The following is a 144,179-nucleotide window of genomic DNA, read 5'->3' as shown; positions in this document are numbered from 1 at the left end:
GTGCAGAGACACCATGTATTTCTACACAGCAGCTGTTGGTAATATGCATGCAATCAGTGAGCATGTACATATAGATTTTATATATTCCAAATTCTAAAATATAAAAGGAACTGGAGTACTTCTACCATACAGAGGAAGAATATTTCTTTGGAGGAATGTTATTTTTTCAGTTTTGATTAAATGAACACGATGCTCAAAAGAATGAACTATTGATTTAGAATGAGAATACCATTAAAGAGAATACAAGGACAATGATTGCATCAATGGGTGAAATTATATTCTATCTGCACAAAATCAAAACGCATTAGTGAAACAACAATGACACTATATTGACCCCAAATAGGTAAATTTGCTTCAGCAAGATAATATCATAAATCATATTGCATTCATGTCAATTTTAATATTATCATGCAATTCATAAATGCGTTTTGGACTTGTGGCTGTGCAGGTGCTTTAAATTTAAGGACTTTGTGCTTGATTTTATAGAAGTTCATACCTTAACAGCATTCTGATAAAAATGTTAACTTCTCACTTAAGCCAGACAAATCCTCTTTTCATTAAAATATTTATTACTTTGCTCAAGTTTGAGAAGCTGCTTAAGAATGTTTACCCACTCACCACTAGGATTTTTTTCTGTTATATTTTATGAAGAACCTGGATCAAGATTTCTTCTACTCCAAATGAATACATTTGAACATTTGGGGTCATCCAGAGTAAGGAGCCAGTTTTTATCCTGAAATTGTAAGATTTTTCAGCAAAAAAAGCAGCATACTGTGAACTGTTTCTAATAGGATAATGACAATGTGACTCAGGAAAGGGAGAAAACAAATGATCTCGCCTGCTGGGTACATTGTGGAGAACATCCTGTGAGCTGCATACAATTAGGCCAAGATATATTTCTTTCAAATGGAATTGAAAGAGTTTATTCCTCTCCTCTGAGATTTCTAAATTTTGTACTGCAAATGGAAATTTTCTTTCAATTTGCAATTTGTTCTAGAATTCTACCACAGTAGGAGCAAGAGAAACATGGTGTTGAGATATAAGCTTACATCCACTTCTGGAAAACATTTATTTAGTGTACCTTACTAAGTAAGCATTTCTTTTTAAACGAGGTAACTTTTTATTTGCATAATGTTCTTACAATTGTAGAAAAAGTGGTGCCATGTTGTAAAGACTTATGTAAATATTTCAAAGAAAGGTCTTTTCACTTAATCTTGCTTGTGATTACAAACAAACAAATAAGAAAACTCAGTACTACATGAAAATATACAGATTGTCTTCTAGTCAAAGTCAAGGGATTCCTGTATATAAGAATGAAAGACACGGGTGTCTGGAGAAACTTCTGCCCCTGGGAAAATGAAGTAGTTACACTTTTCCCTATTCCTTTCCATAGGCACAACTAAATCCTGGACACTATGTACAAAATGAACACAACCGCTGGCTTGAACTTCTGACACTAATTTAAACAAGGATCATGCAAATAGACATTCTTACTTTGTTCCTGATCATAGGGAAAAATCCCAAGTCTTCTACCATTAAATATGATGTTACCTGTAGTTTTTGTAGATGCTCTTTATTTGGTTGGGAAAGCTCTGACCTTCTCTATTTTACCTGAGAAGTTTTTGTTTTAAATGTAGGGATGTTGAACTTTGCTTAACACTTTCTGCATCAGGTGACATGACCATGCAACTTTTCTTCTTCACCCTGCTAACAGGGTAGATGACACTGATTATATTTTATAATATCTAAACCTCACTCGAGTGTTCTGTGATTATGTATCTTCGTATATTCATTTTATAAGGCACTAGTCTAAGGTGCTAGACTCCATTCTAAGAGCTAGAACTCCATATTTCAGAGGAACACCATTCAGCCAATAAAACAAAATTGGCTATTTTCCACATGCTCCAAGTCAAAAGAAAGTTTGGGGAAAGGAAAACAAACAACAGAGTCCACTCAATGGCTGTGAATAAGCACAAGATGGGACTCATCCAGGGCTAAGGCACAAAATCTGCTCAACAGATTGGACGTGAAATGTTACAGGAGACAATATTAACATACAAATGTACAAAAGCCAATTCACTAGCAATTAACAACATGAAAATATTCACAAGCAATTAATAACATGAAAATAAAATTAAGAAAGTTAAAAAAATATAATTAAAAAATTTCCATTTTAAAAGCCATGGAAATTTTATAATACTTAAGAATAACAGAAAAATCTGTAAAATTTGTATAGTATAAAACTTTAGCAAAAGAAATTAAGATTTCGAAGTTAGTGGGAATATATCTAACTCATGAATCTGTTCATGGAGTTATTAGTATTATTATTACAGCAACATTTCTCAAACTGCTGTACATATTCAACTTAATTCTTATCAAAATCTCAACTGGCTTTTTAACAGAAACTGACAAAGTCAACCTAAATTTCATGGACAAAAATACTAGAGATTCAAAATAGCCAAATAATTTGAGCAAAAACAAACTGGGAAGACTCATCTTTCATAATTTCAAAACATACTATAAATCAGTGTAATACTCTATAGTACTTGACATATAGCCCGATGACAGAGAATTTAGAATTTAATCATGTATCTCTTTATTTATGATAAATTTCCTTTCTTTTTTTTTATTTTTTGACAGGCAGAGTGGACAGGGAGAGAGAGAGACAGAGAGAAAGGTCTTCCTTTACCGTTGGTTCACCCACCAATGGCCGCCACGGCCGGCGCGCTGTGGCCGGCGCACTGTGCTGATCCGAAGGCAGGAGCCAGGTGCTTCTCCTGGTCTCCCATGCGGGTGCAGGGCTCAAGAACTTGGGCCATCCTCCACTGCACTTCCCTGGCCACAGCAGAGAGCTGGGCTGATAGAGGGGCAACCGGGACAGAATCCGGCGCCCCGACCGGGACTAGAACCCGGTGTGCCGGTGCCACAGACAGAGGATTAGCCTAATGAGCTGTGGCGCGGGCTATGACAAATTTATTTTCAATTTAACAGGATAAATAATGGTCTCTGCAACAAATGATGAAATAGAATGTATCTGGTTTCCTACCTCAAATCGTACTAAAAATAATTGAAAATGAGTTATAGAGTTAAATGGAAGAAAAAAATCTGTGAAATTCTCAGAAGAAAACATGTGCCAATCTTTGTAACCCTGCATTAGGCACTGTTCCCTTAGGTATGATACCAAAAATGATGGCAGTGCAATAAAAATAGATTACTGGACTTTATCAAAAATAAAAGTATGAATCTTTCAAATGATACTATTAGGAAAATGAAAATACAATTTAAAAAATGGGAGGAAATATTTGCAAAGCTTGTTCCTGACAATGAATTTTCATCTAGAAGATATAAAAAGCTCTTACAACTCAGCAAGAAAAAGATAATCTCACCATTAAAAATTGCATAAAGCATTTCAAAAGACAGTGAGGCAAAGAAGATGTTCAATAGTCATTAAGCACATGGAAAGATGAATTTATTTCTTAATTTATTTTCAAATTTCATTTGAATGGCAAAGAGGTACTCAGAAATACAGATCAAGCATCTCACAGTGTTCATTTCACTTTAACAGGTTTCCTTTTTGGTGCTCAGTTAGTTGTCACCTATCAGGGAGAACAAGTGGTATTTGTCCCTTTGGGATTGGCTTATTTCACTCAGCATAATGTTTTCCAAATTCCTAACAGGGATCACTTTTCAGTTAAAATTTAAACACCAAGAATAAATGTGTGTTAATTACAGAGTTCAACCAATGGTACTAGAACAAAACAAATACTAAAATGGATAAAGTATTACATTGTACATCAACCGTCAGGACAAGAGCTGATCAAGTCACTGTTTCTCATAGTGTCCATTTCACTTCAACAAGTTTCCCCTTTGGTGCTCAGTTAGTTGTCGCCAATCAGGGAGAACATATGATATTTGTCCCTTTGGGACTGGCTTAATTCACTCAGCATGACCCTGAACGCGCCCGATCTCGTCTTGTTCATTTTATTGACAGTTCTTTTCCTTCTCTGTAACAGGTCAGTCTCTGTGAGATCTGTGGTTCCAACACTGGGTTCTTTGGCTCACATGAAAATAGAAATTGAAAATAGAAATTGAGAAGAGGCCAAAATGCAACACATACTTTATTGGAGACTTAGGCTCCAACAGAGGGAAACCTCATGGCAGGAAGAAGAGGTTCCACCACTTGTTCTCCCTGGGAGCTGAGCAGGTGTTCTTATCATGTGGGAAGTGGTGGTGACTCTCCCACTGCACTTTGATTCGCACTCAGGCATTCTGGCTCATCCTTGGCCTGGAATACTCTGGTTTGCACCAGCTAGATGTTCTGTGAGGTGTCTTGTTTCACATGGTAGATCAGAATGTCAGTCTTGCTAACTACCTCCACCCTAGGAAACTTCCATACCAGACACACTGCAATGGGCTACGTACAGGTTTGATGATCCTGGAGTACGCAGTAGGATCACTTAGGAAATTCTTTCACAGATTGTGTAGGCTGTGTCAGGAAAGGCTTCAAAGATTATCTAAATTTTCATGGAGGTCTTAAATCATGTATAATATTTGACCTATAAGAAAGGTGTTTCATCTTTCTTGTCTTAAGAATAAAGTACAATGTTCTATATTATTATTAAAAAACATGAGAAATAAATTTTCTTTCTCTCTTTCGGGAGCTTTCAAACCACAAACAGTACTGCACATTATTTCTTAAGAGAGCAATAAGTCAGTATTGCCTTGGCAAAGGTATAACCATTTTCATGCATTTTTTTTGTATTTTGAAGGACTTCTTTGATGAAAACAAAATTGCATGACAACAGAATCTGTATTTATGAGGCCAATTCATTTTGATTATTTAAAGTGGAAACCAAAGAACTAGCATCTTGATAAGCATAATGAGCACTGGAAATTTTGGAATAAATTCACAATTTTGGGGTGGGAGATGTTATGCAGCCGGCTAAGGTACTACTTGGGAAACCTGCATCTCATATGGGACTGCTTCAGATAAAATTTCTCCTCCACCTTCTGATCCAGGTTCCTGCTAATGCTCCTGGGAGGCAATGAATGATTTCTCAGGTAGCCCAGTTCCTGCTACGTATAGGGAAGACTCAGATTGAATTCTAGGCTCCTGGCTTTAGCCTAATCCAGCCCTGGTTGTTTTGGGCATTTTGGATACGAACTAACAAATGGAAGAGTCTCAATCTAACTCTGTCTCTTTCTCTTTTTTCTCTCTCTTCCTTTCTGACAAATAAAAATGAATAAACAGACATTCAAAAAATAAATCCATATTTTTATTTTATAATATTTCCTTTAAAGCATTGAAGATAAACTTAAAAACTAATAATTGAAAGTCTAAGTATAAAGTCAGACCTTAATTTACTTGTTTGTGGAAATAAAGCACTTCAGATAAATGACTACTAAAACTACCTTCCCATACTCTTCAAGTATTTTCATTTTTAGTATACTAAAAGAGAATTCATAAAATATATCATGTGTTTCTTTAATTTTATGAAGCATCTAGAATGATGATGAATATTGCTTTAAACATAAATTATCTGTGAAATACTCAAATATTTACCATTTACAGCTGCTTTCCTCTTACACACTGAAAGAGCTAGTATTCAGTTTTCCTGATGTACTTTGTGTGAGGATCAGCTCACTCAGGAGATCTTAAGATGTGTAGAACTGCTTGCTTCTGTATTGAATGTCTCCTGGGTATCAGCCTTGAGTTATAAGAAGAGACACAGTTTTTACCAAAACAACCAAGTTAGGAACGTTACTATATAATGAAAGATGAGAAAAGTAATCCATATTTAATGTTTATAAGCAATGAAAATTGTAAATAATTTTAAATGAAGGAAAAGTGTCAAATGTATGTTGTATTCTTAAAATGTTTGTCATCAATGATAAAATGATAGTAACAACTACGGAACCATCACAACTTTGCAAGTCCTATGCTCTTTTAATCTTTATAGGCATACTAGATGAAATTATCACAAAAATTTTATAGACAAATTTGGATATCAAAATTTCAATTAAATTTCTCACAAAATCCAAATTGATTATTTGTTCAATTGGCCTTGTGGTCCATGCATGCTGATTCCAGAATCTACATTTTTTTCTTTTTTTTTTTTTTAAAGTTTTTCCTACTGCTAGTACCTCCTGTTGTATAAGCAAGTCAGACTGTTTTGGAAACAGACAACACAGGATGAGTAAACAAAGAGATTTAAGGAAAAACCCTAGAGTTAAGATGCTGAGAAGAAAAAAAAAAAAGAGAAAGTCTGAGAGAATTCTGAAAAGACAAAAAAATGAGGAAATGCTGATAATGAAATATATGGGCCGGCGCCGTGGCTCACTAGGCTAATCCTCCGCCTAGCGGCGCCGGCACACCGGGTTCTAGTCCTGGTCGGGGCGCCGGATTCTGTCCCGGTTGCCCCTCTTCCAGGCCAGCCCTCTGCTGTGGCCAGGGAGTGCAGTGGAGGATGGCCCAGGTGCTTGGGCCCTGCACCCGCATGGGAGACCAGGAAAAGCACCTGGCTCCTGGCTCCTGCCATCGGATCAGCGCGGTGTGCCGGCCGCAGCGCGCTGGCCGCGGCGGCCATTGGAGGGTGAACCAACGGCAAAGGAAGACCTTTCTCTCTGTCTCTCTCTCTCACTGTCCACTCTGCCTGTCAAAAAAAAAAAAAAAAAAAAGAAATATATGAAGTGGCCTTTATTATTCATTGTATATCATATTCACCACATGTGATTCTTCCGTACCCTGGTCTGGTTGGTTTTGTCCCTTCAAAATTCCTGTGTTGAATTCCTAGTTCCTATTGTGATGGCATGAGAAGCTGGGAGCCTTGGAAGTGATTTGATCACAAGGCTGCCACTCACAGTAGGATCCACAGAAAGCAAGCTGGAAAAAGACACCTCCCCTTCTCCCGCATGGAGACACGGTGAGAAGGCATCAGCTGGGAACCAGAGAGCAGGTCCTTACCAGACATGGAGTCTGCACCTGCTCTTGGATTTCCCAGAGACCAGAGCTATGAAGGAAAACAGCACATTCTCTTTAAGCCACATGTGTATCAGTACAACCTGAACACACTAAAACACTTATCCTCTGAAGGTCCCATTCCATTTGGAGGGATATACAATAGGTAAATAATTATGGTATTTATTACTACATGAGATTATATAATATCTATCTTTAGTATAGAGGTTGTATCTGATTGTGGCTCCCTTGACACTGAAAACCTTGTGTACCACATCTTAATTTTTGAATGTACAGCTTTTATTTGAAACTAGTTGTTTGCTATTTTTATTTTGCCTATAGGGAAATAGAGTAAAACAAATGTTATTTCGGTAGTGTTGTCAGGAATTCAACCTTAGCTTGCCCTTTTATTCAGAATGCTAAGTCGCTTAGTCACTAATCATTTGCTTTTCCATTGCTCTTTCAGATATCGATGGAACTGCTGCCTTCTCCCTCCTCTTCCTTCATGTCTGTAATCTTTTGATTAAGTGCTGCTTACCATGAACCCTTGAGGTGAGGATATTGATTTAGAGTCTCTAATAAAGCCTCGACCTAGTAAATTATATTGTTCTAACCTTTCAGGGCATGCCCAGTTTGATACCTTGAGACCTGTGGCCAAGGCTTTCTGTGTAGAGGAGCTGGGGAAAAAAGGAACACCCTGGTTGATACAGAGATCTTATAGCTCACTGGTTTCTTTCATGATTCCCAGAGGTTTTGTTTGTTTTTTTGATTTTTTATATTCCTGTTTTAGTTAATTAATGAGTTAATTTCTAGATGACCCAAGCAGTCCCCTTTTCTATTTTTGGAATGGCATTTGCTTGGCAATTATTTTTTTCTATTCTGATATCCAGAATATTTCTTCTGCAGATGCTTCTCATGATGGGAGCCAACAGCATGTATATGAGGATATCAGAAAAAATCTGGAAAACTGATTCAAAAGATGTTTGTTATGGCATAATAACTTTTGAAGTCCATGCATTTTTTCATAATACGCATTTTTCTACAAACTCTTTAAATCTCCATGTACTAACCAGGAGTGGTTTCTTCTATTTTCTTTTTTTTAAAGAGTTATTTATTTATTTAAAAGGCAAGAGGAAGAGGGAGAAAAAAAGGGAGAGGGAGAAGGAAAGATTTTTCATCTGCTGGTTCACTCCCCAAATGAATGCAAAAGCCAGGTCTGGGGCAGGCTGAAGCCAGCAGGCAGGAACTCCAAATTTGTCTCCAGTTTGGGAAACAGGAGTCCAAGTACTTAGACCATCAACTGCTGCCCTCCCAGATGTATGAGCAGGAAGCTGAATTGGAAGCAGAGCAGCCAGTACTTGAACCAGCAGATTTATGGGATGCTGGTGTCACAAGGAGCAGCTTAACGCACTCGGCTACAAAACCTGTCCACAGGATTACTTTCTTGCCTTGAAACTCCTCAAATACATATGAGCAGAGCACCTCTTCACCATAACTCTCTTAGTTAAAATTGAGAATCTGTCGAGTGACTTCCTATTTGCTTATAACTATGTCAGTCCATGGAAATCTGGGCAGTGTTATTTGTACAATAAGTAGACTTTCCATCTGTCCAACATTTGTAATTCTTAACAACTTCCCCATATTTCCTGAGCCCTATCTCTTTCCTGCTTTTCTCTACATCCAACTTGCCTCTCTCTATTTCTTCATACAAAGCATTTATTTTCTATCAGATGGTAATTATAGATACCACTTGAAGAAAGAAAACATCATTACTCTGAGGGTAACATTTTATTCTTTCTTTTCTTACAAAGGTGTGGAAGACATAATTTCAAGTTTTTGTTTTCTGTCCCTGGGCATTCATTCAATTAGTAAGTCCACATTCTCTTTAAGAAACCCCCTAGGTTCATAGTCAATCTCCTCCCCCACCCCTTTACTCTCTCTCTCCCGCAGTTACTTCTTTAGCATGCAGCATGCACTTTCCCTCTGCTTTGAATAAATTGTTCCTTCCTTTATAAAAAAAAAAAAAGAAAAAGAAAAAGAAAGGATACCCCACAGCCATAGATCAACTCAGTAGTGAGGTAACAGTTTCCTAAGTCATTCTAGAACACGATATATCTTCTAGTTGTGGCCTATTGTAGAGTAAATAATTTTTGTGGAAATTTTAGGATTTCACAAAGTTGTGCACACAGAGGCCACTGTTGAGAAAATTTCTTACAACTGCATAGCCCAGTTTTCATGCCAGATCAGGCACTGCTATAACATGTGCCTCCGTGTTTCGTGGCTCTCTGCCCTCAGCAGAAGTCCAAGTGTCACAGGAAGCAAACCTGTACTCACTTTGGATCAATGTCATGGAAGTTAAATATCACGGATGAGAAATTAGCAAAGGAATATCTAGAGTCGAGGCTTGTGGACTTCATTCAAATATGACCTAATAATGGTCAGGGCCTGTGATTCCAAACCATGCTGACCAAGCTGAATCTATTGGGGGGAACACTGAAGTGGAGCCCAGTGTTCAAACTATTCCCACCCTATGCTTATTATGTCCCTTAGAAAAATTTCCCTAGACAGGAATCACCAAAAATCACAAGAATTTGAAAAATCCATAATATCTAGAGATGGCAAACATTTATTCTGAAGATGAGTAATGTACTATCGTGGTGAAGGGCTGTTATCATTCTCATTCATATATTCTAGGTATTGGAAACATAAGACTACCAAGTATATGGTTCAATAGTTAAGTGCATGTAATACGTCCAGTAAGACAACTTATCATTCTGCTGTTATCTTATCTGATCTTCCAATCCACTGTTTGACCTTCATGTCAGTTATCCAGTATCCTATCATTCACGGAATGGTAGAGGCTTGCAAGTTGAAATATATAACAATGTAGGAGAAGTTATCAGTGAGGTTGGGTCTGTCAGCTTTAAAAGTTGGTGGATTTGGTTCTATACTTCTGAATGTAAGTGTTACTGAGGGCCTTATTATCACCACTTCTTTATTTATATGCAAATACTTTGTAGTTTGAATATTGGAGACAGGGCTATATATTGTTCATTAGTAACCCCATTTATGATGGCAGCATTCACTGAGATTTACAAATTATCAGCTGTTTTATAATATTTGAAATACAAGTTAATATTTTTGCTTCCGCATATATAGTTTGAGATGTGAGACAGTTCATTTGCACTGTTAAACTGACAACAGGATATATCAATTTGCAAATTAATGAAATGAGATATAAGGTGAAAATCTATCTAATTTTAAAAGATTCACTATGATTTGGAGATACAAATCTAAGAACATGATATTCTGCTCCTCTCTCCCTCCCTCCTATTTTTTTTTTTTTTTGACAGGCAGAGTGGACAGTGAGAGAGAGAGAGAGAGAGACAAAGAGAAAGGTCTTCCTTTGCCATTGGTTCACCCTCCAATGGCCACCACGGCCAGCGTGCTGTGGCCGGCACGCCACGTTGATCGAAGGCAGGAGCCAGGTGCTTCTCCTGGTCTCCCATGGGGTGCAGGGCCCAAGCACTTGGGCCATCCTCCACTGCCTTCCGGGCCATAGCAGAGAGCTGGCCTGGAAGTGGGGCAACCGGGACAGAATCTGGAGCCCCAACCGGGACTAGAACCTGGTGTGCCAGCACCGCAAGGCGGAGGATTAGCCTAGTAAGCCGCGGCGCCGGCTCCCTCCCTCCCATTTACTCTCCTTCTTTCTACCTTTATTTCTTTTTTCATTTTTGAGATAGCATATTTTAAATATATGTTGCAGTAAAAATGTTTAACATTTCACCAAATAAATTTAGCAAGTAAAAAGCAATAAGGTCCTAGTTTATTTCCATTTGGAATACAAACAGCTATAAACAAAAATTGAGTAGAAAAATGACCATTTCCATATACATTTTTGCCAATTAGCCATTCATAATTTCTTTCAATAAAACAGAAACAATCTAAATATTTCCTGTGTGGTAACAAGATAATAATTAAGTTGACTTAGACATTAAACCATTTGCTCACAGGGATATGTGAGTTTATTGCTGTTTATACACAGGAATAATTTTATGAAGATTGAAATTTAATTACTTATACATTACATTTTTTGTACTCTGTTACCACAGATCAGGGACAATATATGATATTTGTCTTCTTGGGACTGGCTTATTTTACTAATTATAATGGTTTTCAGTTGCATCCACTTTCTTGGAAAACACAAGATTTCATTTTTTGCAGCTGTGTAGTATTTCATAGTGTATACATATCACATTTTCTTTATCTACTTCTCAGTTGATGGATATCCATGTTGATTCCATATTTCAGCTATTGTAAATTGAGCTGCGATAAATATTGGATGGGAAGAAGATAACTCGTTCATGTAATGTTTGATTTTTGGTGTAAATTACCAGGAGTAGGATGGCTGCATCATAATGAAATCTATTTTCATATTTCCAAGGAATCTCCATATTGTCTTCCACAATGGCTGTATAAGCTTGCATTCCAACAAATAGTAGGTTAGGTTATCTTTTTCCAACTTCATCATCAGCATTTTTTGTTTTTAGATTCCTGTATGAAAGTTATTTTAACTGAGACGAAGTGAAACACCATTGTGGTTTTTTATTTCCATCTCTCTGATGGCTAGTGATCCTAAGCATTAAAGTGTCTGTTGGCCATTTGATTTCCATCTTTTGAAAAATTCCTGTTTAAGTCCTTTGCCCATTTCTTACCGGCTTGTTTGTTTTGTTGTTGCTGAGTTTCTTGATATCTTAATACATTCTTGATATTAATCCTTTATTGGTTGTTTAATTCGCAAACATTTTCTTACATTCTGTTGGTTCTCTCTTCACTTTGTTGAGTGTTTCCTTTGTCATGCAGAAGCTTCTTAGCTTAATATAATCCTCTTTGTCTATATTTGCTTTGATTTCCTGTGCTTCTGGGTGTTTTCTGTTAAGTCTTTGCCTATGCCAATGTCTTGCAGAGTTTCTCCAATATTCTCCTCTACTAATTTGATGATATCTGGTCATATGGTCTAAAGATCATTGATCCACTGTGAGTTGATTTTTGTATAAGGTATAAGGGAACTATCTTGCTTCATACAATTTTCAAAACACCAATTTTTTAAGAGGATGTCCTTTCTCCAGTGATTGATTTTAGCTCTTTTGTGAAAGACTAGTTGGTAGTATAGATATGCATTGATTTCTGGGGTTTCTATATTATTCCATTGGTCTATATGGCTTTTTTGTGCCAGTACTACCAGGATGTTTTGATTATAATGGCTCCGTAGTATGTCTTAAGATATGGATTTGTGATGCCCCCAGTTTGGTTTTTGTTGTAAGACAACTTCATCCATTTGGGGTCTCATGTGACTCCATATGAAGGTTAGCATTTTTTCTAGATCTGAGAAGAATAATTTTGGTATTTTGATTGGAATGACTTTGAATCTATAAATTGGTCTCTGCAAATGGATACTTTGATGTTATTGATTCTTACAATAAACAAGCATGGAAGATATTTCCATTCTTTGCTTTCTTCATCATCTTCATCTATTTATTTCTTTAAATTTTTGTAATTTTTTTGTAGATTTTTCATCTCTGATTAAATTTATTCCAAGGTATTTCATTTTTATAGCTATTGTGAATGATATTATTCTTAGAAGTTCCTTTCAACCATGGCATTGTCTGTGTATAAAATGGCTATTTATTTTTGTGTGATAATTTTGTATACTGCAACTTTACCAAATGCTCTTATGAGTTACAGTAGCCTCTTATTGGAATCTTTTAGTTCTTCTATATATGGAAACATGTCATCTAGAAACAGAGATAATTTGACTTCCTTTTTCCAATTTGTATTCCTTTGATTTCTTTTTCCTGCCTAATCACTCTATCTAAAACTTCCAGAACTGTATTGAATAGCAATGGTGAAAGTGGGCATTCTTGTCTGGTTCCATATCTCAGTGGAAATGCTTCCAACAGGTGCAGGGCCCAAGTACTTGGGCCATCCTCCATTGCCTTCCTGGGCCACAGCAGAGAGCTGGACTGGAAGAGGAGAAACCAGGACAGAATCTGGCACCCCAACTGGCACTAGAATCCAGGGTGCCAACTCCACAGGTGGAGTATTAGCCTAGTGAGCCACGGCACTGGCCCAATTTTGTTTTATTTTATGTGTCCAAGAATCTATCCATTTCCTGTAGCTTTTCTAATTTGTAGGTATATAGCTCTTAGCAGTGGTTTCTGTGATTCTTTTTATTTCTGGGGTATCTTTTGTTAAATCTTTTTCATCCTTGATTTTATTGATTTGGGACTACTCCCTCTTTTTTTTTTTTTTTTGGTTAATTGATCAATGGTGTATCAATCCTGTGAGAAAACCATCTTTTAATTTCACTGTTCTTTATTTTCAGTTCACTTTTGTTTATTTCTCATCTAATTTAAATAATTTATTTCCTCCTACTAATATTTTTTTTAAAGATTTATTTATTTGAAAGTCAGATTAACATAGAGAGAGGAGAGGCAGAGAGAGAAAGAGAGGTCTTCCATCTGCTGGTTCACTCCCCAATTGGCTGCAATGGCTGGAGCTGTGCCAATCCAAAGCCAGGAGCCAGGAGCTTCTTCCAGGTCTCCCAAGAGGATACAGGGGCCCAAGGACTTAGGCCATCCTCCACTGTTTTCCCAGATCACAGCAGAGAGCTGGATTAGAAGTGGAGCAGCCTGGTCTTGAACTGGTGCCCATATGGGATTCTGGCACTTCAGGCCAGGGTGTTAACCCACTGCGCCACAGTACTGGCCCCATTATTGGGTTTATGTTATTGTCATTTTTAGAAGTACTTTATTTTCATTTATAGCTCATTTTTTTGCTGCCTTTCCAATTTCTGATGTTGACAATAATTGCTATAAACTTCTCTCTTAACAGTGCTTTTGTTTTATCCCATAAGTTTTGATATGTTATATTGTCATTTTCATTCATTTCAGGAATTTTTTATTTCCCTTTTGATTTCTTCTATGACTCTCTATTAATTCAGGAGCATGTTGTTTGGTCTCAATGAGTTTGCATATTTTCTAGAGATTTTTTAAGTTGTTAATATTCAGCTTCTGTCAATTGTGGTCAGAAAAGACACATGGTATGGTTTCAATTTTTGTTTTAATTTGCTAAGACTTGCTTTATGCTGCAACATATGATCTATCCTAGAGAAAATTTCATGCACTGATGAAAAGGATGTGTATTCTTCAACTGTGGGAATAAATATCCTCCTCATATCAGTTAGATCCATTTGATCCATACTGTCAATTATCTCTGCTCTTTATTTTTTGATTTTCTGTTAAGTTGATTTGTCCATTAATGAAAGTGTGATGCTGAAATCTTCCATTACTGTGGAATGTTCCATTACTGTGGAATCTGTTTCTAGTCATTTGTGGAAAATTTGTAGATTTTCTCCACTGATGGATTTTACTTTTGAATCATCTCTGTGGCTTAGTGGAGTGCCTTCTCATTCAGTGACTACCCAGAGGCATGTGATGGGTGGAACTAGAGAGCTCTGGTCAGTGCTTATGGGTGGGGTGAGAATCCAGGGTAACACCCAAGTTGGGCCTGGTAGATTTTCTCTATTTTAGCAGATGGAGGATATGATCACTCATCTTGGCATAACCACAATCTCACCTCTCTTCCAAAGTGATAAATGCCCATGATTAGCTCACTGTGGGAGCAACCCTTACCCACACTGGTGCATGAACCTCACATAGAGTCTGTGTATCCTAAATTTGAGCATGGAACCCTCCACAATTACCCACCCTATGTAGTCAGGGAGCTCTGAGTCTCTGGTGTCAAACACAGTGATTCCCCAGAGACCCAGATACACTCCATATGCTATTGTGGAGTCCCATAACCCCTACAGTCACAGGGTGCAGACCATCATCTCTCAGCCCCACAAGCCTGCCCCATCCACAGAGAAACCAGAAATGGTCCCAGGACCAGCTGGCTATGGGTGTTCTGCCTTGGTAGTTTGGGCCCAAGAGCCTGTGGTAGGGTAACTGGACAGGACTACCTCATGCTCCTAAGTATGTTGGGACATGGGGAAAAAGAAATGTGTTTTTCACTGGATTAGGTAGGTACCCTGCCTTCTCACTAGTGCTGCAGACTGTGCCCAAAGTCATTGCAGTCCTGCAAGGTTCTCCATCATGCAATATCACCAGTAGCATGGGCTGCCTCTGTCTGCTCTCAGCATGCTCTCAGAAGCCAGTGTTTCCTCCAGCCCAATGCTGCAGGAGTCGTGTGTAGTGTCCCTGCTTGCTGCTGTCATCAATTCTCTCCATGCTGCTACACGGCATCATTATTCTTCCTGTAGAATTTCCACTGCAAACTTCTCTCCAACTCTTCACTAGGAATACACTTCTTCTACTTTTCTCTATTGTTTTCCTCGGGTCAAAATCAGAACATCTCTCTATTCAGCTGTCTTTGAATCTCTTTATTTTTAAAGATTATAAATGAGCTAAAATGTGTTAATAAGATATGGGGCAGTCATGACAGAGTGAAGCATGCTTCTTATGTTTTGCCAGAAGCTTAAAGACATGCAAGGCAATGTATCTAGTTATTTAGTGCAAGCACATCAACAAGTAAAGCCTTTCTATATGAATCAGATGTACAAGTTTCATTTTTCAAAGAATATTTAAGGTTCTGCACTGTGATGTAGTGGGTAAAGCCACCACCTACAGTGCCATCATCTCATATGGACACCAGTTGGAGTCCCAGCTGCTCCACTTCTGATCCAGCTTTCTGCTATGGCCTGGAAAGCAGTAGAATATGGCCCAAGTCCTTGGGCTTCCTACACACCCGTGGGAGACCTGGAAGAAGCTTCTCCTTGCTCCTGGCTTCAGATCAGCTCAGCTTCAGCCGTTGAGGCCATTTGGGGATGAACCAGCAAATGGAAGACCTCTTTCTCTCCCTCTCTGCTTCTGCCTCTTTGTAATTCTGCCTTTCAAATAAATAAATATTTTTTTTGAAAAAGAACATTTATTTACTTATTCATTTAAAAGAGACAGAATACAGAAACATTATATCTGCTGATTCATACTTCCATTCAGCTGGACAAGGCTGAAATCAGGAGTCCAGAATGCAACCTGTGATGCCCACATGAGTGACAGGGATAAAAGTACTTGAGCAATTATCTGATGCCTCCCAGTATTCATATGAGCAGGAAGCTAGAATCAGACCTGGAGTTTTGAATCAAATCCAGGTAGTCTGCTATGAAATATGAGTATCCCAAGCTATATCATTATCACTGCACTAATTCTATTTTATAATTATTCAGAGAAACTTGAAAATGATAATACTATAATTTATAATTGCTACTCATATAATCTAATATATGTACATATATATAAATGTGAATATATCATTATATATAATTATTCACATATCTATATACATTTTAATCTTCATCACAACTCTGAGATATATCTGTATTACCCCTGTTCTACAGAAGAGAAATCAGGACATAGACAACATAGAATTCACCCAATTTCACATGGTTAATAAATATGGCCATTAGGTTCATCCACAGAAATCTTGTTCTTAATTGTGGGTGATCCCATGAGACTGCCTGCCTAGCCCATGAAGTTAGCCTTACTGCTGGCAGGTAGCAGGAGCCCATGCACATTTCCCAACTCCTGCTTCTGCCAATCAGGTAAACTGCTCCCAGGTGTGGCCCAGGCTCATCCGGAAAGCTACCCTAGCTATGCAACCTTCAAGCTGATTGGAGAGGCATATTTGCGCCAGTGTTGGTTCTGTCCTACAGAGTCAGTGTTGCCCTGCATTACTTACACCCCTTCTGCCTGCCCTTTAAAAGTGTACTTGGTTGTTAATAAAAGCGGACATGTTCACTGAAGCCTATCCCTGCTGCTTCTTGTGGAAGAACACTGTCACCCCACTATCCCTGAAGGTGTGGGCCTCGCAGGATGAGTCCTCACTTAATTACTGTACATTGCTGCATTGTTTAAGGAATTGAACCATCAAAAAATAAGGTGATGACTGAGTATAAACTAAAACATGCTTTCATTTTCAGAATTGCTAATATATTCTGTTGCACAAAAACCTTAAGAAAAATCAGCTATGAATAGGGAATTTCTTTAAAGTTTTAGAAGGAGTATTATGAATTTTGTGCTACTGGTAATGTGTGTTTGTGTGTGTGTATGAGTGTGCGCGTGTGTGTGTACTACCTTTAATTTACTTTGTCCTATCATGTGCAGATTGGAAATTCTATCCTTGTCTCAAATTAAGTGCGTTGTACTGTTGTTTGTTACAGAGACAGACATTATTGTGTGAAAATTCTAACTACACTTTGTTTATTAACACTTCAATATTCTAAATTCAGCAGTATGTTGTTCGCCTACTAGATAGAGATCGTGGCATTAGGAGGTCACAATATTAGCTTTTCAGAAACTGCACATGTTAAATTTTCCTAAAATGATATTTACTTTAATATTTTATTTGAATGGAGAAAGATCTTCCATTTATTATATATTTCAGAGATGCCTGCAAAAGCCAGGGATGGACTAACCTTAAACTAGGAGCCTCGAATTACCCTGGGTTTCTTTCATGGATGGTAGGATTTGAAGTATTTAAACTATCATGTGCAACCTCCAAGATTTCACCTTAGTGGGAAGCTGGATTGAAATAACTGGGATAACCAGGACTCAAGTCATGTACTCTGATACGGGATGTAGGTGTTCTTGGCCACTTAACTGCCACACTGACTGCCTTCCCCAAATTTTTTAAACATTAAACTCATAACTTTCTGGGAAAATTCTCTTTCTCTGTGGTTCAAAAGAATCAATAAACTTGCAAATGTGCTAGAGAAAGCAAGCAAAATGAAATAGATACACCCATTATTGATTTCTGCACACCATTTAATTTTATTCATTGACTGGCAACTACATTTAATAGTGCCACCAAGGTCAAGTGATCTAAACATGCTACATGCTACTATTCCCCTACCTCTAAACTGTTCATTTGCCTAAGGAAAATGTTATGGTAATATTTTATTGTTCCTACTTATTTATTATGAAACTCTTTCCCGCAGAATACTATTCCCTGTTTGATTCCAAATCACATTGGCTGCAAGAAAGATTCTACATGAGATTTGGAGAGTAGAAGTGAAGCAGTGGCAACATCACACTGAAGGTTAGTGAGGACTGCAAAGCCTTGCAAAAGCTCATGCATTTTGTTGCTAATTTGTTGGTACCTATTGGAATACCTCTACCTGCCATGGAACTCATTCTGCAGTGTCTCTGATCTTGCAGCTCCGTGACAAAAGGCTTCAGCTTTTGCTGCAAGTCATGCACAAAATTATAGTTGGAGCTCATGAAAGCTGGATGTAAATTTCATCCTATTCTCATGAGATCAGTTCAAATGATGGATCCTGGTGTGTCCTCACTTTCCTTTGCCTCATGCCTACCATTTTTCCCAACTGCCAAATGAGCTGCCTTTTTGAGTTCAAACCCTCCACCAAACAGAGGCAAGAGCCTTCCATGGGCTTCTTCACCATCTCCCCACATTGTGGAAGCTCTAATCTCTAAAATAAATTCGTTATTCCCTATGACTCATAGCTGTGCATTTTCCATTTTCAAACTCTGATACTGCTATGAAAACCAGAAATTATTCCAGAAGAACAGAACTTTAAAGACAGGCCCAGATTTTGATATGGGTCATTTGGAATTAATTTTCTGACCTGATTTTTTAAAGGCATTAATAATTCTTATACCAGTAATAAAAAGGACACTGATTTTAACCATATATGTGAGAAAAGGTGTTTGCATTGCTATGTGTATGTGCACGTGAGTATATGAGTTTGAGGAAATTTGCTTAAACAATAATCCACAGAACATTGAATAGCCAAGCAATTGCTGCCATAGAGCATTATTTCTGAATATAAAGAAAATCATGGAGCAGGTTGTTTCAAAGTGTTCCGAAGAACTTGGTTGAGTGTAGTATTTTAAAAATCCAGCTTTAGTGGGGCTGGCACCACTGCACAACGGGTTAATTCTCTACCTGTGGTGCTGGCATCCCATGTGGGCTCTGGTTCTAGTCCCTGCTGCTCCACTTCTTATCCAGCTCTCTGCTGTGGCCTGGGAGGGCAGTGGAGGATGGCCCAAGTCTTTGGGCCCCTGCACCTGCGTGGGAGACCAGGGGGAGGCACCTGGCTCCTGACTTTGGATCAGTGCAGGATCAGTGCAGCTCCAGCCATTGCAGCCATGTGGGCAGTGAACTAACAGAGGAAGGACATTTCTCTCTGTCTCTCCCTCTCACTGTCTGTAACTCTACCACTCAAATAAATAAACAAAACCTTTAAAAAATCCAGTCTTATATGAAAAAGTTTGTTTTACTACACTGAAAAAAAAAGTCCTTATCTCTTGCTGCCATAGGTCTGAAATTGATGAAATTAAACCCAAAATCTAAACCTGTGAGGAGGGTCATGCATTGTGGTGCAAGGGGCTTACGTTGTGGTGCATCTTTGGGTGTTTGCATCCCATAAAAGTCTGCCTCGCTTTTGAGTTCCACCTCCACTAACGCACGCAGTTTTCTGCTAATATACACCCTGGGAGACCACAGATAAATGGATCAATACTTGGGTCCCTGCCACTTACTTCGGAGTTCTGGATAGAATTCCTGGGTTTTCCCAGTCTAGGTCTTCCTGTTGTAAGCTTTTGGGGAGTGAACCAATGGATGGAAACTCTTTCTGTTTTATTTCCAAGTAAATGAACTTAAATAGATCTGTGAGTAGTTAAGGCACAAGGTAAATTGAACTAACAGTAACTTAGTATTACATATGTTATAGTTAGTGCAAAGACTGTGGATCAAGATGGAGATACAATTCTAAGAAATCCACAGAATTTCAAGCCCAAGATTCTACTTGGCTTCCTTTGCTGGAAGAAGCAATCACTTAAGGACTTTAGGGTATTCTAGCCTGAGGAATCTTATGGCCTCTGCTGTGATCCTTGGCTTGAAGGGGCTGTTGACCCTGTTTAACACTTGCCATTATTCCATGTTGGTCAGGCCCCAGGAGCTGAGAAAAAAGTTCAAGTGTGTTTCATAAAAAGATGCAGCACACACCAACAGAATATTTCTGAACAGTCTCCTTCCATAGCTACACTGGTGCCATATACAGGCACTTAAAAATGTTAATAAAAACCCAAACTGAAAGATAAGCATAAAAATATAAACTTTATATCTCAACATCAGTTCCATCAAGTTTAAGAAATTTTATAACCTATGATACCAGCCATTTAGGCTGTCCCTAAAGAACTGACGGTTTTTGGAATTTAAAGACAATTGAAAAATAAAGTTTTTTACATTGAGAGAAGAAGAAAAATGAATGCGCCTTAAAGCGTTTTTAAGAAAAGAAAATAAGAGAGCAGTCAAGTGAGGACTATAAAGTGGGTGCAGTGTGATTTTCCATGAAATTCTCCCCAGATTGCACTTGTTTGATGAAAGGAATGAGCCAGGAGCATTGTCATGGTGAAGAAGCTTCCAGACATATTTTTCTACTAAAACTTTGGCTAACTTCATCCAAACACTCTCCATTCCTAATAAACTCATGTTATCATTCCCTGCCTTAAGAAAGACAACAAGCAAAATTCCTTGAGCATTTCCAAAAGCATTTTTCTTAAACTTACCTGTTTTTTTTTTTAACTTTCATTTAATAAATATTCCCACTATAACCTCCCTCCCACCCACAACCATCCCATCTCCCACTCCCTCTCCCATCCCAGACTTCATCAAGATTTTTTTCAATTATCTTTATATAAAGAAGATCAACTTAGCATATACTAAGTAATATTTCAACAGACTGCACCCACAAAGACACACAAAGTATGGGGTACTGTTTGAGTAGAAGTTTTACCATTAATTCACACAGTACAACACATTAAGGACAGAGGTCCTACATGGAAGCAGGTGCCAACAAAGAAGGGACCTTTCTCTTATGGGAGGAGAGAACTTCCATGTTGACTATGGCCTTGCCTAAATAATATTGGAGTTTATGAACTCAAGAGGCTTCCATAGCCTTGGCAGCTCATGACAAGAGCCTCAGCTGATAACTGACATCATAAATAAAAGTGTCAATTGTTAAATCAACAATGGGAGTCACTGTGCACCTGCTTCCATGTAGGACCTCTGTCCTTAATGTGTTGTACTGTGTGAATTAACGGTAAAACTTCTACTCAAACAGTACCCCATACTTTGTGTGTCTTTGTGGGTGCAGTCTGTTGAAATATTACTTAGTAAATGCTAAGTTGATCTTCTTTATTTAAAGATATTTTTTTTTTATTTTCAACATTTTTTTTAACTTTTATTTAATGAATATAAATTTCCAAAGTACGGCTTATGGATTACAATGGCTTCCCCCCCATAACGTCCCTCCCACCCGCAACCCTCCCCTTATCCACTCCCTCTCCCCTTCCATTCACATGAGGATTCATTTTCAATTCTGTTTATATACAGAAGGTCAGTTTAGCATACATTAAGTAAAGATTTCAACAGTTTGCTACCACACAGAAACATAAAGTGAAAAATAATAGATGATTTTTTAAATGATGATGAAATCAGATCAGACCTATTGTCATGTTTAATCCCAGTGAGAGTCAAGTTGGGAATTGCTAATTTCTTCTTTTTTTTTTTTTTAACAGAAGATCAGTTTAGTATACATTAAGTAAAGATTTCAACAGTTTGCACCCCCATAGAAACACAAAGTGAAATATACTGTTTGAGTCCTCGTTATAGCATTAAGTCTCAATGTACAGCACGCTAAGGACAGAGATCAAAAAATCTTGATGAAGTCTGGGATGGGAGAGGGAGTGGGAAATGGGATGGTTGTGGGTGGGAGGGATCTTATGGTGGGAAAAGCCACTATAATTCAAAAGTTGTACTTTGGAAATTTGTATTTATTAAATAAAAAAATTCACCTATATTTATGGTTTGTATCTGGTTCTATGTTATACTAAATTCTTCTGTGTTCATATGTCTATTTCTATGTTTGAACTCCATCCCAAACATTAGTGTGTCTAGTCAATTGTCATATTTTAGTAAGTGTAAAGGAATATTACATTTACTATAGGTGGAATATTTATATAAAATACTTAACACATAGTTGATATTTTGATGTTGTAGTTTTTCCTTTGATTGTTCTTTATTTTCACCAACTCTTACATGCTTAACCTCTAATATAATTTTTTTGCTTCACAGTATCAACCTCTTTTGAAAACAAAGCAGAAGCAAAAACATTGAGGGAAAACTCTAAGCATTGTAAAGGTTTTCATCAGTCTCCTGAAAAATATGCATTTTTGCACTGATAACATAAAATTTATTTACTTTGAGATGTTTCATTAACATTATTTTTAATGCAATTATATATAGAAATTTAAATCAATATGAATTTGTTAAAATCATATAGTGTTCAAAATACGTTATTAAAATTCTAGACTATTTACATTTTATCCACTCCTGAATTTTTAGAACCAATATTTTCAGATATAGTGTGAACCCAGTAACAGTTGTTTACTGATCATATAAAACTATATCATTCCATATGAGGCACGTTTGCCCTTTAGCTGGCTAGTGTTATTTACATGAATGTAATTTACATGAATCATAATTTCGTATCATCTAATCATTCCCAGGAAAATAAAGTTATATGCCAAGGTGAGTATTGACATTACTAATCATATTCTATCTATGAACATAAAAATGCAGTTTTTAAATTGTGTGAAAATTTGTACAATGAAGTCATTTGAAGAGAAAGCTGCCTTACAAAGAACAAGATTGGATTAGAAGTTCAATTTACCTTAAAGGTAAACCCATTAAGCAGAATAGATGAAAATGCCTCAGAGTACAGGAAGTAGAACTGGTAAATCACAGTGGCGAATTGGGCACTGCAGCAAAATGATCTAATAAACTGGTAATTTGCCGTATTATTATGAGCTAGCAGGGCAATTTAATAAAAACAATTTGCTTTATATTGTTTATAGCCTGACCCTAGTTTCACAATCACCTTTTTAATAGAAAAAAGTAACAATACCTGAATCATGAGACTACGTTTGTGTAAATGAAAATTTATGCCGCTAAAAATGTTATTAAATCTACATGCGTAATGACTATAGCTGTGAAGACATCCAATAAGACTGGAAAGAACAAATCAAGACTGTTATAGTCTAGTCTTGAAATTTTTCTGTATATGCTATCTGCTTTGAAAATAGATTTTTTTCTAAAATAATCAATGAAGTCACCTTCTTATTTTCTCCTCCCACTGGACTTTTCAAAAAGAATCATGGTTAGAAATCCTTTTAAAAATTTTTAGTGGTATTAAATAATAAATTAAATGGAGATTTTAATGTCTTAAAATTTCTATAGTGTTAATAAAAATTATTTGAAAAGCATTAGGGCAAAAATATTCAGAAGCTATTTATTCTATCCTTTCTTTTGACAATGGAGCACATAAAGTTGTACAGCATTTCACATTTCATGAAATTTTATATTGTTTTTTAAAGATTTATTTTTTGTTTTTAAAAATATTTTATTTATTTAGTTGAAAGGTAGAGTTAGAGAGAGAGGGAGAAAAAGAGAGAGAGACATCTTTGATCTGCTGAGTTACTCCCCAGATGGCCACAGCAGCCGGATCTGGGCCAGGTCAAAGCTAGGATCCAGGAGCTTCTTCCAGGTTTCCCACAAGGGTGCAGGGGCCCCAACACTTGGGCCATCCTTCGCTGCTTTCCCAAGCCATAAACAGAGAGCTGAATCAGAAGAGGAGCAACCCGGACAAGAACCAGCACCCATATGGGATGCTGGCATCACAAGCAGAGGCTTAACCTACTATGCAACAGCGCCAGCTCCTAATTCATGAAATTTTAGGGTTAAACTCAAATAAACCATGAAATAACCAATGTTTGGAGTAAGTTGGTTGAGAGTGACAGGTAAACCTTACCATGTACTCTTTCATTCCAAAATTATTAGTTCATCGTAGCCCCTTCCCAGAATATCTGCAAGAAACACATTGTGGTGCAAAATTGAACATATTCTTTTTAGACTACTAATGAGTCACTGCTACTGCATCATTTTGTTTATATTGTGAGAAGGCTATAGAGATTATGGCAAGACATGAGAAGGGAAAATGCCTTAAGTTTCAGAAAGGACAAGATGTGGGATTTTGGGAATGCAAAATTTTACCTCTGACATGAAAAGAAATTAACAATTATTACTTCACTGTGTACAATAAAAAAAGTTTGACAAACTGCCAACAATATTTTTTGACCTATCAGAGAACTGAGGCTCTAGGGCAAATCATCACCCTAAAATTTGAAAATTTTACAGGTAAATTTAGAGAAAAACAATTGAGATACACTTATTGGTAACAAAAACCACTGTACCTATAAACTAGTAGGAATTTTTAAGTGACAATTTTAAAAAATTGCAATAAGATGGAAGTGAAATCAGATTTACCTTTCTGACCATTTTTAAGTGTAGAGTGCAGTGACATTAAATGTATTCACATTGTGCAACTATCCACCAGCCATCTCCAGAATATTTTCCTTCTGTGAAACTGATATTGCTTAATTTCCATAAAGATTAGCAGGAGATTTTATGTATGCATGATACTAATCCTTGTGGTTATGTGAGGTTGTATCTTCTCAAAGTTGCATCTTGTCTTTATAAGCTCTAACATTTTTTGTAATAAAAAAGTTATTTTTCATCAAATGGAAATTATTAATCATTTAATTTATTTACAAATACATGTTTTATTTAAGTATCTTTGCTATTTCAAGATTTATGAAGATATTCTCTTAACTTGGCTTCCAAAAATTTTATGGATGTGTTTCACATTATTGACTTTTATATCCCATGACTTTTGAAGTAGCCACTAATAATTTCTTAATATCATGCTAGTTCATACCCATATCCAGAAATTCATAAAGGTGTTTTTTTCTGCCTTTGAAATAAATAAATAAATAAAATAAAGTAAAACTCGCTAAGGACTTAACTGAACAATTCTCCAAAGAAGAGATCAAATTTTCAATAAACAATGAAAGATGCTAAACCTCGTGACTCATCAGGGAAATGCTAAGCGTGGAATACATAAAATCTCCTACTAATCTTTATGAAATGACAAACAACCCGGTGGGTAAAAAATCAAAGGTGTGCAAAGCATGCCTAGCACAGGAAACACAAGCTGTTCATAAATTAAAGAAAATATGTGTAATTTTATTAATCAAGGCAAAGCATAGTATAGCTAGAATGAGGTATATTGTCAGATCTATTAGATGGCTAAAATTAAGTCAGTCATAGATAAACTTGATATATGAGTCAATGTAAATTCTGAGTCACTATTTGCCATACTGTATATGCTGCAATAATCTTTTAGGGAAGTGGGTCAATTTTGATAAACTTGCCTGGGAAAAGTTTACATACCAGAAGCTCGCATCAATACTATATATCCTAGAATTGTCAGCTCCAGAAAATTATAAACATCTTAGTATATGCATATTACATCAGCATTCATGTAAAAGAATGTCCACAAAATATTACCCATAATAGTTGAAAACTATAAATAGTACATATAGCAACCAATATAAGAATAAACAAGCAAATTGTGACTTTTAAATAATACTGTACAACAATGAAACCAAATGAACTACACTTATATCACTAATTTGGATAGTTCTCAAAACATAAGGAGGAGCATAAAAATAATGGCATGAAAAATATAGTCAATAATCACTAGTTCATTATTAATTAATATATACATTGTTGATAAAACTTTAAAACACAAAAAGCAACGAAGGATAAATATGATATTCAGGACACGACTTTCCTCTATGGGCAAGTAAAGTACATTTTATTGGGCTGAGTATCATATTCTAAAGAACATTGTTTCTTAAATCCTGTGGTAAACATACAGACATTCATTTTAGCTTTATCTTATAAACTTTATTTATATGTTCTATATTTTTATACTACAATATTTAAGTGATGCAATTTTTTAAAATGAGCAGAAAATCACAGTGGGAAAGCATTTATGGTTTGGTATTGTTTGAGCCATTGAGGGATACAGTTCCAGGTAAAATATATTTTTTTCAGGCACTGTTAGAGAAGTATCTTTGGTAGCAATTGTCAAAAATCTTCACATTTTCCTTTAAATGGAATCTTAGGAGTGCTTAGTAAGAGAGATGTTGTCTTCATCATAGCAATGCAGATTGCATATAACTGTTCTTCACAAAATGCCCTCGGCTTTCTTCAATCAAACCTTGGAATTGTCATTCATGACGACAAGAATGTGCCTCATCTGTATATCAGACCATGGCTCCATATTGAAAAGATTAATTATATCCAAGTAATTAATACGACTGATAGTAGTGTTGATAGCTATTACAACTACCAGTAATGACAATTATGTGCCAAGTAGATATTAGACATGGTTATATTGGGTAAAATTTGCCTGCCATTTCACTTCCTCAGCAATATTATGATTGAATTTTTTCCTTAATGTAGTCTTAAAAGGTACATTTAATTTTATAGACTATAATGAAATAGTAATAATTGGATTCATATATCTATTAAAATATTTATTATGTCTTCGAAACAATGACTTCTTTGCTCTTAAGATATTAACCATGATTACAAGAATAAAAATATGATATTTTAAAAAATATGCCTTACTGCAAAATCTTTAATCCATTGTAAAAACTTTAATTTAATGTGCTTTAGGCTTGGCAAAAGATTTTTCTCACTTTTATGTCCATGTAAGTCTAATCAATATTCATATAAGTAGAACACATTGAGAAGTTCTTACAGTCACACTTGAAAGTCTACACTAAATGAGTATTATTGCTGTATATACTTGAAAATATTTAGCTCCTTGATATTTAAGCAAATATCCATTGTTTTTGTCTTTAGCTTACACAAACAGAAAATACAAAATTCATTGCATTGAATTTAAAGCAAACTTCACAATAACTGACCTATGTGAAGTCTGGTGAGTAGTATAACATGATTAACAGGAAGACAAAAAAATCAAGTCTTCTTTGTGGTGTTCCATGACATTGTAGTGAGAGAAACCTTTTCAATTCAGCTTCTTCTCAGAGAAACTGCGCTGGTGTAGAACACTAAGGACATCCAGCATGCTAAAATGAGTTAACATTTCACATTCACCCTCTTACTAATCTTTTTGCCAGTGTTAGACAATACTGATCATTTTCTCCTTCCTGAAAGAGAGTCTTTCTTTTCATGGCTCTGTTTTCAAGGTTACCATTTCTGGGGCTGGCATTGTGGCATAACTGATTAAGCCACTGCCTGCAATGCAGGCATCTAATATGGGTGGTTATAGACCCATCTACTCCATTTTGATCCAGCTCTCTGCTAATGCACCTGAGAAAGCAATGAGGGAATCATGGATGAACCTCCTGGCTCCTGGCTTCTGCCTGGCACAGCCCTAGCTGTTGAGGCCATTTAGAGAGTAAATCAGTCAATGGATGAAATTTCTCTCTCTCTCTCTCTCTCTCTCTCCATCTTTACCTCTCCCTCTGTCTCTCTCTAACTCTGCAAGAAAGAAAGAAAGAAAGAAAGAAAGAAAGAAAGAAAGAAAGGAGGGAGGGAGGGAGGGAGGGAGGGACCACTTCAGAGGGAGGAAGAATTATTTTTTATCCCATCTGAAATGGCATCACTTTTTCCTTCCCTATCAAGAAAAGTTTCTTTAGTTTACCTCACATCATATTTTCGATTTTTATTATTTATTGGTTTTATTTTCACCCACCAAAGATTTGACTCCTATAGATCATACACCATACAGATAACACACCATATTTCTTTGTTTTAACTATTTATTTATTTATTTATTTATTTGAAAATCAGAGTTACTGAAAGAGAGGGAGACATAAAAAGAAAGTTCCTCCATCCACTGGTTCACTCCCCACATGGCTGGGGCTGAGCCAAGCAGAAGCTAGGAGCCAGGAGCTTCGTCCTGGTTTCTCACATAGGTGGCAGAGTTCCCAGCACTCGGGCTATACCTACACTGCTGCTTTTCTCGGGCCCATTAGCAGGATGCTGGATTGGAAGTGAACAACCAGCAAGGGTACCAGCATCCATTGCAGCACGGGCTTTTTCTCATGTCACAAGGCTGGCCCCAATCATATACTATATTGACACACCTATTGTGTGGTAAAGTTCAGGATCTCAGAGGTTTGTTCTTGCTGATTTATTTCATTACTTTGCTGTTCCGGGTATCCAGTTTATTGCCTCTCTCCTCCAAATGTTTCTTTCAAGATATGCTGTGATAGTAGACAGAATCCCTTCAAGCATCTGTCATTGAAGTAGCGTGGTGTTAAACTGTTTGAAGTAGAGGAAAGAAAGACTTTCTTTCAGTTTAAGCTGGTGCATGTTGGGTCAGCAATGTGGATTGAAAAATATCTGAAAGAGATTTGATCCATTTATTCACTCAGAATACATGGCTCCATGGTGATTTCTTAGTTTAGCCTGATGATAACTTCCCTGCAACTCTCTTGATACAGAAGCTGGAGACCTGAAAGATTACTGGTTCTGTAAATCTCAATTCTTTCCTCAGATCTGCATGCAATTCAAATGTAGCCCAGAGGGTTCTCACTCCCTCTGCTACACTTGCTGATCATTTTCCTGTGCACTTTCTGGAAGATTGCTCCTTATATCCCCAGTGACTGAAGGTAATTTCTAGCTTGAGCAAAGCTGTGAACTTTCTTTTACCCTGTAGGATAAACTATACTTCATCAAAGCTTGAACCGCCTTCCAAGGTTGATATTTCTTGGGTACTCTCTTTTAACCCTTAGAGTACCATATAGTGTTATGTCTTACAGTTACTTTGCAAATCATTGTTTAATAATTCCTTGTATTAATGTTTTTGTTTAATTCACCCTGTGGTTTCTATCTCCTGGTTGCCTCTAGACTAATAGATTTTTTAAAAGTCTTCTTTTACTGATGGACAATGGCATAAATTAGCATGCAATCTTCTGCAAGAAAGTGAAATTTATCTCTAACTTTTATAATAGGAAGTGAATTCAAGCATTTTTCAGTTTGATACATTGTAATAAAATCCTAAGTACTTGAGAACACTTATGATAGAATATATGAGAATTCATACCAACCTACAGTGTCATCAAGTATTCAATTTTTGTTTAATTATTTATCTATTTGAAACTCAAAGTTACAGAGAGTGAGGGAAAGACAGAGATCTTCCTTCTGTGGCTGAATCCCCAGTTGGCTGCAATGACCACGGCTGGGCCAAACCGAAGCCAGGAGCCAGGAGCTTCTTCCAGATCTCCCGCATGAACAGCAGGGGCACAAACACTTGGGCCATCTAACATTGCTTTTCCCAGGCCATTAGCAGGGAGCTGGAACAGAAGTGGAGCAGCCAAGACATGAACTGGTGCCCATAAGGAATACCAACATTACAGGTGAGGCTTTACCTGCTCACCCACAACACCAGCCACAGGCATTTAATTTTGCTAGCTAATTTTAGTAAAACAATTATTGACATTTTAATTTTCATTTCACTGATTTTTTAACTTTTATTTAATAAATATAAATTTCCAAAGTACAGCTTTTGGATTACAATGGCTCCCCCCCCACACACAACTTCCCTCCCACCCGCAACCCTCTCATCTCCCACTCCCTCTCCCATTGTATTCAAATCAAGATTCATTTTCAATTATCTTTATATATAGAAGATCAATTTAGTATATATTAAGTAAAGATTTCAACAGTTTGCACCCACACAGAAACACAAAGTGTAAAATACTGCTTGAGTACTAGTTATAGCATTAATTCACATTGAACAACACATTAAGGACAGAGATCCTACATGAAGAGTAAGTGCACAGTGACTCCTGTTGTTGACTTAACAAATTGACACTCTTGTTTATGGGATCAGTAATCTCCCTAGGCTCTTGTCATGAGTTGCCAAGGCTATGGAAGCATTTTGAGTTCGCCGATTCCAATCTTATTTAAATGAGGTCATAGTCAAAGTGGAAGTTCTCTCCTCCCTTCAGAGAAAGATACCTCCTTCTTTGATGGCCCAGTTCTTTCCACTGGGATCTCACTCACAGAGATCTTTCATTTAGTTTTTTTTTTTTTTTTTTTTTTTTTTTTTTTTTTTTCCCCAGAGTGTCTGGGCTTTCCATGCCTAAAATACTCTCATGGGCTCTTCAGCCAGAACCAAATGCCTTAAGCGCTAATTCTGAGGCCAGAGTGCTGTTTAGGACATCTGCCATTCTATGAGTCTGTTGTGTATCCTGCTTCCCATGTTGGATCGTTCTCTCCTTCTTAATTCTATCAGTTAGTATTAGCAGACACTAGTCTTGCTTATGTGATCCCTTTGACTCTATCTTTATGATCAATTGTGAACTGAAATTGATCACTTGGACGAGTGAGAGAGAGGCTAATTTTTTTAGCTTTTAGTTTTTCTGTTAAAGAATGTGAATTTCCTAAAAGTGTTTTGTCCATTTTCATTAGATTATCAAACTTTTTATATGTATTTTGCAAATTATCAATAATATTCTTGATACCAATTTTTGTTATGTATGACATATATAATTTCTGTTATTTATCATTAATTTTTCAGGTTCTATTTTTAATGGATATATATGATTTTTATTTTTTAAAAAATATTTTTGACTAGTGACCCATTTAGCATATTTCAAATTTATTGAATGAGATACACTTAGTAGGGTACAAGCTAATTTGGCTTTTCATCTTACTCTTCTTAAACTTTCCTTGTATTAAATATATTCTTCACCCTTCTGAAATATCAAGTAGAGCTCATCTATTTGCTAATAATCATGAAGTATAAAACATTTCAATGTAAATAATATAAAAATACAGCATAACATTTATCCCCTCTACATGCTTAGATCTGATTTAGGCAAGGAATCCTGCAAAAGGAGGGTAAAATGCAGTGGTAGCTATATTTTACCTTTCCCATTCTTCAACAGCTCCTCCATTTTTCTATTCTTAGGAAATTCCACAATTAGATTGAAGGAGGTGTGGGAATGTTAGAAGTTAAGAGAACATCTTAACTAGATTTGAAGGCAATAAATTGGCACCAGGACAGTTTGTGTTTCCGATGTCCACATTCTGGCTGGCTTCTCTTTCAGAGGACAAATTGTGTGACCTCTTTAGGGATTACTGATCATGTCCATCATAAAATAAGCTAAGCTCTTTAAAAAGTCCTTGTCTAAGCTTGTTCTTTCACCTGGAAGGCCATTCTAATCTTTATCTGCTGAGTTGATCATTTCTTTTAGTGAGTCCTTAAAACTGAATTCCCGTACAAGCATGAGTAGGTCCATATGCTTTCAGTAGGATCACATCTGGCCATAAAAACTTACACTGTTTGCATATTATCTAGTAAAGTATAAAAAAAGTTCTTATCTCACTAATGGAAACAAATTATCCCTAACACTTATCCAGTCTCATTTAACACATCTGAAAATAAGACTGCAGAGTGAAATATACTTTCTATGAAACTAATTATATCCTATCGAAAAGCTGAAGAATATTTACAAATGTACAAATATCCAAAACAACAGATAGGTAAAATACACAATGTCTAGCACTAAATCAACAAGCATGGAGAGAAATAGGGAAATATGACCCAAAAAGAAAAGAAAATCAAACATTTGATACTAATTTTGAAAAGGGCATTAACTCAGATATTTTAATTGTGTTCTTTATTTTCAAAATGTTAAAAAGAGCCTTTAAACTTAAAAATGTATAAAATTAAAGTTTTCAAAAAATAAAAGTCCTGCATGAAAAATTCACAGCAAACATACTTGATCTTGAAAGACTTAAAGATTTTATTCTACGATCAATAAAACAAAACTCATTTGTATCTAAAATAACTCAATAGGTAGCTGCTGCTGTAAGAGTTTCTTTCTAAGTCCATGCTTCTTGGAGACCTCAGTCATTGGGTAAAGTTGAAAAGGCTGGTCATAGTCTTTAAGAAATTTCCAACTAAGCTTTGCCAAGAGACCTCAGAAATGTGACTAAACTATTGCCTATTGCCCTCCTCAGAATGAGAATAACACCCAGGAGTGCCTTAAGGCTTAGTCCTTATGGGATGTTATATGCAAGGCTCTTTCTTACCTCTGATATTCTCTTTGGTTCAGAGATTCAAGATCAGATAAAGTAGAATATCAACTTAGGCCAGGTGCCAATGAGCTGGTAGAGTATGTTCATAAAGTTCACCCAGTGCCAGATCCTAAGACTCATGAACAGCCTATTTCCCCAGGAGGTTTAGTTTTATTAAAAACTTGGAAGGAAGGAGCTCCTTCAGGCCAGCTGCAGCCCAAATGGAAGGGTCTCTACCAGCTGTTATTGAGCATGCCTACCTCTGTGAAATTACAGGGCAGGCTGGGGGCACTTGTCCAAGATTAAACTTCTGTCTCCCGGGTCTTCACAGCTACACTTGAAAGATAAGTCTGCCTAGTCCTGTGAGCCAATTGGAGATCACAAATACCTCTACAAAAAGCAAAAATGTAAGTAGAGCTTTTGCTTCCCATCCTAAAGAGCATTCCACCTGCAATTTGTTTTCTTCCTGTTTTGCTCATAATAATTGATAAGCTTGTGTGCTTCAGAATTCAACATCAGAGAAATGTTGAGTATGCAGGGAATTCAGTTATTGATAGAGGCTGAACATACTCCAGCTCATGAAAAATTCATTAGATGAGATAGGGAGAAATCTGGACACAGGACAGGCAGAGTCTGAATCCATGATCAGCAGGAAGTAGATACAGAAGATACGAGTTTACATCCTTCAGCAGCCACTTGAGATTAAGGGTCAGAAATCTCTGAGGGGGAAATGAAGTGGGAAATGACACGGAGAGTGATTAAGTTCATGAGCTGGAGGCCACACCTACCCCTCTGCCATGTGATCTTATCATCAGTCAGATGACCCTTCCCCAAAATACACCTCCCCTAACCTGGGACGTGGCAGTACTATGGAACCAGTCCCCTTTTCAAAGCTAATAAGAAGCCCGGAGAAAGCAGGGCACATTCTCTTTGTCACTCTCCTCACCTCGTGAACCCAGGACCAGCAGAACAGGGTCTGAAATTCCCCCGTTTTACCTTTCCTTGCCCGCTCTCTGTAAGTGAAGCCCACCTGTTCACATGTAGTCTTCTCATTAGCTGAATAAATCTTAAAAAAGAGTAATATGAGAATGCTGGTTTCAATACTTTTATTCAACGTTGTACTAGGAATTCTAGCCAGAAAAATTAGAAGAAAGGGAAAGAAACAAGGAGAGGAGAGAAAAAGGAAAGGCCACCACAAAACACACCAAGCACTGGAGTAAGGGAAAAGGTTTATTGTCCAGTAGGGGAAACCCGACAGACTGCCTCCCCGCACACAGAGAGAACAATAACCTGTACTGGGAGAATAGGTTTTATATAGCTTTGCAGAGGTAAGGAAGTGGTAGCAGCAAATCCCGATAGGGTGAGAGTGGAGCTGAGGCTTGTGATTGGGCTATTTGGTGACTTGACTTCTAGTAAGCCAGGCTGGGCTTAGGAAGATGGCACCATTTTACTAACAGGAGAGGAGAGGAGAGGAAAGGGAAGGGGAGGCAAGGGAAGGGGAGGAGAGGGGAGGGGAGGGAAAAGAAGGGAAGAAATCCAAACTGGGAAGGAAAAAGTAAACTAAAATTATTTCACTTTCTGGGAAACATGATTTCCTAAGCAAAAACCTAAAAGAATCTCCAAAAATATTAGAAATAATAAATGAATTCAGCAAGGTAATAGGATTGAAAGTGAGCACACAAATACTAATTGCATTTCTGTATTCTGACAACAAAAAAATGAAATTATAAAAGAGATTCTTCTTATAATAGCATGAAAAAGAGCAAAATACTTAGAAATTAATGAAATGAAAGACTTAACTAAAGAAATGATACACATCCTGTATCATGAGGTGGAAGACATTTTTAAAATATCAATACTATCCAAAGAGATCGACTAAGTCAATGCAATTTCCCTCAAAATCCCAATGGTATTTTTGGCAGTAATAGCAAAATTTATCCTGAAACTTATATGAAATCTCAAGGGACCTTGAATAGCCAAGCAATCTTCAAAATCAATGCTAAGTAACTCATACCAACTGATTTCAAAAGTTACTAGAAAGCTACAGGAAACAAAATAGGGTGGTACTGGCAAGAAGACAGATATAAGACAAATGGAATGAAATAGAGTTCAGAAATACACTCTTGAATATATGCTGAAGTGATGTTTGTCAAAATGCCAAGATGAATTCACTGTGGCAGTGCTTTTTTTATTTCACATATGCCAATCTTACAGAATACACACTTTAAATGCATAAATTTTATTGTGTGGTTAATTGTACCTCAATACAAAAAAATTAAAGCAAAAATAAAACACATTGAACTCTCCACGTAGATGGGTGACTTTTTGGTATGTAAATTATAATTAAAATTTATTGAATAAAATTGCAAAAATCTCAAGGTCTTTAGATTATATATTTTAGGCACTTAAATAACACATTGGGGGCCGGCACCGTGGTTCACTTGGTTAATCCTCCCCCTGCGGTGCCGGAATCCCATATGGGTATCAGGTCTAGTCCCGGTTGCTCCTCTTCCAGTCCAGCTCTCTGCTGTGGCCAGGGAGGGCAGTGGAGGATGGCCCAAATGCTTGGCTCCTGCACCCACATGGGAGACCAGGAAGAAGCACCTGGCTCCTGGCTTCGGATCAGCACAGCGCCAGCCATAGCAGCCATATGGGGATTGAACCAGTGGAAGGAAGACCTTTCTGTATCTCTCTCTCTCACTGTCTGTATCTCTACCTGTCAAATAAAAAAAATGACATTGGTCTTTTTTACGATTATTTTATTTGAAATGCAGAATTACAGAGAGAAGGAGAGACAGAGATCTCCCATCTGTTGGTTCCTTCCCCAAATGGGTGCAATGGACAGAACTGTTCCAGTTGGAGGGGAGGAACCAGGCATTTCCTCTGAGTCTTCCCCGTGGGTGCAGGGGCCCAAGCACTTGGGCCATCCCCCCATGCTTTCCTAGGCACTATCAGCAGGGAGCTGGATTGGAACTGGAGCAGCCATGACTGGAACTGGCACCCAGACAGGATGCCAGTATCATAGGTGGTGACTAACCACTACACCACAGTGCCTGCCCTCACATTTTTTGAAATTTAATGAGTTGAATGGTGGCACAAAATCACATCCTAGAGACTGATAGTGCTGCACAGATGTAAGCAAGTTAAGGATTTTTAAATGAAGAGATTCTACCGAATTACTATGAGACCCTAAATCCTATCACAGTACCTTATAAGAAACTGGAATGATGCAGATACGCTCCAAGGAATGCTGTCAGCCACCAGAAACTGGAAGGGTCAAGGAACAGATTCTCCTCCAGTCTCCAGAGGGAGCTGGGGCCCTGTCAGTACCATGTTTTGGGCCAATTGAAACAGATTTCTGACATTGCATTCTTATATTCAATGCCATCATATTTGTAGATACTAATAACACATTAAGAATGCATTTCTACTTCAGTATTAATCTACAGATTTCATAAAACCAAATAGCTGATGGTATCATGGTTGTCTCTGAATTACTGATTCTTGTGCTTAAGTTTTATACATAGAAAAATTTCCTAAGACAGAAAACTTTCCACCATAAATGGCATCAATTGTATTAGGAAGTTCTCAGGAATGATGGATGAAGTAGGTTTATTGAATGAACTGCTGACTTAGCTAAAAGTGTTTTTTATATCTAAATTAATTTGTTTTAGTTATATGAAAGGACTTCAAGAGTTTATGGGAGATGCAATTAAAAGATAAGTTTATTTGGTACAAAATCATAATTCATGCAAATGAGGAGTCTTTGAAGTTTATGAGATGCTTATTATACAAAAGCTATTTAAAGATTTCAAGAATTTTTGTGGCAAAAAAACAAACATATTTTATTCCATTCTCCATGAACTTTTTGAAGTGTCTTCATGTACGCTTGAGAACTTAGATAAGTTGAAATCTGCGGGTCAGTTATTCATAGATTTAAGAATCAAGTGAACTTCAGAGACTCAACTGTGACCAGCACTCTTGTATGCTCATTGCTATCGTTTTTTTTTTTTTTTTTTTGACATTTGTGTTGATACTTCAGTTAGTAGACTTTTGAGTTAAATAGTCAGGCATTTGAAGAAATTTAAATGAAGTAATATTAGTCAAAATTAATTGAACATTGTTAAAAACTAGATAGTCCCTGTGTAGCCAATAAAATCAGGAAATAAGCATGCACATAACAATATGAAAAAATATAAAATGTAATGAACATTATAATCCACACTTTAATGAATGCTTAATCACATATATTAACAAATACTATCAATTCATTGTTCAATTGAAAGAAAAGAATCATTATAACTTGTTTTATTGATTATTTGAATCATCTGAGTTTTAACTGTTTCTTTTTATGCTGGTAACAATATCAAGGAATGAAGTACTTTATTTCTACTCAAATGATAAAGAATCTAAGCCACAGAAAAGTCAGCTAACATGCTCAGATTTGCAGAGCTATGGTTAACTGTGATTAATTCCAAAGTTCAATTTGTTAATCAACATGCTGCCTCACTATATACAAAAATATGTGTAACTTTTTTTTCTTGGAGAGCTACTCACTAGCTACCAATCCACAGTAACCAGTCTGGTCATTTTCAATTACAACTCCTGAATTATGAAAGCTTCCTTTTGACCACCTCTCCCCAGTTAAATGGAAGTTTAAGGAGAACTGTGTTGTCAACCCCTTCATTCAGGTGCCTAATGCGATACACTAAAATGTACAGTAAACAAAGATTACAGGCTCACACACATGTATTTTCCAATGACAAATGCATAAAAACACATTTCAGAAAATTCAAAGTTGAGGCCTGTGCCGTGGCTCAATAGTCTAATCCTCTGCCTGTGGTGCCAGCAGCCTGGGTTCTAGTCATAGTCGGGGCACCGGTTCTGTCCCGGTTGCTCGTCTTCCAGTCCAGCTCTCTGCTGTGGCCCGGGAAGGTAGTGGAGGATGGCCCAAGTCCTTGGGCCCTGCACCTGCATGGGAGACCAGGAGGAAGCACCTGGCTCCTGGCTTCAAATCGGTGCAGCGAGCCAGCCGTAGCGGTCATTTTGGGGGTGAACCAATGGAAAAAGGAAGACCTTTCTCTCTGTCTCTCTCTCTCACTGTCTAACTCTGCCTGTCAAAAAAAAAAAAAAAAAAGAAAATTCAAAGTTGAAAATATTTTAAAGTAAAATATTTTTAAAACACAATAGGCAAAAATAAAAAAGAACTCATTGAACAGGAACTCAGAGTAAGCACCGTCTGACAGAAACCACACGGCAGGTGTCATCAGCTAACAATTGTCCTTATGCTCAAAATACTGTTGCTCTGGCATGAGTTCCCAGTGCCTGCTTTAATACTTCCTTCTGCCTGCACAGAAATGTTTTCTATCATCTCTGCAGTGTCTATTGCTTTATTAAAAACATGCAAACATCACAGGCAATCATTTTGAAGTGATAAATATGTTTAATACTTTGACACTGGAGGCTCCCTCCAGATGCAGAGTAAATGATGCCTGGAGGCCTTTCAGTATTTTTAGAGTTTAATAAAGTAGAGGAAAACAAAGAGTCTGACAACCAGTAATCTGGGAATTATTGAAACATCCACTCCACACTTTATTGTATTTTCTCTTCCCATTGCATGATGGCCTCATATTTCTCCCATAAAAGAGAGAAGATGATGTGTGTGTTGCTTTGCTGAGCACAATTACTTGCATGTCTTAATTCTGTAAAACATGTTAAATCAATCTCCTATCCCAATATTTATATTGTTACATTTTCCAGTAAGGAAACACCCCTACTTTGCCTCTCTTATTCTGTCTCCATTTAATCTCTGTCTCTGACTCTTCCTCTATAGGGCATGTGTCTGTGACTATACATGGATGTACTGAATACCACCAAATCCTCTCATAATTCTATCAAATTGATTAAACTAAGAGTTTACTGTAAAGTACAGGAAATCTAGTATTGCCCATAATGTGACCCTGAAATATATAACAGTCAGTAGTGATAAAAGGCCATGAGACATAACACAGTGCTTTACAGGACTGAATATGCACACAAATCACACAGGGAACTTGTTATAATACAGATTCTGATTCAGTATGTGTCAGGGAGTTTGGATTTTTTTCAGGCTGTCAGGTGATGCCATGAATCACATTTAGAGTGGTTAAGACAGGGCAGAAACTTCATGGAATATGGGAGATCGGAGCTCAAATCTCTGCTTGGCACTTATTGACTGTACTGTATGATTTCTGCACATTTAATGTTCTCATTGTTGTCATCTGTAAAGGGTAAAGTAGAAACTAACACGTAGGACTGTTGCAGTGAAAAAATGACATCAGGTTTATAAAAGCTACTGCTGAGTAGAACCTGCAGGATGAAAGCCAGATTCCTTTCAATGTCTTTGAATGCTGAGGATCACGAAAAGTTTGTGAAGAACAGGGGCATTTTACAGATCTACAAAGTGTTTCTCAGTATGCTATACAATATTTAAGTGTCATTTTAATGCTTTTTTCAAGAAAAGAAAAGCTTTGCTGCAATCATGATTTTATTTCATCTCAACTCATGAGAAATTTTGGCAATAGTACATTGTACAAGTAGCTTTAGTCTGCAGAAATGGCTGGACATGGTTCCACAGAAATGCTTTGTGTATACATAATAATTTTAAGAATATAGAAAAAGTTCAAATGCTATGTGACATTCAGATTAAACACATGTGCTGTCATCATTACGAAGGGATTCTGATATACTTTGTACTACTCTTCTAAAGAAATGCCTTGTGTCAATTATCTCATGCTTCTTCAACTCTAAATCGACCCTTCGTGGCTCTGCTTACCATACCAGAGGGTTTCTCCTTTACCAGCTGGTAGGATGGCAAGCATTATCAATAGAGGGTGCTGATGGAGGACGGGAACCCTGGAGCAGGACTTTTCTTCCTGGTCCTAGTGTGCTACTGTTTTCTGGAGCAAGGTGTGGCTTCTCCCTCTGAACAGCTCTCCACCAGTCCCTATAGCTCACTCAGAAAGAGTTCTGAGGCCTGGACATACCTGAGGGCAGCTTTCCCCATCACTTCCTCTTGCCCCTCTCCAGACCTCTTGAGCCACCTCAGTAAAATTTTTAATCATTTAATGGTCCAGACCACACCCTTTCCAACAAAGTGGGGATCCTTGATCAGGGGAGGAAGTTCCTTCTTCAATAGTTTTTCTTTCCATGTAGTAGTCAGTACTTACTATTTTCATCTCTTCTTGACTTCCTTAGAATTCTCTTTATCCATACATAGACATATGTCCCCTTTACTCCAGTACCCTATGATAGGGTACTTTATATTATTTGATTCAAATTAACTCATAGTTTCTATTTTATGCTATAACAATGTATGACGCATGCCTCAACATCTAATATGGATATCCTCTTATCCAACTTGGATGGTAAATGTTCATAATATCATGGTAAATATTTTTGGAAGGAATAATGATGATGCAAAAAGTAAAATACAGTCAACCCACACCAGAGATGACTGATGAAGAGCCAATTTAGTTGAATGTCTCACCTAATAAAATTTATCAATATTTAATGATGTAGCAATTGGAGAATGTCATCTTTCGAATTTAAACAGATGAATTTTATACCAGTCTTTGTGATTCCACCTAGATTGCTGAGAGCTTTGTAGAAATAGTTTAATTTCTTGTGGTAGCTGAAATCTTTGGTTTCCATTGAATAGTAGTGGTCCCAAACTTGAAATGACTGCTAATTTTTTTTCTAGCCTGAGGGGCAAAAGCATGTCTATATTCTTTTATGGTCAGAGTTGAAAGAAACTTAATGGTGAATCATGGCTACCTCAATACAATAGCAAATGTCTAGATGAAGATCTTTAGAAGAGATATGGAATGCATCAACATGAATTCTATACGTAATACCTAAGTATTGAAAATAGCAAATGAATTGTATGTTCCATTTAAGTAAAAGTTTTTTCTTTGAAGATTAGAGAATATCTTATCAGAGGCAATCAGTAAACAAAAGGACAGTAATTTGGGAGGGGGTTTGGACAGCTCATTGATTTTAACCCATTTAAATGTGTATTCTTCATATGCCCAGGGCTTAGTCATTGAATCCTTTCTCATGTCTATATCTATTCTTATTCTCATTCTGTCTTGTTTTTAAAAATACTACCTGTATAGTTATAACTTGCAAATTTACATGTTTGATCAAGTAATATTCCCTAAACTCTACATTTTAAGGGATTAAACACTATACTAATATTGGAAATTTAGAGTTGAAGAGATCATTGGTTTTATGTTGTAAAATTGCATGCTTTCCACATTTATGCTTTTCAAATTTCCATGTAGGTTTCTAATAAACATCTCAAAGTGAAAATGTGCAAACTCATTGAATTGTCTTTAGCCCTACAATAAAAACTGTTAAGTATCATTGTTCATTACTCAGTTAATGGTTTTTCTATTCTTTTACTTGTTCAGGCAAAACCCTTGGAGTGATTCCTACTTGCTCTCATACTTTACATACATAATTGATGGCAGTTCATCAGCAATTGTCTAATCTTAGCTCTGCCTTTAAAATAAACTAAGAATTCTTACACTCTATCACCTCCATTGTTGTACTTTGATCCAACCCTTCATATCTTCTATAAATTGCTGCATTAGTCTTCTAATTAGTCTGCCACTTTTTGCTCCTGACCACATTAAGTCTAAGCATGTTTTAGGGAAAAAATTAATATTTATTTAGTATTTTTAATTCATAATCATGAGCATTGAAAGAAGTATAAGTATCTGATCTAGATTGTTTATTTAACAAATAAGAAAACTTGGGCTCACACTGTTTTGTGATATTCTCTAGGTCCCACCAACAGTTACAAATGAGGTCAGGAAAGGCTGAAATTCAACTGAATGTCAACGGCATATGTGGTGATAAAATAGCTTCCTAGTAGGAACATGGAATTTTGCTTCTCTGTAATGTGGTCTTAAGAAAATATCCAATGAGATCCATTTAATCATACATTATATCAGGTCACTTCTCAAAATACTGTAATAGATTTTTATTTAAAGAAAGAAGGAAAGAGGAAGGAAAGGAGGGAGGGAGGGAGGGAGGAAAAGAGGAAGAGAGGGAGGGGGTGAAGGAGGGATGGAGGGAGGAGGAAAGGAAGGAAGGAAGAAAGGAGGGAAGGAGGGAGGGAGGGAAGGCAGGAAAGAAAGGAGGGAGGGAAGGAGGAAGGAGGAAGGAGGGAGGGTAGGAGGAAGGAGGAAGAGGAAGGAGGAAAGGAAGGGAGGCAGGAAGGAGGGAAGGAAGAGGGAAGGAGGGAGGGAGGGAGGAAAGAGGGGAAAAGAGGAAGAGAGGAAGGGAGTGAAGGAAGGAAGGGAGGGAGGAAAGAAGCACTTCACAGTCTCAACTTGATGTGGTCCTGGATATCAAACCAATGCATTTTTTCCACAACATCCTATCAAAGCCTCCTGATCCTTGAACATACCACATCTCCCCATCAGGAATGATGCGCTGATTGTGACCTCTCTTAGACACTCTTCCCTCAGATAATACTACCCATTTGGGTAATTCATTTCTTTTGAACCCTTTTTTTTAAAGATTCATTTATTTATTTGAAAGGGAGAGTTATACAGAGAGAGGGACATACAGAGAGACACAGAAAGAGAGATCTCCCACCCCTTTTTTCACTCCCCAGATGGCTACAATGACCAGGCCAAAGCCAGTAGCCACGCGCTTCATCCAAGTCTCCCACATAGGTTCAGGGGTCTTCATTTCTTTCCCAGGCACATTAGCAGGGAGCTGGATTGGAAGTGGAATAGTCAGGATTTGAACCAGAACCCAGATGGTATGTTGGCACTGCAGACAGTGGCTTAACCCACAACGCAACAGCATTGGTTCTGAGTCCTCTGTTAGTAATCTCTTTCCCTGTGAGATATTTCCTGACTAACTCTCTACAATTTCTCAATCTTTTCCCCTGATAATGTTTACCCTCTCAGTTGACTTAGTACTTTATTCTTATTTTGAATTTCAGGGTCATTTTTATTATCTCACAATATTATATGACATTTATGACTGTAGTACAAAAAGTTTGTGGAAAAATAGAATGAAAAATTAGTTTATTTTGGTGCAAAAAGTAAATCCTTGCATAATTTTCTCATAATGTGAATTTTCCATGAAAATTTTTTGTATCTCTCATATATCTTATGTATTTTTTTCTCCTTAGAGTATAAGCTCCTATAGTAAGGACTTTAACTTGTGTTTGTTTTATTCTATATCCCTAGCATTTATCAATGTTTCAGCACACATTGGATGCTTAATAAATACTTACTGAATTAATAAAAAGTGCTACCTCAATTTTAAATTCCTTTATTTTACATATCTATTTCTTTTTCACTCTTCATTTTATAGTGGCATCATTTTCTCTCAGTGATACTTATTAATTTAGTCAAAATTTTTCTACCACTTGTTTCCATGATCATGATAGTACCATGATGTACTATGTTCCTCCCCCAACAAACTGAAACACAGTTATCGTGATCCTTGCATTCACTAAAAAAAAAAATGTTTACAGAGATTGGTTTCAGAATAATGTTCAATATTTCTAATTGCCAGAGTTGAGAGAACTTGAAAGAAGCAGACATATCAAATATATTGAAAAAAATTGAACACAACAATATTTAAGGTCTTATGAAATAAAAAAATACATTAAATGACCAGTCTGTTATTGTGGAGATTTACATGCTACATTTTCTGGCATGTTCAGCTTTTCTATCTGTGTGAATGATAGCTACAAAAATAAGCATGTGAAATAAAATGTTACCCTTAAAATAAATTTTATTTCTCTTTTTATTCTGTAACAATCCTTTGGAAAAAAGTACCATAGTAGCTGAAATGTATAAAGAAGAACTTTAATTTCTTTTTCTTTATATCTCTTCTAGGATCTAGGTTCAATAGAAATAAAGGCAACAATGAGCATTAAGAAAGGATCTAAATGAATTTTTGAGTATAAGAGAAAGCATTATCCATCAATGATTATCTTCTAGAAATCTAGGAAATTAAATGATGACCTTTAAAATAGTCAGTCCTTGATGGAATATTGAGAAAAACTTATCTTTATAAAAATGTACAGATTCATGGTTCATATATTACCAGAGCTGGATGGAGAGTTCAGAGCTCTTGAAACAAATTTTCTCTTTTCATATATAAGGAATTTCCTTACGAGAAGAGATGTAAGGATTTTCCCAAGGTCATAATTATAACCAGAAAAAGAAACATGGCAAAGGCAAAGGAAAGGTAAATCCATGCATTTCCATTTAGAATATGGTAACTTAAGAGCTGTGTAGATGTGTTTCCTCTTGTTCATGACCAGATGCTTCTCTTGATACAGCAGTTGGATCATCTCTTTCAACTAAAAAATCAAATTATGTCACTTTTCTCGTGAACCTCTGAAAATAGCCAACTCTTTGAAAATGCCTATAAATCCCTCCATAATCTAGTCCCCCTTTCCCCTCCATCATCACCCAATTGTTCATGGTCCTTCTGTGAATTTTAGCTTCTAGCTGTTCTTCCACCATGGTTTTTAGCCTTCCACTCAGTTGTCTCTTCCTGGGATACTCTTATTCATCAATTATTCACAGAAGTAGCATTCACTGTAACTTCAGTTAAAATATTCCCTTCTCAATGAATCTTGACCTTATATTTTAAACTATATCCTCCTCCAACTAATGCTCCTAAATTTTCATGGTTTTTTTTTTCACATCTTGTATCACCTTCTAACATCCTATAACATGTATATATTTGATATGTCTCTTTATTATCTCATTATTTATTATATTGAAAAGTTCAAAGGAGAAAGTTTGCCAGTTTTATTTTTTGGTATGTTTTAAGTATTAAGAATGATCCCAAGAACCCAATAGATATTTGATGAATGAGTAAATGCAAGAATAGAAATTTAAGTATAATTTTTTTCTTGATATAAACTTGACTTTGATAAGATAGAAGGCTGTAAAAAGAGAAGTTAAACTAATATACTATTACACAGACACACACTAAAAAGATCAAGAGAAAGTGTTGTGAACAGCAATGACCACAACTGGGGTTATCCAAGGTTCATCTCTCCACATGTGAAAGAATTCAAAATGGAGAGATAAAGGAGTGCAAGACTTACTCAAAGAAAAAGCTTTGTGCACTGTCAAGAAACAATTCAAGTCAGCTTGAAAGAGAGAATAAACAAAAGCCAAAGTATCAAAAAACACCAAGAAAAACAAAAAGTGAAAACACCCTAAACCAGTTTCAGTCTATTTTTGGATACCATCAGAAAGTATAGGAGTTGGTGTATGGGATGAGTTGGTTGAGTTTTCTAAAGGAGTGTGGCTTGGTTGAGCTTGAGTGCCAATATTTCTGTGTTCCTTTTTGGAACTATCAGAAGTATCAAGGCATCACATGCATGATGAACTGGCAACACTGGCTGTGGTAGATAGTGAGAGTTAATGGGCTTCCCTTAAAACAATCAGAAACACTCATCTTGTTCACAATTCCGTTTGATGTATCTTTCCATGAGAGCACTGTTTTTAATGTATGTGTAACAGCTTTCAGTAACCATCATACATATTCCACCTTGTCTGGCTGTTAGTATCCTAGAGCCAATTGCCTGTCCATGACCACTACAGCTAGGGAATCCACAGAATTGTATACTTGTTCTAGAGCCTGGCCGGCAATCTACTAAATTCCCCTAGGCAAAAAGAAAGATTGTTAAAGCAGCTTCATGGATGTAGAAGGATTTTCTCCTTTTATGTTGGAAAGGCTTACCAGGGGGTTTCCTACCAATAGATTTTCCCATGAAAAATAGAAGTGAGCAGCAATGAGCTTAATGTCTTTCTCTCTCTAGGCAGAAGTTTATGGAAAAGTGGAAATTTTACGTATCTTTTTGTATTTGAAAATAAACTTGATATTCTCAATTGTCACACAAGAGTAGGCACTATTATCCTTTGGGTATACCTGTGAAGGCTTAAAGCGTAGAGGTTTAATTCTTGATAGATGAACCTAGCAAGGAATTCCTTGAGGAGGACAATGATGAAGGGAGCATGTATAGCCAGTCCAGGCATTCAGGACTTGAGTATATATTCTGTTTTGAACTTCAGCAAGTAGATCCCTCAAGCTGTGACTTGTTTTAGTACTCACTACACTGTGACCAAATATTTAGATTTAGGGGTAATTAACCTTAGAGCAGTGCCTAGGGAGGATAGCAAATGCTGCCAAGTAAGAGTTGGATAATCTGGCATCACCAAAAATTGTTGGGAAATGAAGACATCTTCTATGTGGCAAACCAGAGGCAAAGTAAGTTTTCAGGAGCAAAACTTGCCATCAACTCCCATTATGACACAGCTCTTTGAGATTAGAGGTCTCATATGGGAATTCAGTGCAGAGTAAGTGGCTTCTGTATCAATTAAGGAGTCAATATTCATACTTGCAGCATCTTACTCCACTGGAGGATCCAAGGCTGCAGTGCTTATATGAGTCAAGAAGAGCTACCTGAGTCTCCAGGCCAGATCACTTCCTCAGCTAAGGACAGAGGGAACTGGGAAAGCACCTCTCTTTTGGAACTGAAGGCGATCCTGTTTTCAGTGCCCCTCTTTTTAACATCGAGGGTAGAAGCCAGTTGGACTGTTCAGGTGGAGATTCCTTGCACAGGTGCCCCAGGTTCCCACATCCAAAGTATTTTCTCTTGGGTTTTCAGCCATGGTCTGGTAACACATGTATTGGCCTTGGGCCACAAGACCTTGCTTATACTGGCTCTTGTCAGATGAGACTGTTGCTTGGACTTCCTTTGTCACTTTGCAGCCCCATTTCCTCATTTGCTTTCAAGATCTATCGTTGTGTTGCTCGTTATCACATGATTGACTTTTGCCTGAATTGATCTCTTTCTGCTCTGCTCACTTCTGCTCCTGATTCTCACTATAAAACTTACTAAGGGCAGCCATCAATACCAATGCTGCTGCCTGAATATTTGATGCTTTGAAATCTTCTCTGCCAGCTGGCACTGCGGCTCAATAGGCTAATCCTCTGCCTGAAGCGCCAGCACACCGGGTTTTAGTCCCAGCCAGGGCACCGGATTCTGTCCCGGTTGCCCCTCTTCCAGGCCAGCTCTCTGCTGTGGCCCGGGAGTGCAGTGGAGGATGGCCCAAGTCCTTGGGTCCTGCACCTGCATGGGAGACCAGGAAGAAGCACCTGGCTCCTGGCTTTGGATCAACGCGGTGCGCCAGCCGTAGCGGCCATTGGAGGGTGAACCAACGGCAAAGGAAGACCTTTCTCTCTTTCTCTCTCTCTCTCACTGTCCACTCTGCCTGTCAAAAAAAGAAAAAAAATCTCTGCCAAAAACCATCTTTAAATTCAGACTCCCACAAACTCTCCAGAAAAGGACACAATACATCAAAATTTTTTGCCATCATGTCACATGGGTGGTCTTTAGTCTAGTTCACAATAGGAATCTCATTTCGATCTGAAACCTCATGAGTATGGCTTTTACTGTCCACATTTTTTACCAGTATTTTTTTTATTATTTATTTGACAGATAGAGATAGACAGTGAGGGAGAGAGACAGAGATAAAGGTCTTCCTTCCTTTGGTTCACCCCCCAAATGGCCGCTATGGCCAGAGCTATGCCGATCCAAAGTCAGGAGCCAGGTACTTCTTCCTGGTCTCCCATGTGGGTGTAGGCGCTCAAGTACTTGGGCCATTCTCCACTGCCTTCCTGGGCCACAGCAGAGAGCTGGACTGGAAGAGGAGCTACCAGGACTAGAACCCGGTGCCCATAAGGGATGCTGGCTCTGCAGGCAGAGGATTAACCAAGTGAGCCACTGCGCCAGCCCCTGTAGTATCTTTCCAATATGCTGTTGAGATCTAGGTAGTGAAGAACCACTCAGCCATCTATTGTTCCTTTGAATTCAGTCTCAGGAAGGCAAGAGGATAGCAAGGCCTGAAATTCCTCCTAAGGGTAAGGTTTTGAAAGAGTACAAAAATGAAAAGCTTTTTCTGTGGTCCAGCTTGGATCCTGGTGTTTTAGGTGGGATTCTTCAGGGAAGATTTTAGGCCTTACTCTTAACATTTCAACAAGGCTTAGCTTGCTTGACACTTAAGATCCATTCAGTAGGAGCCTGATACAGTTATTAAAATAATCCTGAAAGTTATAAATTGAAGGAAGGATAGAGGATTCTTGCTATAAATAACATGGAAGAACTTTTGAATGGAGTATTCATTAATGTGTTGATCTGCCAAGTCCTGGTATAACAGAATGTAAAGGGGTATGGGTGATTAAGGGTGCAGTAAACCTTATTAATCGCAGGCTTTAGGGTGAGTGAGCTTCATTATGCTTAATGAAACATTAGAATCTATTAACACAATGCTTTGCCTCTTTCAGATGCCAGTCAAATAATGTTTTGTAGCATTTACCCATGAAGAACATACTATTATATTTCACTGTTAAAATTAAGCCATCAATTCCCCTTCATCTTATTTTTCAAGATCCTGCACCGAAGCTTGGGATTTATAAAAAAAAAAATCCTGATATTGGGCCCACAACCAATTTCAGTGTTGTGTTGTTTACTACTGAGCTCCTATCTCAAATTCCTGATATGTTGTATTAGTCAAGTTCTCCCGAGCACAGTTGTCCCTTCTGAACTTATTTTTTTTAAAGATGTATTTATTTATTTGAAAGTCAGCATTACACAGAAGGAAGCAGAGTCAAAGAAAGAGAAAGGGAGAGGTCTTCCATCTGTTGTTTTACTCCCCTACTCCCCAATTGGCTTCAATGGCTGGAGCTGCGCCGATCCAAAGCCAGGAGCCAGGAGCATCTTCTGTGTCTCTCACATGAATTCAGGGGCTGAAGGACTTGGGCCATCTTCTACTGCTTGCCCAAGTCATAGAAGAGAGCTGGATTGGAAGTGGAGCAGCAGTATTTTGAACCGGCATCCATATGGGATGCCAGCACTGCAGGCAGCAGCTTTACCCGCTATGCCACAACACCGGCCCCCCTTCTGAACTTTTTAAACACACTGAACCATCCACACTTGAGAGGATGGTAACTCTTGAGACATTCCTCTGCTACGTCTTCATTTTTTTGATACAATAAAATTAATTTTTCTTTATCCTCAAATCTTGTCTTCACTATCCTGATTTGGCAGCATTGAAAAGGCTTTTCAGTAATCCTGGGGTCACTTGCAGACCCTCATTCTTGGCTTTACCATGGGGTATTACACCATGGTAACATCTCTTCCCTCTCTTATTCCCACTCTTATATTTAACAGCTATCACTATTCAGTTAAGTTTCAACACTTGAGAATAACTGTGTATTGACTACAGAATTCAACCAAAAGTATTAAGTAAAACAAACAAACAAAAATTACTAAGAGGAATAATGTATTAAGTTGTTCATCAACAGTCAGGGTGAGGGCTGAACAAGTCAACATTTCTCACAGTGTTCATTTCACTTTAACAGGTTTCCTTTTTGGTGCTCAGTTAGTTGTCAGCTATCAGGGAGAACAAGTGGTATTTGTCCCTTTGGGATTGGCTTATTTCACTCAGCATAATGTTTTCCAAATTCCTAACAGGGATCACTTTTCAATTAAAATTTAAACACCAAGAATAATTGTGTGTTAATTACAGAGTTCAACCAATAGTATTAAGTAGAACAAAAAAAAAAAACTAAAATGGATAAAGTATTACATTGTACATCAATCGTCAGGACAAGAGCTGATCAAGTCACTGTTTCTCATAGTGTCCATTTCACTTCAACAAGTTTCCCCTTTGGTGCTCAGTTAGTTGTCACCAATCAGGGAGAACATATGATATTTGTCCTTTTGGGACTGGCTTAATTCACTGAGCATGATGTTTTCCAAATTCCTCCATCTTGTTGCAAATGACCAGGTTTCATTGTTTTTGACTGCTGTATAGTATTCTATAGAATACATGTCCCATAATTTCTTGATCCAGTCTACTGTTGATGGGCATTTGGGTTGGTTCCAGGTCTTAGCTATTGTGAATTGAGCTGCAATACACATTAATGTGCAGACAGCTTTTTTGTTTGCCAATTTCATTTCCTTTGGGTAAATTCCAAGGAGTGGGATGGCTGGATTGAATGGTAGGGTTATATTCAGGTTGACATGCTCAAGCTGACTTACCTCAAACGGTAGAGTTAGAAACATACCAGGGGATTCCAATTCAATCCCATCAAGGTGGCATGTACCAATGCCATCTCACTAGTCCTGGTGATCAATTTCTGTTCACAATTGATCATAATGATAGGACTAAGAGTCAAAGGGAGCACATAAACAAGACTAGTGTCTACAAATACTAGCCGATAGAATAAAAAAGGGAGAGAACGATCCAACATGGGAAGCGAGATACACAGCAGACCCATAGAATGGCAGATGTCCTAAACAGCACTCTGGCCTCAGAATCAGCCTTTAAGGCACGCAGATCTGGCTGAAAAGCCCATGAGAGTGTTACAGGCATGGAAAGCCAAAACACACTGGCAAAAAAAACAAACAAACAAACAAACAAACAAAAAAAACCTACATGAAAGATCTCCGCGAATGAGATCCCAGTGAAAAGAACAGGTCATCAAAGAAGGAGGTACCTTTCTCTGAAGGGAGGAGAGAACTTCCACTTTGACTCTGACCTTGTCTAAATATGATCAGAGTTGGTGAACTCAAAAGGCTTCCATAGCCTTGGCAACTCATGACAAGAGCCTAGGGTGATTACTGTTGCCATAAACAACAGTGTCAATTTGTTAAGTCAACAACAGGAGTCACTGTGCACTTACTGCTCATGTAAGATCTCTGTCCTTATTGTGCCGTACATTGTGATTTAATGCTATAACTACTACTCAAATAGTATTTTTCACTTTGTGTTTCTGTGTGGGTGCAAACTGTTGAAATCTTTACTTAATATATGCTAAACTGATCTTCTGTATATAAAGAGAATTGAAAATGAATCTTGATGTGAATGGAAGGGGAGAGGGAGTGGGAAAGGGGAGAGTTGCAGGTGGGAGGGAAGTTATGAGGGGGGAAGCCACTGTAATCCATAAGCTGTACTTTGGAAATTTATATTCATTAAATAAAAGTTAAAAAAAAAAAACATGGTTACAAAGGGTGAAAAAACAGCATCCTGAAACAAGTGCTGGGTCTAGGTGTTGGATCCAGGGATGTAAGGGTGGCCATAAATTGAGGAATTTACCATAGAGACAGCAAAGGCACTTAGGGGTCAGAAGATGACAGAATCTACTTGCCCTATGTAAGAAGACACTAACTGCATGAAGACCAAACCTCTCCTTGTAAAGTTGGCATAATATACAATGGAGCACATTCATTCTGAAAGAGCAAAAAGGCAAAAGAGATGTTAGATCAGGAAGTAACCCCACAACTAGAAGTTGATATAAAAAAGGGAGAACATCTGGACATTGTATAGCTTGGGAGAAGTCTCAGCCACTCTTATAAACCTTCACCATAGGGGAACTAAATTTATCCAATCTGTAAGGTGTGACCTCTTGGCTTTCCCAAATGCAGCATGGAGTGAGCTGGCATGTTTGTGGTAAGGGGAGTCATTCTGTAGTGGATCAGAATGGAAGGAATGAAAGCCAAAAATAAACCAGACCTTCAAACACAAGGGAGGCAAGAGTCAGGCAATACTCATCAATCAATGTCTGGATGGTTTTTTAATTCCTATTCCAAGCAACTCAAGCCAGTTCAAGAGAGAGAAAGAAAGAATGAACAAAAAGCCAGAAAACAAAAAGACTCCAACAGAAAACCACAAGCAAGCAAAACCCCTCAACAAGTTTTGGGCTCCTCCCATTATACCAACTGGGGCCATAGTTGAGGATGTCCATGGTAGGGCTTAATTGAATATTTCAAAGGGGATGGAGATTGGAACTGGACTTGAGTATCACTCATTTCCTGCCCTTTATTGAAAATATTGGAGTCTTGGCATAAGGTGTATGATGGGTTTGTAAGTGCTGGCCATGATAATTTTGTTATAATGACATTCTAATGACCTAAAAGTCATCATGGGATTATATCATGTAGCTATATTGGATACTTACAGTTGACACTGGTCCTGAATTTCCAACATTGTGAAACTTGCAGTTTCTAGTACATCAAAGAGGTTAAGAGCTTGGTGGGGAATGAAAGTGGGGCCTGAACTGTACACAGAAAGGGAGTTGTCATGCGGGCTGAGCTAGAGTATCTTGTAAGCTAGGCTTGGCTGTTATAAAGGGCCAACCAAAATTGTCCCATGGTTGATGGATCCACCAGAGCTATCCCACAAGCAGTTGTACCAAAATTGCCAAATAGCAGTCCATGCTACTGTGTTGTTTGCCACAGATGTCATACTTCACTCCTCCCTCTAGCTAACTTCTTTCAAAATCAAATTATTCTTATTATAGCATAACTGTATGGAATGCACAATTATCTAAGCATAATTCTTTAGAACTTGGCAATGAATAACACCATTTCACTTCTGTGTGTTGACATTACAACAAAACCATATGATTTTTGGAACAAGAAACTGCCAATGCTAATCAAATATGTCTTTAATCATTAATGTTTTACCACAAATGCAGCTCCAAATGTTAGCATTTTAAACACAGCTGGGTAAAAATAGAAATATTGATTTAGTATCTAGGGCTGCTAATCTTTTTCATGGAAAATGCCATTCTTCTCATATAAAAGTGGAAGTTTGGGATGTATTTACACATGGACTATGTCATGTAAGCTACATACATTAGTGTAGTAAAGACAGAAAATCCATCTTTTTCGACCCACCTTGCATTTCATCCACAAAGAAATACCAAGAATAATGCAGAGGTGCCCCTGTCAATATGCTCTCCTCTGAGTTTTCTATGTTAGCTGATGGACAATATAGTGTACAAGAAATTCTGGACTATGTCTAGTTGATACAACTTCATAGATTAAAAACTATCTATTTTTAAATAAACCACTCAAATATTATCTCATCTGATGACATTGTTATGCTAATATTGGAGTCAGAAAATTCTGATGTACATTAGATCATATTTAGTTGTAGCTCTCTCTGCATGTTTCTCTCATTAGAAATTGAGCTCCTGGACTGGCGTTGTGGTGCAGTGGGTTAAAGCCCAAGCCTATGGTGTCGGCATACCATACTGGTGCCGGTTCAAGTCCTGGCTGCTCCTCTTTCAATCCAGCTCTCTTCCATGGCCTAGGAAAGCAGTAGAAGATGGCCCAAGTCCTTGGGCCCCTGCACCTGTGTGGTAGACCTGGAATAAGCTTCTGGCTCCTGGCTTCAGATCAGCTCAGCTCTGGCCATTGTGGTCATTTGGGGAGTGAACCAGTGGAATGAAAGACCTCTCTCTTTGCCTCTCTGCCTCTCTAACTTTCAAATAAATAAAATAATTCTTAAAAAAAAAGATATTGTGCTCATTCAAGCTATAGATCTAACAAAAAGCACAACAGGCTTTGGAGCAAAAAAAATCTGAACTCAAACCACAATTCTAACACTCACTCAGTAAATATCCTTCAGTAAATTCCTGCAGCTCTCTGAACTTCCGTATTTGGAAAAAGCAAATTCTACTGATTCCATAATACTGCTATAAGAATTAAAAGATCTATTCATATAAGATAGCTGGCCTGTTTTCTTAACGAGTACTGATACGGTGCTTATTCGTACAAGGCAATCCTTTAAGTACCTTACATGTCTTCATCTTAATCCCTGTAATAACTTGATGACTTAGTGCTCTGTTGACTACATTTTACAGATGAGATGATTAATTGATACATACACAGAATAACGAGACAGTACAACATCATACTGGCAAGAGATGACAGAATCAGGATTCAAATCCAGCCAGACAGGCTTCAGATATGTTTATGCTAAAGCATAGTTTTTGTTGAAACCAAATAGGGTCTGTGTAAGTAGCATTCTCAAAGCAGAGACAAACTCAGAGTGGCACAGCCTTAAATAGTACAATTAGAATTTTCGTCCATATATTCTTACTCCTAAATGAGAGCACAGTCTAACATGTCATTGTTCCATCAGTCAAGTGTACTTAAGAATTCATAACTCAAAGTATACTATATTAATTTAGGTTCATCCTAGCTAAGGGTTAACTCAGTCAAATAGTAGTTGTTCTCTCTCTCCTCAGGAATCATAGGAATAACAATGTCTACCTCCAAAAGTGAAGTGCTATCATTAAATAAGTCGACATACATTAATGTTCTTTATAAGGTAAAGTGCTATTTCATTAAACATGTTCAATACTAAATTTATTAATATTCAGAGCATATCTATATGATTTTATAATAAGTGGGTTTGCAAATCAGGGAAATATGACTGAATTTAGAAAAGAGGCATGAAAAATATGTAATGTCTCTCATGGTCATAATCATCATAAAGCATTCCTAGATTATTTGAAAATATTTATGTGAGATTTCAGTACTAAAGACAAAGCAATTTTTATTGAAGTAAATAAGCAGAAATAGGTGAGTTTTATTTTAAATTTAAAGTTGTTATCCAGGAAACAATCTCTTTTTTGGTCTTTGCAAAACAAACAACTGCAACATTGATTACCAGATTTTTCTTTTTTTCAACATTCGTAAACAAGTTTGTTGGAAAGTTGCAGGGTATAAAACTAACACTTGAGAATCAACAGCATTTCTTTTTTTATTGAAAATATTTATTTATTTATTTGAAAGTCAGAGTTACAGAGAGGCAGAGACAGAGAGAGAGGTCTTCCATCTGCTGGTTCAACCCCAGATGGCCTCAACAGCAGGAACTGTGCTGATCCAAAGCCAGGAGCAAGAAGCTTCTTCTGGGTCTCCCATGTGGGAGCAGGGGCCCAAGGACTTGGACCATATTCTACTGTGGTTCCAGGCCATAACAGAGAGCTGGATTGGAAGTGGAGCAGCCAGGACTGGAACCAGCAGGCAGAGGCTTTACCCACCTTGCCACAGTGCTGGCCTCTCAACAGCATTTCTACACTTAAAAACAAACTATCCAAAAAAGAAATTTAGAAAACAACCCCATTTATGCTAGCATCAAAGAATATTTAAGAATAAATCTAACCAAAACAGTGAAAGTTATGTGTCTTAAATCTGTTAAAAACATTGAGGGAAGGATTCTAAGATACAAATGGAAAGATATTGCATGTGTATGGATAGGAAGAATTAATACTGCCAGCATATACCCACAATCCAAAGTGGTCTACAGACTCAATGTAACCTTGACTATAATACTTTTTTTTTTTTTTTTTTTTTTTTTTTTTTTTGCAGAGTTATAAGGCTTTACTGGGGATAGGACATCCATCAGATTGGAAGGGACAGAGGGAGTGTGCCCTTCAAACAGAAATCCCTTTGTGAGAGTCCAAGTCCTGGAAGCTTTTTGATGGATGAAAGCTGTGCTTTGTTTGTTTTTCCTAGAGGATGGGGCTCTGCTTTGGCTCCCTGTTGAGAGCCTGGTTTAGGAACTGTGCTATTTCCCTGTATCTAGGAATCCCTATCCTGTTAGGGAAATGCTGGGACTGCCTGGAGTATGCAGGGGTAGAAATTTGCTGCATTGCCTATAACCTCTCAAGGGCTGGTTTTCTCTCCCCAGGGGTGAGGATTAGGGTTAAATAACTAACTCTCTAGTGGACTGGCTATGTTTTTTTCCTCTGGATACTAGTTGCTAGTTTTGCTATGAAGTGAAGCTAGTGTACAAGACCAGCGCCTCATTCTGGGAAAGGAAACAGACTAATACATCGTTCACATTTAACCATCTACATTTTGGATTATTTCACACCCCTCATGAGATAAGTCCTTTAAGTCCTCGGTGAGGACCTGTCCAAATAGGTGCAGGACTATCTAAGTTAGCTGTTACTCTAAGCCCTGTTTTTAGGAACTGGCAGGAAGGGCTTTCTAAGCTTACTAATATTTGGATAGGCTTTAAGGCCTGGCTGGTATGTGACCTACCATTGAGGTGCTGGAAGAAAATTGCAAGAGAGATGTGAATCTCCTTAAGGGAGGCACCCTGTTGACTCATTATGTGGCAGGACTAGGAGGAGAGAGGAACAGGAGCCTGGTACAAATAGACATATTAGGTTTCACTGACCCTAGGCCATCCCCTCAATAGTAGTGGTTAGAGTTGGAAGCTGGCTGGGCAGAGGCTGGGCAGAGCCAATGTCTTTTTAGCTCAGGGCCACAGGGTCTGCGGTTCTGAACCAGGAGTCCTTCAACACCCAAAGCAGGTCCATGTCTAGTGGCCTTGCTCTTGACAGAGCTGACAGAAGTTGGTTTCTGTCACAACAGCTGCTTGCCCAATGCCCTGGCTCCTCATATTGGAAACAGGTGCCATTTGGGGTGGACTAGCCTTGTTGGTTCTCCTTGATGGCAGATCACTGTGTAAAGCAGCCATTAACTGACCTGTTGCTTATCTTTACATTGTTCCTGCTATTAGCTTACTCCTTGTTCTCCTGGTCTCTAATAAATTAGACCATGAAGGCAGCCTCTATGATGTCAGCCAAGGGGTTGCTCAACCCAACCCTGATTTTTGAAGATTGTTTTTTTACTATCATCAGGTTAAGCTAGAAAGCTATGGTCATGGCAAATTCTGACACTTAGTATTTCCCTGTGAGTTAAAACCACACCCATGAGGAAAACTATGACCTTTTAGGTAAGATCAAATGTGGTGACCTTGTTAGGTAGGAAAGTCAGTTATGAGCTTATGTGTGTGTGACATAAAGGCCCAAAGAGAAGACATCTATGTTCAGCATATGCTGCATCTCAAGGTCATCCCAATGGTGTTTCAGGGGCAGCCTGGTATTCACATCCTGCCCTGCCCTGCCCCCTTCTACCTGATAACCCGCCAGGTGGGGGGGTCCCACCGGGGGTCCCACCCCTTCTGCCTGACAAATCTTCCACAATCTCCCAGGTGCATCCCAGTATCTGCATCTCAAACACCTTGCTCCCTTCCTCCTGTCTGATAACATTTGCATCCATAAAGTCCTTTGTTTCAGACCTTCAAGAGAGAAGTTTTTCTATTTATATCCAAAAAGCCCTTCATTCCAAGAGGAACAGAGGTGGAGAAGCAAGACCCATCTCCTTAAAAACCCCCAGCCTCAACCAGTCTGTGCTCTCAGCCCTCTGTCTCTCTGCTGATGTGCCCGCCTGGTCTGGCCAGGTGTAATCTCTCCACCCAACCATGTAACCTCCACCCCACCTCACCCCCCCCAGTCTTTCAGGCTCTGTCTGGAGAGATGCCCATCCATCCTTATGGATGTCTCTTCCCTAATAAACCTTGCTATTTTACCTCCCTCTACTCTCTGTCTCACACCTGAATTCTTTCTTGTGCTGAAAGGAGCAGCCATGAGCCACCATGAGAATGGCCTAGTACTTTTCCACTGACCCTGGGAGGTGAGGAAATAGATTGGTTCTTAGAAAAGCAATGGCCGCAAGGCATGCAAGGCATGTACACACCCGTTTCTCTACCTCAACGACCACCCCCCCCATCATACCCTTTCGACCTAGTACTTTTCCACTGACTATACTTCCTTACCGCTTCCAAACTGCCATATTAGGTCAATTGCTGAGAACTATCCAATGAGCTATTTACACCAAGTAAAATGTAAATCTATGATAATTGTGTGGTTTTTAGCTTTAAATACTGCTTGTGATTAGGGCTCGGGGCTCCTCTCTTCCCCGCCGCATGCGGCAGCAGAGGGCCCATTTGCGCAAATGAAATAAAACTGCCTCTTGCTTTTTGCATTGCCTAGTCTGGAGTCTGTGTTTCTGGGGTCGTCACAAAAGGGCACCACTTTTGGGGTCCTTCATTGGCTCCTCTCTTCCCCGCTGCATGCGGCAGCAGAGGGCCCATTTGCGCAAATGAAATAAAACTGCCTCTTGCTTTTTGCATCGCCTGGTCTGGAGTCTGTGTTTCTGGGGTCGTCACAAAAGGGCACCACTTTTGGGGTCCTTCAGTGCGAAGACAATAACCCTGCAATTTCTCCGGTAACAACCTGTTTATATAAGTTGAGGTCATCAGTACAACTTCCCTGGTGACCTGTTTATATATGTTGAGGTCATCAGTACAACTTCCCATCTCCCACTCAGTTTGGTTTAAAAGGGGAGTTCTGCCCATTTACCATGAACACAGAAAAATCAGTGTAGCTGGAGCACCACTTCATAGTTTAATCTCTCATTTTCTGGCTATGCTACTTGATCTTCTATACTGTGGCCAGGCATTATTGCAGAAAAGGTCAATCATCCCTTTTATTAGGTCTGGAGATCAAACTGTACATCACAGTGGAGAGTCCTGAAGAATAGCAGTAACTTCCCTTCTTCAACGTCTTCTTAAGGTCCTCTGTGAATTCCCTTGTGGGTTTCTTCATGGCCCCTCTGTGCATGTATACCTTCATGCATGGGACCCTTTGTGGTTGCTAGAAATGTCACCAGAGGAAAGGCCATGGAAACCATAGGGGTCTTGTCTTCACACAAGAAAGAATTCAGAAGTGAGACAGAGAGTGGTGTCATAAGGCTTTATTGGGGATAGGGCATCTGTCAGAATAGAAGGGACAGAGAGAGTGTGCCCAGTCACTTGGACTGGAGGTGAGCGAGGTTAGATGGTTGAATGGAGAGAATACACCTGGGCAGGCTAGGAGGGCGGCTCAGCCAAGAGGCAGAGCTGAGCGTCTCTACTATAATTCTAATAACAATTTTCATACCAATAGATTCATAAAAACCAACTCAAAATAGGCCAAAGATTTATTCACAAGACATGACACCTTATAAATCCCAGGAGAAAACATGGCAAAAATGCTCCTTGCAGGGTCTTGGCCATAATTTTTTATATGATTCCAAAGCCTAGACAACAAAAGTAAAAATAAACAAATATGACTACATCAAACCAGAAAGTCTCTGCACAGCAAAGGAACTAATCAACAAAATTAAAATACAATACACAGAATCAGAGAAAATATCTGCAAACCTCATATCTGACAAGGGATACTATCAAAGTTGCATAAAAATCAAGTATAATTCTATATAAAAGTGTACTTAGAATGAGCAAAGGATTTGAGTAGACATTTTTCTCAAACAAAACACTCAAACTGTCAAGAGTCACATGAAAGGGTACTCAACACCACTAATCATAAGAGATGGGCCAAGGACCTCAATAGACATTTTTCAAAAGAGGAAATCCAAATGGCCAACAGCCATGTGAAAAAATGTTCAGGATCACTTAGCAATCAGGGAAATGCAAATCTAAACCACAATGAGGTTTCACCTCACCCCAGTTAGAATGGCTCACATTCAGAAATCTACCAACAACAGATGCTGGAGAGGATGTGGAGAAAAAGGGACACTAACCTACTGTTGGTGGGAATGCAAACTGGTAAAGCCACAATGGAAGTCAGTCTGGAGATTCCTTAGAAACCTGAATATAACTCTACCATATAACCCAGCCATCCCACTCCTTGGAATTTATCCAAAGGAAACTAAATTGGCAAACAAAAAAGCTGTCTGCTCCTTAATGTTTATTGCAGCTCAATTCACAATAGCTAAGACCTGGAACCAACCCAAATGCCCATCAACAGTTGACTGGATAAAGAAATTATGGGACATATACTCTATAGAATACTATACAACAGTCAAAATCAATGAAATCCAGTCATTTGCAACAAAATGGAGGAATCTGGTGTCGCTCCCCCTCTTCATGGAGGAACGACACAGGACCCTGCACTGTTCTTTTGTCTGCTTGGCCCTTCCCGGGTTTGCTGCTGGTTCTTCCCGGGTTGGCTACCGTCCCTTCCACCTACATGGAAGGGCGGTTCCCCCTGCCACTTTCCCCACTTCTGCGGGGGAGCGGCACACAGCCGGCCGACTCTCTCGGGGGCTGCTCAGATGTTCCTCAGGTGTTCCTCTTAGATGTTGCTGGTGCATGTTGTCTCTCTCCTCCTTTATAGTCCTCTTCCACCAATCCCAACTCTGCTACCCACACGCCAAGTACGCTGCTCTCCTCCAATCAGGAGCAGGATCAGCTCCTGCAGGTCATCACTCAAGTTGGCGAGAGGCAGCTGCGTAGAAGTTGTTACTCCCTTCTCAGCGCCATATTGTGGGGAGCAACTCAGACTAGACTGTTACTGGAATTAAGACTTATTCTATGCATCATGCTGAGTGAATTAAGCCAGTCCCAAACGAACAAATATCATATGTTCTCCCTGATTGGTGACAACTAACCAAGCACCAAAAAGGAAACCTGTTGAAGTGAAAGGGACACTATGAGAAACAGTGACTTGATCAGCTCTTGTCCTGACTTTTGATATACAGTTTAATACTTTATCCCTTTTAGTAGTTTTTTGTTCTACTTAATACTATTGGTTGAACTCTGTAATTAACACACAATTATTCTTAGGTGTTTAAATTTAACTAAAAAGTGATCTCTGTTAAATATAAGAGTGGCAATAAGAGAAGGAGATGTACAATTTGGGACATGATCAAGCTGACTTGCCCCAAACGGTAGAGTTAGAAACATACCAGGGGATTCCAATTCAATCCCATCAAGGTGGCATGTACCAATGCCATCTCACTAGTCCAAGTGTTCAATTTCAGTTCACAATTGATCATACTGATAGGTCTAAGAGTCAAAGAGATCACAAAAACAAGACTAGTGTCTGCTATTACTATCTGATAGAATAAAAAAAGGGAGAGAATGATCCAACATGGGAAGCAGGATATACAGCAGACTCATAGAATGGCAGATGTCCTAAATAGTACTCTGGCCTCAGAATCAGCCCTTAAGGCATGTGGATCTGGCTGAAGAGCTCATGAGAGTATTTCAGGCATGGAAAACCAAGATGCTCTTGAAAAAAAAAAAATACAAATACCTAAATGAAAGATCTCTGCGAGTGAGATCCCAGTGGAAAGAACATGCCATCAAAGAAGGAGGTACCTTTCTCTGAAGGGAGGAGAGAACTTCCACGTTGACTATGACCTTGTCTAAATAAGATTGAAGTCAGTGAACTCAAAAGGCTTCCATAGCCGTGGCAACTCATGACAAGAGCCTAGAGAGATTACTGACACCATAAACAGGAGTGTCAATTTGTTAAGTGAACAACCGGAGTCACAGTGTAGGTACTCCTCATGTAGGATCTCTGTCCTTAATGTGTTGTTCAATCTGAATTAATGCTATAACTAGTACTGAAACAGTATTTTACATTTTATGTTCTGTGTGGGTGCAAACTGATGAGATCTTTACTTAATATATACTAAACTGATTTTCTGTATACAAAGAGAATCGAAAATGAATCTTGAGGTGAATGGCATGGGATAGGCAGCGAGAAATGGGAGGGGTGTGGGTGGGAGGGAAATTACAGAGGGGGGAAGCCATTGTAATCCATAAACTGTACTTTGGAAATTTATATTTACTAAATAAAAGTTTAAAAAATATCAAATTTATAGAAGCAGAGAGAATAATTGCTGCTAGGACTTTTTGGGGTGGGGATAAATGGGGCAAGTTAGTTAAAAGGTACAAACTTTCAGTTGTAAGATGAATGGGAAGTAATTTCTGTGTTAATTAATTTGATTGCAGTAGCCATTACATATGATGTATGCATATCAAATTATCACATACACCTAAAACAGATTGAACCTTTGTCAATTAAACATTTTAATATTAAATTAGTAACTTTTAAAAAAAAGAAAGTCACATTTCAAGAAGAAGTAAATTTGAAGAAGAAATATGAAAAAAAGCGGTGCCAGCACTGTGGCACAATGGATAAAGCCACAGCCTGCTGTGCCAACATCTCATATGGGCACTGGTTTGAGGACTGGCTGCTCCTCTTCCAATCCAGCTCCCTGCAAATGTGCCTGAGAAAGAAGCGGAGGACAGCCCAAGTCCTTGGGCCTCTGCATCTATGTGGGAGACCTGGAAGAAGCTCCTGGCTTTAGATCAAACCAGCTTTGTCTATTGCAACCATCTGGGGAGTGAACACACAGATAGAAGACCTCTCTCTCTGCCTCTCTGTAACTCTGCCTTCCAATAAATAGATAATACTTAAAAAAAAATGAAAAAAGGCAAGCCGTAATTTTCCCTGTACAGATTACCAGATTTTTCAGTTTGTGCAGTATGGCACATAAAAGATTATGAACTTTCTTCATAAAGAGATTTTAAATACTATAATTTCCCTCTAGGAAATTTGAGAGGAGTTTAATTTTCTTATTAAAAACCAGATCAGTGTCAACTTCTATTTCATTGCTATCTTATATATTGATTTAGTATGTGATTTTTTTTATAATTTTCAAAGTTTATAACTGGATTTTAAGCACGATGTTAGAAATGAGATACATTCAATATTTAATTTTTAAGAGATGCTTCATATTTGTTTCTACTTTCCTGTGATTCAGAATCATGTGAATTTTAAAGTAGGATTAACCATATAAACTAAAATATAACAGATATTTTATAATTTCATGTCTTAATAAATATGTGAAATAAAATCCAAAATATAAATTTCACAGGAATTAGATTTAGTTAATATTCCAAAAGACTTACATTTTTACTTATTTCTTGTTGATTGGGGTAGTTAATCTGCATAGACTCTCACAGAAAATTCAAAATACTCTAACGTAACAGAAAGTAATGATCACTTCAATAGTAGAAAACATTTCTGAAGAAATGTATTTGAAACTATTTTAAAAATTGGTGGAAAATGAAGCTAAAATACAAATTTTTTATGCAAAAATTTTGAAATTCATGCATATCTGAGGAATCCAAAATGTTTATAAAAATATAGACTATAAAAAACTATGCAGGGGATGGTGCTGTGGCACTGTTCCTCAGTGCTGGCAGCACATATGGGTGCCACTTCAATCCCAGTTGCTCCATTTATGATCCAGCTTTCCGCTAATGCATCTGGGAAAGCAGCAGAAGATGGCCCAAGTCCTTTGGCCCCTGAACCCATGTGGGAGATTCTGAAGAAACTCCAGGCTCCTGGCTTCAAATTGGCCCAGCTCTGGCCACTGCAGCCATTTGGGGAGTGAAGCTGCAGATAGAAAAACTTTCTGTCTCTACTGCTTTCTGTAATTCTGTCTTTCAATTAAATCAAACAAATCTTAAAAAAAAAAATTCACTCTTCAAATGCCCACAATTATTGTAATGGGACCAGACTAAAGCCAGGATCCCAGAACTCATTCAGGGTCTCCCATATGTCTGGAAGGAACCAAGAACTGGAGACATCATTTGCTACCTCCCAGGGTGTGCATTAGCAAGAAGCTGGAATTGGAAACAGAGCAAGAACTTTAATCAGTCTCTCTGAAATGGAATATGGACAGCCCAAGCCATGGATTAACCCTTGTCCCAAACTCCTCATATATTTTAATGAACTTTTTGAATATCCTCAAACATATTGTAAACATATTTAAGGGAATAACAGAGATCTACTAGCTGACTAATCCATAATAGACTGTGGTTTCAACACTAGTTACGCATTTACTGACAAGTATCAGAAAACTTGTAGTGGAAAATTTGGAGAATCTGTAGGATGAGAATTTCTCCTCCTCCTGTTTGTGATAAAGCTGATCAAGTCAGGAAATGAAGTCTGACTTGGAACTTGCTTCAGCAGTTAGTAGATCAAGTGAGAACTAATGTTCAGTTTCTGGAGCAAATTGCATGAAGTGAGAAATTAAGATCAAGGGCTCTCTTCTAGTTCTCTGGGCACTGGCTTGGTGATGTGTATTAGACACAAACTTTATGAGCTTTTGTGGATACCCTGTAATACCACTTCCTTTCACAAATTTCCATATTCCACCACCAGCATTGCATAAGCCCGAGGTGGACATGTGACAGCACAAACTACAGCTGTTACTGCCTGCCGTCTCTTTGTAAAGCTTACCCAGTGAGCTGCAGTTACCAGCTGCATGAGATTAATATTCTGAGGCTACATAGCCCAAAGCCCTCTTCAGAATCTCTCTGTCACCCTGTAAGTACAGTTTTGAATGAAATACCACTATGCATTTGCTTGATATTCAGCATCCCTGAGCATGTTTGCAGAGGGACTAAAATTTATCTTAGAAGTGTGAGGATGAATGTCAACTGATTGGAAGCAAAAATCAGAAGAAACTCAGCAGGAAAAATTTCCTTCCTTTCTTTCTTTGGCCTATGCTCAAATGTACTTCCTCCTTGTAATTCTTCCAAACACATTTTGGATATTCAGCAAGCAAAAATACCAAGAAAACAATCAAGTTTTAGTGATATCACAATAGTAACAGGAAGTTCTTAATTAAATGTTCAAACATTTTTACAACACATTTTGAGTTTTCCAGATTTAAATGTCAAGCTTATTGGAATATAGTTTCTAAAATGCACATGTGTATCTTTTAATGTGCAAGCAAGTCAAGTACACTTGTAACTTGATTAGCAAATTATTAAAGTAGAAAAAAGATGTACTCTGGGAAGGCTTACTACTTTGGCAGCTTATATTTAGGGTCCTATTACCTCTTTTATCTATCTTCACTCCTTGAAGTTTTCCATTGATCTATTATTTGACCAGTAATAACTGTAAATATTGTCAGAAGAACCCTGTCATACCTTTTTATGGGAGCGGAGTCTTGAAATATTTCAGTTACACTTATCTTAACTCCAACACTCTAAATAATTTTTAGAATATTCTTTGGATACATGAAATAAGAGGTTGATCTTTATGGGCTAATTATGTATCAATTAACCTTTTATAAGGTCAGAGGAAGAAGAAGGGAATTCAAAAATTAATGCATTTATCATGTGCCAGATGATCTACAATAAGGTTTAACTTTTTAAGAAGATGAAAACATTTGCTGGGTGATAGATGTTCAAACTAAAGTTACTTGAATATATATCTCTCCTATCTCATTGGACATGTTGTCTTAGGAATACATTTTTAGTAGTTCAAGAATCAATTCTTTTTTTCAATTATTTTAAGAATGTGTGATTGCTCATGTGAATAACTGGAACAGATTATGGACAGTAAGTGCAATGATATTAACACTATGTTTTGAGCATTAAGTCAATTAGTTTATGAGTAATTACTTATGAATAATAAGAACATACCATCTAATAAAAGAAAATACATGTAACAGTAGGTCAGGTCTAAAATAAATTATAGAACATCCTATTCAATCTGTTTATTTTTAGAAAAGTAGATGGAACATAAGAAAATTGAGTATTTTTTTAAGTTCACATAATTGATAAGTAAAAAGAACTGGACTGGAAACTTTGTTGCCTTAGATTATTAATCTAAACAGTTTGCACTAAATTGTGACAATTATCATTGGTAATAGCATTTATTCTTGGGCAAAAAAATAACCTTTCAAATTTCCTCCCACTTACCTTGTCTAAAAGGCATTCCTACAAATGTAATGTAATGAATAGGAAGCTGAAGTAGAATTCAAATTTATAGTCTGCTATTTCCAGTTAATAGGATTTCAAGCAGGTTACTTAAAGTTGGAGATATATTGTAATGATATAGGAATAAAAAAGCAAAGGAAGCCCCTACAGTGATTTTTTTTTTGTAAATTTTTACCTAGAAATATTTTATTTAAGGTATACACATTTCATACATTTCATATATACAAATTTAGAGACATGGTCATTCAGCTTTCAGACTTGATAGGTGTGCAGAGATAAATGAAGGGAGATTTGTTACGGGAATTGGTTTACATGATCACAGTGGCTGAGAAGATTTCTTCAGGTTGTCTACAGGCTGGAGATCCCAGCATGCTGGGGGGGTTGCCAAGTCCATGTCCAGAGGCTTTAGAACCAGGGAAACTAAGGGTGTAACTTTCAGTTAAAGGTCCTAAGCCTAATCTAGCAACAGGACTTCGGGTGTAAGTCCTGGAATTCAAGGGCCAGGAATCTTGGAGTTGTTCCGAGTCCAAGGCAGAAGTTGAATGTGTTTCCCTTTGGGAATTGAGTAGCTCCCCAGATTTAGGGTCCAATTTGCCTTCTGTATTCTTTCTTTCCAGACTCTCAGTCAATTGATGGTGCCTACTCAAATTTAGGAAAGTTCACCCAGATTCATACGTTAATTTATTTGAACATACCCCCACCAATACACTCAGAGGAATACCGTCCCAGATTCTAGGTACTCCTTTATCCAGTCAAATTGATGCCTAATATTAAGCATTACTTGAGTATCTATCTCCTCTCATTGTCTACTTTTATAATTTGCTTTTGTAATTTGCTATCTGTATTAGCTTCTTAGAGCTGCCATAGAAAAGTGTCACAAGCTCGATGGCTTTAAAGATAATTTTCTTGCAGTGTTGGGGACCAAAAGGCCCATTATGAAGGTGTTGTTAGGATCATGCTCTCTCTGAGGCCTCCAGGAGAATATGTTTCACATCTCCCTGCAGAAAAAAAAAAGTATACTTTAAATGCTGTTTAAAATCAGGAAAGCAAAAGATGTCAGAAGAAACAAACCAGATCTGTGAACTGGATGCCTAATGAATTTTCATTGCAATTCCCACAAAATAAGCCTTGACAAAGGGCATGAACATCATCATGATGATGGATTTCCTGGTTAAGCTCTCCCACACATTTTTCTTCTGAGACTTTGACTGGCTTTCTCAAAACGCTCTCAGAGCCAGCAGATGTAATGCTTTTGTTGTCCTCCAGAAAGTCAGAAAGGGAATTCCCTTGGGTATCTGTCAAAATTGTGGCCATGGCTTTTACTCTTGATCAATCCACTTTTGCCTTAATCAGATCACTTCCACCTCTTGGTAGTCATGGGTTTGTTCTTTGTCTTGATAACTGTGCCAGTGGAGGCAGGCATTTAGGGTAGTGGTTAAATTGTTACTAGGGATGTCTGCATCCAATATTACAGTGCTTGGTTCTAGTATTGGCTACTCCATTTCAAGCCCAGTTCTTTGCTAATGGACACTCTGGGAAGCAGCAGGTGATGGCTTAAATGTTTTACTCCCTGCCAATCTAGGTCATCCAGATGGGAGACCCAGATTGAATTAAGTTCCAGGCTCTTAGCTTTGGTACTATCTAGCCTTGACTGTTTTGTTAGAGTTCGTTCTCTCTCTCTCTCTCTCTCTCTCTCTCTCTCTCTCTGTCAAATATACATTTTTACAAAGAATTATATGCTAAATCCCTGTTTTTTTCCAAGAAATACTTCAGGACCTTGATTCCACTTGTTTAAAATTTTCATTGAAACTCTGCCTTTGTCTGCAGCTGACCTGAATGGAAAAATTTTAGAATCCAATTAAGCAGAAAGTTTGCTCCACTTTAATTTTAAGGAAATTGTAAGTTGAATCAATTGATAAGACTATGGTGTTGGCTATTGTGTCTGTTTTTAATAATAGGTCCTCTTAAGTTAAGGTATGAACAAGATTATTTTCTCCTCATAGATTGATGTAAAAGGTCTGATGCCACAGATTGCATCTTCAACATCACCTTGTCTCTTCTAAAATATGTTATCCATTTGTAAATTGCTGAATTCCTTCGTGTATAGGCTACATAAAGTTTTTGCAAAACATCAGTGATTTCACCATACTCCCACCTAAGTTGCACACTGAATTTCTTGTTTGTTTTTGCTTAGGTCCTAACAGAATCCATGTTGTTCGAATTGGCAGTTTTTCAAACTGATGTCTTATCAGTTTGTTATAGCAAGTTGGTATGAGCTTGTTTTGATGCAAAAAATTTGAAATTCATGAGCAGATGTTTAGACAACATGCACATTCTGTAAGATTTCTGAAGACTCCTCAGCTATAAGATGCCCTCAGATCATAAAACAGAGATGTGATGGACGTAAATAAAGTGGACTAGGTATTGTCACAATTAACTAATGATGCAAATTCAAGAGTGTTTCAGTTGAACATTTACAATTCAATTCAATTTGCTTCTGGAGAGAGATGGCTTAATATATTTTGTTTCTCTTGTATTATAGTTTACAGCACTTAGAAATCATAAGAACTTAAATTGCCATCAACCACACTGTAAATGAATCTAAATTTTCAATATCTCTATTTTTTTCAAAAATTCTCACTTAGCTAAGAAAAGTCATGTGACCCAGTTGCTCAATTTCAAAACTGTTTTAAATATAAAGGAAAATGTTTCATTGTGCAAAAGAATATGTTTTTCTTGTGAAAGATTGACATACTCCATCTTGAATATATAATTACACATTATGACTATTTTGAAACAAACATAAAGCACTGCTAAATGATATGGAAAAATGAAAGCAAATAAACAACTGTCAAATGAGTTTGGAAAAGCTGCAACCATGAATATATGATACTATTAATACTTTAATAAAGGTGTTTCTATTCATACTATTAATACTTCAATATGGATGCTTCTTTTACTATTAGTACTTTAATATGAATGTTTCTTGTTGCTTATTGCACAGTACAATGAATTCTTAAAGTATTAAGAGACACGCTTACTTTCTTGTGGGCCCTAATATTTGCATGCCAAATTCCTAAACTTACATAAAATAAGTAAACAAAACAAAAATCTTTGCCAAATAAAGACATACATAATTAAAACTGAAACAAGAAAATAATTTTATCTGTAGCTTTACCTCTAAATTAACTCTAGTCCAAATGACTATATCCCTTTTCATAATTTTCCTTATTTTTAGTTGAATGTTGGCATTCATATTCATATTCAAGTTGCCTATGCCACTTGTTCTACTTATTTGATGTCAGAAGACAATTATCTTTCTTAAAATTGAGATCATATTGTTAACCACTCAAAGGCAGCAGGTCTTCCCTGATTTTTCTGTCTCTTCTCATTTATGTATTTATAGATTAGTTACTCTTTCCCTGAGGTGTTTCACCTTAGAATCATTCATCCTTATTGATCACTTTGCAGTCAAATGTGAAATCATAGCATTTCTAACACATTCAGTTTCACTTTTGCTGCCATCTTTCTATCAAATGGATGTTAGTAGGGTATTATTTTTAAACAGTATTCTTTTTCATTTTTTCTCATAGTTCCTGAAGCTAGCATTCCAAGATTGAAATGCTCTGAGGGTTGATATCTTGTGAGGTGTCACTTTCTAGCTTATAGACAGCTGCTTTCTCATTGTGTCCTCATGTAGCCTCCTCTCTGCACAGAGAAGAAAGAGAAATCTCCGATGTTTTCTAGTCATCTTACAGGTACTTTAGACTATCAGACTAACACACTACCCTTATGATCATATTTAACCCTACTTACTTCCTTAATGTTCCTCTTTCCAAGCACACTGAGGATTACAGCTTCAACATATGAACTAGGTGGGGTGTGTGAGGTGTGTTACATGAGTTAGTACTTAACAGTTCCTGGCCCCCAGCTTCAGCATGACTCAGGTCTGGCTGTTTGGCCATTTGGAGAGTGAGACAGTGAATGGAAGATCACTCTCTCTCGCTCTCTCTTTAATGCTCTTTTTTCTCTTCTTCCCTGCCTTTCATATAAACAAATATTTAAATCACTGAGGCATGTTACAAACCAATTCAGTGTTAGTTGTCAGAAAAAAACAAGAACGTTTTTTGTCTTTCATAAAAATGAAAATAGAAGTGGATCTGAAATTCTAGATTGATATTTATTTTTCTCAGTGCTAAAGAAGTTGAGTTAAACTCTGACAAATTAACATTTTATAGTGAAATATGAAAACTGGTAATTTCCTTTGCATTGTTGACTGGCAATCATGCCCTCCCTTCTTTTTAAAGCTTTTAAATTTATTTATATATGTTTGAAAGGCAGAGTGATAGAGATATGGATAAAGATAGAGATAAAGAGTTATAGACAGAGAGAGAAAGCTTTTCTTACATCAACTGGTTCACACCTGAAATACCTTCAATAGTCATGCTTGGACCAGGCCAAAGTCAAGAGCCCAGAACTCTATGTAGGTCTCCCATGTGGGTGACAGGAACCCAAGTACTTGATCTACTGACCACCCCCATGTTGCATATTAGAAAAAAATTAGCAAGAAGCCAGATCAGAAATAAAGGCAGGACTTGACCTCAGGCACTTTGATACTGATGGCTTAACCTGCTATATGACAACACTTACCTCCTACCCCAATTTAATTTCTTTTTTCTTTCTAGTTTCTATAGTATTTAAAAGAAAACTCTTTGAAATTTTCCTGCTGTTGTAAAAAATAATGCAGAATGATCTGATCCCATATACTTTTCTCCCATTCCACCCTAATGGTGATGTTTTATATAATCATGGTGTAATACCAGAATGGGAAATTGACGTTGATAAAATCGATCAGCTTTATTGAACTTTCTGCCATTTTAGATGTGCTTACTTGTATGTGAATGCATGGGAGAATGTTTATTTGTTCTGTTCAATTTTAAATTCAGTGAAGTTCATACAAAGCAACACAGTCATGGTATTGGACAATTTATTAAAAAAGATCCTGCACAACACCATTCACTAACCACAACCATCGCCCCAACCTTGCATTTGCTATTCTCTATTAGATTCCCAAGCTCCATAATTGTGTCATCTTAAGAATGTCATATAAATAGAATCATACATCACCTTTGGAGAACACAGAGAGAGAGAGAGAGAGATATCTTCCATCCACTAGTCCACTCCCAAATGGACACAATGGCTTTGTCTTGGTGAGGCTGAAAACTAGACCTCAGTCTTCTATGTGGGTGACAGGATCCCAAGCACATGGGCCATATTCCACTACGCAGGAACATTAGCAGGAAAGTGTATTGGAAGCGGAGCAGCCAGAACTGGAAGCAGCACTCCAATAATAGACGGCAGTGTTGAAAACAATAACTTAATCCACTGTGTCACACTGCTGGCTCCTGCAGTGTTCTTTAAATATTTGCAAAAGAATGACTTTTTAGGTCTCAAGTACGTTGCATAAAATGTCATGAGTTCATTTCACAGGTGCAAAAACTGGGGCTCCAAGGAGTTACATTATTTATTCAAGGTTAGAAAACTAGCAATTATTGGAAATTATATTTGAATTTGGGATTATCTGTGGTACTCGAGCTCTTAATCACTGTCCTGCCTACTTTTATATAGACTAGATTGCACAGCGTATTCTTGAATTTTGTGATGCTTTTTTTTGGCTTATTGCATTTGTGAGCTGTTACAGTTCTTTTAATTTATTTGCATTTTCTTTTAACAGTTTGCCACATTCACTTAACATTTAGACATTGTGTCAGCATTGTGACATAGTGGATTAAGCCACAGCCTGTAACACTGGTTTCCTATATGAATAGAGATTTGTGTCCTGGCTGCTCCTCTCATGATCTAGCTCTCTGCTAATATGCCCAGGAAAACAACTTAAGATAGCCCTATACTTGAGCCCCCACACCAATGTGGAAGACACAGATAAAGCTCCTGATTCCTGGCTTTGGCCTGGCCTGCCCTGACAGTTGCAGCCATATGGAGAGTTAACCAGCAGATGGAATCTCTCTCTCTCTCTCTCTCTCTCTCTCTCTCTCACCATAATTCTGTCTTTCAAGTAAATAAATCTTTTAAAAATTTAGACATTATAATATATACACACAAACATAATATTTTCCTTGACAACAGAGACATTAGTATCATAGTCTATAAGATTCAGGTCAATGATCATAACATGGGAAAAGAAGACTGTATTGTCATTTACATGGGATGATTCAGTGAAGCAATATTGATACCTAAACACACAATGGTATGATATGATGTAATCTCTTCTCGGCCTTTTGGCTAAGATCAAGTGTGATATGATATGACATTCACACAATTTTTATACTCAGTATATATGCATACACACACACAAATACACATATAATAAACACTTTCCTTGGCATATCCATACATATATATTTAAAACTTCCACAAATATTAGAAAATGTGTGAAATTTGTATTTCTGGGTTTGACTATTTCACTTTCTGTAATGATCTCTAATTCCATTAATTTTGTTGCAAATGTCAGGATTTTATTATTTTTATGGCTGTGTGATGGTCCATCATTTATATATATATACTCCATATTTTCTTTATCTAGTCATCAAATGATGTTGTATATCTTTACTGTTGTGAATTGAGCTGCTATAAATATTGGAGTACAGTTATTTCTTTCATATGTTGTTTCATTTTTTGCATATATTTCCAAAAGTGGGTTAGCTGAGTCATGTGGTATATTTTTAGTTTTCTGTGGAATCTACATACTGTTTTCCATAACAGTTGTACCAATTTGCATCCCAACAAGAGTGTATTAGGGTACCTTTTCTAAAGCCTCACCAGCACTTGCTTTTTTTTTTTTTTTTTGGATAAGAGTAGCCATTCCAACTGGAGTGAGATATGGTACCTCTTTACAGTTTTTATTTGCATTTCCCTGATGGCTAGTGACTCTAACTCTTTTTCATGTGTCTGTTTGAAACTTTTATTTGCTCTTATGGAATATATCTGTTGGTATCCTTAGCTCATTTCTTAACAGGATTGCATGGCTTGTTGTTATGGAGTTTCTTGAGCGCTATATACACTCTGGATAAAAATCATTTATTTGATACGAGGTTTGCAAATATTTTCTCACATTCTGTTAGTTGCATCTTGATTTTGTTAATTGTTTCATTTTCTGTGCAGAAGCTTCTTAATTTAGTGAAGTTCCACTTAACTAATTTTGATTTTATTGCCTGTGCTTATAGTGTCATATTCAAGAAGTCTTTGTCTTAGTTAATATCTTGCAGTGTTTCCCCTATGATTTACTATAGGAATTTGAAGGCTTCAGATCTTAAATTTAGCCTCTCGTTCCATGGTGAGTTGATTTTTATATTGGAAATAAGGTAGGGGTTTCATTTCAAATCTCAATACATGGAAATCCATTTTTCCAAACATGATTTGTTGAAGAGACTGGAGCTTCTCCAAAGAATAGTTTTAGCTCCTTTGTCAAAGATTGGTTGTCAGTAAATGTATTGTTTAATTTCTGAGACATCTGTTCTGTCCCACTCTCTACATGTCTGTTTTTATGCCAATACAAGACTTAGCTGCTAATGACAACCTTGTATTGGATCTTGAACTCTGGTATTGTGATGCCTCCAGCTTTGTTTTTATGGCTTATGATTGTTTTGACTATTTGAGGTCACTTCTGTTTCCATATGAATTTTAAGATGGCTTTTATTAGTTCTGTGAAGGATGTACTTGGATTTTTTTTTAAACTTTTATTTAATGCATATAATTTTCCAAAGTACGACTTACGGATTACAATGGCTTCCCCCCCATACCGTCCCTCCCACCCACAACCCTCCCCTTTCCCACTCCCTCTCCCCTTCCATTCACATCAAGATTCATTTTCGATTATCTTAATATACAGAAGATCAGCTTAGTATACATTAAGTATGGATTTCAACAGTTTGCTCCCACACAGAAACATAAAGTGAAAAATAATAGATGATTTTTTTTTAATAATGATGAAATCAGATCAGACCTATTGTCATGTTTAATCCCAGTGAGAGTCAAGTTGGGAATTGATAATTTCTTTTTTTTTTTTTTTTACAGAGGATCAGTTTAGTATGCATTAAGTAAGGATTTCAACAGTTTGCACCCCCATAGAAACACAAAGTGAAATATATTGTTTGAGTACTCGTTATAGCATTAAATCTCAATGCACAGCACATTAAGGACAGAGATCCTACATGAGGAGTAAGTGCACAGTGACTCCTGTTGTTGACTTTACCAATTGACACTCCTGTCTATGGCATCAGTAATCTCCCTATGCTCCAGTCATGAGTTTCCAAGGCTATGGAAGCCCTCTGAGTTCTCCGACTCTTATCTTGTTTAGACAAGGTCATAGTCAAAGTGGAGGTTCTCTCCTCCCTTCAGAGAAAGGTACCTCCTTCTTTGATGACCTGTTCTTTCCACTGGGATCTCACTCGCAGAGATCTTTTGCCAGAGTGTCTTGGCTTTCCATGCCTGAAATACTCTCATGAGCTCTTCAGCCAGCTCCAAATGCCTTTAGGGCTGATTCTGAGGCCAGAGTGCTATTTAGGATATCTGCCATTCTATGAGTCTGCTGAGTATCTCACTTCCCATGTTGGATCACTCTCCCCTTTATTTACTCCATCAATAAAATTCTCGCCAATAGAATGCAACAACACATCAGAAAGATCATCCACCCAGACCAAGTGGGATTTATCCCTGGTATGCAGGGATGGTTTAATGTGCGCAAGACAATCAATGTGATACACCACATTAACAGACTGCAGAAGAAAAACCATATGATTATCTCAACAGATGCCGAGAAAGCATTTGATAAAATACAACACCCTTTCATGATGAAAACTCTAAGCAAACTGGGTTTGGAAGGAACATTCCTCAATACAATCACAGCAATCTATGAAAAACCCACAACCAACATCCTATTGAATGGGGAAAAGTTGGAAGCATTTCCACTGAGATCTGGAACCAGACAGGGATGCCCACTCTCACCACTGCTATTCAATATAGTTCTGGAGGTTCTAGCCAGAGCTATTAGGCAAGAAAAAGAAATTAAAGGGATACAAATTGGGAAGGAAGAACTCAAACTATCCCTCTTTGCAGATGACATGATTCTGTATTTAGGGGACCCAAAGAACTCTACTAAGAGACTATTGGAACTCATAGAAGAGTTTGGCAAAGTAGCAGGGTATAAAATCAATGCACAAAAATCAACAGCCTTTGTATACACAGACAATGCCACGGCTGAGGAAGAACTTCTAAGATCAATCCCATTCACAATAGCTACAAAAACAATCAAATACCTTGGAATAAACTTAACCAAGGACGTTAAAGATCTCTACGATGAGAATTACAAAATCTTAAAGAAAGAAATAGAAGAGGATACCAAGAAATGGAAAAATCTTCCATGCTCATGGATTGGAAGAATCAATATCATCAAAATGTCCATTCCCCCAAAAGCAATTTATAAATTCAATGCAATACCAATCAAACTACCAAAGACCTTCTTCTAAGATCTGGAAAAAATGGTGCTGAAATTTATATGGAGACACAAGAGACCTCAAATAGCTAAAGCAATCTTGTACAACAAAAACAAAGCCGGAGGCATCACAATACCAGATTTCAGGACATACTACAGGGCAGTTGTAATCAAAACAGCATGGTACTGGTACAAAAACAGATGGATAGAACAATGGAACAGAATTGAAACACCAGAAATCAACCCAAACATCTACAGCCAACTTATATTTGATCAAGGATCTAAAACCAATTCCTGGAGAAAGGACAGTCTATTCAATAAATGGTGCTGGGAAAATTGGATTTCCACGTGCAGAATCATGAAGCAAGACCCCTACCTTTCACCTTACACAAAAATCCACTCAACATGGATTAAAGACCTAAATCTACGACCTGACACCATCATGTTACTAGAGAACATTGGAGAAACCCTTCAAGACAATGACACAGGCAAAGAATTTCTGGAAAAACCTGGGAGGCACAGGCAGTCAAAGCCAAAATCAACTATTGGGATTGCACAAATTGAGAAGTTTCTGTACTGCAAAAGAAACAGTCAGGAGAGTGAAGAGACAACCGACAGAATGGGAAAAAATATTTGCAAACTATGCAACAGATAAAGGGTTAATAACCAGAATCTAAAGAGATCAAGAAACTCCACAAAAACAAAACCAACAACCCACTTAAGAGATGGGCCAAGGACCTCAATAGACATTTTTCCAAAGAGGAAATCCAAATGGCCAACAGGCACATGAAAAAATGTTCAAGGTCATTAGCAATCAGGGAAATGCAAATCAAAACCACAATGAGGTTTCACCTCACCCCGGTTAGAATGGCTCACATGCAGAAATCTACCAACAACAGATGCTGGCGAGGATGTGGGGAAAAAGGGACACTAACCCACTGTTGGTGGGAATGCAAACTGGTTAAGCCACTATGGAAGTCTGGAGATTCCTCAGAAACCTGAAGATAACCCTACCGTTCGACCCAGCCATCCCACTCCTTGGGATTTACCCAAAGGAATTTAAATTGGCAAACAAAAAAGCGGTCTGCACCCTAATGTTTATTGCAGCTCAATTCACAATAGCTAAGACCTGGAACCAACCTAAATGCCCATCAACGGTAAAATGGATAAAGAAATTACGGGATATGTACTCTTTAGAATACTATACCGCAGTAAGAAACAACGAAATCCAGTCATTTGCAACAAAATGGAGGAATCTGGAACACATCATGCTGAGTGAAATAAGCCAGTCCCAAAGGGACAAATACCATATGTTCTCCCTGATCGGTGACGACTGACTGAACACCAAGAGGGAAACCTGTTGGAGTGAGGTGGACACTATGGGAAATGGTGGCTTGATCAGCATAGCCCTGACTGTTAATGAACAACTTAATACATTATCCCTCTTAGTAGTTTTTTTATCTGTTCTACTTAATATGACTGGTTTAGATCTGTAATTGATGCACAGTTATTCTTAAGTGTTGAAAATTAACTGAAATGTGATCCCTGTTGAACATGGTGGTGGGAATGGGAGAGGGAAGAGATTTATAATTTGGGACATGCTCAGGCTGACTTGCCCCAAGTGGTGGAGTTGGAAGCATACCAGGGGATTCCAATTCAATCCCATCGAGGTGGCATGTACCAATGCCATCTCACTGTTCCAGGTGATCAGTTTCAGTTCACAGTTGGTCATGGTGAAGGGACTGGGAGTCAAAGGGAGCACATAGACAAGTCTAGTACCTGCTAACGCTAACTGAAGGATGTACTTGGATTTTTGATTAGGCTTGCATTGAATCTATAAACTGCTTGGGGTAGTATGGGCATTTTGAAAATATAAATTCTTCTAAGCCAAAAACATGGAAGATATTTCCATTTTTTGTGTGCATTCTATTTCTTTCATCTATGTTTTGTAATCTTAATTGTAGACTGAATGGGACTGATCTTTTAAGTTTTTCTCAGCCAGAATGTTGTTGGTGTATAAAAATGCTATTGATTTTTGCAGGTTGACTTTATATCCTGTAAATTTTTCAAAATTTCTTGCAAGTTTTAATAGTCTTCTAGTGGAATCTGTTTGTTCTCTTATATAAGAATTATGCAGTCTACAATCAGGGATAATTTTACTTACTCCTTTTCAATTTGTTTTCTTTGTTTTCTTTTGCTTGCCTAATAGATATAGCTAAAATTTCCCGAACTGTGATGATTGATAGTGCTGAGAGTGGGCTGATTTATCTGTTTCTGGATCTTGGTGGAAATGATTCCCACTTTTCTCCATTCAATATTACCATGGATGTGAGTTTGTCATACATTGTTTTCATTGTGTTTAGGTATGTTCCTTCTATGCCCGATTTTTAAAAAGTTATTTGCCAGGAAAGGATGCTGTATTTTATAAAATGCTTTTTCTGTGTCTATTGAGATAATCATGATTTTTATCCTTATGTTGTAAGTGTGATGCATCATGTTTATTGATTTGTGTATGTTGAGCCATCTCTGTATTGCTAAGATAAATCTCTCTTGTCCAGTTTTGATGATTTTTGATATATTGTTGGATATGATTTGTTAATATTTTGTATGTCCATCAGGGATATTGGTTTTTAATTCTACTTTTTGTTTTATCTTTGTATGATTTTGAATTAAGGTGATGCTGACCACATAGAATATGTATGGGAGTTTTATCTTCATTTCTGTTGTTTTAAATAGTTTAAGAATAATTGGAATTAGTTCTTCCTTATAAGTTTGGTATAATTCAGAATTGAGGCTGTCCAGTCTTAGACTTTTCTTTGCTAGAAGGCTCTTTATTACTGATTCAGTCTCAGTTTTGGTTATTTAAGCATACAGGTTTATATATTTTATATAAATATAAATATAAAATGTTGTATAAGCATTCAGGTTTGTTAGATTTTCATACCTCAATTTTTAGTAAATTGTATGTGTCCAGAAATACATCCATTTCTTCTAAATTTTCCACTATGTTAGCATATAATTATTTATAACAAGGCTTAATGATTCTTCTTATTCTGTTGTTCAGTTGTAACAACTCCATCTCTGATTTTGTTAATTTTGGTCTTCTCCCATTTTTTTTTTTTTGATTTGTTGGGTCAATGATTGAACAGTCTGCTTACTTTTTTCAAAAAATTAGTTCTTCATTTCACTGATCATTTGTATAACCTTGATTTCTATTTTTTCATTTCTTCTCACAATTTTATAATGTATTTTATATTAATTTTGGGTGTGATTTGTTCTTTTTCTACAACTTTATGATGTATTGTTAAGTCATTATTTGATAACATTTTAGTTTTTTAATGTATTCACTTATTGCTGCAAACTTTCCTCTTAACACTGATTTTGCTGTAAACCATGTTTTGATACGTTGTATTTTCATTTTCATCTTCATCCATTTCATGGATTTTTTTAATGTTTCTTTTGATTTATTCTATGACCCACTGCTTATTCAGAAACCTGTTGTTTAGTCTCCATTTGTTTGTACGTATTCTGGAATTTCTTATGCTGTTAACTTCCAGCATCATTCTATTGTGGTCAAAGAAGATATATGATATGATTTCAGTTTTTTAAAATGTATTGAGGGGCCAGTTCTGTGGTGCAGTGGGTTAACCCTCTGCCTGCGGAGCCACTATCCAAGAGGGGTGCTGGTTCTAGTCCCAGTTGCTCCTCTTCTGATCCAGCTCTCTGCTTTGGCTTGGGAAAACAGTGGAAGATGGCCCAAGTGCTTGGGCCCCTGCACCCATGTGGATGATTCAGAAGGTGCATCTGGCTCCTGGTTATGGATCTGTTCAGCACTGGCCATTATGGTCATTTGGAGAGTGAACCAGTGGATGGAAGATTTATCTATCTATCTATCTATCTATCTATCTATCTATCTACCTATTTATTTATTTATTGGACAGGCAGAGTTAGACAGTGAGAGAGAGAGAGACAGAGAGAAAGGTCTTCCTTTTTCCATTGGTTCACCCTCCAATGGCTGCCACGGCTGGCGCGCTGCAGCCAGTGCACCGCACTGATCCGAAGGCAGGAGCCAGGTGCTTCTCCTGGTCTCCCATGGGGTGCAGGGCCCAAGCACTTGGACCATCCTCCACTGCACTCCCAGGCCACAGCAGAGAGCTGGACTGGAACAGGAGCAACTGGACAGAATCTGGTGCCTCAACCGAGACTAGAACCTGGGGTGCTGGCGCTGTAGGCAGAGGATTAGTCTAGTGAGCCACAGCGCCAGAAGATCTTTTCCTCTCACTATCTGTAACTCTATTTATCAAATAAATAAAAATATTTTAAAAATGTATTGAGACTTGTTTTATGGCCTAGTATATGTTCTATTTTACAGAATGTTCTGTGCTGTGATGAAACAAATGTGGTTTTTGAAGCTGTGGGATGGAATATTCAGTAGATATCTATTACATCTATGGTGTAGGTCAACTCTGTTCTCATTGTTGATATTTGTCTGTGTAATCTGTGCATTGATGAAATTGGGATATTAAAATCCATATTATTATTGTATTAGAGCTTATGTCTACCTTTAGATTCATTCACTTTTTTTTTTAAATAAAATTGGGTCTCCCAGCATTGGGTACATATACTTCACTACAGTCACATCTTAGTGAATTTGTCCTTTAATCTTTATGTAATGGCTTTCTTTCTGTCTTTTAACAGTTTTTGTCTTCATATCTATTTTATCTTATCTGAGTATACATACTGCTGTTTGCTTTTGATTTCCATTTTCATGGAATATATTTCATGGAATATATTTGATTTTCAATCTGTGTGTATATTTATTAGTGAGATCTGTTTCTTGGAGACAGCATATACATGGACCTTGTTTTTTTACTCCACTCTGCCATTCTGTATCTTTCCATTGTGGAATTTAGTCCATTTACATTCAAGGTTATTGTTGATAAGTAATGACTTGGTCCTGCTATTTCTCTGTAAATATTACCATTTTTTGTTTTGAATCCTCTTTGCTTTTTACGAATCTCTCTTCCTGTTCATTATTGTGTATCTTTTTTTTTTTTGTATGGGGTATATTTTTCAGTACATTTCTAAGGCTGACTGGTTGGTGACAAATTCAATTTTTGCTTATTTTAGAAGGTATTTATTTCACCTGTATTTTTGAATGAGAGCTTTGTTGGGTAATTTTTTTCTTTTTTCTTTTCTTTTCTTTTCTTTTTTTTTTTTTTTTTTAGAACTTGGGCTATATCTCTCCATTTCCCTTGACCTGTATAGTTATTGTTGAAAAATCAGCTGTCAATCTGGTGGAGAGTCCTCTAAAAGTCACCTGGCATTACTCTCTTGTAAATTTTATATTATGTTTGTGTTTTACTTTTAGAAGTTTGACTATTATGTGTTCTGGTGATAATTTTTTCTGATCAGGCCTATTTGGGGTTTTTGTGTTTCCGGTATTAGATTGCCCAAATCTTTCTCCAAATTGGAAGAGTTTTTTTGCTATTATTTCATTGAATACATTTTCTAAACCATTCATTTTTTTAAAAAATATTTATTTATTTGAAAGGAAGAATTACAATAAGCAGGGGCAGAGGGGGAGAGAGAGAGAGAGAGAGAGAGAGAGAGGTGTCTTCCACCCAATGATTCACTCCCCCATGGCCTAAATTGCCAGAGCTATGCCAATCCAAAGCCAGGTGCCAGGAGCTTCTTCTGGGTCTTGAACTGGCGCCCATATGGGATGCTGGCACTGCAGGTGGCGGTTTCACCAGCTATGCCAGATCCAGCTGTCTTTCCTTTTTTATTCCTATTTTTTTTGGAAACTTATACTTGATCCTTTAATGGTATCCTGTATATCCCAAACACTGTTTCAGTCTTTCTAATTTTTGTTTTGTTTCATTTGTCTGATGAGGCTAAGCTATTTCAAGAGACTTGTCTTCTAGATCAGATATTCTTTTTTATACTTCATCAAGTCTATTTTGTTTTGTTAAGCCTTTCCACTGTATTTTTATTTGACTTACTGATTATTTTATTTCTAATATCTCCGTTTGGATTTTTTTCAGTATCCTTAGTTCATTGCTGAATTACTTATCCATGTCATGTACTGTTTTCCTAATTTCATTTAACTCTTTAATTCTATTTTTGGTAACAATACAATCAATCTTATAAATTCTTTTTTTCAAGCATTTTGTCAATTTCACCTTCTTCATAGTCTAATGTTACTACATTATTGTGGGGGCCAATGCTATGGCATAGCGGGTAATAGTCACTGCCTGCAGTGCCGGCATCCCATGTGAGTGCTGGTCTGAGACCTGGCTGTTCCATTTCTGATTCAGCTCTCTGCTATGGCCTGGGAAAGCAGTGGAACATGGCCCAAGTCCTTGGGTCCCTGCACCCACATAAGAGAACCAGGAGAAACTCCTGGCTCCTATCTTCAGGTCAGTGCAGCTCCGGCCATTGTGGCCATCAGGGGAATGAACCAGCAGATGGAAGACCCCCCCCCCCCCGCCGCCTCTCCTCTCTCTGTGTAACTCTGACTTTCAAATAAAAAATAAATCTTTAAAAAATTAATAATACTTAAATACATTATTGTGTTCTTTTGGGGAATCATATGGATTTCCTTGTTCATATTTCTTGGATTTCTTCATTGATTTTTTAAGATTGGGGTGACCTCTTGTCTCTCTTTCTTCTGGAGGATAGCTTTTATTTTGAATGAAAGCTCTATTCCTGAAAATACATATTTGGGGTTCAGTAGATCACCTGACTTACGCTTCAGCTCCATTGTTGTTTGTTGTTTGAGGCCACTTAATTCAGGCTTCCTTTTTTTTGTGGAGCAAAAGTCCAGAATGACAACTAAGATGGGTGTTGTAGAACAGTTCTTGCAATAGTGGGGTGATGGGAAGTTAGAATCAATTTCTGTGCCTGGTAAGCTAGCTGATTCATAGCTCAGATTAAGTCCAAAGTGCCAGTACAGCCCATCTACTCAGGTGTGTGAACTTTCTAGAGTACCTCCTCCCTCTGATGTACGATCCCACAGAAAGATCTGTTCCCAGTGTGCAGGGAGCTCTGAGCCTCCACAGCCAGGTATTGTGAATACATGAGAACCCATCCATGATCCATGAATTTCCCAACTTTGGGGCTTATGCTAAGAACTCCCACAGCCAAAGGGCACAGGGGTTTGTTTTTTACCCTGCAAAATCCCCTTTCTCTGGCTTTGAAGCCCTAGAAATAGCAGGAAGGCTTTTTATTCCTCTGAGTCAGAATGGAGTCTGCCAGCCACTCTTCCACACCAAACTGAGTCTGACATTTTGATGGGGGAGGAAACGGAGGTAATGTGTCTTCCCTTGGAGACTAAAATAATATCCCCCAGTTAGATTCGTTAGTGTCGGGGTGTGGCACCTGCTTCCTACTTTCTCATAGCAAGAGGGGAACTCCCATGTGAGCCAGTCACATGGATGCCAGGGTTTCAGTCAGCATAGCCAGTGTTGCAGCTGGCTGTAGTCGTGCATCTGTCCTCTTTCTTTGCTGCTCAAAGAGCTTCTGCTCTGTTCTGTCACATCCCCATTGAATATATATCTCAACAAGGCCCATTGGAATGGACTGATATCTTTCTGTAACTGAAGTCTATGCAGTTTCCCACTACTTAGCTATCTTGGATCTCCTGATATTGACTTTTAATCATTCATCTAATGAAAGTCATTTTTATTTTTATATTTTTTGACTATTACAAATAAAGTTACTATATGCACCTATGCATAGGAATTTGTGTGAATGTAAGTCTTCAATTAGGTAGGATCAATGTTCAAGAGTGCAATTACTAGGCCATAATAGTAAGTTCATGTTTAAATTTTTAAATTTCTGATTTTATCTTGAGTGTCTGAAATATTTTTATCTTTCATATTTCTTATATTTTTGCTTTCATGTTGCTTATAAGATTGTCACTATAGTTTTATTATCTTCACTTCATAATCTGCACTTCCTTTTTGATTATTAATTTTTTCCATGTGTAATTATGATATAATGTGTGAGTGGATTTATATTTATTTTACTTAAGAATCATTTTACTTCCTCCATATCATGCATACTAACAATTTTGGAAAATTTGTGGCCAATTCATGTCTAACATTCTTCTCTTAAATCTGTTAGACTTCTACTTGTCTTAATTTTCTGTTACAGAGTGCTCTGCATCACCTAGTTTCTTCCAAGGACATAACATTGTTTATTTCTTGTCTGCTAATAGCAAAATGAATAATTTAAAACACTAAATTCTCTAGTGACTCTTTTTCACAATATTTGCTGTTAAAAGACTCAAGAAGTTTAAAGCAGTTCCTGACACATTCGACAAAGGTGACACAGTGTTGTTAATCACTTGGCTTTAAAAGAGCTTAGTCATCATGTCAAAAAGGGAAATCAGCAGAAAACTAAGGACATGAAAGTTGGAGCCATAAAGAAAAAAAAAATGTCTCTAGAGTGTTGACAAGTACATATCTTGATGCATGTCCATGAGTTTCTGCATCCTGGAAGTAGAAGATAATGAATTTTCATTTTCTCTCCTTGATCAGCTGTAACATTTTGATGCTAGATTGCTTCAATTTCATGTTTATTGCAAGTCTTTGCCCATAAAGTTTAATAGTTTTGCATTTTTTGCAAATAAATTGTTTGACATTTTGTGTTTCTTTAACATACCTCCTCTTTAAATTTGAACTTTCTGTTTTACTGAATTATCTCTCATGCCTAAGCTGACAAATTATGGCTCATTTAAGAACCACTTACATTCTATGCACATATATTCTTGGGTATTTTTCAAATATAGAGTTGTATAAAATCCAACCCTAAGTAACTAAATTATTATTTGAATGTGAACAAATTTGTGAAATATGTAATTTAAGAACCAATATCTTAGAAGATAATAAACTCCTGAGCTTTGTAAAAATTCTTGATATTATGTTCATGGAATACAGAGGAAAAGTCAGCAATATATTGCTTTTAAGTGATTGATTGGCAATTGGAATGGACTGGATGAAGATGTAAGCAGGCTCCATATGAAACAGTTGTCTCCCTTATTGTAAGCTCGAACTCCTGAATTCAGCTCTGCCCCAGGAAAACACTGTTCTCTCATGCTGCAAGAGAAGAGAGGTATGTGGGTGCTGACTTTGTGGCGTTGCTCATAGGGCTGTGGTAAGCCCTAAACATGTCTTCCTCAGATGCTCTCCTTTCATGTTTCTAGTGTAACAGAGGTGAATCTGCAAAATAACATTCTTATATGCTTCTAGCTATGAGCTAGCCTCATTCAAGGATGGAATTTGTAGAACAGAAAAATTGTGCATTGCCACATCTCTGAGGATTAAAGAATCAGGAAGAAGAGCTATCATTTGGTACACATTCATGGAAATAGAATGTTACCATTAAGTGATTTAAGTATCTTCCACCTCCAAAACTGCAGAGAACTTTCTTGAGAATCTGATGAGTTTCTATGGCTAGATGAAATGAATTCTTGAGACTTATCATTGTAATTCATTATTATTTATCATTAAAATGCTTATTATTAACAGTAATTTTGTATCTAAATTGTGTTGCCATGTTAATCTTTTCTAAGCAAACTGGAAATAGTACTTCAAAAAGTACTTCAAGCTTCATCATAATATGAATCTAGGTGCATAATACTTGGGTATGCATTTCATTTGAAGGAAACTAAGAAAAATCTAAAATGGTATCATAAATTGCGAGACATTGTAAGCAAGTTTTAGATAATTTAACATAAAAATTATGGAACAATCTTTTGACACAAACAACTGAAAAGAATATTAAGATTAATGGAAATAATAAATTGAATAACTCACATAACTTTAGGTGACAAATCAAATGAGAGTTTATTATTAATAAGCAATAGAGAAATGTTTTACTATTTAAATTGTTCTATTTAAACAGTACATTACTGGCCAGCACCATGGCTCAATAGGCTAATCCTCTGCCTGCAGCGCCGGCACCCCTGGTTCTAGTCCTGGTCGGGGTGCCGGATTCTATCCCGGTTGCCCCTCTTCCAAGCCAGCTCTCTGCTGTGGCCTGGGAAGGCAGTGGAGGATGGCCCAAGTCCTTGGACCCTATACCTGCATGGGAGACCAGGAGAAGCACCTGGTTCCTGGCTTCGGATCAGCGTGGTGCACCAGCCGCAGTGGCCATTGAGAGGGTGAACCAATGGAAAAGGAAGACCTTTCTCTCTGTCTCTAACTATCCACTCTGTCTGTCAACAAAACAAAACAAAACAAAACAAAAAAACAGTACATTACTATTGAAAATTATTCTGGAATAGAATGGGTAAGCCAGAAAGAAATCCACACATTTATAGCCAAATTTCAACAAATGTACCACAAACGCACAATGAGGAAAAATGGTCTCATCAATAAAAGGTGTGGGAAAGCTTGATATGCACACACAGAAGAATGAAGTCAGATCCTTATCTCATATTCTGATGGTTAATGTTATCTGCTCACTTGAGTAGATAACAGAATAACTAGAAACATAGTACAAATTTTATCTTTCAATGTATCCAGGAAGGCATTTCCAAATATTATCATGTGATCTTGACTGCTCACTGTTCCAGTATTCCAGTTGGGGAAAATCTGCCCTCAATGTAGGCAAGTACCATCTAACCAGTGGATGTGCTGAAGAAAATAACAGAGAAAAGGTGTATGCATCCATCTATGTCTAAGAGATAAGATTCCCTCTTTTCGGAACTTGGACCTTAAAATTTCAGTTTTCAAATTTTGGACTCTGAACTTCCACCAGCAGCCTCCAGATTAAGCCTTGGGCCCCACACTGAGAGTTAAACCATCAACTTCCCAATTCTCTTATTTTGAGGCCTTTGGACTTGGACCAACCCATTCTTTAATTCTTTCTCTCTCCTCTTTCTTTCTCATTCTCTCTCTCTCTTTCTGTCTCTCAAATACACACACACACACACATAGACACACATACACACACATGAATTTATCAGGGGAATCGGCTTACAAATTTTACATGCTGTATATAATTTACATGTGAGAGGAGATTATTAGGGAAATATTATTAGAAGAATTATATTATATATGATTCATAAATGTATATTTAAATTATATTATATAATTTGTGTCTTAAAAAATCTCTAATTAATACATGTTTTGTTACCAGGAGTGGTTTTTTTCAGGAAAATAATTTTAAGAATGAGTTTCAGTGATTCATCTTGGGGTTTCTGTAATTGACTTTCTAATGTGATTAGACTTAAAAATTCTTCTAACCGTACAGATAGTACTGACTGTCTGTAGTATGAACTGTTTATAAAAATTCACAAACTCAATTCATTTGAGACTCCTAATTCACTGCTTATGAAAGGAATGGAATTTGGTGTCTCTATAATACCTTCATACATTAGTGGAAAAATACAGGATATATTTATATTGTAGATTGTTCTTAGCTTTGCTGGACAATGTGAGAAAAGAAATCAGTTCTGTATATGTTATTTTAATCTCTGAGTTTCAGCTCTGCATAAATGATCTAATAGATTCTAAGCATGACCTGGTTAGAATCTTCTTTCCTGTAGTCACAGGGCTGAAATTGCAGAAAATCAAACATGAGCCCTCCAGGTAATTGGCTAGATTACATCAGAAGGTGAACTCTCAGCCTCATAGGTGTCTAGTGTTGAAGTGAGGGTATTGGTTGGGAAATAATGGAATTCTGCAAGCTGGGATGGTGACAAGCAGGATGACCCTGATGAGGCTGGGGATACTCTCTGTTTAAGCCAGAAGTGGTGTCACCCTGGGATAACGGTGGAGGAGCACAAAGCTGGGTCAGGTTGAATTTATTGGTACATGCCTACAAAGCAATGCTGATCTTAGTGCTGCAGCAAAGGGAGCGAGGAAAGCTGTTAACAGTTTATTGGATTGTTTGGCTGAGACATAGACCAAATAATGGCCCACTGGGAGGAAGCAGGAGATATCTTATCTCTTGGTCTAGTGTAGAAGAAAGGGTGCAAAGGCTCAAGAAGATTCGAAAGCTGGAGTGGATTTGTCACACAGTGTGACAAGTACTTATTCACACTGGGAAGGTCAAGGGGTTGTCTCTTTCCCCTTTACTTTGAAAAATAGACTTATGAGAGCTACCTCAGAATCCCGAAATAGCTCTGCGATTGCTGTTTCCTCGGGCTAGATGGTAGCGTGAGAGCCTCAGTCATTAAATTGGGAAACTCAAATGCACTGGAAACAATCAGATCCCACAGGGGCAGAGGCTCAGTAGCGACACTCAGCCATCAAAATTGAGATGGGCATGACTGTAGTGGACAGCCAAAACAAAGCAACAAGCAGAGTGGTCTGATTCGTGCCAGTCTGTGGTTGGCTAGTGGAGAATGTTGCTCCCAGACACAAAATAGATGGGAAGTCTATTAACTTCTTACTTGTTTTGAATGGATAGAAAACTTTCTAGTCAAGGGAACTGAAGTCTAACTCACATCATAAAAACAGAATCTCTGCTCAACATTCAAGTCCTACTCTTGATCCAGTTTGCAAACCAAGGACACTTCAAATGAATGGGAGGCCAGTTGTCCATGACAGTAGTACACTACTGAAAATAGTATATGCATATGAAAATGCTCAGGACAGGGGAGGGATTTCAGAGTGCTGTGTTTAGAAAAATTAAAATTATAATAACGATTGATGGTATACTTCACTCAGAGAATGTAACATCTGTCTCAATACTTGTAGGAAGTGAATTTAAAAAAAAATATCTTGAGTGTGTTATTCCTTTCCTAGGACATGCATGTCATATTATTTCCAGTTAAATCAGGATTACAAACCCCTTTTATAAAGAACACCACAACCTCAGGACCTACTACAATGTCCTGCTGAAAATAGTTGCCCAAATTTATTCACAGAAATCATCTGAGAAAAAAATCCCTCTATATTTTTCCAAATATATTTAGAATTCAAACCCACACTACAAAGGTAAAGTGGTACAGCAAATAAAAGTTGTAAACTTTCAAGACCAAGACTTAACAGTGATCTGTCAAGGGGTCTTACCTATTGCTTATTTAATAACATTAACCAGAAAATTAACAGCAGGAGTTATTTTTTCTAGAATGCAATAATAAATCATAGTCAAGTGGTTTAGGATTATAATTCTAGGGGTTTTAATTGTAGTCAAAACAGTAGTCAAATGGGAATTTGAAGTGCATTTGATTACTCTTTTTTAATTTATGATAATGTCAGCCTACTCAGCACAGAGACTGAACTAAATAAAACATCCTATTTTCATTCATGCCAGAAATATACTCTTAAGTTCTAAGTCAATGAGTGTATTTTTAAGACAGTTTATTTTTGCACAATTTTTAACAGAAAAATTTTAGCAGATAGTATAGAGTTTTCACACACCCCTTTCCTCCATATCATCAGTTTTACATTCAAGATTTCTGTATGTTTTCTCATGACTTAATCGCTCACTTCTTTTTAATGCTGAATTATTTGATGGTGTGTGGTAGCAGCTTGTTGAATTATTGAAGGATTTTTGGGTATTTCTAGTTTTGGCAATTACAAATAAGGCTGCTACATATCTTCATTTGTATATGTCAGTGTTGACTTGTTTTCAACTCATAAGTTTGTCAAATACCTAGGAGTGTGACTGCTGGATAGTGTGATAGAACTAAAAGTACTTTTGTAAGAAACTGCCAGACTGTCTTCCAATGTGGCTATATAGTTGTATATGCAATAATGTATCAGAGTTCCTGTAGCTCTACATCCATGCTGGTAGTTAATATGGCCAGAGTTTTGGATCTTAGCTATTTTAAGAAGTGAATAGTGGTATATTGTTGATTTAAAAAATCTATTTATTTGAAAAAACAGCAGAGACAGAGAGACAGAGACAGAGACAAAGAGAAAGAAAGATCTTCCATTCACTGCTTCACTCCCCAAATGGCCCCAGTAGCTAAGATTGGGCCAGCCCAAAACCAGAATACCAAAGTTCCACATGAATCTCACTTGTGGATGGCAGGGGGCCAAGTAATTGGACCATCTTTCACTGTTTTCTTTGGCTAATTAACAGGGAGTTGTATCCGAAGCAAACCAGCAGGCATCCCAAGCAGTGGCATCCCAAACATTAGTTTAACCTGCTGTGATACAACACCAGCCCCAACGTGATTATTCTTTTTAATCTTAATTCATATGCATTGTGTTGAGCATGGATTCCTGTGTCCATTTGCCATCTTCATGCCTTTTTTGATGAAGCATCTGCTTAGAGCCGTTGCCTATTTTAAAATTAGGTTCTCGCGTCCTTACTGTGTTTTAAGAATTAGTTACGTAGTTTAGATATCAGTCTTCTTCCAGATCAGTGTTTGACAGGTATTTTATACAGTTCTGTTGCTTGCCTTTTCACTCCTAATGAGGAATTTTAATCAAGTCCAACTTAGCCAGCTTTTTCTTCATGGGTCTTTTCTTATTAGGATTGTATCTGAAAACTCATCACCAAACCCAAAGATGCCTAGATTTTTTAAAATGTTATTTTCCAGCATTTTATGATTTGAATTTTATGTTAAGTTCTATAACCCATTTTGTGCTAATTTCTGTGAAAGATGTAATCTTTGTATCAAGATTCATTTTCTTTTTTGTTTTCTTTATGAGGGCATCCAATTGCTCCACCATACTCATAATATCTAGCAATTCAACCTTTAGGTTACTGACATAAATAAAAACATGTTCACACAAAGGTTGGAACAAGAACATTTATAAAAAATTATATTAAATAAAACTGAGGTCTTACTCCTATCATCTGGTAACTTAAGAAACAATTAGGGGTTGCTGTTGTGGCATAATGGGTTAAGCTGGTGCCTGCAATGCCAGCATTCCTCATGGGTACCAATTTGAGGCCCAGCTGCTCTGCTTTTAATCCAACCCCCTGTTAATCCTCCTGGGAAAGCAGCAGAGAGGATGGTTCAAGTGCTTGGACCTTTGCCACCCATTTGGGAAGCACCGAGATCTGGGACCTTAGCTTTGGCCTGATCCATCCGTGTTTATTGTGGTCATTTGGGAAATGAATCAGTTGATGTAAGATCTGTCTCTGTTTCTGTTTCTCTGTCACTCTTCCTTTCAAATAAATAAATACATTTTTTTAAAAAAATGGAGGAGATAAACATTGTGGTGCAGCAGGCTATGCCACTGCTTTGAATGTCTGCATTCAGTATTGGAGAGCCTTGCTCTAGGTCTAGTTACTCTGCGCTCTCTATCCAGCTTCCTGCAGATGCACTGGGGAGGCAGTAGATAATGTCCCAAGTACTTGAGATCCTGCCATGCACATAGCAGACCAGGATAGAGTTCCTGGCTCATGTTATCAGCCTGACCCAGCCTGGCCATTGCAAGCATTTAGGGAGTGAACCCACATGGAAGTTCTCTCTCTACCTGTCCTTCTCTCTGTGTCACTCTGCCTTTCAAATAAATAAATACATCTTTTCTTTATAAAAAAAGAAGAAAAGAGGGTCTAACCATGTGATAGCATACTACTCAGCACCATAAGAGAATGAACACTGAATCATGCATAAACATGACTGAACATTAAAGTATGGCTTAAGAAAGGAACTCACACAAAATAGTACATGCTATAATATTCTCTATATGGGAAATTTATGGAAAAGGCAGAACAATAGAGACATGGCACATTAGTAGTTGCTTGGAACTGGAGATAGACATGAAAATTGACTGAAAATCACCCACAGGAAAATTTTAGCAATGATAAAGATGTGTTAAAATTGAATTGGGGCTGGCGCTGTGGCTCAATAGGCTAATCCTCCTCCTGCGGTGCCGGCACACCGGGTTCTAGTCCCGGTCAGAGTGCCAGATTCTGTCCCGGTTGCCCCTCTTCCAGTCCAGCTCTCTGCTGTGGCCCGGGAGTGCAGTGGAGGATGGCCCAAGTGCTTGGGCCCTGCACCCGCATGAGAGACCAGGAGAAGCACCTGGCTCCTAGCTTTGGATCAGCGTGGTGAGCTGGCCGCAGCACGCCAGCTGTAGCGGCCATTGGAGCGTGAACCAATGGAAAAGGAAGACCTTTCTCTCTCTGTCTCTCTCACTGTCCAATCTGCCTATCAAAAAATTAAAAAAAAATAAAATAAAAATAAAAAAATAAAAAATTGAATTGGATGATCAGAATGCCTGGTTTAAGTCCCAAGTACTCCACTTTCAACCCTACTTTCTGCTAAGACACACACTGGGAGGCAGCAGATGTTTGCTTAAGTACTTGAAACTCTGTCACCCACATGGGAGACCAAGTTTGAGCTCTAGCCTACAGACCTCAGCTGGCCCAGCCATGGTTTTGTGGGCATTTGGGGGAGAAACCTGGCAAATGGAAGATATCTCTCTCTCTCTCTCTCCAAAATAAAAATAAATAAATAATTTTTAAAAATTAGATTGGGTGCATAAATAGTCTGATGAAACTCCTTTAAAGTCTTTTTTTAAAAAATATTTATTTATTTATTTGAAAGTCAGAGTTACACAGAGAGGAGAGGCAGAGAAAGAGGTCCTCCATCTGATGGTTCACTCCCCAATCAACCGCAACAGCCAGAGCTGCACCGATCTGTAGCCAGGAGCCATGTCCTTCTTCCTTGTTTTCCATGTGGGTGCAGGGGCCCAAGGACTTGGGTCATCTTCTATTGCTTTCCCAGACCATACCAGAGAGCTGGATTGGAAAAGGAGCTGCTGGAATTAGAACTGGCCCCCATATGGGATGCTGGCACTTCAGGCCAGGACGTCAACCCACTGCGCCACAGCACTGGCCCCTAAAGTCTTAAAATAAGTAAACTTTGTTACATATTAATTAAACCTCAATAAGTCTACAACATAAGTATTAAACCATTAAATGATGTGCAGGAGGTAGATCTCTATGAAAATTCCATTTAGTGATGAATCAAAATTCATTATAGTGATTTGCTCTGAAAGAGAAATGGAGGGCAATTAAATCATGAGATGATAGAGATTTTGTTAAATATTGCTATGATAAGTAGTACTTTTTTTTTAAATTCTATTTATTTGAAAAAAAGTGATAGAAAGAGATGGAGAGATGGGGGGACAGAGAGAGAGAGAGAGAGAGAGAGAGAGAGAGAATGTTCCATTGGCTGGTTCACTCCCTAAATAGCTGTAATGTCCTGGAATTCAGGTCTCCTATGTGAGTGTCAGGAGTCCAGGCAAATCTGCCATCATCTGATGCATTTCCAGATACATTAGCAGAGAGCTGGATTGAAAGTAGAGCAGTTGGGATTCAAAATCCACTCTATTATAGGAGACCAACATTAAGCAGAAGCTTAACCCACTGCAGCACAATGCTGGCCCCAAATTGTACTTCTCAACCTAGTTGAAAAGTGGGTTGTATAACTTCTTTAAAAGTGTGTGTCAATAAAGGCAATTTATGACAAACTCATGGCCAGCATCCTATTGAATGGAGAAAAGCTGGAAGCATTCACTCTAATTTCTGGAACCAGACAAGGATACCCTCTTTCACTATTGCTACCCAGCAGAGTCCTGGATGTTTTAGCCAGAGCCATTAGGCAAGAAAAAAAAAAAATCAAAGGGATACAATTGGAAAGGAGGAAGTCAAACTATTCCTATTTGTAGATGATATGATTCTATGTATATGGGGGAATCCAAAAGACTCCACTGAGAAACTGAGAGACTATTGGAACTCATAAAGACTTTGGTTAAGTGGTAGGATATAAAATCAACACAGAAAGATCAATAGCCTTTGTATGCATAGACAATGCCATGGTTTAGAAAGAACTTTTAAGAACAATCCCATTCACAATAGCTACACAAAGAATTAAATACCTTGGAATAAATTTAACCAAGTATGTCAAAGATCTCTATGATGAAAATTTAAAAAAATTGAAGAAAGAAATAGACAAAGACATTAAAAATGGAAAAATATTCCATATTCATGGACTGGAAGAATCAATATCATCAAAATGCCCATACTACCTAAAACAATTTACAGATTCACTGTGATGTAAATCAAAATAAAAATGACATTCTTTGCAGATATCAAAAAATGATGCTAAAATTCATATGGAAACACAAAAAACCCCAAATAGCTAAAGCGATCTTATACAATAAGAACAAAGTTGGAGACACCACAAGATTTCAAGACATACTGCCGGGCAGTTATAATCAAAACAGTCTAGTACTGTCAAAAAAACAGAGGGACAGATCAATGGAACAGAATAGAAACTCCAGAAATCAATCCATGCATCTAAAACAAACTTATCTTTGAAAAGGAGGTAAAATTGATCCCTGGAGCAAGGACATCCCTTCAACAAATGTTGCTGGGAAAACTGGATCTCTTGAGTGCATGCAGAAGAATGAAACTATATTCCTACCTTACATCTTACACAGAAACCCACCCAAAATAGATAAAAGAACTAAATCTATCATGTGATACTATCAAATTACTATAGAACATTGGGGGAACCCTGTAAGACATTGGAATAGGCAAATATTTCTTGGGAAAGACCCCAGAAGCACAGGCAGTCAAAGCCAAAACTGACAAATGGCATTACATCAAGATGAGAAGTTTCTGCATTGCAAAAGAAACACTCAGCAAAGTGAAGAGACAACAAAATGAGAAAAAATATGTGTAAATGACACAATTAATAAAGGGTTAACATCTAGAAACTATAAAGAGTTCAAGAAATTCAAAAGCTGCAAAACAACACTCCGGGTAAGAAATGGGCAAAGGACGTGAACAGGCTAACTTTTCCACTGTTGGTGAAAATGTAAATTGGAGCAGCCACTGTAGAAGACAGTATGGAGATACCTCAGAAATCTGAATATAGATGTACCATATGATCCAGCCATAGCACTCCTGGCAATTTACCCAAACCAAAGAAATAAGAATTTGAGAATTATCTGTATCCCCATGTTCATTGCAGCACAATTCACAATAGCTAAGATTTGGAATCAACCCAGATGTGCATCAGCTGTTGACTGGATAAAGAAATGATGGTATATATACACTATGGAGTACTTTTCAGCTATAAAAAATGAAATCCTATCTTTTGCAATAAGGTGGAGACAACTGGAAACCATTATACTTAGTGAAATAAGTCCCAATAAGACAAATATCATGTTTTCTCTGATCTGAGGTGACTTATAGCATACCTAGTATGTAATGTGTTGGAGTGAAATGGACATTTTGAGGTTTGATGTTTGTTTATAGCCCTTGTCTCTTCTGTTGCAGAACAGTGTTCTGATTTTTTTCATACTATTTTTTGAATGTTTTACTTAGTGTAGGTTTATCTTTATGATCATTAAGTAAACTGAAAATAATCTTTGTAAGAAATTTAAGAGTAGGGATGGGATAGTCAGGAGATAGAAGGGTTGGAGCATTTGTGGGAGGGAGGGTGTGGGGGAGAAGTGTCACTAAATCTCTATACATGAAATACATGAAGCCTGTATAACTTAAAAAATTTTAAAAAGTGTGTGTATACTTTAAAATATATATATATAGTATGATATTTTACTCATTAGCACATTAAATCATCCTCCAAATTATAATTCATATATATAAACTGTTTTTTATAATTTATTTATGTATTTATTTGAAAGTTAGAGTTATAGAGAAGGGGAGAGAGAGAGAGAAAGAGACAAAGAGAGAGAGAGAGAGAGAGAGAGAGAGAGAGAGGTCTTCCATGCACTGATTCACTGTCCAAATGGCCACAATGGCCAGGGCTGGGCCAGGCCGAAGCCAGGAACCATATGCTTCATCTGGGTCTCCCTCATGGGTACAGGGGATCAACCAATGGGCATCTTCCAATGGTTTCCCAGTTGCATTCTCAGGGAGCCGGATCAAAAGCAGGGAAGCTGGGACTCAATCCAGTGCCCATATGGGATGCCAGCCCTGCAGTTGACACCTTTACCTGCGACGCCACAGCTCTGGCTCCTATACACTTCTTTTGAAGCTCCAAGATTAAAAATAGCTACCTCTTCTTAAGATATAGGAGAATTTAGGTTGATTCATTTCTTGTGAAAATGTATTTATGATACGTGATATTTTTCACACAATATGGATTCTCTAGTATCATTTTCATGTAATTTGTCATTTAATAGATGATAAAATGTTTATCTTTCAGTATCTGAAATCAGAACATGAAAAGTAATAAAGCTATAGAATTTTGTTGCATCACAATTTCTGAAAGGTTTGTTCTGCATTGTTTTGTCAAACGTCAACTGATTAGTTAACAATTAATTAAAGAGCAACAAGCATCAACAGGTTTCCTCCCTCTTCTTTTCTCCTTCCTCCTCTGGTTGACCTCTTGGGCCCCATACAATCCATCTGGTTCCATCGTGTCCCTGAAACAAGAAGATGGGAACCCCATGAAGAAGACTTGTAAAGAGAAGGACGTGTAGGAGAAAGAAGATGCTTTATCCGAGAAGGCAAAAGTATCTGATCCTGGTACAAATTGCTACAGCCTAAGTAGGGGCTAAGAAATGGGAAATACTAGAATGAGATAAAGCTGCAAACTTTCTTTTCTGCTTGTAAATGAGGGAGATATGTCTTCTCCTTTTGAAAAACAAAGTCCTCAAATTGGTTAGGCTGAGCCTTGCGAATAACATGTCATGTTTAACATCTCAAAATTGATGAGACACGGTTAGAAGCAGTGGATTAGATGAGACATGCTATCTGTGCTTTTGGGTGTTTCGTTTCTTCAGCTGACATTGCTTCATGTTTCCACTGTGGCAGGTTAAAATAATCCTCATAAAATTTTTGCTGTCTTAAACTAAAGTGTCTACTTACATGACCTCTTCTATTTAGTATCTCCTACATGTTTTTCCTGGATCTAATAAAATATAATGTTTGATGGGACTACTACAGTTTGGACACGGTTTGAATGTTATCCAAAACTTCTTCTATTGAAGCCTGGTTTCCATGGTGGAAGCACTGTGATATTGTGTGGGTTTTTGGAAGGTGGGGGCTCAACAGGGGTCTTTACACAACTAGAGTATGATATCAAAAGGAATTTGGTATTTCTTGTGATTAATTCTGATTAGTTCTCTGGACAGAATATTTGTGAAAATCTGAGCCTGAACTACCCACTTTCTCTCTGGATTTCTGTTTCCAGAAGTTTTCTTCCTCCTGAACCTGTTTCTAGCATCTAACATCAGGCCTTTGCTAAAGCTGTAGCTATGTTGTTTTGACTTTCATCCTCCAAAACTATGAGCTAAATAAACCCATTTTATTTATAAAGGTATCTTGTCTCAAGTATTTGTTATAGCAACTTAAAAAACTGCTTAATACAATCATTCAGATAAAAATAGGTACATTCTCCCTTTCTTCCAGCTTGTTGAAATTGAGAGCATCATGATATAGAGAAACCTCAATGGTCTAGTTGGCAAGATTTCTGGGTTTTTGATGAACTCAGTCTCAGTAGTGCTCATGCATAACCTTGATCAAATCTCTTAGCCCCTCCGAATTGCTATTGCTTCATCTGTAAAATAGAATTGAGTCTACAAGATTGATTCTGAAATCCTATAAATTCCAGCAGAAAAATACGTGCTGTTCATTGTAAAACTGCAAGTGAGGAAGTTCCATGAGCAAGTCTCTGCTCTGTAATGCTAAGGGCATACTGCAGAAGGAAGACCGTGGAGGTCTATATGAGGGAGAGGAAGCTGAGTGCTGGGAGTTGTAAAATCATGCAAGAAAGAACATAGATATCATGTCCTGAGAGTAGAGAAAAAAAGGTTTTTATGAGACCAGTCAGGGAAATTCCTTGCCTTGACTCCTCCTGCTTTCCTGACTACATCTGCATTTAGATGTAACAAAAGCCCTACCAGCACAGCTGTGGAAATACATGTTGAAAATATGCTTGGATTCCAGGTGTATTGTTGGCAGAAGGAAGAAAAGGGTTTAGAACTGTGGGCTGGAGTAGCAGATTCATAGGTGATGGCTCATCTTGAAGGACACTGGGGAAAGTGGTTATAGAAGGATGGAAGGAAAACCAGGAGACAGAGAAAATTCTGTCCCTAGAGATAGGTAGCGGAGCTCTTGTGCAGGAAACAAAGCACATGGCAATGCTGATTCATGAACAGAGGACGGGAGTAGCCGAGGAACATTACATTCAATCTAGCTATTTCCAGGTCTGAATCTTATTGAATGCTTCTTGCTAATTATAACAGTGAGAACAGTGTTCAAAAGAACAAGGTTCTGTAATCCTTTAATCCTTTCTTGCCCTCTCATTTCATTTCACAGATGCTTTTTTTTTTTTTTTTTGGAAGGGCAGAGTTAGACAGTGAGAGAGAGAGACAGAGAGAGGTCTTCCTTCTATTGGTTCACCCCCCAAAATGCCTGCTACAGCCAGCATGCTGCACAGATCTGAAGCCAGAAGCCAGGTGCTTCCTCCTGGTCTCCCATGCGGGTGCAGGGCCCAAGGACCTGGGTCATCCTCCACTGCCTTCCCAGGCCACATCAGAGAGCTGGACTGGAAGAGGAGCAACCAGGACAGAACCAGCGCCCCAACCAGGAGTAGAACCCAGAGTGCTGGCGCCACAGGTGGAGGATTAGCCTAATGAGCCTCAGTACTGGCACAAATTCTGATACGCTAAATATTTGGCACTTGGAAAGTGACTGAAGAATGTATTGATGGGCATGTAGAGAGGATGGGGTTTATATATATTCATCTCCTGGCCACTTTTCAGGCTGTCATTCAGATTGGATATCAAAAATTGGTGAGGAAGAAATTAAGAGACCATAATCCTTGCACTCCCTGGCTCAAAACTCCTTGAATGTGACATTTAAGTGGGTATACTTTTTGTGTTTTTAATCCATTTCTTCTTGCTGTCACTCTTAATCTAAAACCTGCACATGAAGGAGAACATGCTGAGCATCATAGTGTTTCCTCAATTGCTCCAGCCATGTTGTCATAGATGTGTCAAGTTATACAATATGTAAAAAGCATAATGAAGAAGATTAAATAAATTATTTTTCTCTAAAAGTTCTTAGAGACTACACTAAATAAATGTATAATAATAATAAAAATATGCATAGGACAGCAAGTTTGATTCTAATCTTCAAGTTTTTAATATTGGTATTTCAATAATCTCCATTACTATTAATTGATACAATAATACAAAAAATAATCTACAATTGTCAGGTATATAAAGTTTTCTTTAAATACTTATTTTCAATTTAGTTTTCCTTCTGAGTAAGTTAGTAAATATATTCATTATTGATGTTCTCATTTTACTTCTGTTCTGCCAAAATGCGGGTATAACTTGAAGCTTATATGTATCATTACTGACAATTTTAATGATGGTTTATTCCCTATGACTTAAAAACCAAGATAATGGCCAATAGCTATACTATTAGACCAGAGATTTTATTTGAGTAATATTTCTAAATATGAAAATAATCACTCCTATTGTGAATTGAGCTGCAATAAACACTAATGTGCAGACAGCTTTTTTGTTTGCCAATTTAATTTCCTTTGGGTAAATTCCAAGGAGTGGGAAGGCTGGGTTGAATGATAGGGTTATATTCACGTTTCTGATTAATGTTTATTGCAGCTCAGTTCACGATAGCTAAGACCTGGAACCAACCCAAATGCCCATCACAGTAGACTGGATAAAGAAATTATGGGACATGTACTCTATAGAATACTATACAGCAGTCAAAAACAACGAAACCCAGTCATTTGCAACAAGATGGAGGAATCTGGAAAACATCATGCTGAGTGAATTAAGCCAGTCCCGAAGGGACAAATTTCATATGTTCTCCCTGATCGGCGACAACTAACTGAGCACCAAAGGGGAAACTTATTGAAGTGAAATGGACACTATGAGAAACAGTGACTTGATCAGCCCTTGTCCTGACGGTTGATGTACAATGCAATGCTTTATCCAGTTTAGTATTTTTTTTTGTTCTAGTACCATTGGTTGAACTCTGTAATTAACACACAATTATTCTTAGGTGTTTAAATTTTAACTGAAAAGTGATCCCCGTTAGGAATTTGGAAAACATTATGCTGTGTGAAATAAGCCAATCCCAAAGGGACAAATACCATTTGTTCTCCCTGATAGGTGACAACTAACTGAGCACCAAAAAGAAACCTGTTAAAGTGAAATCAACACTAGGAGAAACGGTGACTTGATCAGCCCTCGCCCTGACTGTTGATGAGCAACTTAATATGTTATCCCTCTTAGTATTTTTGTTTGTTTGTTCTACTTAATACTTTTGATTGAATACTGTAATCAATACACAATTATTCTTAAGTGCTGAAACTTAACTGAAAAGTGATCACTGTTAAATATAAGAGTGGGAATAAGAGAGGGAAGAGATGTGCAATTCGGGACAGGCTCAAGCTGGCTTACCTCAAACGGTAGAGTTAGAAACATACCAAGGGATTCCAATTCAGTCCCATCAAGGTGGCATGTACGAATGCCATCTCACTAGTCCCAGTGATCAATTTCACTTCACAATTGATCATAATGATAGGATTAAGAGCCAAAGGAATCGCATAAACAAGAATAGTGTCTGCAAATACTAGCTGATAGAATCAAAAAGGGAGAGAACGATCCAACATGGGAAGTGAGATACACAGCAGACCCATAGAATGGCAGATGTCCTAAACAGCACTCTGGCCTCAGAATCAGCCCTTAAGGCATGTGGATCCGGCTGAAAAGCCCATGAGAGTATTTCAGGCATGGAAAGCCAAGACACTCTAAAAAAAAAAAAAAAAAAAAAAAAAAAAAACTAAATGAAAGATCTCTGCGAGTGAGATCCCAGTGGAAAAAACGGGTCATCAAAGAAGGAGGTACCTTTCTCTGAAGGGAGGAGAGAACTTCCACTTTAACCATGGCCTTGTCTAAATATGATCAGAGTCGGTGAACTCAGGGGGCTTCCATAGCCTTGGCAGCTCATGACAAGAGCATAGGGTGATTACTGATGCCATAAACAAGAGTGTCAATTTGTTAAGTCAACAACAGGAGTCACTGTGCACTTACTCCTCATGTAGGATCTCTGTCCTTAGTGTGCTGTACATTGAGATTTAATGCTATAATTAGTAGTCAAACAGTATTTTTCACTTTATGTTTCTGTGTGGGAGCAAACTGTTGAAATCTTTACTTAATGTATGCTAAACTGATCTTCTGTATATAAAGAGAATTGAAAATGAATCTTGATGTGAATGGAAGGGGAGAGGGAGTGAGAAAGGGGAGGGTTGAGGGTGGGAGGTACGTTATGGGGGGAAGCCATTGTAATCCATAAACTGTACTTTGGAAATTTATGTTTATTAAATAAAAGTTAAAAAAAAAAGAAAATAATCACTCCAACTTAGATATAAATATTTTTAAAAATTATCTGGTGGGTCGATCTAGACTAGGCATACTCTGGTTGATATTTTATTAATAGGCCTGCATTTTCCCAAAACTGAGGCAATCATCCAGCCTGAAAATGCAGACACATTTATGAACACACATGAAACAGAACTAATTTTTTTTTTTTTGCATTCTCAATCCATCCTCAGGACAAGATCATTATGTGTTTTCATATGTCTTCTTATTAATGTTCATATGGCTGGAAGTGCATTGAAGTTTGTAACACAAATATTATATGCAAAGTGTTTTGTGCATATAAACAGTTAAAAAACTGTGACCACTAGAATCACATAATTAACAACTCAAACAGATTCTTTTAAGGAATCTTTCTGCTTCTGTAAGGTGCAACTTAACACAAAACAAAATTCTTATTTCCATTGAGAGATTTAGACATACTTTCTGTTCCTCAGTTTTTGATGAATTTCTTACACAGTAGATAGTAAGCACCCAATTTTCTAATTCTAAATTGCTCGGGCAAATTGCCAAATAGACTGCTAGGGCTCACTCTGATGGAACAGTATATTCTGAACTGCTTTCTGCAAAGCTTCTAATTGACTTTTGCATGAATTATGTCTACTCTAATTTGAATTTCAATCAAATGGAAAATATTATATTGAATTTGAATACCATTAGACTAAATTCTGCTGTGATGGAATCCAGCACTAATGATTTAACTACCAAGTAATTCTGAAGGTGGACATCAATTATTTATAGTTGGGATAGGTGTTGTGGTGCAACAGTTTAAGCTACTGCCTGCAGTACCACCCTTTCTTAGGAACACCATTGTGAGTCCCAGCTGTTTGACTTCTGACCCAGCTCTCTGCTAATGTGCCTGGGAAAGCATCAGGAGGTAGCTCAAGTATTAAGGACCCTGCCACCCAAGTGGGGGACAGGATGGATTTCCAGGATCCTGAATTCAGCCTGGTCCAACCATACCGACCTAGAGGAAAAAAGGGGGCACATTTCTCTCTCCCTGTTCCCCCTGACAATGACACCCCAGAAACTGGCTGAGAGATGACAGGCACCATCTGGGACATAATGTAACAGCTACACCAGCTTGTGTCTTTGTGCCCATCAACAAGCTGAGAAGAGAGCCTGAGTCTGGATGGGAAGATTGACAGGGGGCTGGGCACCCATGTAGGACTGTGAGGCGTTCCCGCCCTCCCAACACATCACAGGCTCTGGTACTGGAACTGCCCAGGGGGAGCAACATCAGGCAGCTGGCCCTACGAATGTGTCCATCTTTCTGCAGATAGGACAGATTAATGGGAGGGACAGATCATCAACACCCTGTGATTGTGGGAGTCATGTGTACTAAGACTATGGGAACACTGTGACTGCACGAGAGAGTACAGGGTGTAGCTGCATCTCTGGGCAATCACTGTGAGTGGCTACACACAGAACTCCCTGATTGCCTGGGGTGGGTCTTTGCAATGGAATCCAAGGTCACAGATCCTTTGTGCATGACACATAGTCATCACACTTTCAACAATATAGCATAAAGAAAATATTCTAAAATGTATAAAAGATTAATGCCAGATTACTTTCAGAGGATCTCCAATTAGAATCACAGCTGACTTCTATTCAGAAACCATTCAGGCTAAGAGAGCATGGTGAGATATAATGCAATCTTACTTAAGAGAAAAAAAAAAAGAAACTCAATCCAGAATTCTGTATCCTGCAAAGCTCTCATTTATGAATGAAGGTGAAATAAAGACTTTCCATAATAAACAGAAATTGAAAAAACTTGTCACTACTCATACAGCCTTACAAAAAATGCTTAAGGATGTGTCATACACAGAAACACAGAAACTTGAACATCGCTATGAAAGAATGTGAAGACAGAAAACCTCCTAATAAAAGTACAAAGGAAATCATAAGTAAACAATAGAAATATTTATGGAAAAATGGTGGGGCCAAGATGTGACTTTTCAGTGGTAATCTAGAATGTAAACGGCCTAAATTCTCTGGTTAAAAGATACAGACTGGCTGAACAGATGAAAAACAAGACCCATGTATTTATTACCTATAAGAAACGCACCTCGTCAGCAAAGATACCCACACACTGAAAGTGAAAGGATGGAAAAATATATTCATGGTACCAGAAACCAAAGAAGAGCTGGTATTGCCATCCTAATATCAGACAAAATAGACTTTAACACAAAAACTGTTAAAAGAGGCAAAGAAGGGCATTATGTAATGATTAAGGGAACAATTCAGCAGGAAGATATGATGATAATAAATGTATTTGCACCCAATTACAGGGCACCTGGATATTTATGGATATAAAAGGAGACATAGACTCTAATACAATAATAATGGATGACTTCAATACCCCACTTTCAGAAATGGACAGGTCAACCAGACAGAAAATCAACAAAGAATCAACAGTGCTAATCAACAGTATGGACCAAACTTACCTAACTGATATCTAAATTACTTTTCATATAGCAGCTGTAGAATACACAATAGTGTATTCTTCTCACCAGTGCTTGGCACTTTCTCTAGGATACACCACATGCTAGGCCATAAAACAAGTCTCAGCAAATTCAAAAAAGATCGAAATGATATCATGCATCTTCTCTGACCACAATGGAATGAAGCTAAAAATCAACAACTGAAGAATTTCTAGAACATAAAAATCATGCAGACTAAACAACATGCTCCTGAATGAACAGTTGATCATAGAATAAATTGAAAGAGAAATAAAAAAATTCTGGAAATAAGTGAAGGTGACAATACAACATATCAACACTTATGAGATAGAGCTAAAGTAGTGTTAAGTGGCAAATTTATAGAAATTGTTTCCTACATCAAGAAATTGCAAAGGCAGCAAATAAATGAGCCATAAATGCATATCAAGGACCTAGAAAAATGAAAATAAACCAAAACCAAATTACTAGAAGAAAATATACAATTAAATTGGAGAAGAAATAAACAAAATTGAAACAAAAAATACAAAAAATGGTGAAATAAAGACCTGGACTTTTGAAAAAATAAACAAAACTGATGTACCATTAGTCCAACTAACCATAAAAGTAGAAGACTCAAATCCATAAAATAAGAGATGAAAAAGAAAATGTAACAACAGATACCACAGAAATAAAAAGAATCACCAGGAATTACTACAAAGAGCTGTATGCCAACAAATTGGACATCCTAGAAGAAATGGATAGATTCCTGGACACATACAAGCTACCAAAATTGAACCATAAAGACATAGAAAACCTAAACATACCAATAACCAAGACAAAGACTGAATCAATCATAAAGACACTCCAAACAAAGAAAAGCCTGGAACAAGAGGGTTTCACTGCTGAAATCTATCAGACATTTCAAGAAGGACTAATTCCAGTTCTTCTCAAGCTACTCAGATCAAGTGAAATGGAAGGAATCCTCCCAATCTTCTTCTATGAAGCATCAACTTAATCCCTAAACCAGAACGATAGACCAATACCCCAGATGAACAGAAATGCAAAATCGTCAACAACGTACTAGCCAATAACACTTCAGAGTCATCATTGACCTAGAACACGTGATTTTTATACCCGGTATGCAGGGATGTTTCAACATTTGCAAATGAATAAATGTGAAATGTCACATTTGCAAACTGAAAAACAAAAACCATTATCTCAATAGATGCAGAGAAAGCATTGGATAAAATACAACATCATTTAATGATGAAAAACCTTAAACAAATTAGGTATAGAAGGAACAATCCTCAACACAATGGAGATGATTCATGACAAACCAACAGCCAGTATCTTATTGAATGGGGAAAGTAGGAAGCTTTCCCACTAAGATCTGGAAGCAGACAAGGATGCCCACTCTCACCATCACTATTCCATATAGTCCTGAAAATTTTAGTCAGAGCCATTAATCAATAAAAAGGAATCAAAGGGATACAAATTGGGAAGGAGGAAGTCAAATTATCCCTATTTGCAGATGCTAAGATTCTATGTACAGGGGATCCGAAAGAGACCACTGAGAGACTATTGGAACTTATAAAAGTGTTTGGTAGGCACCAGTGCTGTGATGTAGTGGGTAAAGCTACCACCTTCAGGACTGGCATCCCATATGGGCACCAGTTCAAGTCCCAGCTGCTCCATTTCTGATCCAGCTCTCTGCTATGGCCTGTGAAAGCAGTAGAGGATGTCCCACATCCTTGGGGCTGGCGCTGTGGCACAGTAGGTTAATCCTCTGCCTTCCACAGCTGCATCCCATATGGGCACCGGTTCTAGTCTCCGCTGCTCCTCTTCAAATCCAGCTCTCTGCTATGGCCTGGAAAATCAGTGGAAGATGGCCCAAGTGCTTGGGCCCCTGCACCCACAAGGGAGACTGGGAAGAAGCTCCTGGCTCCTGGCTTCAGATCAGTGCAGCTCCGGCTACTGCGGCCATTTGGGGAATGAACCAGCAGGAGGAAGTCCTTTCTCTCAGTCTCTCTCCCCTCTCACCGTGTTTAACTCTACCTCTCAAACAAAATAAATCTTAAAAAAAAAAAAAAGATGGCCCACTTCCTTGGGCCCCTGCACCTGCATGGGAGACCTGGAAGAAGCTCCTGGCTCTTGCTTTTGGATCAGCCCAGCTCCCACCATTGTAGCCATCTGGGGAGTGAATCAGCGGATGGAAGACGTCTCTCTCTCTCTCTGCTTCTGCTTCTGCAGCTATGTAACTCTGCCTTTCAAATAAATAAATAAACATATCTTAAAATAATTTTTAAAGTGTTTGGTAAAGTAGCAGAATATAAAATTAATTCAGAAATCAATAGTCCTTTGTACACTAATAATACCAAGGCTGAGAAAGAACTTCCAAGATCAATCCGATTCACTATAGCTACCAAAAAAACCCTAAATATATTGGAATAAATTTAAATAAGTTTTCAAAGATATCCACAATGAAAATTATCAACATTAAAGAAAAAAATACAAAAAGACACAAAAAATGGAAAAATCTTTCATGTTCATGGATTGTAAGAATCAATATCATCAAAAGGTCCATGCTACATAAAGCACTTTATAGATTCAATGTGATCCCAATCAAAATACCAATGACATTCTTCTCATATCTAGAAAAGACAATGGTATTATTCTTATGGAAACACAAGAGACCCCAGATAGCTAAGGTAATCTCATACAACAAGCCACCACCTGCAGTGCCAGCATCCCATGTGGGAGTTGGTTCAAGTCCCGGCTGCTCCACTTCCAATCCAGCTCTCTTCTATGGCATGAGAAAGCAGTAGAAGATGGCCCAATCCTTGGTCCCCTCTACCTGTGTGGGAGACCTGGCAAAAGTTCCTGGCTCCTGGCTTCAGATCTGCACAGCTTTGGCCGTTTCGGCCAATTAGAGAGTGAACCATTGGATGGAAGACCTCTCTCTCTCTCTCGCTGTCTCTCTGCCTCTCCTTCTCTCTCTGTGTAACTCAAATAAACAAATAAATAAATCGTTTAAAAAAAACAAATTATGGTATAAGTATAGATACACTAGGGAATAATATACAGCAGCAAAGAATGAAATCTTGCCATTTTCAAAAAACTTGATTTGGGGCTGGCGCCTTGGCGTAGTAGGTTAATCCTCCACCTGAGGCACTGGCATCCCATATGGGCACCGCTTCTAGTCCCAGCTGCTCCTCTTCCGGTCCAGCTCTCTGCTATCACCTGGAAAGCAGTAAAAGATGGCCCGAGTGCTTTGGCCCCTGCACCCACATGGGAGACCAGGAAGAAGTGCCTGGCTCCTGGCTTCAGATTGGTGCAGTTCCGTCAATTGCAGCCATTTGAAAAGTGAACCAAAGGAAAGAAGACCTTTCCCTCTGTCTCTCCTTCTCACTGTCTGTAACTGTAACTCTCAAATAAAATAAATAAAAATCTTTTAAAAAAATTTGATTCATCTGGAAACCATTTTACTTAGTGAAGTAATCCTGTCCCATAAAGATCAATACTGTATGTTCTCCCTGATCCATGGTAGCTAATAGAGTGTATAAAACATAATCTATAGAAGTGAAATGGCACTTTTTAAAAAGGATTTGTTTATTTATTTGAAAGGTGGAATTATAGAAGCAGAAGAGAGAGAGAGAGAGAGAGAGAGAGAGAGAGATGTCTTTCATCTGCTGTTTGCTCCCTAAATGGAGGCAACGGCTGGAGCTGTGCCAATCTGAAGCAGGAGGCTGGAGCTTCTGGTCTCCCATGTGGGTGCAGGGGCCCAAGGACTTGGGCCATCCTGTACTGCTTCCCCAGGCCATAGCAGAGAGCTGGATCAGAAGTGGAGCAGCAGGGACTTCAACTAGTACCTGTAAGAGATGCCACCATTGCAGTTGGTGGCTTTGCTTACTACACCTCATCAATAGTCCTGGAAATGACATTTTTAGATGCTATGATTTTGAACAACCCTTGTCTCAACTGTTGAGAAATAGTGTTTTTTATATACTATTTGTTCAACTGTTTACTTAGTGTAAGGTTAACCTTATGAGTATAAAGGTAATTGAAAATAGATCTCAGTAAAAATAAGAATGGGGATAGGAGAGGGAGGAGGAAAAAGGGTGGGTGTGCGGATGGCATGGAGGGCAGGGTGGGAAGAATAACCACATTCCTAAAGTTATGTGTATGAAACACATGAAGATTTTTAACTTAAATGAAAGGTTTCTAGCTAAAGAAACACCAAAAAAAAAAGAAAAAAGAAAGGAAGAAAAAAAGAAAGAGAGAGAGAAAGAAAGAAAGAAAAGAGAAGAATGAGCAAGTCGGGGAGAGGTGAGGGAGAAAGGAATACCATTGTATTCTTAGAATTGTGTCTATGAACTATATTGAATATGGTAAAAACTAAAAAAAATTAAAAACTTATAAATGATTGTCAGGATGCCCTCATCATTTATCAGATAGCCTGGGTTTTATACTCCTGATTCCAGCTTTCTGCTAATGTGAACCCTGAGATGCAGCCATGATGCTCCAAGTAATTGGGCCCCTGCCATCCATTTGGGAGACCTGCATTGGGTAATCTGGCCTGGATCAGCCATATGGGGAGTAACCAGCAAACTGAAGTGTTCTCTCTCTCTTTCCTTTTTTGTCTGTCTGCCTCTAAAATAAATCAATAAATAAAAAATAAGAACCAAAGCAAAAATAAATACCCTTGTTTAATATAAACTTCTTTATATTCCTTTAAGCTTACTTCCTAATCAAGAGAGGTGAGCAGACATTTAAGAATACTGGTATGAAAGCATCATGTCTCTTGTGTATAATATTCATGATTATAAAATGTACTATCTATAAAATTTTACATTTATAGGAAAAATATACTTATTTGAAGCTGAACTATTTTTACCTTTCTTTTCCTTGCTTAAACACCTGTGGGATTATCTATTTATTTCTCAAAAATTTATTCCTTTAATGTGGAATTCATATAATCTAAGCACAATTTTACAGTTGAGTCAAAGAATAAGAAGTAGTAGTAAAGTTTTTGATGTAAGAACTTTGTGAATATTTTTTGCTTGAATATATTTGATTTTATTAACTCAGTCATGTATATTCCTTTTTCTTTCAGAATGTAAACAGAAAAATGTGACTCTGATAGAGTAAGAATTGAAAAAGACTGTTGATAAGATTTAAGGACGGATTTATGACTTTCATTTCCAGGGACAATAATAAGCAAAAGAACCACAAAATAAATTCCTTTCTTAGTGAAGTTTCTTTACTAAGAAGTAAGTATACTTTTGAATACCCATTAAAAAACATTGGAGTCAAAGTCACTGACTCCCATGCAGGACTTACATTACAGATCACTTACCTAAATCCATTGAAGTGGCTTTACCAATTTCTATGATAATATAAGCCCTGCAAAACCTTCTACTCCCGAAGTGATACTCTCATGTAGAAAGGATCCTTGCCCAACATTTTACAACATTTTAATTTCAAACAATTTGTGAAATAAAAGCTTTGCACAGTAGAGATAGTGACCTAGGCATTCACTAAAACACAGTAATTATTTAGTCTACCATGTCACAGGACAAATTGACTTTGTATATTTACATCCTGGACTATATTCCTTTCTTTGTTTTTTAAAAGATTTGTTGATTTGAAAGGCAGAGTTGCAGAGAAAGATAAATGCCATCCACTTGTTCACTCCCCAGTGGCAGCAATGCAACATGGCCTGGTCTGAGCAAGGTCAAAGCCAGGAGCTGAGAGCTTCTTCCAGGTCTCCCACTTGGGTGCAGATTCCCATGGACTTAAGCCATCTTCTACTGCCTTTCAGAAGTATTAGCAGGGAGCTGGCTCGGAAGTAGAGCAGCTGGACTCTGACTGGCACTTGTATGGAATCCAGTGCTGCAGGCAGAGGCCTTACCTGCAGATCCACAGTAAAACTCCAAAGTCTGGTGTATTTTAATGAACAAAAAGGTTGCTGTAATGAAAGAAAAAAAATGGTTATTTGGGTTACATGTTTGTTTAGGGTAAGAGTCATCCTGTTACATGCTGAAAGCATCCAGCATGTTTACAGGTAAATCAAATTTCTTAGGAAAAATAAATTCTCTCCAGACTGTTATCAAAGATAAAGAGATCTTTTTTCTGCAGTGTCTACAAAATGTGGCTTTAGTGCTAAGAAAGAAAAATCTTACACTGGAATTGATAGGGATGAATCAAATCTCTGTCCTTTGACTTTCTCTTCCTAAACACCAGAGGAAAAGAGATGCTCAGAGGAACAGGTGTGGCCAGCCAGCTTCACAAGTCCCTATGAGGTACATTCACACTGGAAACTGAACATCTGAACTGGACTGTCGGGGGTGCTGATAATTTATAGAATGAGATTGGCTGAGAGAAAAATCTGAACCCCATGTGGGAATTGCTATAAGTTTCTTCCACAAAGAAAGAAACCACGTTTTTCTCAGTGTTTGGAGTTTCTTGTGTTGAATAGCATAATGTGAACCGACATTCTGCATTACAGCAACTCTGAATTTGAAATTCATCCCATGCCTCATATCATTCGATATACACCTCATTATGTTCCACATCTTTTCTTTTCCTCCCTATCTCTCATATCATGCTTCTTTTTCCTTTTCTTATTTTTTTCTTTAAGTTTGAGCATGTATTACTATTTGTCAAATACATTCTTAAATTTTTGCAACTTTCCTTTAGACCTAATGTTATCTAGTTTCCTTAATTGTTCTTCTTTCTCTGAATTCACCCATTGGACTGAATGACTACTTCCAATATAATAGAAACACCATCTGCGGCTATTTTTTTATTCTTTTCAGGACACAATGCAAGATTCTCCATTTGCATGTGCTAGTACTGCAGAAATCTGGGTTTTAAGGTTACACAATTTGTGTTAATACTTTTATTGAAAATCAATCATTAAGCCCTGATGCCTCATCTTTGTGATTGGCACCATTACCCACCCAATTCCTTCAACCAGATTCACTCCTTCCTCCTCTAAGTAACTCATTTGCAACAAATAAACAACTTTTTAAAAAATAATTAACTCAAACAGTTCCCTCATCATGGCAACACTGTGCCCTCTACAGCTTAAGAAACTGTTACATTCCCTTATGTCCTATTTCAAATCCCCCTCTTTCCAGCTTTCATCCAGTGCTCTTCCTAACAGATCTCTCTGTCTCCCTCTTCTCTTGTTATTTCCTCTGTATTCATCACCCATGGGTCTTTTAAAAATTACTCCAATGACGATTATAGCACATAATTTCTGAGAGTCATGAATTGAGGAGTAGATTATGTAGATACATATAACTCAAGGTTTCTCCTGAGACTACAATAAATCAATTGGCCAAGAATGTACTCATTCAAGATATAACTGGGGCTGAACATAATGCTTCCAGTTCCACTCACATGGATGATGGTGTGAGACCTTCATGCCTCCCCAAATGAATCTCTTATGGAATGTTTCTGGCACAGCTTTCCCACAGCAAGCCACCCAAAAGAAAGGCACAGCAAAAACTCGAGTTGGATCTCATTCATCACTTTTTCCAAAAGCTCTTGGTCACACGGACCAACTTTAGCATGGTTGTGGAAGGGAGGTATACAAACAATGGACTCTAGAGCTGTGGATTTTTAAGATGTTAGAAGCTACTACTACATTCTCCTAGAATATTCCTTTCAAAATTATTAATTTATTTGAGTTCAGAAAGAGAGAGGGAGAGGGAGGCTTTAACTGCTGGTTCCCTCCCCAACTCCACAAATGCCTGAAGCAACTGTGACTGGGCCAGACTAAAGCTGGGAGTCATGAGATTAATGCAGTTCTTCCATAAGGGTGACAGCAACCCAGTAACTTGGGCCATCAAAGATGCTTCCCAGGATCTGCATTAGCAGGAAGCTGGAGTCAAGGGCCAGGGCTGGGCTTCAAACCTGAACACTCAGAAATATGATGCAGGTATGTTTTTTAAAAAGATTTATTTATTTATTTGAGAGGCAGAGTTCCAGACAGAGAGAGGTCTTCCATCCACTGGTCCACTCCCCAAATGGCCACATGGTCAGAGTTATGCCAATCTGAAGCCAGAAGCCAGGAGCATTCTCCAGTTCCCCTATATGGGTACAGGGACCCGAACACATGGGCCATTTTCCACCACTTTCTCAGGCCACCAGCAGAGAGCTGTATTGGAAGAGGAGCAGCTGGAACATGAACTGGCACCCATATGGGATGCATGCACTACAGGCAGAGTCTTAATCTACTACACCAAGGCCCCACCCCCAGTATGGGCATCTTAACTATAAGGTAAAGGCCTATCCTGGCACATTATTTCATGATTGTGACAGCATCCATTGTTATACACTAATCCATCTTTTACTAGTTATCAATTATTAATGTTTTATTCACTACACTCTTAAAATTATCTTGCTGAATATACATCTATTAAATACTATGTTATGTGAATGCATATATGTATATACATATATATACAATGTTCAAGAGATCAGTTACTTATGGCATTTTATAAGGAAATTGAAGTCATGAGTATGATTTTTCTTTGAGTGCTAGTGAGTCTTATGCTGATTGTAATATTACCTATATTCTTATACTTGGAAAAGTATTCCGAACGTCTGTCAAGGCTAGCAATATAGGATTGTGAAAGATTTGGGTGGCTTTAATTTAATTCTGTCACCATTGCTAAAAATTCGTTAAGGGCATATTTCATCAACCTACTGATCTCTATGGGATATGTGTACTTGATTTATAGGGAGAACAGTGTTAGATGGAAGGAAAAATGTTAATCTGGTGATTTCAAAGGACTTACTCCAAGATAAGCTCATGTTTTGACCATGAGACAACTCCACTCTAACTCTAGAATCTAGATAATTTTTTTTACTGAATTACTACAACTTCTAATGAAATTAGAAGACATAGCACATGTAAAATGCAATGATGATACATTTATCCTACCTAGTACAAAGTAAATCTCAGGGATTATATATTGATCTCCTGGGATGTTGTTAGTTGAAGAAGTTGACCTCACCATCTCTCTTCTCCATACTCAATCTTCCATTAATATCCCCTTATTATGTGACATCTACTTTAATAAATATAAGCTATTTGGCCAGCGCCACTGTTCAATAGGCTAATCCTCTGCCTGTGGCGCTGGTACACCGGGTTCTAGTCCCAGTCGGGGCGCCGGATTCTGTCCCGGTTGCCCCTCTTCCAGGCCAGCTCTCTGCTGTGGCTTGGGAGTGCAGTGGAGGATCGCCCAAGTCCTTGGGCCCTGCACCCACATGGGAGACCAGGAGAAGCACTTGGCTCCTGGCTTCAGATCAGCGCGGTGCACCGGCCGTAGCGTGCTGGTCATGGTGGCCATTGAGGGGTGAGCCAATGGGAAAAGGAAGACCTTTCTCCCTGTCTCTCTCTCTCTCTCACTGTCCACTCTGCTGTCAAAAAAAAAAAAATATATATATATATATAAGCTATTCTATTGAAAATATATATCTTATTTGGAAACCAACAGGGTAATTAGGGTAAGATACTTTCATGATGATTAATAAATGCTACTCCTTTCATCCAGGGAACTTTTCTACATATTGAGGTAACCAAAGAGAACTAAAAATACAATTTCAATTTTCCTAAATACCGGCTGAATCTGATTTCTAGACGTGATGTGGGAAGGCAGGTAAATGAGGGCGGAATCGAAGTCTGACAGCCCCAGTGGAGCCAACATTGTACAGGTCCTCCAGACATAATATCAGTGCCATTTACTGATCAACAGCCCCAGCCAATCCACACAAGCTGATGATGAGCAGCTCCAGGCAATCCACGCTTTGACTCGAAATCTGCTATTGGACACCTAGAGCTGGCCTCTGCACAATGGCCCAAGCCTTGGCCAGAGACAGTCACCTTTCTGTGTACCACCCCACTTCCCTTTCTTTTCTTTGAATCATCCTAGCCTCCCTTCCTGTGCAATCCAGACTCACCCTCCATGCACCTCCAAGCTACTCTACTTTTCTGTATAGTGGAAATTGCAAGTTCTGCAAGCTGCAAAATGTAGAAGGAGTGCCAGCTAGAAATATCCAAAATGGATAAAGGATGTGTCTCCTCTTTTAGGTTATTATAATATTATTATCACAAAAATGTCATTAGAGGCGCTCAGTCTCCCTTTGGGCACCTGACACCTTCATACTTCACATAATTGCAAAATGGCACAGAAATGGGAGATATTCAAGTCCTGTCCAAACTTTGCACCTTTTTGAAAATTCAGTTAATCCACACTCCAGACTTCACCAGCTATGCCGCCTGATAGCATTAAGGATCACCTAAACTTTGTGAAGCTTTCCTCTCTCTCTTTTTCCTTTGTTGAAATTGTTCTTGGTTGTTTTTTTTTTTTTATGTCTCTTCTCCTCCTCCTCCTCCTCCTCCTCCTCCTCCTCCTCCTCCTCCTCCTCCTTCTCCTCCTCCTCCTCCTCCTCCTTCTTCTTCTTCTTCTTCTCCTCCTCCTCCTCTCTCTCTCCCCTTCCCAGCATGCTGGTATGACTTATTTCTCATGTGTGTACTTTTGCTTTGCCCCAAGTGAATCACACCTTCCAGTACACCTTTATGTATCCAACTTAAATTGTTCCATGTGTGTAAATAAGAACTTGGAATAATCCTAATGGAGGACTCCTCAGCCCACAACAGAAGCAGGCCCCTAAAATCACCATTTTACAAGAGTCCATGGTGAGTACTATTATCCAGTTACTGCAAGAATCACTGGGAGCTTAAATCTGGAATGGAAAGCAAAACACTCAAAAAGACTCATAATTTCATTTTCTGCTCAGCAAGTTGAAGAATTATAATTATTCCAATATCAAAAAGGAAAACTAGATTGGGTTCCGCAAGTGAAATGTTCTCTTCTAGAATAGCAAATTCAAAATCATAATATTCTTTTATTCATGATTTTAGTATCAGTGTTTCATATTTTAAAAAGATATAATTTAAAGTATATGATTCATTTTCTAAGTAGCTTGTCTTATTTTTTTCCATATAGGATAAAGAGGTCATACTCTTTTCTTTGGCACCAAATAACAAAATAAATAGTAGATCTGGAATTAATTCATGTGTCCAGATTTATAGCTCTGTTTTTTTCTTTCACTAAATTGCAGTATAGTCAGTATATCAGCTTGAAGTATAATATTTGCAATGTGTTTAGTATGGAGGGCAAACAACATCATCTTCTTGTGAGTACTCTAGTCACTCAAGGCAGTTCCCATGATTCAATGGATTCCTATGATTAAATCTTTCAGGGGACTGCTCTTAGGCTAAGCTAACTCCTTGGATTTTCTCAGCTTCAAATTTAACCATTTTGATATCATGCCTTCTGAAAAATCAGGTTAAATTTGTATCAGTTGAAAAAAGGAAAGGAAATATTACCTGTAATCTTGTTAAAGAGTATACTTTTAGTAATCTTAAGTGATACTTCTGATTAGTAAAACATAATCTAGAGAAAATCTGAGATGTCTTAAGTCTCACCTACTATGAACAATAATTATATATTTATATGTGTATATATTCATAGATAATTGGCATTAAGCTAGAAATAAAATAAACAAACGGTATTTCAAAGTTGAATATTCTTGGAGAAAATATGAGCCTCTAAGAAAGCATGACCTTAATATCAAATGGCAAGCCTTTGACACCATCTAAATTGCCCCTCTCATTAAAATGTTAAAGTTTGATGCATCACAAAGATGAAAGACAAATTTTCTTTTCATTACTAAAACCCTGTCGGGTACTATTGAATGTTTAGGAAATTATCTTTCCATCAATGCATTTGATGTTTTTAAATTAAGTTACCTTCTGTAAGTGAGGTAGATGAAAAATTAATTTTATGAAAATTAATGCTCTTCATCACATTTCACATATGAACTTAGTCTTACACAGTATATTCAGATAATGTTTTTATGTTTAATCTCTTTTATAGTAAATAGAATATCATTGAATAAATATTGAGACACATTTTGAAATGAACCCAATTTGCTCTTACAAATTGGCAAACTAGAATATATTATATATCTTTGGGCAAGTTTCTTGGGCACTATGTGTGGTTTTTTGTTATGTTTTCCTGGTTTGTCATGAGAAAATATTTTCAGGGAATATTCCAAATAGAAAGGATGTATGACTTTATGAATATAAATGTGTATGCAGTAAAGTTTTGGGGACTCTGTCCTGGGAGTCTAAGTCTCCCTTCAGGTCTGGCTATGGGAAGCTCCTCAACCTCAATTTTTACAATTAGTACAGCAGATGCTGCTCAGTACATTTTTGCTGCATTTAGATTTAAGACATTAGAAATATATGGTGAGGTTTTTCATTTTCTTCCAAGTCTGAAATTATGCAAAGGGAGTAATTTAATACTCATGTTAAATTCCAATACCTATCCCATGGGATTCGGTTGCCTAGACCCATCAGTAGCTCAAAACATAACACTATTGAGCTCATGAGTTTTGTTTAAACTATTTATACTGGGTCTTCATTAAATTTTTTCAGAGATAATTGTAGTTGGTTTGATTATGCTACTTTGATGACATGAAGGGATCATTGGTCCAATTAATGTAACATGTAGAAATGTTTCTATATGAGTTTAGGAGCTAAAATTTATGAGATGGACACAGGTGTCTGCACAACAAAAACACACATGCACACACACACACCAGTTTGATCTTATTCGTTTTAGAATTATGAACTGATTGTGGAGGCAAGTCAACTGATTTATCTACTTTAGAATTTAAAATGTTCTTTTGCAGACTGCTACAGATTCTGTGTAGTTGACTCAGATAGGAAGAATGTGATGATAAATAAAACTTTAATTACTCTTTTATTGGACTCAATTTACAACTTCATATTTAAAAGACATATACATTTATTACAATAGAAAAATGGTAATGACTAATAGGATTATAAATACTATCAAACTCATTGTTACTATTGATTCAGCCTGGTATTCTAGATGGAGGATGATTCATTCCCATAGAAGTGTGAACTGCATAATGCTCAAGTTAAAATTCCAAATTCAATAATGATGTAGATGTTTTGAGATTCCCCTGAAATATCGATATTCATCTGTTAATAAGGATTCATCTTCAGAAAATATTCTAGGCCTTTGAGTCACAAAGCAAATTTTACAGATATTGGAAGAGTCATGGAAGCAGGTTATAGGATGGATTTTTTTCTTCAGAATGCATTCCCAGAGCAACTCTGGGCACTGGGCTACTCAGAGAACGGCACAGTCAGAAAGCTGGGTCAGTGAAGCTGCAGCACTTTTTGTTGGCTCCCAGTTACAATACTTTAGCTAAGATTCTAAGAAAAGATTGCAGTCACCAGAGCTACTGACATCCTCTAAATAATCCCCCATTCCAAGGACCAAGCTAGGATGGCCCAAATGGCCACTACATGAATTCTTTTTAAAAATGGCAGTTAGTTGGCTGGCGCCGTGGCTCACTTGGCTAATCCTCTGTCTGTGGTGCCGGCCCCCAGGGGGTCTAGTCCCAGCTGGGGTGCTGGTTCTGTCCCAGTTGCTCCTCTTCCAGTCCAGCTCTCTGCTGTGGCCCGGGAGTGCAGTGGAGGATGGCGCAAGGCCTTGGGCCCTGCACTCACATGGGAGACCAGGAGGAAGCACCTAGCTCCTGGCTTTGCAGCGCGTTGGCCGCAGCATGCTGGCTGCAGCGACCACTTGGGGGGTGAACCAACGGAAAAGGAAGATCTTTCTCTCTGTCTCTCTCTCTCTCACTGTCTAACTTTGCCTGTCAAAAAAAAATGGCAGTTATGTATAATTATTATAATAATGTATATTATTCTATATTATATAATTACAATTACAATTATAATTATTATAATAATGTATATGATTCTACACAAATAGAAATCTTTAATAATTATTGCAATATAACTCAGAGAATTTGGCAACAAGTTGCAAAGTGATATTGTTTTCAGGAGCTCAAATAGTAATTGCATTACCAGGACTTCCCCTAAATAAGCTTAGATTTTCAAAGCATAAACAATTCAGTGTTTTATTAGGATGTGAATCTGTTATTATGCAAACTTCCTCAATGCAGAATAGTACTGAAAAATAAGAAAATGCACTTTGATAGTCATTTTGGAAAACTGAAAGAGCAGATGAAATAGATTATTGAATATGAATGAAAAATTCTCTATTGTTAGAGTTTTTATAATGAAAATAAAAAGTCAATGAATCTAGAATTTTGAATAGTTCTTGAGAGATGACAAAGATATATTGTTTCTCTTGATATTTTCTATCTCAAAGATTTCTAAATAGGTAACAAAACAAAAGAGCATCTGCATACCCTATTACAAAAATATGGATAAAATGTTTACCATTTACTGAAATAAACAAGTTTCCAGGACTTTCAAAATGTGCATTTTATGTGCAGCCTGCAGAATCTGGTGTAAGTAGGAGTTAGATTTTTTTATGACATCAAACAAAATAGGAGCCAACAGTAAGAGAAGGATAACAAATATGCAGAAGAAATCCACGACTGAACTAACAATGCAAGTATTGTTTCATGATAAAAGGTACAGTACTTCTGTTTTATATTGCATTCAGTCAACTGATAGAGAAAGAGAGTTGTGATTTCTAAGAACCACAAATCAGAAATTATGCTAATAAACAACACTTCACACTAATGGAAGTAAGTAGATGTTAAGTGTTCTCCAATCCATAACCTATGCATGCTGTTCCAACAAAGAGGAATGAACCAGATTGAAAATGCATAGTCAATTTAAGTTGCTTAACAAAAAGGTCATAGACTGGCCGGTTTGCACACCTGAGGAATTTGTTTCTCACAGTTCTGGAAGTTTGGGAATTTCAAGATCAAGATGTTGGCAGATTTTACATCTGGTAAAGTCTAACTTTCTGTTTTACAGACAAGGCCTCTTGCTATGTCCTCACATGGTAAAAAGGACAGATAGGCTCTCTTGAGTCTCTTTTATAAAGGCACTAATCTCATTCATGAAGACTCTATCCTAAGCCCTAAGTATTTATCCAAAGGCCCCTGCTCATAATACTTGATATTAGGATTTCAAAATATGAATTTGAGGTAGGGGAGAGATATAAACATCCAGGCAATAGCAGTTGTCAGGATAAGAGAAATTTTAGAAGTCAGTCAAAAGAGCAACTTCTCAAAATTAGAACTTTGAAAATGGGAACTTATTACATAATGAAATGCTAATCTTTACTGATATGTTAATGCATTACGTGATTACATAAAGGACAGATTGGGCTAGATATAGTATCATCCCAGTATTCTGAGATATCAGCTTTGATTACCCAATAAACGACCTACATGTTTTGTCTGAGAAAAGATACAGCAGCTATTTTCTCTGCAGTCAAAAGTCTGTACCATACCCCCAGCCAAAAATAAAGTAAAACCAATGTCCTTTCTATTACTGTGACTTTTTTTTATCCTGGCTTAGATAATTATAGAACTATTTTGTTAACACCAAGGGAAATTGGTAGAAAATAGATGAGAATACTCTGTACTGCTTTCACAACTCAGCTGTAACTCATATTTATTTCAAAATAAAAGTTAGAAAAAAGTTCTTTCTCCCAAATTATTGACAATCCAGAAAATTCTTTAATTTACAAAGTCAGTTGGCTTAATGCCTAAGTTATTATTTAGTTTTCATCTTTATCATTGTATCCACGTGTATGTTTCATGATAGATTATTATTACAGATTATTATTTTCTTCATTACCTTATAAATAGTTCCCCAATCATTTCGTAAACTACTATACCCTCACACATTCAAGGAAACAGAAAATTAGACATCCATCTACAGGACATTGCATTTTCTTTGAGCTTCCCAATAAAAGAAAAACATCTATTAATATATTTCTTCCTGAGTCCAGTAAGGAAAGGTATGAGAATGGGGTGGGAGGGCATGCTTCATTCTTAATTGTTGGTGGCTAGACACAGAGAGATTGAGGGAGCACCTGTCACCATCACAGTATCCCAATCCTGCTCTAAATAGCTTTAGGTTCTCTGAAAAAATAGGGACCAGTGCTGTGGTGTAGTGGGTGTGGCCACCACCTGCAGTGCCAGCATCCCATTTAAGTGCCAGTTTCAGGCCCAGCTGCTCCACTTTTGATTTGGCTCTCTGCTATGGCCTGGGAGGGCAGTAGAGGACGGCCCAGGTCCTTGGGCCCCTACACCCACATGGGAGACCTGTAGGAAGCTCCTGGCTCCTGGCTATGGCAGTTGAGGCCCTTTGGGGAGTAGCCCAGAGTATGGAATACCTCTCTCCGTCTCTGCCTTTCTGTAACTCTGCATTTCAAATAAATAAGTAAATAAATCTTTCAAAAATAGCAAAATCCAGATTCGTACAAAAAGAGGGAAATGTTTTGGGGAACAAAACCTGTGGGAGGTAAAGGACATAGGACTGGACAAGGTAGAAATTGAGCCAAAAATGATGCAATTGCAGCAGAGGTCCCAGAGCTGGGACTTCCCTTCAAATTTGCATTCAACTGGGCTTGGCATTTACTTCCTATTGATCAGGCATTGCATATGCATGCACACAAGAGAGCTGCAAGGGTCTTGGACTTATTTAGCTGAGTGCCCCGTGAGAAGGACTGGGTGAGATGTGTCAGCAACTGCTCTTCATTGGCTTGATTTTCCACCATCCGCAGCACACGCTTATAGCCAAGGCCTCTAGCACACTTTCCACTTCTTGTTCATCTGATAGGATTGACATGATGCCATTGACAGAATAGTCTAGAAGAAAGCTGTGGTGGTTAGAGATCCTCCTGACTATACAATGACAGAGTATGAGATAGTTAACATATTCCTAGAGCAAGATGATAAATCTGCTATCCTGTCTGTGTGAGTGCAAATGAATACCAGTCTCCTTGGGATGTTCACACAGAAATGTGGGCAGAGAAATCAAATTAACCTGAATCTGCTTATAATGACCTAGTAAGTCATGAGGAATAATGACAAACATGGGTAGTTTATATATTTATATGTGCATTTGTGTATATATGTAAGATATACATTTAATATGATTTTAAATATATGAAAATAACATATCAACATGTGCATATATGTGTATTTTGTATGTATATATAAACAATGGCATCTTCTAATAGTAATGGCTATAAAGAATTTATTTGAATCAGAATAATTCAGTGTTTATTTAAGCTGAATTTTTTTAAGATTTATTTATTTATTTGAAATAGTTACATAGAAGGAGAAGCAGAGAGACAGAGAGAGACAGAGAGGAAGAGAGGTCTTCCATCCGCAGGTTCACTCTCCAATTGACCTCAACAGCCAGAGCTGCACCAAACCATAGCCAGGAGCCAGGAGCTTCCTTCAGGTTTTCCCATGCAGGTGCAGGAGCCCAAGGATTTGTACCATCTTCCACTGTTTTCTCAGGCCATAGCAGAGAGCTACATCGGAAGTGGAGCAGCCAAGACATGAAGCAGCACCCATATGGTATGCCAGTACTGCAGGTGGAGGCTTTTTCCTCTATGCCACAATGCCAGCCCCTAAACTGAATTTTCTAAAGCTCTGTCCTAACTGTCACAACATGTTCTTTGCTTTTTTTGTGATGGTGGGACATTAATTCTAATTCATTATTCAAAGTAATTACTATGATTCTGATGAAACTCACTTGAGAAGAATTCCTAAAATTCTCATGAATAAGCATTCCCTTTTTTTGCCTCACTTATGCAATATGTTTATTACTGTTTCATGGTAAATCAATGGTAATCAATCAAAAATATATGAACAAATGTACTTAATTTAAAAAACTCAGAATCTTTTCAAAAGAACCTAAAGTATAAGAACATTGAATAATCAAGCGACTTAATGTCACATAATGACTTTCATAATGTTCAGGATACAGTCCCCTCTTAGTCAACCTCAACACAATGAACTTCATTTAAACAATATGGGTGGTGAGGAGACAAATTATGAAAACAGCAGATTAAAAAGAAAAGCAGCTAAATGCCACCTGCCTACCAGCCCTGTAAGACAGAAGGACTAATACTTCTATGTGAAAGTCAAATGCAAATGGAAGGTAAGCATAAAAAGTCAGCGATTTCTTCTTTATAGAATTTAAATGACTACATAAAGCAAAATAACATCTCCTTAACATGGGACTCTGAATCTTTGTAATATATGTAACACTGCTAGCCCAAAGGGAATTAGCATAATAAATAAAATTATATTGAAAATTTTTTACCTTCATAGAATGTGAAATAGTATATTAATTCAAAGCTAACTGGGATGTGTTTAGAGGTAAACTGTGTACTTCTTAAATTATAAATAATAAAAAAGATATTGAGGCCATCTGGGGAATGAACCTGAAGATGGAAGCTCTCTTTCTTTCTCTGTATCTCCTTCTCCCTTTGTATCTCTCACTTTCAAATACATAAATAAATCTTTAAAAACAAAACCAGCTGGCGCTGCGGCTCACAGGGCTAATCCTCCGCCTGCGGTGCCAGCACCACGGGTTCTAGTCCCGGTAGGGGCGCCAGATTCTGTCCCGGTTGCTCCTCTTCCAGTCCAGCTCTCTGCTGTGGCCCTGGAAGGCAGTGGAGGATGGCCCAAGTGCTTGGGCACTGCACCCACATGGGAGACCAGGAAGAAGCACCTGGCTCCTGGCTTTGGATCAGCGCAGCACGCTGGCAGTAGCGGCCATTTGAGAGGTGAACCAACGGAAAAAGGAAGACCTTTCTCAATGTCTTTCTCTCTCTCTCTTATTGCCTAACTCTTCCTGTCAAAAAAAAAAAAAAAATCCAACAGAATAGCAAATTAAACTCAATGTATGTTGAAAGAAAGTAATAAATGAAAGCATATACCTTTGATATAAAATAATTATTTTAGCAAATCTAATAAGACAGAAATTAATTATCTTTATAGATTAATACATTGATTACTCCCAAAAAATTCATCAATTGACCAGACTCAGATTATTATTATTATTTTACTATCTTAACATAAACAAAAGCATACCCAAGTCCTAAAGTATTATTTTGAACGTTATAAGAAGAGATCGTGGCTGATCTGCCTTTATATTTCTAATACCAGTTTCATTTACTAGTTCCTCATTAACAATCAAATGTGTTTCTGAATGTTTCAAAGTCTTGTTAATCTGATGAAGAGGAATTACACTGGGAATGTAATGTCTAGAAAAAAAACTATTTATGATAATTACTTATCACATTAAACATAGCATATATACACATGCTACAAAGTTTGCTGGATGAAATTTTTTTATCACAACTTCAAAGAGGAGAAAGAATTAGTGCTTGTAGCATGCTTCTAGATCTATTTTACAGATGCAATAATAGTGGAGGAATCAATTTACCCTTTGTTTACTTTAGGAAAATGTAAAATGTAAATTAAGTATGTGTAAGTTAAGTTTCACATACTTTTACTTTTACATTTTACTTTTACATTTTACACATACTTTGAAAATTTAAGTATATGTGTTGGTTACAGATGGAGGATGTAGTAAGTAAGCTATGCAAACACTGGTGATCACACTTTTTTGAAAAAGTACAAATGAGAACACAAGTCATCTCTATGATGGTTCACCTTTTGCCTGCATTCATCAGAAAATCAGAGTCATGTGGCTACGAAGTGCCTGGGACTACAAACACAAAGTTCTTCAAAGATCCACACAGTATAGTGCTCACTGCCATCATATGCAGTGTTATTACAAATGTATTTCAGGGAATTTGTAATATATGTTTATATATTTTTTCATTTATCAAAGATTTTAGCATGCATTGTTATATTTCTGATAGTTTCTAATAAGAAAATTCTGACTGGGAATGGTGATGATAAGAAAGGAAGAAAGGCATGAGACATGGCCTGGGGAAAAATAAATCAGTCTAACAGTAATAATAAGCTAAACATGCTGTGAGCATCATCTCATTTCTGTTCTAACAAGAACCTAAAATGCTTTTCTTATTCTGATCAGACAGATGATGAGATTGTCATATCCCTATTAAGTGTCAAGAGTCAGGTTTGGAAATCATCCTTTTCTAATTCTTGAGAATGAGAACCTAGTCATTAAAAAGGTCTTGCTCTTTGCAACTCAAATACAAATTGTACTTTTCAATTTTATTGTAAATTATAAGCCTAACATGAGTTGAAAGTTTTAGAAATTATATTATCTCTTAGGGACAGACAGGAATTGGAAAATTACAGGCTACCTAATTAATCTAAACAATCTAGGACTGATTTTTAGTAGTATCTGTGAGGATGATTGTATAGTCTAGTGCAAACTAAGAGACATAAGCAATTCTGAAAAGTCAGGCATGCCTAAAGCTAGTATAGTTCTTTTTTTTCCTGTATGGTTCTTTTTATTTGGGAATCCCAAGGCCTCTGTTTTATATCCCTCAATTTCCTTGGAAACTCTAAGAGTTATAGCTCAGAGACTACAAAACTAAATTGATTATTAGCTTATGAAACCCACATGGCAATTGTTCTTTTTGGTAATCAGGCATTGAAATGTGCATATAGTTCTTGATTTAAAATGGGTTGTTGAGTGTGTAAGACAGATATCAGGCAGAGTTAGGATAATTTATTTCTTTTTATGCTTAACTCTTTTTTTGGGTTCATTGTATTGATTTAATTTTTCTAACTTTTATTTAATAAATATAAATTCCAAAGTACAGTTTATGGATTACAATGCCCCCCCATAATTTCCCTCCCACCCCCAATCCTCCCATCTCCCGCTCCCTCTCCCATTCCACTCACATCAAGATTCATTTTCAATTATCTGTATATACAGAAGATCAATTTAGTATATTAAGTAAAGATTTCAGCAGTTTGCACCCACACAGAGACACAAAGTGAAAAATACTGTTTGAGTATTAGTTATAGCATTAAATCACAATGCATAGCACATTAAGGACAGAGATCCTACATGAGGAGTAAGTGCACAGTGACTCCTGTTGTTGACTTAACAATTTGACACTCTTGTTTATGGTGTCAGTAATTTCCCTAGGCTCTAGTCATGAGTTGCCAAGGCTATGGAAGCATTTTGAGTTTGCTGACTCCGATCTTATTCAGACAGGGTCATAGCCAAAGTGGAAGTTCTCTCCTCCCTTCAGAGAAAGGTACCTCCTTCTTTGATGGCCCGTTCTTTCCACTGGGATCTCACTCACAGAGATCTTTCATTTAGGTCTTTTTTTATTATTATTTTGCCAGATTGTCTTGGCTTTCCATGCCTAAAATACTCTCATGGGTTCTTCAGCCAGATCCGAATGCCTTAAGGGCTGATTCTGAGGCCAGAGTGCTCTTTAGGACATCTGCCATTCTATGAGTCTGCTGTGTATCCCACTTCCCATGTTGGATCGTTCTCTCCTTTTTTAATTCTATCAGTTAGTATTAGCAGACACTAGTGTTGTTTATGTGATCCCTTTGACTCTTCGACCTATCATTATGATCAATTGTGAACTGAAATTGATCACTTGGACTGGTACATGCCACCTTGATGCGATTGTATTGGAATCCCCTGGCACGTTTCTAACTATACCATTTGGGGCAAGTAATCTTGAGCTTGTGCCAAATTGTACATCTTCTCTCTCTCTTATTCCCACTCTTACATTTAACAGAGATCACTTTTCAGTTAAATTTAAACACCTAAGAATAATTTTGTGTTAATTAAAGAGTCCAACCAATAGTATTAAGTAGAACAAAAAAAAATACAAAAGGGATAAAGTATTAAGTTGTACATCAAGAGTCAGGACAAGGGCTGATCAAGTCACTGTTTCTCATAGTGTCCCTTTCACTTCAACAGGTTTCCTTTATGGTGCTCAGTTAGTTGTCACCGATCAGGGAGAACATATGATATTTGTCCCTTTGGTACTGGCTTATTTCACTCAGCATGATGTTTTCCAGGTTCCTCCATTTTTTTGCAAATGTCCAGATTTCATTGCTTTTTTACTGCTGTCTAGTATTCTATACAGTACATGTCCCATGACACAGCCTCTCCATGCCCAATTCCTCCTATGTTGGAAAGTGGCATGTGTGGCATGGCCAATGCAGAGATTTGGAGTCAGGGAGATCTCAGCTGGAACTTGCCCATGTTGCAGAGTAGTCTGCCTTCAAGTGAACCAGAAATCATCTCAGTGCCTCTTTTCCCCATATGTCTTTTTTTTTTTTTTTTTTTGACAGGCAGAGTGGATAGTGAGAGAGAGAGAGACAGAGAGAATGGTCCTCCTTTTGCCGTTGGTTCACCCTCCAATGGCCGCCACTGCTGGTGCGCTGCAGCTGGCGTACTACGCTGATCCGAAGGCAGGAGCCAGGTGCTTTTCCTGGTCTCCCATGGGGCGCAGGGCCCAAGCACTTGAGCCATCCTCCACTGCACTCCCTGGCCACAGCAGAGAGCTGGACTGGAAGAGGAGCAACCGGGACAGAATCCAGCGCCCCGACCGGGACTAGAACCCGGTGTGCCAGTGCCACAGGTGGAGGATTAGCCTATTGGGCTTGGCGCCAGCCTCCCCATATGTCAAATGAAGATTATATATCTACATACCAGCATAGCTTTCACATAAGCAGAGGTACTGCATGTCACTTGATAGACACATAAAATCACTGTCGAAATATGTAGTATTACACAAATAGCAGACATTATTGCCTGTGATCTTTTTCATAAGTGACTTTTCTCCATCCTATTATGATGATATGACTACTGTCAATCATTTTTTTACCTTTCTTTCACCTGTTTCCATAATTGCTTAATTAGCAGTGCAGAGCTAACATTAGTGCTCCCATTTCCACTTCTGCAAGCATAAAAGTATATTAAACCAACTTGTATCAAGATTCTCTAGAGAGGGGCCAGTGATGTGGTGTAGAGGCTAAAGACCCCGAATTCAGTGCCTGCTTCCCATATGGATGCCAGTTCGAGTCCTGGATGCTTCACTTCCAATCCAGGTCTCTATGGCCTGGAAAAGCAGTAGAAGATGGCCCAAGTCCTTGGTCTCCTGCCCACAATGTGGGATACCTGGAAGAAGCTCCTTGCCCCTGGCTTTGGACTGGTGTAGCTCTGGCTGTTATGGCCAGCTGGGGAGTGAACCAGCAGATGGAAGACCTCCCTTTCTCTCTCTGCCTCTGCCTCTTTGTAATTCTGCCTTTCAAACAAATAAATAAATCCTAAAAAAAATTCTTTAAAGAATAATCTATTTTTCTGTTACTGCAGAGAATTGTTTCCTCCAAATGCCTTCTATATTGTGTTTTGTACTCTCATGCTCTCTGGGTGGTAGCAATATGGATAAATATTCTATTTTGGTAGCGAATTGTAATGGTATAGTGCATCTCGCCATTGTTACTTTATAGGTGTATATCATTGGCTATAATATGCAATTCCCTCTGTCTTGTGCTCTCTTTACCAGAACATTTACAAAATTTGTGAAATTTTAGGTCTCCCTCTAAATACCCTCTAAAGGTATTGAAAATGATATCCCAGAAAGAGCAGCACAGTTTTAGGTAATGTTTCACACTTCGAATATGTTTTGTATTATTTTCTTACACAAATTATTTAAAAGTATATATGTACATAAATATATATATATATGATTTTAGTTATTTTTCTAACTCCCAGAAATAGAGAAGCCCACAAATTTCCATAGGTGATTATGAAATGATACTGCTTGCCCCTATTGACTGAGAGTTGATAAATGTTGTCACAGAGGAATTGGCAAATAAAGTGACTGCATACATGAGTGATTATTTTTTAATTTAGACTTTAAGCCTGAAAATGTTCTTCATTCCAACAGTGTTTTAAAACACTATGCTTGCCAGTAACCCAGCATGGAGAATAATTTCTGATTGTTATAGATCAATAACATCCAATTTAGAGGGATTGAGAGCTGTGGATTCCATAGCTATACTTTTCTAAAACATTTTTGAGGGAAGCAAAATGTTGGGAGTAACTAATGAATTAAAACTCAGCAAGAAAGCAGAAATAAGAAATAAGTAAGATGGGTTTAAGATCTGAGCTGAATACATGCAGAAAATGATGCAAATAGGATCAGAATTAGGAGGCGTGGGGCCGGTGCTGTGGTTTAGCAGGTTAAGCTGTTGCCTCCAGTTCCAACATTCTCTAAGGGTGCCGGTTCTAGTCCTGGCTGCTCCTCTTCTGATCCAGCTTTCTGCTGTGGCCTGGGAAAGCAATGGAATATGGCCTAGGTGCTTAGGCCACTGCACTCGTGTGGGAGACCTGGAAGAAACTTCCGATTCCTGCTTTCTGGTTTCAGATTGGCCCAGCTCTGGTCCATTTGGGGAACGAACCAACAGATAGAAGACCTCTCTTTTTCTCTACCTCTGCCTCTGTCTCTGGCTCTTTGTAACTTGGCCTTTCAAATAAATAAATAAATCTTAAATAAAAAAGAATTAAGAGGCACTGGAGTGATACTTGTGAGTGAGCATTTCTCCTTGAAATCTCTTGCATTATCTAACTACATAAAGCCCAGTAACTATTTAAAACTTAGAAATGGCATAGCAAATACCTTGCATTTTCCCATTTAAATGATTTTCTAAAAAACAAGTTGATTTTTCTGTGTCTTTCAGTTCATCATGCATTATATATTTGGGATGCTTTTGCAGATTTAGGTGTAAATATATTTCCCATTTCATGAGTCTTCCCTAACAATCAAGATTCTTTGCCCACACATATTGCAATTTCCCATAAAAATTGTCATAAAATTTCTCTTCTTAACTAAAATTCTTTAGTTACCATATCTTTTTTAAGATTTTTTTATTTATTTGAGAGTCAGAGTCACAAATAAAGGGAGAGAGAGAGGGGGAATAATCTACCATCTGGTTCACTCCACAGATGGTTGCAATAGCCAGCACTGGGCCAGGCTGAAGCCAGGAGCCAGGAGCCTCATCTGCTTCTCCCACATATGTGGCAGGGCCCAAACACTTACACTTCTAGATAGTTTCTAATAAGAAAAATCTGACTGGGATTGGTGATGATAAGAGAGGAAGAAAGACATGCAACATGGCCTTGGGGAAAATATATATGCCTTACAGTATATGCTAACTAGTTTGTGAGCATCATCTCATATCTGTTCTAACAGGAACGTAAGGTGCACTTTTATGATTCTGATCATACAGCTGAAGAAACTGTCACATGCCTACACTGCTGTTTTTCCAAGGCCGTTAGCAAGGAGCTGGATCAGAAGTGGGATGCCTGGGTTAAGAACCAGAACACATACAGTCTGCTGGCATTGCAGGTGGCAGCTTTACCTGCCATGCCACAATGCTAGCCCTTCAGTTTTCATTTTTAAATAGTGAAATATGTGATTCTCCTAATTAGCCTAGAACCTAAGTAGATATAGCCAGGAAAGACTATTTGAACATTTGGAGTTTGCATAATAGGATGGTGGTATTATTGTAGGCAGATGCCCAAATTGTACAGCATTTATTATCAATTTAAGCATAGGCTCTGGATATAGGGAAAAATTCAGGCAGGCTAGGGAGAAAATTAGCAAGGCTTAATACATTTTACATTTTAAGATATTCTACTTATTTTTCTTCATGGTCACAAATGAGACAGAAATTAGTACTGACTGAGGAGACAAACATTTGTTAAAAATATACAAATACCAAGAAGAATTTGAAGGCATTTAATGGGATAATAGAGAAGGTTCCAGAAGTCATCAGTAAAATTTGGAGTGATTGATAAAAAAGGTATAATGCAGATTTTTACTATGTAACTCTACAGCTGAAGTCTCAAGAGCAAGTTTTCATATGCTCTGCAATTGATCCTATTTATACCATAAGATCTGAGCTAGTAAGACAGTGGTATATTCCTTTAGCCATATGACATGTCAAAGATATGATCAATCAGTGCCAGAAAGTTAAAAAGAGAAAGTCTTTCTCCTTTTTTTTAAGATTTATTTATTTATTTATTTGAAAGTCAGAGTTACACAAAGAGAGAAGGAGAAGCAGAGAAAGAGGTCTTCCATGTGTTGGTTCACTCTCCAGTTGGCCGCAATGGCCGGAGCCGCACCAATCTGAAGCCAGGATCCAGGAGCTTCTTCTGGGTCTCCCACATGGGTGCAGGGGCCCAAACACTTGGACCATCTTCTACTGCTTTCCCAGGCCATAGCAGAGAGCTGGGTCAGAAGAGGAGCAGTCAAGACTTGAATCAGTTCCCATATGGTTTGCTGGCATTGCAGGCAACAGCCTCACCCACTGAGCCACAGTGCAGGGCCCAAGAAAGTCTTTCTTATTCACATAAATATTTTCTGAATGATTTCATAGAGGAGAGTTTTAGATGGAATGTAAGGAAATTCTGGGCTCCTGTTTCTGTTCCCTGAGGGTCTGTAAGGATTCATGGGTACACAACAAATGCTAGTTATTGAATTGACAGATTACAATTGAATACAATAGCCCTCAGGAAAAAAGTAAGCAGATAGAGCACAGTCAGCAACAAGCAATACAAATCCTACATTCACAGCATCATTAGTACAAAATTACATTTAATGTGCTTCCTAAGTGGATTAATAGCCTGAAGTTAAATCATGTGACTGTCAGAGACCATGCTTATACTCGTGGAGATTAAGAGACTGAGACAGATTCAATTTCTCATGCTTAAAATATGATTACAAGCCTGCTGCATGCTGAGTATATATCAAAAATACATTTTAGTCAATCTCCTTAGAAAGTTATCACAAAGTATTTAATCGTTGTCATTTTTGGACAATCTGCTTCTTAACTACTATCCCAGATAATTTTTAATCATTGAGTTATGCAACTTTCTATAACTTATTTTTCAAAAACTTTCATTAATAATTTCTGATAGTGGGTTGAAGGGAAAGCTTACCAAGTTGAAATTAGATAATAAAAGCTGAAGAGTGAAACCATGCCCAGCTGAGACATTAATATTTTTGGAGATATATCAGATCGATGGTTTCCCATGCTGATGAGAGATTTTTTTAAAAGGTCTAGGTATTACGGAAGATGATATTTAGTCTTCTCAGTTTACCTATTGCTGCATGCATATAGTTAAAGATATGTGTGCACTGATTCAAATTTTAAAACAGATGACTCTTACATGTAAGTTACCTTAGAATGCAAATACAAGTACTTCATTTTCATTTCAATACATAGTTAATACACATGGCAACTAAACTATTGTATTAAAATTGCCCTGTTATGATGCTGCCTCTATAAAAACAAAGAACATTGTGTCATGAAAAAACAAAAGTCAGTAAAATACTATACATGTTATTTATTTCCAAATGTTAGTCCATGGATGCTAACTGGCTACATATGTCTCATGAAGGCAACTTATTTAGAACACGAAGTGCCTAGTTCCACTGTGAGACTTCTGGAACTCATAGGCCATAGTGGGGTCCTGAGGCTTAGCTATTGAAGACGTGGCCCTGCACAGACAGGTGGATGTCACCTCATAGGAAATGAATAATCAAAATCTCTAGCTCCATCCCACTCCATACCTGCATTTTAAAAGATCTTAAAGTAAGTCACGCCCACGTGAGCATTTGAGGAACACAGGCTAGGATACTGACTTTTTTTTTTTTCAAAACACAAGTTGATTCAAGATTTCAGAACCGCCGATCTAATATCCAGTTTTTAAAGGAGATTTCTGATCTTCAAAGACGAGGAGATCAAATGCCATCATTTGTCATAGACCACTTGAAAGCAGGGTAGCAGAGGATTCAAATAATTTTAGTTGCCAGGGAGTTTTGGTGTTTGCTTGCTTTGCCTTTAAAACTCTTGCAGAATGTGAAGTAGGAGGAAGCCAATTGAGTGCATAGGTATTCCACGATGAATCTTGACAGAACACCAAGCAATGCTTTACAGAGTAAAATGCTGTGTAAATCAAGGACTGGAGCTTGTAACTAGAGCTAGTTTTTAAGGAAATCATGCACAAAAAGGCAATTTAAGATTTCTGAGGGGAAAACATGTTATTCTTGAGTCAACAGACCTAGGAAAACACAGGTATTGCCCTCAACGTGTGGAGAATTGTTCTGAAGGCCATAATTCATGCAAATGGCTTGGACTTTGTGGCAGATGAGTGTGTGCCTACAGTAACTATAAGGCTGACTGTAAAGAGATGAGTCATGGCTATGAAACACCAGGTGGTGACTTTGCACTAATGCTCTTTATGTGTTAAATCCCTCCATCATTGCTGTGCTTACTAAGCAACTACTGATGGTGTTAATTTTTCTTTTGAAACTATTAGATTTTTTTCCTGCTTTCTGGATTTCTTATTGTTGGTGAGCAAAGAGAAAAGGTTCATTGAAGTTTTCTAAGGCATTTTTCTGGACATGACAAGCAGACAATCTATTCTTAGTATTTCTATTCTGTTCAAAGAAATTTAAAGCATTTTACCTAACTTTTCAAGAGCGGAGGTGCAGAATATAAAGGAAAACAGAATCTGCAGTAATTTCTGGGATAATAAAGGAACTAAGTAGGCTGGGAAGAGAACTCCGAAGCAACAATGAGGTAGACTGTAGTTCACTGTGTGCACTATGGGAGAGCTCACTGGGAAACACTGAATGAAAGTGAGGCCCCTGTGTCAGGGCAAGGAAATAATGGGCCAGGGGCAAGCACACTGCAGGAAGTGCCAACTGGAGTCTGCAAAATTGGGATGACTTCTAGACACACAGTAACAGAGATAACAATGCATCCGAATGAATTTATGTTTTCATATTAGGTCTTACTGAATAAATGTTATAGTTTTGTAAGACAATATTATCATACAGAGGATATACTCATATGGCTCTGCATGTATATGCAGAGTTTCAAATAGCTCATGAAAATGCATTTTATGAAAAAATGCATGGATTTAAAATTATTTTGCACAAAAATTAAAATTATCTTTTAATTTTATTTTCCAGGAACTTTTTGAAATGTCCCTATGTGTGCCTTCATGTAAGATAAATATGTAAGTAGAAAATTGTGGGAGGGGCTGGCGCTGTGGTCCAGTGGGTTAAAGCCCTGGCCTGAAGCGCCAGCAATCCCATATGGGCACCGGTTCTATTCCCGGCTGCTCCTCTTCTGATCCAACTCTCTGTTATGGCCTGGGATAGCAGTAGAAGATGGCCCAAGTCCTTCGGCTCCTGCATCCACATGGGAAACCCAGAAGAAGCTCCTGGCTTCTGGCTCCTGGCTTTGGATTGGCGCAGTTCCAACCATTGTGGCTATCTGGGGAGTAAACCAGCGGATGGAAGACCTCTCTCTCTGTCTCTACCTCTCTCTGTAACTCTGTCTTTCAAATAAATAAAACAAACCTTAAAAAAAGAAAAGAAAATTGTGGGACTTTTTTTATTTACATAGCTTTATTGGGGTAACTCATACATGTTTATCATCAATAATGTACCAGATGAGGAATGAGATAATGGTAATCAAATACAAATGATATACACTCCTTGCCATTAGATAATTACATTTTCACAGAGAGTGAATTCTGAAGATTGCTTGAGTACAGAGATTGGGGGCTGCATATGGAGGTACATCAGGCTTTGGGTTGACAGGGAGTTGAGCAGCATGTAAGAAATACTTTGTATAGGACTGTTCAAAGATGAGAAGGATGGGCTATTACTGTGGTGTAGTATCTTAAGCTGCTACCTGCAGCACAGGCATCCCATATGTGTGCCAGTTCAAGTCCTTGCTGCTCCAGTTACAAAGCAGCTCCCTGACTGTGTGCATGACAAAGAGTGGAATATGACCCATGTGGAAGACTCAGATGGAGCTCAGGGCTCCTGACTTTGTACTGGACCAGCCTTGGCTGTTGCAGCCATTTGGGGAGTGAATCAGCAGATGGAAGACTTCTCTCTCTCTGCCTCTGCAACTCCCTCTCTGTAACTCCACCTTTCAAAGATGAGAAGTTTTATCCAGAACACCAGAGAGCAGGAATAGGCAGGCTCATACCAGCAGAGGAAATTCCACAGGCCAGAGTCGGGAAAGTTAATGCCCTTATACACCAAATGTGCAAGAAAAGTTGTTTTTAATGTCAAGATGCAGCTTGTTATCATCTAAGAGGAAGACTTCCCAGACCTGTGAGCTCTTCTCATTACAAATAAGTAAATAATAAAAAGTTTTACACAGTTTGGCTTCTCTTTCTTCAAAGATAAAGAAGAGAAAGGTCATCCCGTCAATAAACAGAAAAGCTAGACAGGCCTTCCTGCAGTGGCCCATTTTTCTTTAGTCTCTTTCACAATTTCTCAGACAACCAGCTCTAATTGGTGTCTCTACGGTAGCTTCCTGCAACTCATGTGTAGTTAATGTTGGTGGTATTAATGGACAAGTAGCTAACACAGAGAGAAGCATGATAAAATGAAAGTTTTTGTCAAATGTTGTGCAGGGTCTTTGAAAAAGCACTTAAATAAATGGTTTACTTTATTTCTCCCAGGATATGAGTTGGAATTGAAGCAGGCCTGCTGATTCTCCCAGGAGATAAATTTTTCTAAGTCTTTGGTTCAGCTAAGTCAGGGCGATTATCTCTCCTGTCAAAGAAAGAACCAGCCTGTTCACAGTCATGCTGGGTAAGAAAGATGTTCTTTGTGCTGCCAGTGGATTCCAAATAAGTAAGGAGGGTAATCATGTTCTCACCATTTGTGAAATATTTCTGTCATCCTAAAGGAAAAGAATTGGATAAAGGCATCAAATAACACTTTCACTCAAAATGTCTTAGATACAACTAGATCACCCTGTCCGGGGAGTAGAAACGTTTGGCAGAAGAATATTACTTTTTAAAAAATGGTCAACAAAGACAACTGACATAAAAAATACAGGACAATAATTAAGATATAAAATCTTTCTGGATGAGCAACAAAATTCACCCCTCTCCCACTAGCAGTACTGGAAAGCTATAGAAATTACACCAAATACAATGATCTTGTTCCTCAAAGCATGACGATTCTACAGTCAACCACAGAGGGGAGGAAGAAAAATTAAATAAAATAACCCTTTCAATAGTTCTTTTTGAAGTTCAATGTATTTGTGGCAGAGAAAACAAAATTGACATAATTACGTTGCTCAACATCACAGGAACATGAATTCATTTCCTTTCAGAAGGAGTAGGCACTATCATTTTCCATTTACTAATCTACTAGTATGCTTAATCTTTGGAGTAGTTTAAGGAAATGATAGCTCATTGTTCAGCCAGTCTGTGAGAGTTTTAATTTGCCATCACTCTAAATGTAGGTGTATTTAAAACCATTTTTACAAAGAAAATGTTAAGAACAGCTCTGAAATAAGAAAATATTTCTTTTTCTGTCATTGTGACCTTTCTGGGTCACTTAGCTATCACATCATTTGAAGCATTCATATTAAAATCACAGGCATCAATATTTTCTTGCTATGGGATACTGCTAAAGTCCTTGGAAAATGGAATTAAAAGCATCAGTTTACTTTAGTGTTAAAAATTTTTGAGTGCAAAAATGTTTTTCACATTACATGGAAAATGAATGCTATAAAAAAATACATGTGAGCCGGCCCTGTAGCACAGTAGGCTAATCCTTCTCCTGTGGCACCAGCATCCCACAGGGAGCAGGCTGCTGGAAGGCCATGCACCTGCTAGGCCATGCGCCCGGTAGGCACCTGCAGCAAGGACAACAAAGGGAGGGGCCCACAGTGTCCCAGGCTTTTTATCTACCTCCAAAGGGGAGTGGTTATGTAGTCTGATTGGCAAGGTGAGCATACAGGTGGGGTCAGGAAGGGATATGAGATCACACAGGGGTGTGGTTGAGGGCATTTTCATCAAGCTCACAAATCTGACCAATTTATCCTATCTGCCTGCCTACGTCACCTTCCCATACTCTTTCAACTTTTCACAGTTCTGAGGTGATCATTTGTAGTCAGAATTATTGGAGGAATTACTATTTGTAATACACAAAGCAGAGTACAAATAAATCTCGTTCCCTTTTATTGGAAAAACAGTAATGATTTCAATTGTCATGCCACTGAAATTTTCTCTCATTGGCAAGTATAATCCATTTTCATTACTGGTACTTGATTGGTGGTAAGAACAAGTACCTAGAGTCTAGAGACCTAAGTAAATTCCCTTCTTTACTTTTCATTTCTGTGGCTTGGTCATATCAGTCAAAAGCAAAAAATGAGATGAATTGTAAGATTGCTTTAGACTCTAAAATCTATGCTGCTATGATCATTCACATTGCTGCTGTTGTTTGAAAGTCCTGACCTTCTTTGTATGATGTATTTTTGGAAGGCAAACTGGATATAATCCCTCAGATTTAGAAAACTGTTATACCACATCTGTGATACTTTTAAGCACTCAGAGAAAGAGATAGATGATTTCTTAACTGAAATTGCAGCCTTAGCTTCAGTTATTAAATGATACTTGAGCTCCTAAACTGGAGATTAAGGTCTTTTTTGATTTCTAACATGTGAGGATTAATTCAGAGAAGAACATTGGAGAAATGGGAATAAATTATGGGTGTTGCAGTAAAGGTGGCAGCATGAAGAAAAGAATTGTTGATCATCAGCAATATGAATTCCATTGCGTTGTGTGTTTTAGACATTTGGGATTTTACTGAAAGAAAGACTTTAATGAAAGTGTAACATAAGATCTATTCTCTAGGAAAAAAGTAGAATTTTATAATTACCTTATACCTAAAGGTTAACTTTGCATAACTATACCAAAGGGCCTATTTTCCAGACAAAATTACTAGTTACAGCTAACACACAAAAGTGCCCGTGTTGGGCTACTGGGGCTGCCATAGCAAAGGACCACAGACTGCATGGTTTACGACACAAGCATTTGTTTTCTCCTAGTCCTGGAGGCTGAAAGTCTGAGATCAAGGTGTTGGCAAAACTGGTTTCTCCTAAGGACTGTGAGATAATCTGCTCTAGGAATCCCTCCTTTAATTTTAGTTGGCCATCTTCTTTCTCGGTATGCACATCACCTCCCCTCTTTGCATGCCATAATCCAAATTTCCTCTTATTCATTCTTAATGAATGAATGGCCTTATTGTAGTTTTATTATCTCTTTAAAGAAAATAGCTTCAAATTCAGACTCATTCTCAGGCACTGAGATTAGTACTTTAGCGTAAGTACTCTGGGATGGTGACAAGCAATTCAGCTTTCAACATTGCCCCATGGGTACAAAGCACTTCTCAAAGACATTTATGTATGTTAACTTGTTTAATTTTCACAATAATCTTACAGATTCTATTATTACCCAAAGAAGTTATTTGATTTGCTCAGCAAGGAAGTTAAGAGACAAAGATTCTAACTCAGGCTATCTGGCTCCAAATTATTTGCTTTTAACCAAAATTTGATAGAAATTAGTTAACAGTTCCCAATTTCCTCTTTCTTGGTACAAAGGAATTCCTTTTTGCTTTTTCCCTTGCAGCTGGTTTGAGACCATGTGACAAATGTTTGGTCAGTAGAATGTGACCTCAGGTGACAAATGCTACCCTTATACCTGAGGCCCTAAACAAACCAAGTATTCTTCCTTATTCTTTTACTTTAATCTCAGTCTAATCAGCACAGAGTAGTGGAGGAATCCAAAGAATCACAGGAATATGGTGGCCCAAGGTGGAAGGATCTGGGAACACAGAATGACTCCACAGAGAGCCAATTCAACAATCGAGTGTTGGGTAATATGAATGAGAAATACAGCACTGTTGTACTGAGTTGTTAAAATTCTGTGATTAATTTTTATTTTAACTAAATTCTATTATCCTGGAAAATAAACATAAAAACAAGGACTACTGTGAGTTGTGATGATGGCTTCTCATCTTGGAAAAGGACAAAGAAGCTAAACTTCAGAAAAGTAAAGCAAGTTTTTCAATTGTGATATTTAAATTACATCCTGATAAATAAAAATTAGAATTAAAATATATTACTACTACAAGGATGGATATCTGTAGGAAACCTACTACAGGTTGAGCATCTCTAATCCAAAAGACCAAAATCTAAAACATTTTGAGCACTGATATGATACTATAGGGCAACATCTTCACATCTGACCTCATGTGAAGTGTCATAGTCAAAATACAGGTGCACTAAGAATGCTTTATAAAAATATCTTCAGATGCTATGTGTAAGGTGGATATGAAGCATAAATAAATTTTGTGTTTATATTTAGGTGTCATTACTATGTATATACAATTATTCCAAAATCTGAATAAAAATTTGAAATCTGAAGTACTTCTGGTTCCAAGTATTTGGGGTAAAGCATCCTCTACTTATGTGAGTATAATTTCTCATTCCAATTTTACTGTCAATGCAATTATCCTTCAAGAAAACTTTTAATTTTGCCATGTAAGATATTAATATGTGGCTATAGAGGTGATAGACACTTTGACTATTTTGATTCCTTTAACATTTTTTAAGATTTTATTTATTCATTTGACAGGAAGTTACAGACAGTGAGAGGGAGAGGGAGAGGGAGAGAGAAGAGACTTCCTTCTGTTGTCTCACTCCCCAAATGGCCTCCATGGCAGGAGCTGCACCAATCTGAAGCCAGGAGCCAGGAGCTTCCTCTGGGTTTCCCATGCAAGTACAGGGGCCCAAGGACTTGGGCCATCTCCTACTGCTTTCCCAGGCCATAGCAGAGAGCTGGATTGGAAGAGGAGCAGCCGGGACTAGAACCGGCGCCCACATATGATGCCGGCACCACAGGTGGAGGATTAGCATACTGTGCCATGGCACCGGCCCCTCCTTTAACATTTTTTAAATTACCAAACCTAAGCCTAACTTAAGCATGAGAGGCAGATATTTGGCACAGTGGAACACCACTTGGAACATCCACCTCACAAGTCAGAGTGCCTGGGTTGAAGTCCTGGCTATTTTCCTGCAAATGTGCACCGGGGGAAACAGCATGAGATGACTTGCACAGTTGTGTCTCTGCCACCCTTGGCATACCCAAGTTCCTGCCATGTGGCTTCAACCTGACCCCATCCTGGCTATTGAATATTTGGTGAGTGAACCAGTAGATGGGGCATCTGTCTGTCTTTAAATTAAAACAAATGACAATAATTTTATGCAGCAAAATTGAGCTGTTTAAAATCAAACACTAATAAACTAAGCATTAAGTTCAGTGATGAAACTTTTGATATTTGAGAGATAATTATATACAGAGAGGTATAAAATTAAGAGAGGAGAAAAATTGGAAAAGCAACAACAGTTTTCATTGCCATGGCATTATTGTATTCCTGAAAATTGTGTATATAACTTTTATTTGAAGAAATACTTTTCTAAGAACAGAGAACTCTGACCCTTTACTATGTAGAAACAAGAACCAGTCTGGAAATAATCTGTTTCTACAAATTACAGAGTAATAGTTGAGCTGGTATCTGGAACAACCCCTCCTTCTCTCTGCAAACTGGAGAAATCTGATAAATCATAAATATATAAATATTTTAAGTCAGAGTAATAGAATCTCATAGGAGTGTATTAGAATTCTAGCATAGCTATGCAAATGTGACGCCAAGGCCATCAGCTTCCATGGGGAGCTTTCTAGTGGTGTATACAAGTTAAATATATTCTATTGTGATGAATATATATCTTCTTAGGTTGATTGTAATCAGCAGTATCTTACTACTGCAAATATATATATAGCATCTGAGTCTTGCACATGAGGTTGTTTTGACTTGTTTCTTAGGATTTGAAACAAGTTGGCTTTGTACCATTTTGGAACACATTTCTGTTACGCAGATACCTTGGCTGATGCACATTTTTGTAACTAGAAGTGAAAAGGAAGGTGACCTATCAGAGTTCAGGCTACTAGACATTTTGTCCATGCCATTTCATAACCTCTTTATAATGGTAGTATGTAAATAAACTAAGCTCTTAATGATTCATTAATCTGGATCATCATTGCATGCACTTTTACTTTTTTTACTTCCCATTACAGGTGCTTGCAAATTTTTACCATTAAAATTATCCTGAGATGATTAGAGCACGTTCTCCTTCTTATATATAGCTGTCTTTCAATGTATTTCAAAAAGTGGAAATTTGCTTAACACTCCAAGAAATAGTTAAGAAAAACTGTTTGCAATCTGTCTCACCTTCCTATTTGTCATCTCTGACATTATCTGTTGAGTTTACATATATTTCGTTATCTAGGCTACTGAAATTCCATTCTATACCTAGCTTTCTTAGAATGTTTACTAAGTTTTATCAAATTTCTATGCTGCTGTTATATGATCATGCTTTTTTCTTTTTCTGTTGATATGACAAATTACAGGGTCAATTAATCACTGTTAAACCAACATTACATTCCTGAGAGTGAATGCCACTTGCTCATGATGAATTATCCCTTCCATACATTGATGGATTCAGCTAGCTAATACTGTTCAATGGAATTCTGTGTCTATTTTGATGAGAAAGATAGAGGTACACATTTCTTCACTTGTAATCCTTTTGATATAATGGTAATGCTGCTCTCATAATGAGTTATGTTTTCTCTGCTTATGTTTTCAGGAAGAGATTGTAGGTAAATTGTATTATTTTTGCCTTAATTTTTCAGTGAAATTCACTACTGATACAAGGCAGACATGAGACTTTGTGTTTTGCAAGGTTTTGAATTATTGATTCCATTTCTTTAATACGTATATGTCTCGTTAGGTATCTTTTTCTCCTAGGTGACAATTGTAGAATGTATCTTTCAAGGATTTGGTTAATATCACTGAAAATCTCAAATTTGTAATAAGTAAGTTGCATATATGCCTGGAGTATTTCCTGCTTATCCTTTTAGAATTCAAAACATCACCCCGGCCTGGTGCCCGTCCCCCTTTTACCCCCCTTTTTTTTTTTTCCCTTCAGTCAACTCATACCTGCAGTTTTGGCTTTCACCTCCATCAGTGACCAAAGATTGGATCATTCAAAGTCCAGCTCCCAAGAACACTGCTCCAAGTGGATACCAGAGTGATTGAAGGTGGATTAAATGTCACTCTGACTTTTCAGCTACATATAAATGGCAAGGAAGTTGGCAGCATCATTAGGAAAAAAAGGAGAATCTGTTAAGATCTGCAAGGTGAGTGGTGCATATATCAACATCTCAGAAGGTATTAGTCCTGAGAGAATTACCACTTTGGCTAGACCCACTAATGCTATCTTCCAAGCCTTTGCTATGATCACTGACAAACTGGAAGAGGACATCAGCAGCTCTATGACTAATAGCACAGCTGCCAGTAGACCTCTGGTTACCCTGAGGCTGGTGGCTCCTGCTAGTCAGCATGGTGCTCTCATTAGAAAAGGTGGTTACAAGAGCAAGGAAATCCAAGAGTACAGGGGCTCAGGTGCAGATGGCAGGGCATATGCTCCCCAACTTAACTGAGCGGGCCATAACTATTGCTGGCATCCTGCAATCCATCGAGTTTGTCAAACAGATCTGCATGGTCATGTGGGCGACACTCTCACAGTCCTCTTTTTCCTCCAAGGGTGTAACCAGTCATCTTTGCAGGTGGTCAGGCCAATATCACTCGAGGATAGTATGGCAGTTCACAGCCAGATTTGACCACGCTGCACCAGTTGGCTCATCTTCCTAGGGCACATGGCAACACCAGATTCCGTGCAGGACTGGATGCATATGCTCCGACCCCTGCCCATGAACTCACCGTTCCAAATTATTGTATTGGCTGCATAATCAGGGGTCAGGGCACCAAAATCAGTGAGATTTGTCAGATGTCTGGGACACAGATCAAAACTGGGAACCCAGAAGGATTTGCTGACAGGCAAGTTACCATCAATGGATCTGCTGCCAGCATTAGCCTGGCTCAGTATCTAATGAATGTCAGGATTTCCTCAAAGACGGGTGGTGTGGGGAGCAGCTACAATAATGCAGATTCATCCATAATCCCTTTCTGCTGCTTATCACCACCCATGATCCATCTGTGTGGTTTCAGAACAGTGATTCAGGTCTTAAATAGTTTGTAAATTTTCAGTTTCTAAATACTTTATCACCCACTCATGTTTTTTTTTTTTTAATTAAAAGCTTTTTAATTTCAGTCTCTGTTTAGCTGTTAATACTAAAATCCATATTTAGTTTAATAACCTTCTCCCTATATATTCCCTATATTTTTGGGGTGGGGGGGTTTGGCTCATGAATTTTTCTGTTTGTCATGGCAATGTAAGAGTGGAGTATTAACACATTTCAGTTCAGGAATTTTTCCAAATAACCAAAAGATGGACTGGCGCATAAAGGAATTCAGAACATCATTAGTCCCTTTTTAATTTATGACATTGCTAATGCATATCTCTGTCTTTAAGTTTTGATGAGCTTGACTGTAAGTTTAGCACTGTATTGATACTTTTAAATGCCTTGTTTTGGTTTTGGTTTATACTGCTCTCCCTTGTGTTCGCTTTTCTTCTGATTTTTTTGCATTTCCTTTATTCTATTTTTTTTAAGTTTTATTGGATGCTATTTAGTTTCTTCAGGTAAAAACTCATGCTATTGATTTATAGACTCTTCCTTTTCTAATATGTGTATCATCTTAAAGGTTTGCTGTAAGCACTGCTCTAGAAGCAGTCCCTATTTAAAATTGTTTAATGTGCACATATTAAGGGATTTTTCTAGATTTCTGTTACTGATATGCAGTTTAATTCCATCGTGATCTCAAGACTAAGTTAAGTAACTTTTATTATTTTAAATATGTTAACATGAGTTTTGCGGACAAGAAATTATTTATCTTGTTGAATGATCAACATCAGCATGTCCTTTGGTTTTGAATGGAGTATTTTCTAAATGTCAACAAGATCAATTTGATTGATTTGACTAATTGATTATTCAAATCATTTATATCCTTTCCTATTTTCTGCCTAGTTGATTTTTCAGTTGTTGACAGAAGTGCAATGAATCCCTTAATTATAATAGTGGATTTTTGTATTTTTCTAGTAAATTCCATTTCAAAATTAAAATAATTTTGAAACCTAGGTTTAGTGATTGCTGTAAATAGAGACCGGAGAATATATTTTTTTCTAGTGTACTTGTTTTAAACTGTCTTTGCCCTGAGTCCCCCTAAACACTTTTTAGAGAGAATCTATGCTTGCCATTCTTATACCTGTTATCCACAGTTCATTAATGTTATCCGCTATTGGTGATGTGGCACAGCAAAAGATGCACAGTGTTCGTTAAGCTTCCGATTTAGTGTCACTGACTTAGCAGGCCTGTGTCTCAGTCTGTAGTCTTCTCAAGTGTTTCCATTTCTCCTGCAGTGGAACTGCTATTCTTAGCCTTGCCTCCTGCTTCCTTCCCTGAGTAGAGCATTTTTACCTATTTCCTTCAGTGCTTGACCCCACTGATAAAGTTCTTCCAGGACCTCATGTAAGAAAGAGAAGCAGGAGGAGAGATGTAGGGAGGAGTGTTTCATCTCCATCTAGGATAAGGTTTGGAATTGCACATTCCTCTCTCCTGGAAAACAGGTCCTTGCTGGGGTCTGCAGTAGGTTAATCCTCTGCCTGTAGAGCCAGCATCCCGTATGGGCACCAGTTCTAGTCCCGGCTGCTCCTCTTCCAGTCCAGCTCTCTGCTATGGCCTGAGAAAGCAGTAGAAGATGGCCCAAGTCCTTGGGGCCCTATATGCACATTGGCTCCTGGCTTCAGATCGGCTCAACTCTGGCTCTAAGACCATTTGGAGAGTGAAGCAGCAGATGGAAAACCACTCTCTCTCTCTCTGTGTCTCCTTCTCTGTGGGGAGCAACTGGGAGCAACTCGGACTAGACTAAGTTACTGGAATTAAGACTTATTCTATGCATCTGCTCTCCCACAATATGGCGCTGGGAGAGGAGGAAACAGCTTCTACAAAGCTGCCTCCAGTTCAACCAATAAACTGTAGGACCTGCTCCTGATTGGAGGAGAGCAGCGTACTAGGCGTGTGGGTAGCAGAGTTGGGATTGGTGGAAGAGGAATATAAAGGAGGAGAGAGACAACATGCACCAGGAACATCTATCTGAAGGAACACCTGTGCAGCCCCCGAGAGAGCCGGCCGGCGATGTGCCGCTCCCCCGCAGAAGTGGGGAAAGTGGCAGGGGGAACCGCCCTTCCACGGAGGTGGAAGGGATGGTAGCCAACCCGGGAAGAACCAGCAGCAAACCCGGGGAGGGCTGAGCAGACAAAAGAACAGCGCAGGGTCCTGTGTCATTCCTCCACGAAGAGGGGGAGCGACACTTCTCTTTCTCTATAACTCTGCCTTTCAAATAAATAAATAAATCTTTTAAGATAATAATACACCGGGTTCTAGTCCCGATCTGGGCGCCAGATTCTGTCCCGGGTGCCCCTCTTCTAGGCCAGCTCTCTGCTGTGGCCAGGGAGTGCAGTGGAGGATGGCCCAAGTGCTTGGGCCCTGCACCCCATGGGAGACCAGGATAAGTACCTGGCTCCTGCCATCGGATCAGCGCGGTGTGCCGGCCGCGGCAGCCATTGGAGGGTGAACCAACGGCAAAGGAAGACCTTTCTCTCTGTCTCTCTCTCTCACTGTCCACTCTGCCTGTCAAAAAATAAAGAAAAAAAAAGATAATAATAATAATAATAATAATAAAAGATCCTGGCTCTTGGCACAGCGCTGGCCACTGTGGTCATTTGGAGAGGATCATTGAATGGAAGATCTCTCTCTGTGTCTCTTCCTCTCTCTCTGTTAACCTGACTTTCAAAATAAATAAAGAGGTCTTAAAGAAAAAGGATAAAAGTTGTTTTTCTAAGTTTAGAAAATATCTAAAAGGTTCACTTTCATCTATATAGATATTCAACTATATATCATCAAATATGTAATTTAGGTTTAACTGGATCTTTAATAATGTACTAACTCTCAATTATGTTTCTAGTACTGTAAAATATTTTATTCAGAAAATAGTATTATTCAAACTGTGTGGACAGACATTGTTTTTTTTTTTTTTTCAATTGACAGAATACAACATAACGTAATGAGATTTTCTATTACAGCACCATATTTTTAAAAATGAAACATATTACTAGAAACATGTATGCATTAAAGCTATAAATCCTTATGTTTTGTGCTTTCTGTTGGTAATTGAATATTAAGCCATTCATTCATGTGACTGAGACCAAAACAGGGTCTGCAAAGTCAGATGAATCACTTCTTTAAAAATATATTACAATTGTAAAAGAAATATAGCAAGCAAAACTTGCAAAAACTACATTTCAAATTCCCTACAAATGTTTAACAAGATAATTGTTCACAGTTTGTAATCATTAAAAATATTTTTCATCCAATAGTTTAAGATATAATTATAAAATATGCTGTACTTCCTTTGTATATTATATCATATGCTATGTAATTAATATTAACATATGTCTATATATATACAATTAAAGGACCAAATATTTTATAATTTATATAGCTTACTTGCATTGCTGGTCATCTAGAATATTTGCAGTGTTTTGCTAGGCTTTGTTCACATTTATTAATATATAAATAAAATATATGTTTGTTAAAATATATGTATATGTCAATATACATATATGTTTGTTTATTTATCTGAGAGGTAGAAGAACAAGAGAAAGGGACAGTTTGAGGGAAGAAAGAGCTTCCATGTGCTGATTTACTCCCCAGATGCCTGAAACATCCCTGGGCCAAAGCCTGGAGCCAGGAATTTAACCCAGGCCTCCAACATGCATGGCAGGAACCCAATTACTTGAGCTGCTTCCCTTGTTCTGAATTAGCAGGAAGTGGAAATCAGTACTCAGACAAAAAATAGACATGTAGAACAATGGAACAGAAACTAAAACCCAGAACTCAATCCATGCATTTACAACCAACTGATCTTTGACAAAGAAGCTAAACTGAAACCCTGGGGAAGGGACAGTTTGGTGTTAGGAAAATTCAGTCTCCACATGCAGAAGTATAAAACAAAACTCCTACCTTACACGTTCTACAAAATCAATGCACAATTGGTCAAGGATCTAAATCTATGATCTACTACTCTCCAATTACTGGAAGAAAACATTGGGGAAACTGCGGACATTGGCATGGACAAAGACATCTTGGAAAAGACCTCAGAGACACAGATGATAAAAGCAAAAATAGACAATCGGGATTACCTAAAGCTAAGAAACTTCTGCACTGCAAAGGAAACACTAAACAGAGTGAAGAGGCAACCAATAGGGAGAAAATATTCACAAACTTTGCAACAGATAAAAGGTTGATATCCAGAATATATAAAGAGCTCAAGAAATTCAGCAACGACAAAGCAAGCAATCCAGTTAAGAAACTGGCGAAGGGTGTCAGAAGGTATTTTTCAAAGGATGAGATACGAATTGCAAACAGACACATAAAAAATGCTCGGGATCACTAGCCATCGGGGAAATGCAAATCAAAATCACATGAGGTTTTGCCTTACCTCAGTTAAAATGGCTCTCATACAGATATCAAAAAACAGTAAATGCTGGTAAGGATATGGGGGAATAGGTACCCTAACCCATTGTTGGAGAGAATGTAAACTAGTACAGCCATTGTGGAGGACAGTATGGCGACTCCTCTAAAATAGGATCTACCATATGACCCAGCCATCCCACATT

The 144,179-nt window shown here is 37.8% G+C and overlaps 2 pseudogenes; both read left to right on the top strand.

The window, feature by feature from the left end:
• Nucleotides 1–57,462: 57,462 nt before the first annotated feature.
• LOC100350260 (poly(rC)-binding protein 2 pseudogene) lies at nt 57,463–139,583 on the top strand (annotated as a pseudogene).
• On the top strand, nt 70,703–70,833 carry LOC127493301 (U2 spliceosomal RNA; annotated as a pseudogene).
• Nucleotides 139,584–144,179: the final 4,596 nt, after the last annotated feature.

The sequence above is a fragment of the Oryctolagus cuniculus genome, chromosome 5, assembly GCF_964237555.1.
Source record: "Oryctolagus cuniculus chromosome 5, mOryCun1.1, whole genome shotgun sequence".
NCBI lineage: Eukaryota > Metazoa > Chordata > Mammalia > Lagomorpha > Leporidae > Oryctolagus > Oryctolagus cuniculus.
The sequence above is the reverse complement of the archived record's forward strand: the minus strand, read 5'-3'. Positions and strand labels throughout refer to the sequence as shown.